The 108,510-nt window shown below is 49.2% G+C and overlaps 1 protein-coding gene and 1 non-coding gene across 20 annotated transcripts; both read left to right on the forward strand.

Moving 5' to 3' along the window:
- The first annotated feature begins 265 nt into the window (after positions 1–265).
- Fnbp1 (formin binding protein 1) lies at positions 266–104,709 on the forward strand. 19 transcript variants are annotated; one of them, XM_047525416.1, is made up of 18 exons: positions 270–544; positions 41,648–41,763; positions 50,380–50,436; positions 51,299–51,446; positions 58,898–58,960; positions 59,427–59,531; positions 76,188–76,316; positions 77,763–77,909; positions 80,915–81,112; positions 82,043–82,225; positions 85,729–85,812; positions 88,199–88,213; positions 92,611–92,720; positions 96,491–96,623; positions 97,257–97,378; positions 97,612–97,751; positions 99,146–99,304; positions 103,107–104,709. In XM_047525416.1, the coding sequence occupies exons 1-18, from the start codon at positions 521–523 to the stop codon at positions 103,112–103,114; spliced, it is 1,941 nt and encodes a 646-aa protein (XP_047381372.1). In that variant the 5' UTR covers positions 270–520; the 3' UTR covers positions 103,115–104,709. The 19 variants fall into 19 exon arrangements, with proteins under 19 accessions (XP_047381390.1, XP_047381373.1, XP_047381372.1 ...); XM_047525434.1 differs by lacking the exon at positions 103,107–104,709 and having other exon boundaries at positions 266–544; positions 99,146–102,204; XM_047525417.1 differs by lacking the exon at positions 103,107–104,709 and having other exon boundaries at positions 269–544; positions 82,073–82,225; positions 99,146–102,204.
- On the forward strand, positions 41,958–42,031 carry Trnaa-ggc (transfer RNA alanine (anticodon GGC)). Its single transcript has one exon. It is a non-coding gene; the product is annotated as a tRNA-Ala (tRNA).
- Positions 104,710–108,510: the final 3,801 nt, after the last annotated feature.

A 108,510-nucleotide genomic window follows, 5' to 3' on the forward strand; every position in this document is an offset into this window, starting at 1 on the left:
GTAATGAAGAGACTGACGGGGTCCTTGGGGTTTCGGGTCCGGCCGTCCCTCGCGCCTCCCTCCGCGTCCTTCCGGACCCCTGGGCGACGCGCCGCAGCCCCGGGAGCCGGCGGGAAGGGTGGGCCGGGCCGGGGGCGAGGCGGCCGCGCGTGCGCGAGCTGTCAGGCCGGCTCCGCCCCTGGCGCGGCCCGGCCCGCCCTCCCTGGTCGCTCCCCTCCCCTGCGTCCCCTCCCCTGGCCGCTCCCCTCCCCTGCGTCCCCTCCCCTCTCTCCCGGTGTGGGGCGGGCGGGCGCTGCGGCGGCCGCGGCTGCTGCTTCCTCGGGCCATTTTGCTGTGGAGCGACTGGGAGGAGGAGCCGCGGAGGAGACCCAGGGCCCGGAGCCGCGATCCGAGCAGGCGGCGGCCGCGCGGACTCCGTCTTTCCGCGGTCGCGGGGATCTCGAGGGGCGAGGCGATCACCGGGAGGGGGACCGGAGAGCCGCGCCCGCCGCGCGGAGCGCCCCTTCCCGCCCCTTGCACCATGAGCTGGGGCACTGAGCTCTGGGTGAGTGAGGGGCTGGGCCCGCCGGCGGCCCGGGAGGGTGCCGCGCGCGGGCTGCGTCTCCCCGCGGCCTGGGGAGGAGGCGCGGGTCCCAGTGGCCCCGCTGGCCTTGGCCGAGCAGGAGGTGCGAGCCAGTTCGCCTTCAGGAGGCGAGGGGAGTTGTGCGTCCCCGCCGGCCTGAGCCGCGGGCGCGGGTTGGGTACCTTCGGCTGGAGAAGAAGGGGGCCGGGTCGCCCTGCCGCCTGGGAGGAAGGCGCGGGTCCCGGTCCCCCGCGGCCGGGGAGGGGGCGCGGGCCGGCCTCCCTCTCCCCGGCGCCCCGAGGCCGGCGGGCGTGCTGGGAGGAGCCTTCGTCCCCGGGGGCGATGCCCCGGAGCGGCGCGGCCCGGGGCGCGGAGGCCCTGGGCTCTGCCGGGCTGCGTAATGTTTGCAGGCGCCCGCGGCTGGGTTCCCGGGGCTGCCTTCCCTCGGCCGCGGTGCCGGCGGATCCGGCGCTCCCCCGGGGGCGGGGCGGCCGCGGCGGGCTCCGGGTCCCCGCCTTGGGTTTTGGGGTGCCAGAGACGAGAAGTGAGGTCTTGCCTCTAGAAGCCGGGACTTCAGGCCCGGGGCGGGTAGGGGCGCACTTGTAGTTATTTGGGGCAACTCAGATCCTGAATTTGAGGGGGCTGCGGCGTTTGGCCCCGAGGAGGAAAGTAGTGGGAGTTAGAGGTCTTACGCTATCAGTCTCGGGAAAGAGCATTCGCGGGGTGAGCCATTCTTTATCTGCTGCCCAGAGGAAACAGTTTCAAATGGGGAAGGTTGGCAGTGAGGGGTGCCGGGCCGTTGCCCTTTGCCTGGGAGTGCGGTGGGTAAGCAGGCAGCTCGGTGTCTAGAAGCTGTCGCCGGCACCCTCCGAGGGAGGAGGACCACCAGGCGACCCAAGGCAGTTCATAGGCCAGACCCACGGGGAGAGGCTGTTTGGGACCCAGCTTGTTTCCCTGCCTTCCCCAGGTTCCTGGGGAAATCACTGGGCAAGAGACGGCAGTGCAGTGACCAGGGCGAGAGCTGCCGAAATCTCGATTATTGCACTGAACTGTGCTCAAGACGAGCCATTGCCCAGGATGAACTCCATAGTGCCTGCTTCCTACCTTTTGGAATTCCATTTGTGAAGGGTGTGGAGGAGAAAGTGTGGGGTGGCGGTTGCTCTCTGGGATGAGGCCAAGAAATCTCATGTCAAAATAAAACAAGGTTAGAGCAATTACAGAAACAGAGCGCATCCTCCCTGAAAAAAAAATTTTTGGCTTTAATTGTTTTTACATAACCATTTCTTAGACTCCAAAGCAGCTACTGTTATTAGTACTATAATCCTGAGGCATCAGCTCCCTTAAATTAAGATCATTCATTTTATAACATCCTCTGTCTAAAGGGACTCATGACAAAATATCAGATAATGTTTCAAATATCCATTTTGAAATAAATATACAGATAGTTTTAAATATTTGCACACACCTGATTAGGCAAAAATCCACCCCTCTAAGTGCTGTTTTTCTTTTCTTAATGCCCCTTCCACTTGCTTTGACCTTTTTTTTTTTTTTTTTTTCTTCTTCTTCTTTTTTACGGGGGATTGAACCCTGGGTGCTTTCCCACTAAGCTACACCTCCAGCCTTTCCCAGCCTTTTCTATTTTGAGAGAGAATCACACTTAATTCCTGAGGCTGGCCTCAAACTTGAGATCCTCCTGCCTCAACCTCCACAGGTGCTGGGATTACAGGCAGGCACCTCTGGGCCCTACTCCCTTTTCTCTTTGGGGGATTCGGGAACAAATCAGAAGTAATCCTCATCAAGAGAATGGAATTTTGTTTCCCAGTGTTCAAACAGAAGGATGAAATTATGGAGGGAAAAATACAGTGTGTTTCTGAGATGAATTCGGGACAGAACGTGGAGGCAGGCATTCTGTAGTGATGTCAGTGAATGTCACAGCAAGTATCACAGACAAGGGGAGGTGGCTAGGGGAAAAAATGATAAAATAGCTCCCATTGCCTGCATCATTCTGTAAATATTTCTTTTGCGAGTGGAGGGATGGGAAGGAAGACAAGGACAGGAGTCACTGAAAATAAATGGGGGGAGGGGCAGAAGAGGAAAGGTACTGGGAATGAGATTCACCAAATGATGTGCATGTAGGAATGTGGCATAATGATCCCACTGTGATGTAAAATTATAATGAGCCAACACAAAGTGAAAAACTAAACAGGGACTGAAATGTATACGAATGATATGAAATCTCGGGTTTGCCTCAAAATTTGTAGTGGTAATAGGTAGGGGATTTGGAGACAAAGTTGGCCCTGAGTGAAGTTGGGTGATGGATGCAGGAGTGTTCCTGACAGTATTCCTTCCACTGTGTATGCTTGGAATTTCTACATAAGAATAATTGGAGGGCTGGGGTCGTGGCTCAGTGGTAGAGCGCTTGCCTAGCATGTGTGAGGCCCTGGGTTCGATCCTCAGCACTATGTATAAATAAATGAATAAAATAAAGGTCTATCAACATCTAAAAATTTTTTTTTAATTAAAAAAGAATAATTGGAAAACATTTTAAGGGAGAAAATTGTGAAGTATTTGAACATTTTTTTCCACTGGGTAACTTGATGAGGAAGAGCGAACCAGTTAGCAGGTCTGTAGGTACAAATTCAGGGCCGAAAGGTTTGTTTTCCAGGGTGTCCCTATGCCCGGGGAGCTGTGCTTGGGAGCAGTTTCCCGCTTAATAGAGGCAGAGGAACAAGCACAGTATTGCAGGACTAAAAAAGTGCAGGTTTTTAGTTTTAATTTGAAATGCAGGAAAATGTCTGTGTTCCGCTGCCTTAATTTATTAGTAGTTCTTGAGATTAAAGTATGAAAGCAATTGGAGCTGAAGAGGGAGCCCCACTTCTGGCGGTCAGAGGCTTGAGACGTGCGGTGCGCTGGGCAGCCCAGAGGAAAACAGTGATTGAGGGTTTTCCTTACATGGTGGCTTGGGATGGTGCACATGTGTAATGAGATAATGATGGGGCACGAAGCCTAACTTGGCGGGGTTCTGCTTCTAGATGAAGACACAGCTATGGTTTGGGTGGCCATAAGTTATTTGTAACAGGTGGTTGCAGCTTGCATGGACCTTCACAAATGCAATCAGACTCTGCACACATTTTAGGACTTTAGTGGAAAATCCATATAGGTTCTTTAAAACTGCAGGTTTCTGCAGCGGGGGATGTAGCTAGGTGGTAGAGTGCTGGCCTACCATGTGCAGGGGCCTGGGTTTGATCTCCAGCACCACAGGAATTAAAAAAAAAATGCATTTCACATTAAAGGCCTGTTCTTAAGCCACATCCTGCTCTCTAAAGGGAGTAATACCTTTCTCTTGTTCTTTGAGTACTTTATAAAAGTAAGTCATATTCTAGGAAATTTTTGAGAAATTGTCTATAGGATATTATCATGAAATATAAAATTGAACTCAAAACTTGTAAGTTTTGATAATTTTATTGGATTAATTTATACTAATTTATAGTTGTTTTGTTTTGGTGTGGTACTGGGGATTGGACCTAGGCCTTGTACATGCCAGGTGAGTGCTCTACCCTTGAGCTACATCTCCAGAAATTAGGTTTGAATACAATTATTTCTGGCTGGGCATGGTGGTGCACACCTGTAATCCCAGGGACTTGGGAGACTGAGGCAGGAGCCTCGCAACTTAGTGTGACCCTGTCTCAAAATAAAAATAATTTTTAAAAAAGAAAGGATTGGGATGTGGCTCGATGTTTAAATGCCCCTGGGTTCAATCCCCAGTACCAAAAAAAAATTTTTTTTAAAGTATATATTGATAGTTAGATACACACACGTGTGTGTTTGTGTGTGCATCTTCATAGGATCGCCTTTAGATTTTTAAAAAATTTTATGAACAGCTACTGTGCAAGACATCTCTTCAAGTCTGTCTTAAGTCACAGTATATACATTGAAGGATCTCTATTTTTGTGAACAAAGTAGGTTTTACCTCTAGGCTGCAACATCGAAGTCAAAATAAACATTTGCCTTTCTTTCTTTCTGTCTGTCTCTCTCTCTTTTTTTTTTTTACAGTGCTCGGGATTGAACCCAGGGCCTCGCGCAGGCCAGGCAGAGGCAGGCCTTGTGTTTCTGTGTAAGATGAGCCAGAATGGACCTGGGGCTGGAGCGCAGTGGTGGTGCTGGGCAAGGCCCTGGGCTCAACCCCAGCACCACCAATTAAAAAAGGGGGGGGGGTGGGAGCCAAAGTGCATTTACTTTACACTTTGTTAAAAAGCTAGTGTCAACAGGGTGCATTTGTCACCACCTTGTTGAACTGCGACTGGCCATTGCAGACATGGCAAAGCAAAGGGCTGGAGGGGTTTGTACCTATTTATTGGAAGGCACAACAAGTTATTGGAGTGTCATTCAGCTTTTTATTAGCTGGCTCATTAGTGTGACACAAATAAATCCACTGGAAATTGTGGTTCTGTCTCCATTCCAGACCTTGCAGCTCAGATTCTTCCTTGACACACCTGGTTTGCTGTCACCTGGGTGTCCTCTCTGGTGTCCTCATCCTGATTTCTTTGCTCAGGTGCTAATGAGAAATGAAGCAGCCAGCATACAAGAAAGGGACAGGGAGACCTGAATAATGCAGGTTGGCTAGCAAGTAAGAAGCCACCTGAGTAGATTCTGTGTTGATCTTTTATTACCTGTGTTTTTAGGACAATGTCAGACACATAATGTCCATTCAGCTATGCTGACCACGTCCAATCGGTGGCGCTGTGCACATGGAATAGGCCAAGGTGTAAGGATTATCTACCTGCTGTCCTGGGAACAATGCCTGCCTCCAGGGAGGAGGAGTTCAGTAAATATTTACTAAATGATTGATGGAGTTCTTTTTTTTCCTTTTGTTTTAACATTTACTCTTTAAAAAGTCATGAGAAAGTCATTATAACACCTTCCCACACTTTCAGAGTTACAATTGGCAACTTTTAATAGTTCTAGGGCACTTTTTTAAAGAACTAGTCTTTTTTTAGAGCAGCTTCAGGTTCTCAGCAGAGTTGAGTGGGAGGTTTGGGGACATCTCATTGCCCTGTTCCCACCCATACATACTTGGTGGTCAGGTGCCTTTGGTTTTCTTCTGAGCGGGGATTGGCCCGAGGCCTTGCATGCTGTGTGCTGTGTGGATGCTCTCCCCCAGCTACACCCCAGAGGGCTGACTTAAGGTCGGGTTGTTCATGCTCATGCCTGATAAGTACAGGTGTGTTTATGTAGAACAACTTAAGAGTGTGTTAAAATTTTAAACAAGGTAGTCCTTAATCTTTTTTAATCTCAAAGCAGTTATTAATGGTTCCAGGCTTTGGGGAATCATGACCACTTCTTGCCGCTCTTGATGGCTAAAGTGGAGTGTGGCCCCAACAGCTGTCCACATCCTCCCCCGCTCTCCTCTGCCCTTCAAAGACTCCTGTTTGGGATGAACATACCAAGGCTGCGAGGGAGGTAGCACTTCGCCAGCGATGGGGCGGACGTGCTTCCCAGGAAGAGAGCACGGAGAGGTTAATTCTGTCGTCTTGGCTCCAACCTGCTCTGCGCCCAGACTTCTGTGAGCTGAACCTGGGGGCCCGGTGCTGCTGTGGCTCACTTGCACGCCAGCCTGTGGCTTTTGCCTCCGACCTTAGACAGGATCCGCAAATTTGCCGCTGCTGCGCTTTGGTAGGTAAACTCCTTTCAGCCCAGCGGGGAGTTTTGTCAGGGTCTTCCCTTACCACGTGACCGCACTGCCCCCCGCGGAAGGTGCTCTGGAAGGACTGTCCAGGCATCGCCCCTTCCCAGCTGCGGCCCTATCACTTCCTGCAAGGATTACTCATGCTCTCTCACCGACCCCACCCACATTTAAAAATAAGGTTTTATTTTGACACTTAAGAATTGCAGGCTACCAGGAATAAATGAGTGCCCTGGGAAATTAATCTAATTAGATTTTAGAATGTGGGTGTGAAGTCTCCTGGAATTCGTGTTTATGAGGAAATATTTGTCTCCTGTTTTAGCAACGCGGACTCTAGTTAGAGCCTCACAGTGTGTCCAGTTTAACAATCTTAAATCATGAGAAGCCAAATATGCACATCATATTAGAGGGAAATCTGGAGGCATATGAGGTTTTAAAAATACAGTGCTGCTAAGAATTGTTACTAGTCGTTGTTTTCAAGGCAGGGTTTTCCCGTGTTGCCCAGGCTGGTCTTGAACTCCTGGACTCACCCTCCCTCCCACCTCAGCTTCCCAAGTACCTGGGACTACCAGGGTTTTTTGTTTGTTTGTTTGTTTTAATATCGATTAACCATGGTCTTCCAATTAGAACCGATTTTTATCTCATATGCCTCATCCTCTTTGTAAGATTTTGTGTTAAATTTACATAACATTTAAGAACTTCCGTTGTGGGCTGGGGACATAGCTCAGTTGGTAGAGTGCATGCTTAGCAGGCGCAAGACCCTGGGTTCAATCCCCAGCACCGCAAAAAAAAAAAAAAAAGAACTTCCGTTGTTCAATACTAGAAATAGATACGAACCAACCAACAAGAGAAGAAGTGTAGATGGGACTTCATTTCCTTATTACAAAAGCCGTAAGACCTTTCACATTAGATTGTAAATTACATAAACTGTATGATGTTCCTTTTTTCTTTTAATTAGAACATGTCATTCTAGTGATCACAATTAGTCTTTTTGTTTTGTTTTTATTTTTGTTTGATACTGGGGATAAAACTCAGGGACACTTTATTGCCAAGCTACATCCCCAGTCCTTTTTATTTTTTCATTTTGATACTGGGTCTTGCTGAGTTTCTCAGGCTGGCTTTGAACTTACAATCCTCCTGTCTAACCTCCCCAGTTGCTGGGATTATAGATGTGGGCCATCACACCCAGCCAGAATTAGATTTTTGCCCAGTTTTCTTTGTTTTGTTTTGGTTTGGTTTTTGGTACCAGGAATTGAACCCAGGGATGCTTAACCACTGAGCCACATCCCAACCCTTTTTAATATTTTACTTAGAGGCAGGGTCTCGCTGAGTTGCTTAAGACCTCACTAAATTGCTGAGGCTGGCTTGAACTTGTGATCCTCCTGCCTCAGCCTCCAGAGCTGCTGGGATTGCAGGCCTGAGCCACTGTGCCCCACTCAGAATTAGATTTTTAATAGCAGAACTAGCACCTATGGTTTCCTTGTATCTGTTCCGGCAGCCACAGTTTCCATTTGTACTTCTGTAGTCTGTTTTTTCTAAAAATGGAAACAGTTTGTTCATGCATAAACCCTGGTGACATTTCACCTGTACGGTGCCATCCGCCACACTGTTGACGCTCGCTCTCATCCTGGGGTCTGTGGCCTCCTGGAACCGCCCCTGGGAGCACCAAACCCATGCCTCACTTCCCGCTGTGCGGCCTCCCGGCCTCGGGTGCTGCCTCCGTGCTGGGGTGGTGTCCGTGCAGGAGGTACTGGGGAGTAGCCCTGTGACAGGAAAAGGGAGGAAACCACCAGATGGGAACACCAGGCCCACGTGCACCTCAGAGCGAGATTACCAGCTCAGGAGTCTGCGTGGGCCGAAAGGGCCAGACTCCTGTACTCAGCCTTGCTCTCTCGTTAGCGGTGGTTTACCTGGTGAAGTGGGGCCTTGGCCGCCATGTCGCTCAGTCTAAGCTGGGTGCTGTAGACAACATGACCTCAGCCCTCAGGGGACACGCCTTGCCGCTGGGCGGCGAGTCCTTTGCGCATCAGCCACGCCACGGGTATACCCTTGCAGAAGAGGGGCGTTGAGGCTCAGCTGTGAATAACTCACCTAGGTTCACACGGTAGAAAGCAGGGATTCCACCCAGGCCTTTCCGGCTGCAGATTCCTGTCTTATCTTTTTTTTGCAGTGCTGGGAATGGAGGGCAGGACCTTACGCATACGGCAAAACACTACCACTGAGCTGCAGTCTCAGCACCCCTCCAAACACTTTTTTTTTAAGTTCATAACTTTAAAATTTATCATTATTGTTTGAACTTTGTTGTTGTTTTGTTGTTGCTGGGGCTTGAACCCAGGGGCACTTTACCGTTGAGCTCCATCCCAGCTGTCTTGCTGAGTTGCTGAGGCTGGCTTGGGATCCTCCTGCCTCAGCCTCCCACGTATCTGGGCACCTTTGTGCCTGGCTATGATTTTCATGTAGATGTTTCCACACAAACTTAGAGAAAACAATGTTAGGCACCCAGTGCACTCCGGAGCCCGGCTCAGGGGTGAGTCCAGCGTCCATCCTGGCGTGTCCACGTGTTCCTTCAGAGTCCTCAGTCTTTGGTGCTACAAGTGGTACTACTGTTGTTCTCCTGCCTTATTTTTGTGGAGAATCATACAAAGGACCCAAATTCTCCCCATCTTTTAAAACATGAGCATAGACGAGAACTAACATCTGTCAAGCTCCTCATGCACTCGACTAGGGGATTTCAATCCAGCCTTCCATAACCTAAAGGAACCTGGTGAGTCTCCCCTCGTCTGCCTGTCCCAGGCGAGTGAGCCTCAGGGGCCAAGCTCCTTCCCAGGCTCACTGGAGTGGGAGCGAGTCCTGCCGCCAGTGTTTCAGTACAAGTTGTTTCTTTGTTTTTGGTTTGGTTTGGTTCTTTTCCCGACACAAAGTAAGTTGATAGTAGTTTTAAAAACTGCCCCTTCTGTGTCAGTGGCTCAGTGCCCTGTCCCCACCCCTCACTCCTGTTTCCAGACACACGTGGGTTTTGCTTTGTGAAACACTTGGTCCCACTCATATTGAGGCTCCTTGAGAATCCATGACTCACCCTGCTAACGGCTGCAGACCTTGTGGAACAGTCATGAGCACAGTTTCACTCCCAGCGCTAAGTGATCTTCTTCTTTCAAATTCAAAGTTTTGGGGTTTTGGTGCTGGAGATTAGACCCAGGGCCTCCCGCATGCTAAGCAAGTGCTCTGTCACTGAGCTATACCTTTAGCTCCCAAAGCACCGCCCCCCCCACCTTTTCTCATTTAAAGATGTTTGTCTGGATCCTAAACAGTATCAAATTTCAGATTTTGTGTCTGACACAGTATGCCTTGGCGAATTTCTTCACTTATTTTGCAACCTGGGGATTGAAGTCAGAGCCTCACACATGCTAGGCAAGCGCTCTGCCTCTGAGCTACAGCCCAGCCTGGTTGAAAGTATCTCTAATCAAACTGAGGAAGGGCAGGCGGGGGGATAGGGGCGGCCTCTCTGGGGATACTCTGCATGTCTCACGAAAGACTTTGAGTTTTGCTGTGGTGGCTCAGGCCTGTTAGGCCAGTGACTGGGGAGGCTGTGACAGGAGGATCACAAGTTCAAGGCCAACCTGAGCACTTAGTGAGTCCCTGTCTCAAAAGAGGGGGTGAGGCTGGGGACTTTGCTGTGTTCTTGCCCCTGGGCTCAATTCCCTGTGCTGAAACAAAGCCAGAAAACAAAAAACAAAGTTTTGGTTCTCGAGGAACAAGAAAGAAAACATTTTCTCTCCTGTCTATGGCAGAAGAAAGCTTGGCACCTTTGAAGGAAGCTTCTCCCCTGTGCTCCCGTTTGCACGGCCAGATCCAGAGCGGCACCCTGAACACACTCGTTCCTCTTGGGAGAAGCGGTGCGGGCGCTCCGGGCGCAGTGGGCAGCTCTGGAGGCCGGCCACGGGCCGCCAGCCTGATTGGACGTCATTAGTGCATCCCTGTCCCTCGGTGCTTACCTTCTCTTCACAAGGAGACTTGTTTGGAACTCATTTCTGAGTTCTTGTTTGAGACTCATTTCTGTGCTGACGGGGAGGGTTGAGGGAGAAACCCAGCTCTAGGGAACAGACTGCTGGACTCTCCTGATGCAAGCAAGTGTCCTGAAAAGTGAGCAGTTCACATCCTCGCCTTCTGATTTTCACAAAAAAAGTCTTGGTTCTAAAATTCTATGTGTTTAAAATAAAATGACATGAAGCCGAGTGTGGTGGCGAATGCCTGTAATCTCAGCGACTTAGGAGGCTGAGGCAGGAGGATCACTAGTTTGAGGCCAACCTCAGCAATTTAGCAAGACCCTGTCTCTAAATGAAATATTTAAAAAGGGGCGGGAATGTGGTTCAGCAGTTAATCACCCCTGGATTCAGTCCCCAGTACAAAAATAAAATAACATGACCTGGTATTAAGAAAGGGCCTAGAAATCATTGCTTTGGAAAGTAACATGGATTCAGGAGGCCCTATCAACTGCATAGCTTTGTTTTGTTTTTTTAAAAAAATTACAAAATGCACTTCAAAACACTAAGTATTCTGAGTTTTGCCATATACTTGGGTCTACTGAAGAGATTGTTTTAATCTATCCCTAGGGGTTCGTTATAGTTCTCCTTGGCTATTTTTGCCACTTTAAAAAAAAAAAAACTAAAGTCCATTATTTCTCTCCTCCAAAAGCTGGATATTTGCCACTTGAGATATCCAATAAATTATTCTGTGTATCAACTTAGTTTGGGACTGATTTTTTCTTAGCAAAGATAGCTAAGAGATTTTAAACATTTACATTAGAGAAGATGCGAATGGGGATTCCTGATGGTGGCTTTGACAGCGTCAAAGGCATTTGGATCCCATGAGTGTGTATGTGCATGTAGAATATGTCTTTTATGGTCTGGGGGTGTAACTCTGTGGCAGAGCACCCCTGGGTTCAATCCCCAGTACCAAAGAGGAGAAGAAGAAACCAAATGGAATTGAAAATAACATACCAGATGAGAGAAAAACAGTGAATACGCTTGGGACTTATTTTATCCCTTTCTATGTATTTCTTGAGCATCTACATGGTTCCTATTTTTTTAGACAGGGTCTTGCTGTGCTGCCCAGGCTGGCCTTTAACTTCTGGACTTAAGCAATCCTCCCATTCCAGCCTCCCCAGTAGCTGGGACCCAGGCGCAGGCCGCCCTGTCCTGCTAAGACACGATTTTTGCCCCAGGGTAGTTTATAGTCTGTAGATGCAGAAACAGACCAGAAGCTGTGGTGCTGCGTGGTGGGGACAGTGGAGGGTGGTTACGAGCACCAAGTGGAGACCTGAAAGACAGGTGAGAGGACAGTGGGGGTGTCCAGGAAGAGGGTGGTCCCAACCATGGCCTGGAGGCCCAGGTGTCGGAGGACACGGAGCTCCTAGGTGAGAGGGCGTGCGGTGGGGAACCTGAGCAGGCAGACTGGCTGAGACCCGAGGCAGGGCCAGGCTTTTCCTCGACAGCCTGGGAGACCTCGCCTGCGGTCAGCGCTCGCCCCCCTGCCGTGCGGGTACTTCAACCGCATTCCTTTTTCAAGTTTTTTTTTTTTTTTTTTTCTTTTCCACCAGCAGAACATAAAACTCAAACCTATCATTGCTTCTTTTTTTATTTGTTCTAATGAGTTGTCCATGACAGTAGAATGCATCGTACATTTTGATAGATCATACGTAAATGGAGTGTAATCTCTCATTTTTCTGATTGTACAAGTGGGGATCACATGGTCACGCGGTCATACGCGTACAGGAGGCAATCATGTCTGTTTCACTCTACTACTCTTCCTTCCCCCACACCCTTCCCCTCCCTTCACTCCCCTCCACCGAATATAAAGTAACTCTGTTCTTCCCTATCCCACCCTCTAATTGCGAATTAGCTTCCGCATATCAGAGAAAACATATGGCCTTCAGTTTTTGGGTTTGGCTCATCTCATTTAGCATGATATTCTCTAACTCCATCCATTTACCAGCAAATGCCAGAGTTTCATTCTTTAAAGCTGAGTAATGTTCCACAGTTTCTTTATCCATTCATCTGTTGAAGGGCACCTAGGTTGGTTCCGTAGCTTAGCTATTGTGAACTGAGCTGCTATGAACATTGACGTGGCTGCATCAGTGTAGTTCCTTGATTTTAAGCCCTGTGGGTATAAACCAGGGAGTGGGCTAGCTGGGTCAAATGGGGGTTGCCTTCATTCTGAGGCATGTCCACACTGCCTTCCGGAGTGGCTGCCCCAGGTTGTACTCCCGCCAGCTACTGTCACCTCTTTCTCCTCCTCTTCCTCTGTAGCAGGCGCAGTCTCCGTAAGGCTGTCAGCATTCGATCCGCGGCCCAACAGGATTCTTTGGTTTTCAGTATGCCCGGGAGTGACTCACACTAACCAAACCCCCAAGACTGCGTTTGGGTGGGTGGTAAGCAGGCAGCACGGAGGGCCGAGTCCGGGTCTCATCTCCAGCCCCAGCAAGCAAATCTTAAGCCTAGAGTGGGAAGTATTTCATGAGGAGACTGGAAGTCGTGTTTGCTGATCTGCGCGTTTTTCCCGTGGGCTAATCTCCGGGCCACATTTCTTGGAGAGCATAAAATCAGAACAGAATTGGGTGGATTTAATGGCTGGTGACAGCAAGCTCTGGGAGCCGGGGCATGTGTCTCCTCTAGAGGGACAGCTCTACGTTAAGGATAGAACGGAGCCTTTTATAGACGCTGTGCGGATGATCGTCTTAACCCATTCTGTTCTTTAGGCAGAGGGCAGCATAATTAGTGGTGCGTAGGTCTTTTTCATTCTAATCTCTGTTTAAAAATCGTACCAAGATTGGATGTTGGGTGTTTATCTCATCCCTTTCCAGCACTTTCCAAATTGGCAAGTCTGAGAATCAGTAATTTTGTTATTTATTTATTTATTTTTAAGAATCTATACCTTTAGAAGCTCTACGTGATTCCGATGTGGTTTAGGTAGCGCCATTGAGCATTGTGATTTCTTTTGATTTCTCATGCATCCTTGATTTTTGCCCCTCTCTCTCTCTCTCTCTCTCTCTCTCTCTCTCTCTCTCTCTCTCTCATACTGGAGTGAACCTGGGGTGCTTAACCACTGAGCCACATCCCCAGCCCTTTTTATGTTTTATTTTGCGACAGGGTGTGTCTCGCTCAGTTGCTCAGGTTGGCTTTGAACTTACATTCCTCCCAAGCCACTGGGATTACAGGTGTGCGCCACCATGCCTGCCTGCTTATTTTATTCTTTACAACAAATTTAACATCTAGCAGCCGCGGGGCTGCTTCCGTCGCCCACCAGCCACTTCCGGACATCACCATTCTCAGGCACTCTCTTCCTTCCTTTGTGGTTTACTCAGGTACTGGATAAGTCGTCATTTCTTAGTTAAGACAGTACTGCTGACCACCTACTCTGTGCTGGGCATCATTCTAAGCCAAGGGAAAAAGGCAGCGTGTATCAGACACAGTAGCATATCAGTGTGGAGATGGGGAAGGAGCGGAACCCTAGGATGGTGGTGCGTGTCTGCGTGTCCCCTTATCCAGTAGATACTTAAATATTGCATCTGGATTTGAGGGAGGAGGTCTAGGCTGAATTTGGAAAATCAGAAGATTGGAGTTTAGAGGATAAAATTCCCAGCCCTTGGCGTAGTTACGGCCCTCCAAGCACAGGTGTTGAACCCTAGAGCTGTCGCTTGGTACCCCTGTCATTGCCCTTTTGGACGGTGGTGGGACCCTCTGTTTGCTCAAGTGTTTACCTTACTAAGAATCATTAGGTGAAACTTGTTCGGGGTTGATTCTGTAAATCGTTACAAAAGCGTAATAAGTAGAGCTTGAGGCTTCCTAGTGCTTAAAGGTAAGATGATCCAGTCAGAAGTGCAAAAAGCAGCCATCGCCGGCCCTGGCGGGCAGTCGGTCTTCAGTAGTGACCAGAAGTCAGTGTCACACCTGAGGCACTTTACTAGGTTCTGGTAGACGGTCCCATAGCATAGACTCTGCTCCTTTGAAAACCCATGTGCCTATTCTGACCTGAGAGCTTAGATTTCATCAGTTCCCCCGGTGTTGGCTAAGATTCCTGTCGTAAGGCACATTGTGTGACTCTCCTCTTAGCTTCTCAGAGACAGTGGAAAACTGGCCATACCAGATCACCAAATAAAGCAGATGGGGGGCCTCTCCTTCCCGGGTGTGCCATTCTGGTTTGCAAGTTGTCTACAATCCCTTCCGTACCACACGCTCATCTATGATGTGACCTTGACGCTCCTCTTTGTGACTCCCTTGCCCAGTGAGTGTGGTGAAAGTAACACCGCGTGGTTTCTGAGGCGGGTCACAAACATGCTGCGCACTTCCACCCTGCTCTTCTGGGACGTCTACTCTTGGAACCCAGCGCCTGGTTGTTAAGAAACCCGATTTCCCCAGCTGGAGAGGCCCCGGCGAGAAGCCAGCTGCAGAGGCTCCTGTTGACAGGCACGCTGAGGTCTCCGTCAACAGAGGTAATCAGCTACAGCCATACGAAGGAAGGGCTTCCAGATGATTCCAGCCCCAGGAATTGGGCTCCAGCTCAGGTCCAACCCACAATAAAAGGATTCTTTCCCACTAAGTTTTGGGGGCGATTTATTGTACAATAACGGTACTTGGAACAGTATCCTTGGATATTGTAATAGGTGCTAGTAACACTATTCCCACCTTCTTTGGGGGTCACCTGGGATTAAACTCAGTGGTGCTTTGCCATGGAACTATGTCCTCAGCTTTTTTTTGTTTTGTTTTGAGATAGGTTCTCACTAATTTGCTTAGGGTTTCCCTAAGTGGCTGAGGCTGACCTGAAACTTAGGTCCTGCTCCAGCCTCCTGAGTTGCTGGGAACACAGCTGTGCACCCCCCCCCCCCCCCCAGCACACCATCCCTCCCTCCTATTTTTATTTTTGGTGCTAGGGATTGAACTCAGGGCCTTGCGTATGCTAAGCCTGTGTTCTACCATGGATCTACACCCCGAACCCCTTCATTTATTAAAGGACAGGACTACTATGTGTTCTTTTATTCCTGTTTGAAGATAAAATAAGATCATTTTTCTCCTTGAAGAAATCCCCTAGAATATGAAATTGAAAAGTTGAGAAACATTTAAGAAATTTTAATACTTATTTTCTCTGAAGAGGACAGAGTAGGAAAGGAAGAAGTTCTGACATGAAGACATTAAGACTAATTATAGGCCAGGCACGGTGGCACGCGCCTGTAATCCTAGCAGCTTGGGAGGCTGAGGCAGGAGGATCCCAAATTCAAGGCCAGCCTCAGCAACTTAGTGAGTTGTCTGTATCAAAATAAAAAGGACTGGGGATGTAGCTGAGTGGGAAAGTGCCCTTGGGCTCAATTCCCAGTAGGGAAAAAGAAAGAAAGAAACTCAATGAGCACTTCCTTGTTTCGAGTATAGTAGAAGAGATTAAGGAATTGGGTGCGAACCGGGCCACAGGAAGGACACCGAGTCCCTTCAGCTGAGTGTTCTTAGGCTATCTGAGCTCCAGCATCCGCTTCATCCCAGGAACACTGATTCACAGGAGAATGCATCAATGTCAATTATAACCGAGTGACTAGTGCAAAGGCTACAATCTATATTTAGAAATTTTATGTATAGTTCCCACACTGTAGCTCAAAGAAATGCTAATAATGTTAATAGGAGGTTTGTGAAGGGTTCAAGGATTTAAAAGTGGCACATAAATAGAATCATTAGGCCATGACTTGGGTCCTTGGGCTCCCTGCACATAGCTTGAATGTCTTGAGGGAGACTCTGTAGGCAAAAATACCTAGGACGGTCTTGCTGAGCAAACACTTTTTTGACTGAGAAACTCGAAAGGCTTACTCTTTAATTCACTTTGTCACTTGGGTAGTTTGGCAAGTAAACAAGGTAGGTCCAGTAATACCCCAGCAGAACTTGAGGCAGTCAGGTGCTCTGTTTGATAAAAGTTCTCCAGCTCCTGACGGGGAGGGGAGCAGCAGGGGCTCCTTTCTTCACTTCCTGGATTTCCTTGGACGATGAAATGCCAGTTATTGTTCAAGAGAGTGGAGTGAACAGCCATTCAGATGAAGAAAACCCTAGAGAGACATCGGGAGCAATTGGGTGGGATGAAGTCCTTCTAATCCTCTCACGCAGATCCATGTGTTGTCATTGGATGATCAAAGAAGGATTGTAAACGTGAGTGGGTTGTCCAAGCAGGCAAGACCCATTAGCTGTGCTCTGTGATCTCACCAGTGTGTGCTAGACTATACGAAGAGCTGTTTATTTAAAAACAGTTTGACGTATGCATCCCACCCAGCTCACGTGCTCGGACTGGGGGGGCTCGCTGTTCAGCTATTGCAGATGCAAGCCCAGCTAAAGAGTAGATGCGTTTAAGTCCCATCTCCCCAGGAGGCTGAGGCAGGAGGATCCCTGAGTCCAACAGGAGGCTGAGGCAGGAGAATTGCCAGTTTGAGACGAGCCTCAGCAACTTAGCAAGAGCCTGTCTCAAAAAATAAAAAGGGCTGGGGCTAGAGCTCATTAGTAAAAGCGCCATGGGTTCAATTTCCAGTCCTGGAAAACAAACAAACAAACAAAGGAAGAGTATCTGTATCTTGATTCTCCCCTGTGGCAGAGATCAGAGCAGCTAGAGAGAAGATGAAAAGACCTATTTTACATACTGTGCTAAATATTTAGTAGTCTTTGAATTGTGGGCCTGTCTTAGAGACGAGGTCTAGGCATCCACAGGAGGCTAAAGGATGTAAGGAAAACAGAGACTGGAAATGTGGGGTATGGTAATGTGGACAGAGGCGGAGCTCAGGGGGGATGGGGAGAGTGCTAAAGGCCCAGAATACAAAAGCAGGTCACCCTACAGGCATCACAGGGACAAGCTACTGAGAGAACAGTCAGGCACCTAGATTACCTAACATGGGCTGTGTGGGGCGAGAGCGAAGTCAAGGACTCTTACTGGAGAATGGTCTCTTTTTTGTTGTTGTTGGATTGAACCCCGGGGGCACATTACCACTGAGCTACATTGTCAGCCCTTTTGACTTTTTATTTTGAGACAGGGGCTCCCTAAATTGTTGAGGCTGGCCTTGAACTTGTGATCCTCCTGCCTCAGCCTCCCAAGTCACTGGGATTACAGACGTTCGCCACCTCACCCGGCTGTTTCGTTTATTGGATGCTGTGTCATCAGCTTCTAGAACAGTACTTTGTACATAGTAGATGCTCAATAAATGCGACATTTGGCAAGCTCGAAGTGGTCTTGAATTTTGCCCTTTGTCAACACAGTTCAGGCTCTTAGTTAATTCCTGCCACTGGCAAACACAGATCACGAAAATGTGCCGATGGAAGCCGGTTTTAAAGAAAGTGAGGTTGAAGACTAAGGCCATTTTTCTTCATTGTCATGAAGTGAAGTAATGAAAAACAGACAGGACCTCCAAAGAACACACGGATGGCGAGGAAACGCGAAAGGACGCCGACATCGTCACCCGAGAGCAAGGCAAGCCAGAGCCACCGTGAGGCACGCCCTCATCCCCCACCCACGACTGATCAGGATGTGCAGGGAAGTGACGGGTATTGGGGGAGAAAGTGGAGGAACAGGACCCCTAAGTCGTCGCTGCTGGGGATGCAGAATGGTCCAGCCCAGAGGTTAGACGGGGATCATACTGTGTGATCACAGCAAGAGCCAGGGAGGTAGAAACCCTGAAGGGCTAAAAACCAGTGTTCAAACAAACTCCCTGTATGTGTTCGCCCTCAAGAGCCAAAAGATAGGCCGGGTGCCATGGCGCATGCCTGTAATCCCAGCAACTTGGAGGCTGAGGCAGGAGGATCGTGAATTCAAAGCCAGCCTCAGCAATAGTGAGGCTCTGAGCAACTCAGCAAGACCCTGTCTCTAAATAAAATATATTTTAAAAAGGGCTGGGGATGTGGCACAGTGGTTAAGTGCCCCTGGGTTCAATCCCTGCTACCAAAAAAAAAAAAAAAAAAAAAAGCCAACAGTTGGGAAAAGCACCGGGACCAGCTGAGTGGGTGAAGGAGATGGGGTCCATGGGAACGCTGGGATAGCGTTTGACCAGAACAGGCCACGAAGCCCTGGCCACGCTGCAGCCTGGAGGGACCTCGGAAATGCTTTGCAAAATGGAGGCCAAACAGCTTGCATGATTCTATTTAGAGAAAATGTCCAGAGTAAGTGAAATAAGAGAGACAGGAAGTCAGGTTGGTGTTGGCCGACCAAGGCTGGGGTGGGAGGATGGAGAAAACAGCTTAAAAGTTAAAAGTGGTTCAACTTTGGGATCATGAGGGCTGGGCTGGGGCTCAGTGGCAGAGCGCTTGCCTAGCGTGTGTGAGGCACTGGGTTCCATCCTCAGCACCACATATAAATAAATACACACATAAAATAAAAGCATGCTATCCATCTACAACTACTTTTTTTTTTTTTTTTTAATTTTGGGATAATGAAAACACTTTGGAGCTAGATAGAGGTGCGGGGCCTACAACACCGAGTGTACTAATGCCTCAAGCTTGTCCTCTTTGAAAGGGTTAATTTTATATTATTTGAATCCTCCTCTTTTAAAAAAAAATAGATTTTTGCTGGGCATCTTCATTAACTCTTCGTAAAACAACTGATCTTTAACTCTTCAGAAATGTTCTTTAAGATTTCTCCCACGTACTCCAAAGATTGCTACGTAGTGTTTGCAGTCTCCTTAAGGATGGTCTAGTGCCCCTGCTGCCAAACACGCCTGAAGGTGTATCAGGGACTAGTTAAAAATGCACCCACGGCTGAGGCAGAACACAAAGAATTCATCAGGAACTCTTCTCCCTGCAAACTAATTTCCACCAGATCAATTTTTAAGCTAGCTACCAAAACTAGTATTGAGTAACTTTTAATCTTCTCATTACATGAGGAGTCATGAGCTGAAGGGGCAGAGAATGGTATTCACGTTGTGTTCAAGGTTGACTTTTTTATACCTTACTGTAATTACACTGTGTGGCTGAAGCTAACTATTGGGTTCCTTTTTAAACCCAGGGTGGTTACATTGGCTATAAATGTCATTCAACTTGCCTATATTGTGATTCACTGGCACAGACATGTTTTGTGCAAGGCACTGAACCAGGTGCCTGGGGGGATAGATAGGAAACAGCTTGACAGCAGTCCTTAAGTTTAATGGGGATGAGGTTTCTAGAAATTGCTATAGTAATTTTCATTACGTAAAACCCACCTGTTCTGAATGACTAGTTTTATGTCATCTTACATCAGAAGTACTTTGAGAAGATAACGAGCCCTGGACATTATTTTGGAGACGTTTTCTTTTTTCTTTTTTCCTTTCCTCAGTGCTGGGGACCAAACCCTGGGCCTTCAGTGTGCGGGGCGAGTGTTCTACAGAGCCTGCTAAACCCTCGCCCCCCGTGGGGTTTGTTTTTTAATGGCCGAGGAGCAGCGGTTTGAATCAGCTGCGGTAGCCGGCGGTAGACCACCCGATGCCGTGCCCACCCAGCCTGCAGGCCAGCTCGAGTTTTATTCCCTGGGCCGCCTGCCATTGGAAGAAATGGTCACTCTTCAGAGCTCTGGACTGTGGGCTGGGGTGGATCTGTTGGCCTTCGCAGCCAGTCCAAGGACCTTCAGGCTTGAAGTGGGCAGCGCCCCTGCTGAGTTGGTGTAGAAGTCCCTTCTCCACACCGTTGGTAACTTCTGGTGTTGTCAGAGAATTCTTCAAGCCTTGTGGTTTAGTTTAAGTGTTGCAGAAACAGTTTTCCAGTGATCACCTCGCTCTCCTCAAATAGGCAACACTTAGTGAGCCGAAAAGGAAAAAAAATGCCAAACACAAGAAAAGTTAGCAGGCAATTCCAGGACCCGATGTCGTGGGAAGGGACAAGCCTGCGAGTATTGACATGAAAATGAGCACGCCCGTTTCCAGGCAGAGTCCCGGCTGCCGATGCTGTTTGTATCGTGCTAGGGTTTTTGACAGCCAACAGGAATTTCCCTCTTAGTATTCAAACTGAGAAATGTGATTAAAACATTGATCTGTTGCCCAAAAAGCAGATCAGCAGGATAGCTTTAAAGGGCCCTGGAGCTCGCGGCCTTTGGTTTTGATCTAGCCAGGCCCTGCGAACGCGTCAGAGACGGATCGGCCTCCTGCACTGGCTGCTTGCAGTCCGAGGCTCCGCTCCGCAGCCCGTCCCTCCAGAGGCCGACTGAACAGCGGAGTAGGCGGGGCCGTGTCGCTGAGGCCTCTCGGGTCAGCATGGCCAACTGATGGGGGCAGGCTGCCGCTCCCGACGGACAGTGGTGGTGCTCTGTCTTGCCCCTTAACTCAAGCATGTGTCAGACGTCAGCAGATCACAAAACCGATATTCCGAAGTGTTTCCTTAAGCTGCTCCAGGGATGTAGTTTTTACCCAGTATCACTATTAAATCCATCGATACTAGGTTAATCTAAAAAGTCAACCTGGCTGGTTTATGTCGGCTTTTGTCTGGGGGGAAAAGAGAGTGATTTGATCAACTCCTTTGATTGTTAGTTTACTATTTCTAGAGAGCAAAAGATGATTTTTGCTTGTTTGAAATAAAGTCCCCACTTCAAGGTCTCAGGGGACAGTTTTCTTCAGAGTTTGTAGAAATTCTTTTGGTGTGATTTGGCTACATGGTATTATTTTTTCTAAGTGGTAAGTTGCTGTGTGTATGAAGGTGGACCCGGCTGACTGCATTTAAAACCACCCGGGTCTTCTGTATCTGTCACGTGTCTGCTCTGACAGTCTGGTTGTGGAGACAGACTTGAAGCAAATAACTACCCAGATAAATGTGGACTTATATTCTAATCAATGCCACAAAACCAGGGTCTATAGTACAATGTGACAATGTCCAGGGAAGGTGACCGAGGCCAAGGCTTCCTTGGAGAAGAGATTGTTGTTTTGCTAGTTTATGCTATCTTTACAAATTCTGCCTGAAAAAAAAAAAATATTATGTCATGCCTCTAATTTACCACCCATTAAATTATTCATAATTTTTGGGGGGATTGGGAATCGAACCCAGGGTTTGGGCATGCTAAGCAAGTGCTGTACCTCTGAGCTTTAACTCCAGACCCAGAATTTGTTTCTTTTTTTTTTTTTTTATTTACAAGTATTTAATCATTCCATACCAAAATCTGCTAACTTTAATTTCCCTTTTTAATTTTTATTTATTTATTTTTTAAAATTTATTTTTATTATAAACAAAGTGGGATACATGTTGTTTCTCTGTACATGGAGTAAAGGCACACCATTTGTGTAATGATACATTTACATAGGGTAAGGTTGTTTGATTTATTCTGTTATGTTTTCACTTCTTCCCCACCCCTCCCACCCCTCTTTTCCCTCTATAACAGTCCCTCCTTCCTCCATTCTTGCCCCCTCCCACCCCCATTATGCGTCATCATCTACTTATCAGCAAGCTCATTCTTCCTTTGATTTTTTGAGATTGGCTTATCTCACTTAACATATGATATTCTCCAGTTTCATCCATTTGCCTGCAAATGTCATAATTTTATTCTTCTTTATGGCTGAGTAATATTCCATTGTATAAATATACCACAGTTTCTTTATCCATTCATCAATTGAAGGCCATCTAGGTTGGTTCCACAATCTGGCTATTGTGAATTGAGCAGCTATGAACATTGATGTGGCTGTATCTCCGTAGTATGCTGATTTTAAGTCCTTTGGGTATAGGCCAAGGAGTGGGATAGCTGGGTCAAATGGTGGTTCCATTCCAAGCTTTCTGAGGAATCTCCACACTGCTTTCCAGAGTGGCTGCACTAATTTGCAATCCCACCAGCAATGTATGAGTGTACCTTTTTCCCCACATCCTTGCCAACACCTATTGTTGCTTGTACTCTTGATAATCGCCATTCTAATTCGGGTGAGATGAAATCTTAGGGCAGTTTTGATTTGCATTTCTCTTATTACTAGAGAAGTTGAACATATTTTCATATATCTGTCAATTGCTTGTAGATCTTCTGTGAAGTGTCTGTTCATTTCCTTAGCCCATTTGTTGATTGGATTATTTGTATTCTTGGTGTAGAGTTTTTTGAGTTCTTTATAGATTCTGGAGATTAGTGCTCTATCTGAAGTATGAGTGCAAAGATTTTCTCCCACTCTGTAGGCTCTTTCTTCGCATTGCTGATAGTTTCCTTTGCTGAGAGAAAGCATTTTAGTTTGAATCTATCCCAGTTATTGATTCTTGCTGTTATTTCTTGTGCTATGGGAGTCCTGTTAAGGAAGTCTATGGCCATACTACCAAAAGTACTATACAGATTCAATGCAATTCCAATTAAAATTCCAATGATGTACCTTACAGAAATAGAGCAAGCAATCATGAAATTCATCTGGAAGAATAAGAAACCCAGAATAGCTAAAGCAATCCTTAGCACGAAGAGTGAAGCAGGGGGTATTGCAATACCAGATCTTCAACTATACTACAAAGCGATAGTAACAAAAATGGCATGGTATTGGCACCAAAATAGAAAGGTAGATCAATGGTACAGAATAGAGGACATGGACACAAACCCAAATAAATGCAATTTTCTCATACTAGACAAAGGTGCCAAAAATATGCAATGGAGAAAAGATAGCCTCTTCAACAAATGGTGCTGGGAAAACTGGAAATCCATATGCAGCAGAATGAAACTAAACCCCTATCTCTCACCCTGCACAAAAATCAACTCAAAATGGATCAAGAACCTCCCAATCAGACCAGAGACCCTTCATCTTATAGAAGAAAAAGTAGGTCCAAATCTTCAACATGTCGGCCCAGGATCCGAGTTCCTTTTTTATTAATGAGAAGGTTCTGTGGTTTCAAGTCTCGTGACACCATTCTCCTGTGGCAATAAGTTAATCCATGTAGAATTTGGTATAGAAACATCAGATACTCAAGGACCAGAGTCAAAGATTTTTCTGTGTAAATGATGTCTCGTAAGGTTACTGTTTGCATGTTTTAAATCCTTTAAGTGTGAAGCTCCATTGAGATCCGTCTATGTTTATGATTTCTGAGACAAACACCTGTCGGTGACTGGACTTCATCAGATGACTTCCAGAAGATCGGTCACTCTCAACATCTGATCCCATTTTTAGATATTTGTGATCAATATCTCCTGTGGAATAGCCAGATCTGTGGTGGAAGAGGCCGCAGCGCCAGCCTCTGACTCCTGTCCCGGTTGAACAGAGCCTGGTCCTGCTCCGGGGGCCATCTTCTAACCGCAGAATTTCTTTCTTGAAAGTGAACTGTGTGTGAAGACCTCCCACATGGATGGATGTTCACAGCAGCTTTAGTCGTGATTGTCGGGACTCAGAGACAAACCGATGCCCCCGGAAGACGCGTGGCGAAGCGTGCGGCTCATTTAGACGCGCCCTGCAGCAGAGGGATGGAGCGAGCCTTCAGGCGGGGAAGGCGTGGAGGAAGCTCCCTGCCTCCTGAAGACCAGGCTCGCTGGCGTGAGTGCCCTGCGCAGCGTTCTGGAAACGTGGACACCGGAGAGGCAGGAAAGAGACCTGCAGTTGCTCGGGTGGTAGGGACGCGGAGGGGAGCACAGGGCATTTTTAGGGCAATAGAATAATTCTGTCTGACACTAAAACAGTGGGTAAATTATATCATCCATTTGGCAAAACTCAGGCCCGAACAATACAAGTGAACCCTGGAGTGACCTGTGGCTTTGAGTTAATGACCACGCATCAGTACTGGATTATCAGCTGTCCCCGCGCCAGCCCCGCACAAGGTGTGAATGAGCGACGGCCACGCTGCCATCGTGGGGCGGGGCTGTGGCTCCGTGGCAGAGCGCCCGCCTGGCACGAGTGAGGCCCTGGGTTCCATCCTCAGCACCGCAGAGAAATAAATAAAATAAAAGGTCCATTGACAACTAGAAAATATTTAAAAAGAAATAAAGTAAAGGCATTCTGTCCGTGGACAGCTACAGAAAACAAAAACAAAAAAAGCTTAGCTCTTGCAAAGTAAGATCATTGTCTACAGGTTTTTTATTTTTCATGCTGGGAACTGGACCCAGGGGGACATCCCCAACCCTTTTTAGATTTTATTTTTTAATTTATTTTTAATCATTTTTTGATCCAGGGCCTCACTAAGTTGCCAAAGCTGGCCTCGAACTTACTTTGATTTAGAAACTAAGTTTCCCAGGCTGGCCTGGGCCCAGAACTTGCCATCCCCTGTCTCAGCCTGTAGAGCTGCTGGGGTGACAGGCGCACATCGCTGTGCTGCATTTTTTTAGTAGACAATAAAGCCAAGTTAAATTTTCAGAAACATGAAAAAATTCCTTTCAGGTTTGCTTGGTGGCCCACACCTGTGAGTCTCAACAACTCGGAAGACTGAGGCAGGAGGATCACAAGCTCTAGGTCAGCCGGGGCAACTGAGTGAGACCCTGTCCCAAGAAAAAAGTGGTAAGGTCTGGGGATGTAGCTCAGTGGAACAGCACTTGCCTCACGTGTCCGAGGCTCTGGGTCAAATCCCCAGTGTGCAAAAATTAAATAAATAAATAAACAAACAAATACAATTCATAATGACATATTGCAGTAAAGAAGTGGTAGCCTGCTCATTTGGTTGGACTGTATTTCCACTCATTTTAATAATAAGTAGACTTTTTAAAAAAAAATTTTTATTAAAATATTTTTTTATTTTAACAGACACATTTTTATTCATTGTACACAAATGGGGTACAACTTTTCATTTCTATGGTTGTACACAATTTATATACACGCCATTCATGTAATCATACATATACATAGGGTGATACTGTTTCATTCTACTGTTTTTCCATCCCCACCCACTCCCACCCCATTTTCCTCTACACCATCCAAAGTTCTTTCATTCTTCTCTTCCCCACGCCACCCCCCCCCGCCCCATTATATATTGTCATGCACTTATCAGAGAAAACATTCGGCCTTTGGTTTTTGGGGCTTGGCTTATTTTACTTAGCATGATATTTTCCAACTTTATCCATTTACCAGCAAATGCCATAATTTTATTCTTCTTTATGGCTGAGTAATATTCCATTGTGTATGTATACCAGTTTCTTTATCCATTCATCAATTGAAGGGCATCTAGTTTGGTTCCACATTCTAGCTATTGTAAATTGAGCTGCTATGAACATTGATGTGGCTGCATCAGTGTAGTATGCTGATTTTAAGTCCTTTGGGTATAAACCAAGGAGTGGGATAACTGGGTCAAATGATGGGTCCATTCCAAGTTTTCTGAGGAATCTATACTGCTTTCCAGAGTGGCTGCACCAATTTGCAATTCCACCAGCAATGTATGAGTGTGCCTTTTTCCCCACATCCACGCTAACACAATAAGTAGACATTTTAAAGCAGATTTTATGTTGGAGGTGCTTTGGATTACTCAGATGAGAACAAGGTTATTAACCATCTGCTTCAATTCTTTTTTCTTTAACTAAATATTTTTGTAGATGGGCATGATACCTTGTTTGTTTATTTATTTATTTAATTTATTTTTATGTGGTGCTGAGGACCGAACCCAGTACCTCACGCGTGCTAGGCGAGCGCTCTACCACTGAGCCCCAGCCCCAGCCCTGAATCTTTCTTGAAGCAAAACTTGAACTTTACTATTGTGTTAATTGCTGTTCATAGTACCATTTACTGCGATGATTATAAGGTAACCTCTTCATATTGTTGGAATTTATTTCCCTTACCTGGAATAAAAGTAGGTTTAAAATGTCACAAATTTGCACTGCCTGAAGGACATGGAAAATTGTATTACTTTTGTTTCAGTATTTTGTAAGTCAACAACTGCGGTAGACACGAGGCATTTTACATTTCAAGTTTTACATTCAACCTTATAGTATTTATTACTTTTTTTTGTTTTTTCGGTGCTGGGGATTGAACCCAGGGCCTTGTGCTTGCCCCAGCCCTACAGTGGTTACTAATATGACTTCTGTCCTTATGATTGGGTTCCTTCGCTCCATGTTTAAATTCTGAATACATAATACCCATTCAACCCGTAATGATTAGTAGTGGATTTTCTACTGGTGACCACCAAAAAGTACCCGCTCCCACCCCAAAGCAAGACAAACCCAGAGGAGCCTCACTCCTAGCGACCCTTTCACAGATTTTTCGGCCTTGCTTCCATTCCCACGTGGCTGAGATGACAGCCTGGAGGCTCAGCGGTGCCCAGGCTCCAGGTCTGCCGCGTCCATCTTGCTCTGTGGCCTGCTGTCAAACAGGGGACGCAGTTCTGAAGCAAAGAGAGGCCAGGTTCGTTGAGAACTTAGTTCAGTGTGGTCGACCAACTGAAGACCCCACAAGCAGGCGTTATCTTCAGCAGACAGTCTACATAAGAGACCCTGGGGCTCTCTCTGGGTTCAAATCTCGTCTGTTTTTCAGTTAATAGCTATGTGACCGTCAGCGAGTCCTTGATCTTTCTGTGCCTCGTTTTACCCATCTCAAATAAGGGGACAGTAACAGTATCTGCCTTGCAGGGTGCTTGGAGCAGAGAGCCTGGCAGGTAGTAGCGACCCTAGAAGTGCTAGCTGTCTTTATGATTTTCCATGAATTGAACAGTCTACAGTTAAGGGAATGAGAAGCTAGGGTGGATAATTATTTCAAATGATCTCACCAAATCTTTTTTGCCTGCTGTTCTGGAGATTGACCCCAGGGACATGCTACCACTAAGCTATAACCCCAGCCCCTTTTAAAAAATGTTTTATTTTGAGGCTTGCTAAGTTGCTGAAGCTGGCCTCTAACTTGTGATCCTCCTGAGTAGCTGGAATTACAGGTGTGCGCCACCATGCCAACTACCAAACTGCCTTGCATTTGCAAAATAGGAAAAAGACTCATCTAGATTTATATTGATAGCAAAATAAGATATATTAGAACTAACATGCCTTTCGAAGGTTGTCAGCGGTTTCATGGAGTGAGTAGATCATGTGAGTGGCAGCTTCTTTGGGACCAGCAGAAGAATTCCTGAAACACGGCACTTCCTTCTCAATTAGGGGCTTCTGTGGTCCTGTCAAACATCCCTGACCACAGGAATTATGTTCCTCAGGTCAGGCCCAGCGTAACCGCTGTGGGGTTCGTTAGGGCTTACACCCTGACTCGCCGACGGGCAGGAAGTAGGAGCGGGAGCTAGCTGGAAGGCTGGTTTTGCTTTTTGGGGTACAGATGTTAATCACTGGCTTGTGTTTTGATGATGCCAGGATAATTAAAATGTCAGAAATAAGAGCGACCGTGGACTCCGTGCCAGGTGCCTTGTTTTGATTTTCCCGCGGGGCTGGGGCTGAGGCTGGATCCAGGGCCTCCTGCACGCCAGGCGGGTGCTGGGCCTCTGAGCCATGCGGCCGGCCTCTCGGAGGCTGTTCTAAGCACTCTCCATGTATGAACTCATTTTATGTCCAAACAACCCTTGTGTTTGGTACTGTTTTGTTGTTGTTGTTGTTTGTTTAATTGCCTTATTTTTGCTTTCCAGATCTCCCATGAGAGCCTATCTCTCTATCAAAACCCAGAACCTAACCAAAAGAGTCTGGGAAATGTAGTTACCGTCTCCCAGCCCTTAGGAGGGCTGAGGCTGGAGACCGAGTCGACAAACACCAGCGTAAATCTAGTAGCTGGAGTATTTCAGGAAGCTTCCCTGTCTGCTCCTCTCAGTGGCCCCATGTGGTCTGTACCATCTTTATTTTCTCTTTCGCATGAGGACATTAACATAAATGAAATGACCTCCCACTGCCAGTTGGGTGGGGACAGTGAGATGGCACACGGGCAGTCTGACTCCAGTGTGTTGTGCTGCAGGACCTACGGCCGCCCAGCCCCACAGTGTGACTAGCAGCCCGTCATCTTTCCTTGACTTGTTGGGGTTTATTTTTAAATCATAGTATCCGTGTGTTGGTTACGTTAGCATTTGCAGGGGTCGGGGGAGTCTGTAACAGAAAGAGGAGCTTAAAACATGGAAATAAGAAGAAGCTAGAAATAATTTACCAGCACCGGAAAATAAAGCCAAACACGGCGAGGCGTCTTTGAACTCTTGTCGCTGTTTAAACCTAGGAGCGTTCAGTTACCAGGCAGAAGAGGCTGCCCGTGTGTGACTAACGAGAAGAAGACTCCTGTGCTGGGCTCGCGGGCTGATAAACGCTCAGCCAGCTCACATTCTTTGGTAGCAGCTCGGGAAGGCAGCCTCGTGCTGGAAATCTGGGAACTTTTTTCCCCGGGGACTTGGACAGTTTCTGATCATGATGATTGAAGACCAAACGAGATCACCGTCTTCTGAATGCGAGCCCTCGTGTTCCGGCATGTGAATTGCATTTTCAGTCGCTCCAGGAGAGCCAGCTATGCTTGGTTCCCAATGCACCGCCCCCCTCGCAGAGTGCGGCTCCTGGCACGCGCTGCCCCAGGCCCCGAGTAACGGACCAGGTCTGTGAACGGCGCTGACGCTGGCCAAGGGCTGGACGTTCCCCAGCTAGAGTGTCCATCAACCGGCTCCTCATTCAGCAAATGCCTGTCAAGGACACCTGGGCAATGCCAGTCACTGGCCACGCAGGACGTGGTCAATCAGGCCTGGTGAAAGAGGCAGCCTGTGTTAGGACCACGTGAGCGCCAAGTGAGCATCCGGCGAACAGGGTGTCATAAGGTAGCTGCACGTGGCCCTCGGGAGTCCACCCAGAGGATGGTACCCAGGGAGAGAACCCTTCAGTGTTCAGTGACACGACAACGGAGACAGTTTTCCTTTTAGGAAAAACATCAGACTTGAATAAAATGGCAATATTTGTGCTGCTTTATCATGAATTACGCTTAGACAGGAATGACCATGCAGTGGCAGGAGAAGTCATTTCCGTAATAGATTTTTTTATGCTCTGGGGATTGAGCCCGGGGGCGCTCTACCGCTGAGCCATCCCCAGCATTTTCTATTTTATTTTGAGACAGGGCCTTGCCGAGTTGTGCAGGCTGGCCTCGAACTTGTGATCCTCCTGCCTCAGCCTCCAGAGAAGCAGATGACAGGCCACCATACTCAGCCCCCAAAAGATCTTTCCCTTTATTATTTCCTTAGGTGTTTTTAAAGTAATAAGTCGTGAATTAGGTTAATAGTGTGCTAAATTGATAATCACAGAAAATGATCTGCTTCTGTTTTGTTTGTGGTGCCAGAGATCAAGCCCAAGTCCTCAAGCATGCTAGGCAAGGACTCTATCTCTGGGCCACCTCCCCAGCCCTATGAGAAACTGCTTATTGAGGGACACTTGGAACACAGAGAGGGACAAGATGAGATGGGCCTCACAGTCCCAGCTCATAGGCTGAGGTCACCAGGCATCCATTTGTCTGTGTATCAAAAAGACACTCAGTCTTTTCAGGCCGCTCTAGCAGAGTACACGGCACAAGTGGCTTATGAACGAAGACCTTCTTTTCTCCGGCAGGTTTGGTGTCTGGCGAGGGACACTTCTTGGTTCAGGGAAGGGGGCTCTGAGGGGCCTCTGCTGTGGGGACACTAATCCCACTCAGGAGGCTCCCCCCTCCTGACCCGATCACTCTCCAAACCCCACCGTGCTGGGGATGAGGTCTGACCAGGTGAATCTGCGGAGGATATGAACTCCCAGAGCTTAGAATAGTACACAGAAAGGACGGTCTAGCGGCTGGGGTCGTGGCTCAGTGGCGGAGCACTCACCTAGCATGTGTGAAGCACTGGGTTCGAGTCTTAGCACTGCATATAAATAAACGAATAAAATAAAGGTCTATCAACAACTAAAAATTTAAAAAAAAAAAAAAAAGGAAGGTCTAGGAGAAACATTCGCAGGAAATGTGGCAGGTAATTACCTTAACAATATGAGATTATGCAAAACAGTGAGACGGTTTCTAGAGGAAATTCCAGAGGCTGATGACCATGTCTAAAAAGGTCGATTTCATGAATGATCTAAGAAATGCACAATAAAGCAATTTGCATTCCAAATTAGTGCAGTGACTTTCTTGGTTGGTTGTTTTCCTGTTTTGCAAATGGTAGCGTTCAGTTCTGGTTGGGATGTTGTACACTGTTGGTTGTGATGGGATCCGCCTTTTCTAGAAAAGACCTGGGCAAGAGGGAAGGCTGGATTTCCAGCGGGGTTGGCCTGGAACAGCTGACCTCTGTCCTGAGTGGACAAGGAGTCTTGATAATTGGTTGTTAAATATTTTACTGTTACTCCTGCAAGTAGGAATCAAGGGGCAACGAAACGTCCACATGTAGGGAGAACGTGGTTGTTCTCATGGGGATGTGAACGAATTCATTATGAACTCATCTTTTTGAGATTTCTGTATTGCCTTGGACAATAAAGACCTACTAGTACTCAAACTCCGTAAGGATGCAGAACTCATATCTTCCATTTGCTAGTGGTCATCAGTTCCTAGAGTAGGGTTAGCACATAGTAGGTGTTCAGTAAGATACTTGTTGGATTAATGGATGGTGATTGTTTGGGGCATAGAGTAGAAAGAGAACCCGTTGCGTACTGTGACATTTTGGGTACTGCTAATGTCCGTAAACATTTTGTTTGAGAGCGGATTTATTATAGTCTCATTGTGGTATGTGAAAGATGTTTTTGGCTATTAGACATTAATTGCCCTGAATTTTTTAAAAAGATTTTTGTGTAGCTTAGAGTAGTGGTGCACACCTGCTCAGGAGGCCGAGGCAGGAGGATTGCAAGTTCAAGGATGGCCTCAGCAACTTGGCAAGGCCCTGTCTCAAAATAAAATATAAAAAGGCTGGGGAGGTGGCTCAGTGGTAGAGAGTCCATGGACTCGATACCCAGTACTTCCCAAAACAACAACACAGACCACCCCCACCCACCCAGTGTGAAGTCTTTTTTGCGATCAATAATTAATCCGTACTTGGGCATTAAATGATACCCATTTTCTGAATTAGGTTTTGTATCTATATGGAGACAAAATAGGATGTACATCAATCAAGGAAAAAGTAATAGCTCAATACTTCATAATCGATTTTCCTATTGATTGAAGTGCTTCTCTCATAAAGGTTTGATCTTCATTTGTTTTCTCCAGTCGGCAGAGGCTCCAGTGCCTCCCATCCTGAAGATGTGCCCATCAACGCGTCATAAGCAACAATTAAATAATCATGGAGTCTTAGAAAAGAATGCACGAGAATGCACGTGTGCGGCGCGATAAGCACAAAAATAGCCGTGAAGTGAGCACCGGGCGTCCGCCACGCAGGCCTGGGGAGAGGGCGCCCTGCCCGACCCTCCCCGTGGCTCCCCTCTGATTACAGCCCCCACCGGCCCTCCCCACCCCGCCTTTTATACAAACCTTGCATTACGTGTGTATTTTCATTACTGTCGCCTTGTCCCGTGCTGGGCGAGTGCTCTCCCTGAGCCACGCCCCAGCCCCTCCTGTCTTTTGGTTTTTCATCTCAAGTGAAGTGTCAGTTAAAGAATGCACCGTCTGCCTGTCTGGGGACGACTTGCCGCGGGACGAGGTGGGCGGCTGCCGTCCACAGCTTCCCCCCCTGGGCCTCACCAAACGGCTGGACGGTGCTGCCCTGAGCACGCCCGTGCACGTCTCAACACGCAGGAGCAGGAGGTCATGACCCGGCCTCGCCTGGGGAGGCTGCTGGGCGCTGAGGGCCACAGGCTCACGGGCTCACTGTCCCCAGGAGGGCCCCAGCAGGGCGGGAGTGTCCCCATGGTCCCACATCCTTGTTTTCTGGCTTTAAAATTTTGCCCCAACTGGTGGACATGAAATGATATTTCACCGTGGTTTTAAAATGCACTTCTCTGGTTACTCACAAGGCTGAATAAAATTTCTTGCTTGAAGTTCTTGCTCTGGTCTGGGGACATAGCCCAGTGGCAGAGCACTTGCCTGTATGCTCAAGGCTCTCTCTGGGTTCCGTCCCCAGCACTGCCCCTCTTTCTGTTGGGTTATCTGACTGCTCCTCCTGCTCCCACCCTGGATGCTGGGGATAGAACCCCCCCACACACACACGTGCTGGGCAGGCGCTCTGCCATTGAGCCACACCCGCTCTTTGTATTTTATTTTGAGATGGTATCTTGCCAAGTTTCCCACACTGACCTCGAATTTGCCATCCTCCTGCCTCAGCCTCCAGTAGGATTATAGGCATGAGTCACCTCAGTCGGCAGGAATTCTTTTCTTTGCAGTAAAGGGACCGTGGGCTTGCATGAAGACAGCCACGATGGCTTCTCTCCTAGTATTTACCTCAATAAATTACTTTAAAGTCCAGGCTTTGTGTCTGATTGTTCCTTCCTGTCCAGCCTGTTCCCTCGTCTTAATTCCCCTTCAGAGAATTTCAGCAGGAAGACATCAGTTGTTCTTGGAATGCAGAACTGGAGTAAATTACAGTCCATATTATGCTGACAACAAAAGCCTGCATGAGTGCACACGGTGTCATCCGATTTCTCTTTTAAGAACTCAGCTGAGGCAGAGAGACATTGTTTTCCCATTTTTCAGGTGAGAAAACTGAGGCTTTTGCCCAGCTCTTCTGTTGCTCCCTCTTTCTTGGTAGTGTTGGGACAGAACTTCTGATGAGACTGGGTTATTGGGCTATGTGGGAGAAAATAATTGTCTATAAAGCTTTTCATTTTTCCCAGAGAGTAGTTTTTTCTTCTTTAATGGGATGGTGGGCTTCAAACTGAAAAAACAAAGACACAAACAAAAAAGGAACAGAACCAACCTTTCCGGAGTCCTTGATCATTCCTCTAAACCTCATTAAGTAATTTAAAAGCACGGCCAGGCCGGGTGCAGCCCAGTGAGAGTCGTGCTCACGGTGGAGGCCCTGGCTTCCACCCCCAGCACCAAATATATTTTTTAAATTAAGAGAAAATAATTTTTAAAAGTTCCACAGAGGCTTAAAAAGGGGGAGGGTTTGTTGGCGAGTGCTCGGGACAGTCCTGTGAAGTCCTGGTGTGGCCTGCAGGCCTCGAGACCCCCGCTGTCCCTTCACCCCCACGTTCCAGGTCCACGGGCGCCTCCAGCTCGGGGGCGGGTTCCCCGGGCTGCCCCGCCCCGCCTCTGCCCCGGCCTCCCTGTTTTGCCTGGGTGACTTTTCCCTCCCTTCCTCCTCTTAGCCTGGAAATCACCTCCCGGGAAAGGCTTCTCCCAATCCCCTCTAGCTGGGCTCCAACCAGCCTTTTATTTAAACCCGTTAAGCCTCTGCTGTTGCCCAGGAGCCTGGCTCACGGCTGGTGCTCAGTAGGAATGGTGGCATGAGTGCAGCTTATTGGAAGGAGACAGGTGTACACCAAAGTGACCGAGACCCATAGAAAAGTGGCTTGAACAATCACACGTTATCCCACGAGGGGAGACCACTGCGGGGGAGGGTCGGGGTTGGTGTCGCAGTTCCCAAATAACAGTATCGAAAAGTGGGTGCTTTCCATCCCCCGGCTCCGACGTTCTCAGTTGGTGCGAATGCTTCCTCCCCGAGGCTGCAGGACAGTTCAGAAATTCCAGGCACCACAGGCAGCTTGTCAAGTAAAGAAGTGGAAGAGTGTCGCCCGGCATGGTGCTGCACGCCTGTGGTCCCAGCATCTCAGGAGGCTGAGGCAGGAGGATCACAAGTTGGAGGCCAGCCTCAGCAACTTAGCCAGGCCCTGTCTCAAAGTTAAAAATAATAATAATAATAATAATAAAAATGTAGCTCAGTGGTAGAGCACCCTTGGGTTCAGTCCCCAGTAGCAAAAAAATAAATACGTAAATAAATAAATCAAAGGGGGGGACTTGTTAGGGAAGAAAACCTCAACCTCTGTATTTGCCCAGTAGACATCCCTGCGTCTGGTCAGCCAGGCTGATGCCACGTGTCCAGGTCCTCCCTGCGGTGGAGATGGAAAAGTGATCTTGTACAGGCACTCTGCCGCAGGGAGGACGGGGTGCTGTTGGGTGTTCTGGCCAAGTGTCTGTCCCAAGGGATGTCTTGCAGCACCCAGGTGCACAGCTCGCCTGACAGACCTGAACTAGCGGGTGGAAGCTCACAGGTACCTGGTCTCACCCAGTGTGGCCTTGCATCTGCTGTCGTCTCTGTCTCTGCAGACCGCTGTCCCCCTGACCTGACCTGCACACGGACAGAAATTACTTACTAGCAATTTTACCCTCAGCTCCAGCAGCGCCCCAGCGTGATCACCGGCCTTGGCGAGCGGGCCAGGCGCAGCCGTGGAGCGGAGACTGGGGACCCCTGCTCTTCCGTCACCCACGTGTGTTTGACTTTATTTCAAACTGAGGACCAGGGTGGAGCTCCGAGGCAGAGCACCTTCCTGCCTGTGGAACCAACCAAAAGCCACCAATGAGTCCACTGATGAGCATTTTGGTGGACAGTCTTTTTTCCTTGGTGTTAATAACCAAGTTTCAAATGCGAGGGCCTTGAACTTTCCCCTGTGATATTTTGTATCTCCTCCTTCCCTCGCCTGGAACTATTTATAGGGTGCAGAAATAAGTCTGGCTATTTTCTTGGCATTGAAAGTTTACCTGGTCCCCTGACTCTCTCCAGCCTGCAGAGATTTCCTGGTATTTGGCGTGTGGCTTCTTCCTCTCGTGTTCCTCTTCTCTTCCTCTCCTGGGATCATCTTGGACTTGCTTCCTGGGGGAGGGAACCTCCGGCAGAGAGCAGAGCGGGTGCCGGGGAATGGAGGAGGGGCTGGGCAGGCTCAGGAAAGAGACTGTCATGTTTGAACGGCCACAGGGTCCAGCCTCTGCGTGGGAACCAGGAAATGAGCAAGTATACACCCCACTTCCAGGTCCCCGCCAGATGCTGGGTCCGAACGTTTGTGTTACGGATGTGCATCTTACGGTCATGACTTGATTAAGCGCCCTTTCTGTCCCCGTGAAACGTAGGTTTTTAAATTAGTAGGGAGAGCAAGATTTTGCTTTCTGTGCCTAGCTTCTTTCATTGGACTCCGCTGACAGCTGCAAGTGAGACCCGTCTTTCTGAGACTAATTTTTATAGCCTCATCATCCTTAATACATTTCCTCTTCTATTTAAGCCATTTGTCGATGCTTATCTGGAGGAGTAATCTTTTGAACAGACTAATAAAAATTGCACTAACAGAAATCAGTTTGGGGCCAGGGAAGTGGCTCCCTGGTAGAGTGTCTAGCATGCAGAAGGCCCTGGGTTCTATTCCCAGCAAACTTCCCTGCCCCCAACAGCTTTTTTTTAATGGAAAAAGAAAAGGAAGTGCTTTTTTAAAAAGGTGTGTTTTTTGTCTGTTTGTTTAAGCCAGGTGTGGTGGTGCACACCTGTAATCCCAGCTACTTAGGAGGCTGAGGCAGGAGGACCACAAGCTGGGGGCCCGCCTCAGCAACTTATCAAGACTGTGTCAAAATAAAAAATAAAAAGGGCTGGGGATATAGCTCAGTGGTTAAGTGCCCTAAATTAAATCCCCAGTACCAAATAATAAAGAAATAGGCTCCCCTACCCCCTAAAACCTTATTCTTTCCTATCTCTTTCACCCAGCGTGTTTGGAGCAGTTACAGATGTTTGTTTTTGTTTATCTGTTGTTTATATTGTGCAGTGGAGCCTGCCTCTAATCCCAGCAGGCACTTGGGAGGCTGAGGCAGGAGGATTGCAAATTCAAGACCAACCTGGGTGACAACCAGACCCTGTCCCTCCCCACCCCAAAACGTTGACATATACTTTGAAGAAAAACTTCCTTGTGAATGACTTGGGTGTCCTCATCTCAAAAGAAATGACTTTTCTGAATGCAGTTTCCTTGTCAGCTCTTTCCCATAATTCGAAAAAAAAAAAAAATCAGATTCAGTAGTCAAGAGAAATCGTCACCTACCGACCTAGAGAGACCACCTTTAGTCCTGACTGATGGGTTTATAGGCAGGTGTGCGAGGGCAGAATTTGTTTTTATTAAACTTGGTGATTCTATAAGAATTCTGATGAAGATACAGTGACCCAAACCAACGATGTAATTGTACCTGCTGTGGTTCGGTCCCCAGTGCATAAAGGAGCTTCACCGGGGCACAGTACCTACAGCCAGACTTGAAAGCAATCACAAAATACAGCGGTTTCATGTCGTTACCACAATAGCTGTTTCTTCAGGGGTCTTTTTGACTTATCCTTGGTTGGTTTGAATTGAAGAACAAGGTGACCTCAAGGTCAAGTATGAAGTCAGGAGAAGGTTCTCGTTACCAGGTACTTGGAAACTTGCATCTGCAGTCCTCGGCGGATTTGGGGATTGACGGTGAGAGTACGCAGGCGCAGTGTGCACGGACGCATGGAGCCTTACGCTCCGTCAAGTCCTGGAGTTCTTCGTCTTTGGAAACCCGCAGCTTTAAAACAGAAGTTTTAGCGCAGAGGTCCTTGGCAGTGGTTCCCACAGGGTGGTCGCCGGGCCTGGGGAGGGTCCCAAGCCCTCTCCGGGAGTCTGCGGGTTTTGTCTTTTCCACTTTACCGACACTTGCACTGAGGTGCAGAAGCGGAGGCTGGTGAGGCTGTGGCGCCCCCGGTGAATCCCCCAGTGCAAGCTGGGCTCGTGGGTTGTGTTGTGAAGGAGCGGGAGGGGAGCCCTCAGATTTCATGTCATCTGCAGCTCGCTTGGGGAGCTATTTGTCAAGTTTAGGGGTGGTGTCAGCAGAGAATGTCTGCAGTTATCTTAAAAGGGTGTTTGAAATACGCCTCTATTTTCTAACTACCTGACTCTGGGGAGTGACATTTTTTTTTTCATATACTTCAATCCAAGTAAGGACTCATAACAGATTAAGGCATAGGCAACCCTGAGCGCCCACCCAGCTGTCTTCTTTCAAGCCAGACACTAGAGAGACTTGCAAAATGTGAATGGGGCCAGTTTCACTCTTCCCACTATTTTTTTTTTTAAGTATGGTTTTTCATGTTTTGAATTTTTGTGTTTAATTTAGTTAATTAATTTCCTTACTTACACTGGGTGTTGAACCCAAGGTGCTCTCCTACTGAGCTACATTCACCAGTGCTTTTCACTTTTTATTTTGAGACAGGGCCTCTCTAAGTTGCTGAGGTTCTCGCTAAATTGCAGAGACTGACCTGGAACTTGTGATCCTCCTACCTCAGCCTGTCAAGACTCTGGGATTACAGGTGTGGACCACCATGCCCAGCTTGAAAGTGTAGTTTTTAAAAATTTAAAAAAAAAAATGTACCCCATTTACTTAGCATGTGATGGATTTATTACTGTTTAAATGAATTAACAGGTCTTTTAAAAGTCTCTTTTTAATTTTTGATAGGGTAACTATAAGTAGATGTAACTCAAACCAGAGTTTTTCAGGGCACTAGGTGATTTTTAAGACGGCAGAATGGGGCCGGGCGTGGTGCTGTGCGCCTGTAATCCCAGCAACTCTGGAGGCCGATAGGAGGACTGCGAGTTCAAAACCAGCCTCAGCAACTTCGTGAGACCTTATATCAAATAAAAAATAAAGAGGGCCGGGGGTACATCTCCGTGGTAGAGCACCCCTGGGTTCGATCCCAGTACCAGAACAGGAAAGGCAGAGGTCTTGAGCTGTTGTCATGCCACAAACACCATCACCAAAGTAGCAATGGCTACTTTTTAAAGGCCCATTTGTAATATTTGCTCACAAAGGAGTCTTTTAAAGATTTGGAACTTTTTTTCCATTAAGTTTCCCACATTTTGGTCAAGAATGTAAGTGGGTTGATTAGTTTTTCATCTGTTTTGAATTTTCTTTTAGCTGCTGTAAAAATGTCCGTGCTGCCGCGTCCATGTGCCGGTCCCAGCAGGCGTGGCGTCGTCAGAGCTGAGCTGATACAGCATCAAAAGAGCCACGCCGTGGCCACAGAGAGCATTGGCTGATTTGTTACTATTTGGGGTTTTTATTATTCAGACCTTCTGTCTCCTTTGGCCCCCGTCCTTTGGTTGAGCTTGCAGAGTGGTCTCGAATACAGATCACTTTATTGAAAACACACGGTTGGCTCGAGGTCAGTCGTCTTTAAGTGGACTTGCTTCAAATAGCAGAAGGCTTTTTGTGCTTTTTGCTTTTAGGACTTGGGTATCAAAAGCTGTTGCCTTCCATTATCTACACTGGGCTGAAGAGAATTGCAAACTGATATAATAGTTAGGGAAAACCCGCAGTCAGACCAACAGGGCAAGAGTGAAATCCAGGAGCAGATGCGCTCAGCAAGCCTCCGAAGCAACCTCGCCACCTGGCCGCCATCACCAGGGTCCTGGAGGTGAGGGGAGATGATCCTGCAGAGAAGACTCCTAAGCGGAGCTAGGTCTTGGTTCTTAAATAGATGGGGCGGCTGATCCGCGAGCCCTGTGAAGAACCCTTGCTCCAAGTTGCTAGGAATGATTTGCAGCCTTTACTTGAATCGTTTGTGTATTTGTTCTCTCAAGTAGTTTAAAGAGACCTACGCTCTTGTTTACACTGTTCATTTGCTCAACAACTCTTGTCTTTAGAGATAACATAAATAAATAATCTCCCGAGCAGCGGGAAATGGAGTCTAGGTGGTTGTGAAGTAGATCATAAAGGACTAAGAGTCACTGAGAACTTTGTCCCCACACCCTTTTTTATGGGGGGGAAGACGTACTGGGGATTGAACCCAGGGGGACTCTACAACTGAGCTATATCTCCAGCCCTTTAATATTGACTTTTATTATGATGATGATGATTTTTTGTTGTGCAGGGGATCAAACCCAGACCTCATGCAAGTCAAATGCTCTACCACTGAGCCGCATCCCAAGCCCCAGCCCTTTTTCTCAATTCTGAGACAGGGTCTCTGCTAAGTTACCGGGTCTGGCCTGATACTTGCAATCCTCCTGCCTCAGCCTCCTGAGTTGTTGGAATTACAGGTGTGGGTCACCATGCTCAGCTTGTCCCTTTTTTTTTTCAGTACCAGGTTTTGAATCTAGTGGTTAAGGGTCCCGAGACCCTTTTTTTTTTTTTTAATTATTTTTTAGGGCTGGGGTTGTGGCTCAGTGGTAGAGTGCTTGCCTAGCATGTGTGAGGCCCTGGGTTCGATCCTCAGCACCACATATAAATAAATAAATAAATAAATAAAATAAAGGTCAATCCACAACTAAAAACTTTTTTTTTAATTATTTTTTATTTTGAGATAGGGCCTTGCTAGTTGCTAAGGCTGGTCTCAAACTTATGATCCTCCTGCCTCAACCTCCAGAGTCACTGGGATTACAGGCATGCACCACCACACCCAGCTTGTCAGTCATTTTTAATAACATTTAAAACCATCAGTTATCAAGACAGACATTTTACAGTGATTATTTTCAGTTAGAGAAGCATTTTAATAGGCAGAGACTTCCATGTGGTCAGGCGATGTCCCACCAGCTCCTCTGTGGGCCTAGGCCAGCGTCAGATGGAAGAAACCATTTCTTCTCAAAGGGTTTCTCAAGTTTGGGAGGCAGTGACTTTGCTTTTGCCTCCTGCCCTCTCCTCCCCCACCCAGTTACAGAAAATTTATTCATTTTACACTTGCATAGCTTTGAATGAAAAATAGAGCCCGGCAGCACAAAGGTGGACTTAAAGCTGATGCTCGATTTAGAAAGCAAGCAAAGCAAGCTAGCTGCATGTGTGCGCACCTGTGGCCACCAGCCTGTGACCACCAGCGCTGCCCTGGGGGCTGGGTGCATCTCAGTGGCTTCCCTAGCACATGTGAGGCCCGGGGTCCATCCCAGCACCACCACGAAGACAAAAGCAAGCAAACAAACAAAAAACCCTGTAATTTGTACTTCATAATTTGCAAAAGTTTGGTCCTACGTGAAGTGTCCTTGGAGAGGTTTGTGGTGCTAGATTCGTGGGTGTGTACCTACCTCCAAATGCATTCCGTCGTGTACATTAAATATGAACAGCCTTTTTTTCCTTTTTTGAGATGAGGCCTTACAGTATTGCCCAGGCTGATCTCAAACTCCTGGGCACAAATGGTCCTCCTGCCTTAGCCTCCTGAGTGCTAGGACCACTGACTATGTGCAGCTTTTTAATATCAATCATACCTCAATAAAGTGGCTGAAAGAAACCAAGCAGGGCCGGACACAGCGATGCACACCTGTGATCCCAGTGACTTGGGAAGCTGGGGCAGGAGGATCGCCAGTTCAAGGTCAGCCTCAGCAAATTAGCGAGGCCCCAGGCAACTTAGCGAGATCCTGTCTCAAATCAAAAATAAAAAGGGCTGGGGATGTGGCTCAGTGGCTAAGCACCCCAGATTCAATCCCCAGAAGAAAGAAAAAAGAAAAAACAAAGGAAGGAAGAAAAAACCAAGCTGAAGTAGGACAGTGAACGTGTTCCAGTAGGTTGAATGGATGTGATAGGGCGAGACAGCCGTGTTGATTTGATTCGACCCTTCCCCGTTTTGCATGACAGTCATGACTGATTTGTGACAAAGCGCTGAGACATTTGGTGGCCTGTCTCTGTGCCGTGTGTTGCTGGGGCCAGAACCCTCTCCTCTCTTACCTCTCCGGAAGCAGCAAACTTTCCATCTTGGCCTTGCTCAGAGCCCTTTCTTCCCTGTGATGTGCTAATGTGCTCTCTGGCTCTCTTCCACAGTCCTTTCTGGGCTCCTTCCTGGGCCAGGCCCTCTTTGCTAATTCTATGCAGGCTGCTTTCTCTCTGGCGGTCTGGTCCTTGGCTGTGACTTCAGATTCGCAGACCCCCTGGCCCTCTCCCTGAGCTCCAAGTGGAGCTGTTTCCCCTCTCTGGACATGCCAGTCCCTCCCTTGGCACGGCAAAACTACATTTAATTCCACCTTGAAACACAGCTCTTCCATATCTGGACCATTTATCTAGTAGCAGAAAACAAAGCAGAGAGTCACCCTGGAATCCTCCTCATGTCCCTCCCAGCTTCCTCACCCAGCCATTCACTGAGCTTATTGGATTCTGTTTGTTTAGTGTCTCCAAAATGCAACCCTGTGCACCTGCTTCCTCTGGTCTGGACGGAGAGGACAGTCTCTTGGTGATTCAAAATGTACCCGTGGTCATGCCACCCCTTGGAAGTCCTGCTCGGGCCTGCTGGAGGTTCTGAGCTCCTCACGTCTGCGTCGGAAGCCTTGGGTGACCTGGCCCTGGGTGGTCTCTAGTCTCTCCACCAGCACCACCTGTCCTCTTGCGCCTCAATCACCCTCACATCACTCCTACTTCCTTTCTCCAAACTCCATCAGCCTTTTGGAATGACAACCCAGAGGTGCCAATTACGGTGTTCACATACAGGCTGTCCCTGTGTGTCTCACCTGTCAGTTTGGGGCATCCGAGAGAGACGTTTCCCTTTGCACTGGGACACTTCGTTACATCCAAAAAGCATGTTTCTAAAACATGAATGAATCGGGCAGAGTTCAGTACTCCAGGCAATTTTCTAGCCAAATTTGGTAATGTTGATTTAAAACTGTCCAACCAAAGGCACCCAAGAATGATCATGGAAACTCTCGAGTGCTGCGTCCTGTGTAGCAAAGCATTATTAAGAGAATTGTCTATTGAAATTATGTTAATCACAGAGGAAGACTGAATTCTCTCTCTCTCCTCTTTTAAACAGGATCAGTTTGACAACTTAGAAAAACACACACAGTGGGGAATCGACATTCTTGAGAAATACATCAAGTTTGTAAAGGAAAGGACAGAGATTGAGCTCAGCTATGCTAAGCAACTCAGGTAAGTTGATATCAAAAAGGGTTATTTGGTAAACTGCAAATGCATGTCACAATAATTTATATCTGCACCTTGTACTATAAATATATAATCCTTTAAATATTTCTTCCTTTTATGTTATGTAATATTTCAGTAGGAGCAGTTTCTAATCCAGAAAAACAATTTTCGTAGAACAGTAAAAATAAACCAGGGTTGGGTGGGGGTATAGCTCAGTTGGTAGAGTGCTTGCCTGGCAAGCACAAGGCCCTGGGTTCGATCCCCAGTACCGGAAAATAAATAAATAAATAAACCATTGCTTTTAGGCTCAAGGTTGTGTGTGTGTGTGTGCACGCGTGTGCGTGCGCGCGCACACATGCATGCGTGCAGTCCTGAGGATGGAATCCAGGGCTTCAGGCATGCTAAGCAAGTGCTTTCTCCCTGAGCTAAACCCCAAGCCCTTAAATCTTTAATGATGAAATGATCCAAGAAATTGGTTTTCATATAAAATATTTAAAAATTGTTAGTAGAATTGATCTTGAACCTGAAGTGGCATGTAAAATCTCTAATGTGTGGTCAAATTGACTTATGCCTGTTGTTTTAAAGACTTGTTAAAGATGTAGATGGGGGTGCTGAAGCTCTAGATGGTTTTTGGTTCAGGAATAAGTAGTTTTCAGGCGAAGTGTATCTGCATCAGAGATGTGTCCCGGGTTGTAAAAGAACAGGTTCTCGTCGCTATGGCCCCTATTGTTCAAATAAGCATCTAAGTGATGCCCAGGGAATATTTTTTTTCTTTTTGCAATAATGGTTTTATTTAGTTGGGATATATATTCAGAAGTGGGAGTGCTGGATCATGAGGTAGCTATGTTTTTGATTTTTTGAGGAACCTCCACATCGTTCTCTGGACTTTCTGTTCATAGCCATTCTCCTTGTGGTTGTAGTTTGTGTTTCCCTGATAGTTAGTGATGTTGTGCACCTTTTTATACAGCTGTTGGCCACTTGTATGTCTTTGAAAAAATGTCTACTCGAGACATTTGCCCATTTTAAAATCAGGTTATTTGTATTTTTGCTGTTGAGTCATGTGAGTTCCTTTTATTTTTAGGATATTAATCTCTTATCAAATATATGGTTTACAGATATTTTTCTCCTGCTCCATAATTTGCTCTCGTATTTTATTTTTTGCTGTGCAGAGACTTTACAGTTTGATGAAGTCCTACTGGTTTATCTTTGCTTTTAGGGTCAGATCTGAAAAATCATTGCTCTGGCGGACTTTCTTCCAGGGGTCTTAGTTTCAGGTCTTATGTCTTTAATCCATTTTGAGTGGGTTTTTGCATATAGCATGTGAGGTATGGGTTGCTTCATTCTTCTGCGTGCGGATATCCAGTTTTTCCAGTATCATTTATTGATGAGACTATCCTTTTCCCATCGTGTGTTCTTGGAACCCTTCTCAAAGATCAGCTCACTGTGGATCTCTGGGTTTCTACAGAATGTTTTAATGGGTGGTAAGTGTTGTTTCCATCAAGTAACTAAAATGTAAGCTCCATGGGGCTCTGTCCCTGAGCCACATCCCCAGCCCTTTTATATTTTGAGACAGGTCTTGCTAAGTTGCCGAGGCTGTCTTTGAACATGTGATCTCCCACCTCAGCCTCCTGAGTCTCTGGGGTTTTAAGTGTGTGCCCCTTGCCCACCAGTCCCAGGATTTAGATAGCAACATTAGTCTTGTCACATCTCTCAGAGCCATAAAAATTCATGCTTTGGGGGAAGAAGTTGGTCAAAAAGTTTCTGAGTAACAGAACCGATGCCTTCAAGACTGTTACCAACCGCTACAGGAGCCTCGTGGTGGCAGGCGCCTCATGTGGCCAAGGGATCCTGCTGGGGGTCCTAGGCCTACTCACGTCCCGCTCTCCCAAGGGGCTTCCTGTTCATCACAGCCTCCTTTCCCATCCTCCCCACCTGCCTCCCACTTCACAGAAACAATGGAGGCAACTGGAGGAAGGCTTGGGCAGACTCCGCCGCCCCCACCTGCCAGCATCCGCACAGCCCTGGGGCCCAGGAGAGGGTGCGCCCGCTCTCTGCCTCTCTTGCCCAGTCTCTGCCCAGGTGTTTCCCTCTCCCCTGTCACCAATTCTCCGCTCCCTTCGGGATTTTCCCGTTAGTACACTTACATGCCACCTTGTCTTCCATCCTCAAGGAAAAGCAGAGCTCCTCTGCGCTCATTACCCCTCCAGCCACCACCCTTTCTCCGCTGCCCTTTGCAACGGGGCTCTCAGGCACACCGGTCGCCCCAAACCGAAGCCCCGGTCCTTTCTTCCTATGGCCTGTCCTCAACCTTCTCAACCGTTTGGCAGCTTTGACAGGGCAGTTGCTCCCGCCTTCTGGAGACATTCCCCCCTGTGCTGGAAGCTCCTCCTCAGGCCCCGTGCTGGGTCCTCTCCCCTCCTCTGCTCCCTTGGTGACCACAGCCGACTCTGGCTTCAGCCACCATCTTTGTGCAGTGACTCACAGATGTGTATCTCCAAGCCAGACCTCTCTGCTGAACCCCGAAGCAGCTGCTTAAAACCTCTGTTTGGATGTCCAAAAATATTTGCAAAGGGGCCTGTCTGAGAGCCCATGCTATCTGGGGACTTGCTATCTGCATTTCCACGGCCCAGTTTCCTCCAGTCCCTTAGGGCAGCTGCGCCCTTCCTGGCCGGGACAGAACCCCTGAAGCTACTTCCCAGGAGCTCTGGCAACATGCTCCAGATCTACCCAGGATCTGATCTACCCAGGATCTGACGCTTCTCACCTCCACTGCGGCCCTGGGCCAGGTCACCATCAGCCCCTGCCTGGGTTACTAGGAGTCTCCTACTGGGCCCCTCACTGGGCCCCATCTCCTGCTGGCTGCCTGTTTTCTACAGAGCAGCCAGATCGCAGTTTCCCTCTGTTCAGAATTTCAGCAAGCTTCGAGTGCCATGGAGTCACGTCCTCTGGGCAGCTCCAAAGTCCTCACAGGAACCACCCTGCACACCTGCGTGGCGCGGCCTGCAGCCCTCCATCGGTCAGCCCTCCCGCTTCCTGAGCTGCTCTTGCCCCAGGGCTGCTGCGCCGACCCACCCTTCCTACAGGCGTCACCTGAGCGTTCTTCCCCAGGTCGCTGTGGCCCGCTCCCTCACCTCCTTCCAGCCTCTCTCCACAGGCCACTGCGCTGAGGCCCACCTCACCCCTCGGCCCCCACGCCCTGCTTTACCCTTCCCTTTTCCATACCTTTGGCTGCGTTCTAACATCCCATGCATTTTTCTTTATTTTTTCCTCATACCTGTGTTTTACTTCTATATTTTTTTATGTGCTGCTGAGGATGGACCCCGAGCGCTCCACCCCTGAGCCCCAGCCCCAGCTCGCTCTTTATTTTTTTTAAGTTGACAAAGGTCATACGTGCATCTGGCGTGCACCGTGAAGTTCCTGTTCCTGAGCAATGTCAAAGGTCAAACCAAGCTCAGACATACATCACCTCGCTCCTGTGTGGGGGTTAGAGCACTTCAAATCCACTCTCAGCAATTTCCAGTCGACCCTCCATTGTCACTAACTGTGGTCACGTGTTCTGACCCTGACCGTTTGGCTCACACCTCCCAGGGTGCCGCAGTCACCTGGTGCTGGCTGGCTCCTGCTTGCCTCCTGCCTGGAGCAAGCCCGCCACAGCAGGACCCTTGGAGCAGCGATGCCGCCCCGTGTGGCACCGCACCTGGTGCCCAGTGGGTGCACGTTCACGCCGAGGGGCGTCTGCAGGGCCCAGGGTGGGGATGCCCGCTGACATCGCTTCGTGGGGAATTCCCTGTGTGCCAGGCCCAAGAGCCGATGGGCTCCGACCACTGATGAGGCACCGCAGCGCCAGTCCCTGGGGACGCTCAGGAACAGGAAGTGCCGAGCCGGGGAGTCAGCGTCACAGAATTAAGTGTAGCTGGGTGTGGTGGCCCACGCCTGTAATTCCAGTGACTCTCGAGCCTGAGGCAGGAGAAGCACCAGTTCAAAGCCAGCCTCAGCCACTTAGTGAGGCCCTGAGCGCCTCAGCGAGACCCTCTCTCTAAATAAAATTAATAAGTGGCCAAGGATGTGGCTCAGTGGTTAAGCACCCCTGGGTTCAATCCCAGGGCAGAGGGGATTAAATGTCAAGATTTGTCACTGCAAGTGGGTAAAACCAGTGGTGCGATGGAGGACGATGGGCCGGTGGTACTCAGAGGAGCCACTGCTTCAGAACCGAAGGCCTGAAGGGAGCCAGGCACACGTGGTGCAGGGCGCTCCTCCAGTGGAGGGTGAGCTGGCACCAAGGCCCCTGAGGTGGGGACAAGTTCAAGGAACAGAGGCCGCCGGTCCCGCTGGAGTTTGACAAATACTTCCTTAAAATATCAATATATCAAAAAAGTGAACATGACCTTTGTGGAGGTGACTTCTATCATCTTTTTTCTGCATTAGAGGGAGAAAATGTCAACTTATTTATTTATGTGTTTTTTGTTTTGCTTTGTTCTTATTTTTCTGAAGTCCAGGGATGCTATACCATGGAGCTACAGCTCCAACCCTTTAATTTTATTTTGAAACAGGGTCCTAATATAATTTTGTTTTCCTTTCACGAGTGTCTTGTTACATTGCCCAGGCTAGTCTCAAATCTCTAGGCTCAAGGAATCCTCCTGCCTCAGGCTCTCCAGTCTCTCTCTCTCTCTCTCTCTCCATATGTATATGTATATATTTATATTTGGGGGGGTGTTACTGGAATTTACCCCAAGGGTGTTCTAGCACTGAGTTCCATCCCCAGTCCTCCAGTCTCTTTTTTTTTTTTTTTTTTTTTAATTCTTCTTTTGAGATAAGGTTTTATTAAGTTGCCCAGGCTGGCCTCCAACTTATGATCCTCCTGCCTCAGCCTCCAGAGTTACTGGGACTAAAAGCATATGCCACTGTACACTCTTTAAAGCCCTTCTAGTGAGGTCCTAAACAGGATTAAAGACCCATCGTGGTGATGTTCCATTAAGACCATTCCATTTTCATGAATGAGTATCACTTTTGACAGTGTTTGCATTACATAGCATTCAGACATTTCTTAAAAGCACTAATGAATAATTTGCTATCTAAATGCCAGCAGAAGCCTAAAAGCTACAGAGATCTAGAAATGAACTTTGGATCCAAGAATATTTCTCCCAAGGACTGCTACCAAAAACAAAATCCATCTTATTTGTAGTATTTTGAAAAACAAGTAGGCAAATAAACTCCCAAAATCATCTTCGAATTTATAGGGTCTGAGAAGCCTGAAGTGTTTTTATACCCGGTTGCTCTCCAGGTAGACTAATTAAAAGGGAAGAGGAAAATATACATTCTTCCACGAGAGACTGGATTTAGACCTGGTTGATTCCAAAAACCACAGGGTTCTTTTTAAAACGAGATCCTTGGGCTCCATTCCAGACCCTCTGAGCCGAAGGCCCGGGTGGGGCCCAGGAATGTTTCAGTTGTTTTTTTCCCCTTTCTTTTATTTTCTTTAAAAAGCTCACCATAAAATTTCTGGATAAAGATGGCAAAAGAAAATTCAGTCAGAAGATAGTGCTGTCCCAACAACAGGTGAGAGGGGAAAGCCGGGAAGAGTCCCAGCAGCAAAAACACCTGAGGGGCCCTCCACATCCTCGGCCCACAGTAGGCAGGGTGACAGGGAGAGGGACAGGAGGTGCCGGGCCCGAGGGGACCCCACCCACCCTCGCAGCCACGGAAGGGAAGAGCCCCCAGGTCCCGAGTCAGTTCAGACAGAAGCAGACTGAGGGCCACACTCAGGGAACGGTGGCGGGCAGACTCCAGGGCAGATGCCGTGCCACCCTCTGGTCGGCTCTGCGCTCCTGCCTGAAGCTGAACGTGCCGGCATCACCCCAAACTGGGACACGGCAGGCCCAGGACAGGACCCTCATCTGCCGGCGTCACCCCAGGCCCAGGACAGGACCCTCGCCTGCCGGCGTCACCACAGAGGACCACCTAGGGAGCTCGGAGGCGCCGCCAGGCTGCTGCACACGCCCTCCCGGACGCCTGTCCCCAGCTTTCAGCAAGCAGGACGTACAGCTCTGAGCCAAGGGGGACTCGGGGAAAGAGCGGCAGGGCCGGGGCAGGGAGGAAGGCTGCCGCCCTGCGAGCCGCGTCTCACCGAAACCCCTCAGCAGCCTGAGGACGCGGGGCCCAGCCTGCGTCTTACAGGACAGGTGGCGCCCGGGCCTCTGCCCCGTGCCTGCTGCTCGGACGTCCCCGGCCTCGGCCTCTGTAGTCCCAGCTCGGCTACTGCACCACACTGCCGTCCGCGTTCGGCTTGACAAGGTGACTCGTGACTTGCTCAGAACACAGGAGAACAGGAAGGAAAGAGGAGCGGAGGCGGGAAAAGCAGCCGGGAAGAAAGCAAGCTGAGCCTCGGGAGTGGACAGTGACGACGCACAGACACCCAGCAGGGCCCCGGGACCACAGGGCGGCCGGCGGGTGGAAGGGAGGTCAAAGGGGACGAGGACCAGAGCATCCCACTTTAGAGCTCACAGGTAAAGCAGGCGACCCCAAATCAAATGAGGGAGCGGCTCGCGGTGACCGTGGTGTGAACACAAGGGACAGAATCAGGAACAAGAGACCCGGAGGAGGGGCCGCGTGAGGAGAGCGCCGCTCAGCTCTCAGCAACAGCAGGACAGGAAAGCAGTCGGCCGTGACCAAGAAAGTCCCCGAAGCCAGCATGAATGGCAGGCACCGAGCCTGGGCGCGGGACGCGAGTGACCCTCCGCCCAGCAAGACTTCTGCGTGTTCACTCTGCCGCCGCGAAGGCGCCTACGAAGGAGAAGATCTGACTGGTCCCAGGCTCTCCACCAAAAGGCGAGGAAGCAACTATGCTGGAGAGAAAAGGGACGAGCCGGCAACATCCACGGGCCTGATCAACAAGGCCCTGGGCAGGGGACGCCTTCCCCACGCCAAGGAACGGCGGGGAAGCTGTGGCCCAGGGGTCGAGCACCACCCAGCAGCGTAGACGGAAGACAGACGGACTCAGAACCAAACCACACAACTCAATCACTGGAGGAAGCAAAACGCGGAGAGGTTATTATCTCCAGCAGCGAGTCAGTTGAGTCTGTGTAAAAAGTTACAATATGGAACAAAAAAAATTTTCCCTTTTTTGGTGCTGGGAATTGAACCCAGGGGCACTTAACCACTGAGCCACAACCCCAGCTCTTTTTATTTTTTATTTAGAGACAGGGTCTCGCTAAGTTGCTTAGGTCTTGATAAGTGGCTGAGGCTAGACTTGAACTTGCAAACCTGCCTCGGTCTCCCGAGTCCCTGGGATTACGGGCGGATGCCACTGCGCCCCACTCTGGAATTAAAAAAAAAAAAAAAAAACAAAACAGTAATAACATCAAATGAATTTTTATAACCTTTTTGTTAAATCTTAGGAATTCATATTCGAAACTTAGCAAATTCTTCAGCTTCACTTTAACATCTTTTATATTATTAGAAGATATTTAAATTTAATACTATACACACACACACACACACACACACACCCTACATACATATATATATGAAATATTTTAGAAAATGATTCCTACCTGTTTTCCATTTGTATATGATGAGCTCCAGTAGAATAACAAGCCAGGATCTGAATGGTTCATTTAAAAGAAAGTATGAACTGGGCGTACTGGTGCACACCTGTGATTCCAGGGACTCCAGAGGTTGAAGCAGAAGTATCATAAATTTAAGGTCAGCCTCAACAAGACCCTGTCTCAAATTACAAAAGAGCTAGGGATGTAGATCAGAGTCAAAGCACCCTTGGGTTCGATCCCCGTATATATAAATAAATAACTAATAAGAAAGTGTAACCTGGGCCTGGTGGTGCACACTTACCTTCCCAATGACTCAGGAAGCTGAGGAGGCAGGAGGATCACAAGTCTGAGGCCATCCAGCACAACTTAGTGAAAACCTTTCTCAAAATAAAAAGGGCTGGAGATGTAGCTCAGTGACAGAGTGACCCTGGGTTCCATCCCTAGTATCAAAAAAAAAAAAAAAAGAAAGAAAAATTTTCCATACTGCAATTTTACAGGGACTCAATTCACTTCATATATAAAACGTACTGGGATCAAAATGGTAGATTTGTTATCACTTTTTTTAGGCAAATCTGTAGGTTTGGGGAAATTGGAAAAATAAACGTGTGTGAAATCATAAATGTACCTACTATGAAAGAGGAACGGCCATGGGAGTGAAGCAGGAGGCCAAGAAGCCGCAGGTGTGACCTGGGGGGAGGCCACGTGGGCCTGCATCGGCCTCCTGTGGCCCCTGCCCCCTGTCCCTGAGCCCAGCAGCGGGACCCAGAGTGAATGGCTTTACTCCAGCTGCAAATGCAGACCCCTGCACCCCGGGTGAGGCCCACGCTCTCAGGTTACACAGGCAGGTAGGTGGGCACCGCCCAGGTAGGTGGCCCCGGGTGACCTCCTGCTCTCACCTGCCGCACCTCAGCAGCAGCCTCACCGCTCAGGTTGGAAGGATGGGGGTACGGCAGGTCTCATCTGCGCCCCCTGTGATTGTTTTATTCAGACGAGTAAAGAAAAGCACTCATGTCACATGTCATTCCGATTTCCCCGTTACCTTTCTGAATAAGGTGATGTGTCTGCATTTTTATTCTAGGAATCTTTCGAAGAAATACCAACCTAAGAAGAACTCGAAGGAGGAGGAAGAATACAAGTATGTCCGCTGTAATTGTTGGCAACATTTGTCCACCACCCAGGGAACGAGAGAGCCCAAGAGATCCTTGCCCATAAAACCAGGCCCACCCTGCCTTCCTGTTTGTGTCCGTTTTTAAATTGGGGAGAAGAACAATATTATCTAATTAACTTTTTATACCGAGCCACCAGACCTAGATTGCCCAGACTGCTTCAATTCAAGCACTCAGGAAAAGTTTGAGCGTGTAAGGGAGCCCGTGCAGGAAGCATGGGGTACATACCTCCAGGAGTTTGGGTTGGGCTTGTAACATCAGGAGTCAGCACACTAGTCACGCATCCAAGAAATATGTCCATTTCAGTCAGCGATGAGGGCCCCCCAGTACTAGGGACTGAGCCCCAGGGTGCTTACACTGAGCTACATCCTCAGCATTTTGTATTTTGAGGCAGAGTCTTGCTAGGTGGCTCAGGGCCTGAGTGAGTTGCTGAGGCTGGCCTTGAACTTGTGATCCTCTGCCTCTGCCTCCCAAGTGGCCAGGCTCAGAGATGTGCTCAGTGAAGCCGTCTTAACATGGACAGACTGGGTATTGTCTCCACCTGAGTAGCCACTGTATCGGCACAGGTGGCTCGGGCGTGCGTGTTGGGGATCGGATCTAAGTATTAGCAAAGCCAGCTTCTGCATCACCTAGGACGATCCGGTTTCACAGAATGAAGTGTCTGGTGGTAATTAATCCTGAGCGGTTTTGATGGGAACACTCCATGTGTAATAAATCATCGCGGTCCTCCGGGAGGTCGCCGGGAATTAACCTGTTAATTAACATCTCCCCTGCGTAAGGCGGCGTGAGGCGGTGCGGCCTGGTGTGAGGGAGCCGATGCTCTGTCCCTAGGTACACGTCATGCAGAGCCTTCCTCTCCACCCTGAACGAGATGAACGACTACGCCGGACAGCACGAGGTCATCTCCGAGAACATGACCGCGCAGATCACGGTGGACCTGGCCCGCTACGTGCAGGAGCTGAAGCAGGAGAGGAAATCGGTAACGCACCTTTTGTCCATCTCCCCCTGAAAGACGAGGCCGAGACAGGGGAATGTCCCTAGAGGATTTCAAGAGATAGACACCTGAGGCGGCCGGTGTGAGCCTGACCCCTCTGAGAATCCTTGGAGCAGCATGTTCCTAAAAACTGTCTCTAGGTCTGTCACGTACATTTCAAGGGTCCCTCAGACACTGTGAGACTCTCCCACTGGCAGAGGGTATGAGTCACTCTGAGAATTTAAATATATTTGAATATATCTGACATTAAGATGGGGAGTGATGTTATATGAAATAAATGGTATTTAACAAGTGCTTAAAAAGAAAAAAAACATGATTTAAAGAGAAAACAAACAAGCAACAAAAATGCTTATAGGGCTGGGCGCAGTGGCCACACCTGTGATCCCAACAGCTCCAGAGGCTGAGGCAGGAGGATCACAAGTTCAAAGCCAGCCTCAGCAACTTAGTGAGGCCCCGAGCAACTTAATGAGACCCTGTCTCAAATTAAAAAATAAAAAGGGCTGGAGATGTGGCTCAGTGGTCAAGTCCCCCAGGGTTCAATCCCTGGTACCCCCCAAAATTAAAAAAAGGCTTCCAAGGAGGTCGAAAGCCAGCTAGCGGTCCTCTGCGTCCATTCTGCTTTCCCTCAGGTACTGACACTGTTCCTCTTGCCGCCCTGACAGTCTTGTAGATTTTATGTGCACTCAAGGACATTCATGCCTTCCGAGCTGCTTTTCTGGTGTGGTGCTGAGGAGGAAGCCAGACCTCAGGCGTGCAGCCCCGCCCGCCCAGAGTCATTGTTAAGCTGTGGTCCAGGTCATTGCACTTTAAGTGCCCGTGGAGCGTGTGATGGCTTCTTCTTAGTAATGAAGTCCCGAGGTGGGCCAGTGGAGGTGGGCCAGTCGTATACTTTTTAATGTAAATCTGAGACCCAGGAGTTCTTTGAGTGCCTTGGAGACCCATGAACCAACAAGGCAGATCTGGTTCCTGCTGGAATGGAGGATTCACTAAATACTGATGACGAAAATATTGTTTAATTGTCATTACGATAATTGCTAAAAAGAGAGGATTCGGGTGCGGAGGTAGCATATAGTGGAAATACCTGATCTGCTCACGCCTGGGCGTCTGGGGAGCGCGACAGTGAAGACCTTAAGGGGAGACAGGAGGGCGAGTAGGAGTTGCCTGGACCAGATTTCCATAGGGAACAGCCAGTGCAAAGGCCCTGGGACATCTGAGTTCAGTTCTTCCTAGATTGGATACGTTTGGGGAGAGATCCATCCTTTAAAATTAACCTCTTGGTCTAAAAAAAGAAAAAAGGCTGATCCAGAGAATCCGTCCTTCCTCCTGTCTGGGCGGTGTCTCTGGGCGGTGTCTCCCAAGGGCGGCAACGTGCCCCGCCCCGGTGTGGAGACGTATTGGTTGACTGATGGCAGCTGGGGTGGGGCTGCTGCCCCTGGGCCCGGAGGCCAGGGAAGCTGCTGGACGCCCTGAGTGCACGGGACAGCCCCTCACCGTGGACCTCCCGGCACCAAGCCTCCACGGGCCCAGGCAGAGGCCCCGCAGCGGGCCTCCAGGCGTGCCCACCGCTGCTAGCCCGCTCACTGAAGAAGCTGTTTATTTTAGGAGGCGGAGCGGAAGCAGGGAGGCAGAACGCCACGGTTCAGAGTGAGGCCCAAATAACTCACATAATGATAAAATAAATACAATAAATCTGAGCACGGTATCAAGCTGGCTTCCCTGGTTCCTGAACTTCCGCTGACCTTGAGAAGGTTTCTATCTCCTTCCTGTTTGTTACCGTGATCAATGCTGCCTCTCTGGACTGACCTTCCTCCACCCCTATAGCCCAGCTTTTCAGCCAACTCCCTAAACAAAACCCAGGCACTAGGCTTAGGAGGAAATTCTAGGTCCGACCCTGAGTGAGTCATGGGGGAGCCCAGCACACCCTGAATTCCCCTGGTCTGACTGCATCAGGCCCAGTGTGCTTCTGCCCCAGGGCCTTTGCACAGCACTTCTGTCCTTGGAAAGCTTTCCCCACATATTTGCAGAGCTGGCTCCTGACTTCTTCCTCAGGAGTGTCACCTCCTCATCGAGGTCTTTCCTGCCCATCTTACTCAGAATCGTAAAATCCCTCTGCCCTCCCCATGCCTGCTGCCTCCTCAGACCTCCCAACCTCCCGGCTTCTCTCTTCCCATAGTTTTGGTGCTGGGGGTTACACCCAGCTCGGCGCAAGCCCTGCTCCCAGGACCTGCGGTTTCTGTGTTCCCTGCTTGCCGATCTGGGCTGTGAACTCCATGAGGCAGGGGTTTTCTTGTCCACCCTTGTGTTCAGAGTACCCAGACCAGTGCCTGGCGTGACTCTGGAGTGAAAGAAGTCATGGAGAAGTTAGAGGAGCAGTCTTGGGCTGCGGCCCAGTGGGAGAGCGCTTGCCCAGCACACCTGAGGTCCTGGGTTCCATCCCCAGCACCAGAAAAAAAGGCAGTCTTAGTATCCACTTAGTGCTCAGTTGCATGCTGTTTACTAGTTGAGGACCCTTGTGTTTCTTTGCCATGTTCTGATTGAGTTGCCTCATCTTATTTACATACTGTCAATTGTTTGTTCATTTTTTAAAATCAGAAATTATAGGACTAGCCAGGTAATCCCAGTGACTTGGGAGACTGAGGCAGGAGGATTGTAAATTGGAGACCAGCCTCAGCGACTTAGTGAGGCCCTAAGCAACTTAGTGAGCTCCTGTCTCAAAATAAAAAATAAAAAGGGCTGCCCTGGCTCAGTGGTTAAGTGCCCCTGGGTTCAGCTTCCAGTACTGCAATAAATGAACAGGCAGATAAATAAGCCCCTTACCACACCCTCCCCTAGTGCCCTCTTGCTGTTTTTCCCACCATACCACCTGACCTGCTGTTTCTCAGGGACAGGGACTTGGTGGTGTTCACACCGCCTTCCTCTTGCCTGGGGCAGCGTGGTGCATGCTGGTGTTCTGTTCCCTGTGTGGTGGGCGAGGGATGAGGCTAGACTCCAAGAGCTGGAGCCCAGTGAGGGCTGTGATCTGCAAGCTTCACCCTGCACCCTCTGCTCCATCTGAACACCTGGGTGGAGATTCTCCTTGGTTTGGTTTGGAAGTGACAGCTTTATAGCCTGGGGAGGAGTTAGGTGAGGAACCTAGTTGGAAGCTTCATGTCGATTTTTTTTTTTTTTTTAATATTCAGGTTTCGCCCAGGGCTGCTCTACTGCTGAGCTACATCCTCAGTCCTTTTTATTTTTTAATTTGAGACACAGTCTCACTAAGTTGTTGAGGCTGGCCTCCAACTTGGGATCCTCGGGCCTCAGCCTCCCAAATCACTGGGATTGCAGGCATGCCTGGCTGGTTGAAGATTTAAACTAGGTGGATTTAAGCAGGACTGACCCGGGGTGTTGCCCCACGTGGTCCACATAGACACCTCCTGCACCACCTAGATTTAAAGCTAGCTGAATGCTGTCGATCCCAAGTCAGGCTCCGGAGCCGCCCCGTGTTGGGACCCGCTGTGAGTTTGGAGGAAGTGGACGTATTTCTAGGCGCTCCCTCCTTCTTCGCTCTTTTAGTCTTCGTGTTCCCGTTTCCATCCGTAGAATCTGAGCCGTGTTTAAAATTCCAGATGGTCGACTGCCCTCACTTGGGTGTTCGTTCTTTTATTTCTTTCCACTTATTTTTTAAATGGCTGTTCTCCCACGGGCGCTGTGGTTTCAACCGTCGGTGGCCTCACGTCTCTCCTCGGAAACGCAGCGGGATGAGCCGGGTCACCCCGGCTGCCAGCGACCCGCCCCTTCCCCTTCCCCGCGCGCGCGGCCTCGCTGGGTTTCCGCAGGCCGGCCTCCCTGTCCGCCTCCCTCCCTCTCTCTTTTCTGTTTCTTATCTCAGCGACCCCGGGCCCCTGGGAAGTTTTTAAAACGCATCTGGAAAGGTGGCTGCGTCTGTGGACACGATCGATCGTCTGGCTAAAGTTACAGTGAAAATCAGTCCCCGAGCTGTCGCCCCATGCCGTCAGGCACTTTTCAAAGTCTCCTGTAATGTCTCGGAAGAAATGGAAGCCGAGGGGCGTGCGCCCTGGGTCCCCAGATGGCATTTCCTGTCTCTTCCCTGGTGGGAGGTGGAGCTCTGGTGACTTCATTCCCCGGCTCCAAAAGCACTTATTATCTTGTCCCCAGGACAATCGCCCTTTCTGTGGAGCGGAGGCCCCCTCAGACACAGCTTGCCCACTGTCCAGAGCGCAGCCTCTGCCATTGTTTGTTGGTAAACAGCAGATACATCTGGCAAGCGGCATCTTTGTTCCACTCGGTGACTGTTAAACTCGCTCTTCCCTCAAGGAGGCCCAAGGGGCTGGTGGCAGATGACTCTTACTGTTAGGAGGCCTGTTAGGGCTCTGCTCTGAGGAACCCGTGGCCTGAGGGACCACACTACGCAGGAAGGCCTGTGGGTTTTGGTTTTTTTGTTGTTGTTTCATTTTGTTTTCTGGTGTTTTTGTTGCTATTGGTTTTGGGTTTTTTTTTTTTTTTTTTTTTTTTTTTGCAATATTTTTGAGTCTCAAAATTTAAAAATCTAACCTGGCGGGTGGTGCTCACCTGTACTCTCAGCAACTCAGGAGGCTGAGGCAGGAGGATCTTGAGTTCAAAGCCAGCCTCAGCAGCAGTGAGGTGCTAAGCAACTCAGTGAAACCCTGTCTCTAAATAAAAAATACACAATAGGGCTGGGATGTGGCTCAGTGGTTGAATGCCCCTGAGTTCAATCCCTGGTATTCATCCCCTCAAATAAAAAAGAAGAAATCTAAAAAGGGCTGGTGGTGTGGTTAAGTGGCCCTGGGTTCAGTCCCTGGTCCCACAAGTTGCCGTGGAGATAAACCAGGTCTCTGAAGCTCTCAGGCTTTCCCGTGCTCTTTGCACCTGTCTCTGAGTCTCAAATTAAACCTTTTGGGAAAGATGGTTCCCCTTCAGTAAGCTGCAGAACCCTGTGGTCCTGCTTGGAAAGTGGGAACAGTTTGTTACTGAAACCTTGGTCCTTGTCCCCAATGCCAGTCCAATAACAAGGACACAGTTTTGAGAGAAAGGAAAAAGAAGGTTTACTGCTTTGCTAGCTCAGGAGAAGCGGGACTCCTGTCTCGGAGGCTGTGATTCTGCCCATCGAGGGGAGCAGGGGACTTTTAAAGAGGTCATTCAAAGGCTGCCTTCCGGCTCTCCGCTGGAGTGTGGTTCACTTGTTGATTTGGGAAATGGTCATCTCTGAGGTCTTCAGGGGCCATCCCCACAGTCTGGATGACTTGGTTCCTGTGGTGGGTGTGTCCTCGAGGACAGGTGACGGCCTAGGATGGGGAAGAAAGGCAAACCTGTTTCCCCTGAGATTAGGAAGGGGACGAGATCAGGGAGGAGCAGAGAGAGAGGAAGAGGAAGAAATGTCCTTATTAAAAATAAGCCACAGTGGCAGAGCGGCAAGGGCTGTATTCAAAGCATAAAGTGGGCCGCGGTTACAAGTTCTCTTGACAGGGAGAGAAGGCCACCAGGCCAGGACAGGAAGGTGCCTTCCTCAAAGGGCAGACTTGAACCCAGGTGACTTTCGAGGGACCCTTTTATCCCTGCTGGCGATTGTCCCCAGCCTGCTCCTCTGTTGGCCCTTCTCCCCCACCCCCAGGACTTCCTTCCTCCCTCCTTCCTCCACTCCCTCCTCCCTCCTCCCTACCTCCTTCCTCCTTCCCTCTTTTTTAAATCCATACTTGCTGCTTTCAGGAAACCTGCTTGTGTGCTTCCACCAGGCCCAGTGTGACCCTCACCTGGCCCTGGGCTGTGCCTCTTAACCCTTCCACAGCCTTTTCCCTGCTTGGTTTTATTCCGGGCTTTAGACGCCCTTGTTTTTCTGTCTCATCCCTGGGTCCATTGTGAGAGTTGAATAATGAAGCCCCAAGGGGCTCCGCCTGGGTTCGCAGAGACCAAAATGTTGCTGGGTGGATAAAGCATTGCCCAGGGACACTCGGACAGTGAAACTAAGCATCCCCTTAGAAAGCAGCACTGTTCTCCATAACCCCCAGCCTGCCTCCCGCCGGCCTCCCCCGTCCCCGTCCACTGTGGCTCAGGTGTGACTGGGGAAGGCTCAGAGCTCTGCGGATGTTCTCGGGGGACCTCTTGGCTCTGCCATTCCTTCACCTGCCCTCCCCTCTGCGCACCTGCACCTAGGATCCTTGGCCCTGACCCTGCCTACCTCAGATGCCCACGTCCATGGTGTTCAGACTGTCCGTGCCGGAGTCTCGCAGAAGTACCGCCCTTAGCCAAGACTAGAACTGTGCTTCTGGCCCTCCCTGCGCAGACCTGCTTCTTGGTCTTCCTTCTCCCTCTAAACCCCAGACCAACCACCTGGGCATCTCGTATCACACGCCTGGTCCTATGCCCCAGGAAATCCTGGTGGGTTGGCCGATCAATAGACATCAAGAGGTCTGGGGCTGGGGCTCCGTGGCAGAGGCTTGCCTAGCACGCGTGAGTCACTGGGTTCCATCCTCGGCACCACATAGAAATAAATAAAATAAAGGCCTATCGACATCTCAAAAAATAAATTAAGAAAAAAAAGACATCCAGGGTGCCAAGGGTGTGCCCGTGGCAGAGCCTGGTTGGGCATTCGCAAGGTCCGGCGTTCACCCTATACTGCGCACTGGCCATCCCTCAGCCAGTCTGAGCGAGGAACCCCTCCATCCACGTGGAGCTTTTACACTTTGTGGTGGCCGTCACAGGAGCCCAAACTGGGAACAAACAATGTCCCTCACCCAATGGACAGATAAACGAAGTGTGGCATGGCCACACGACCGTATGCGGATACCTGTGACCACATGGATGAGCCCTAAAAACGTCCGGCTGAGCGATCATTGGGGGATGCTGGGAACATCTGCCCATCACAAAAGTTCCCATAACTGTGACCTGTTCATAGAAAGTACCCACAGCTGGCAGATTCGTGGACAGGATCTATAACGGCACTTTTCTGGGATCGGGGACATTGGGGGATTAGTGGGGTCAGCTAAGAGGTGGGGTTTTCTTTTGGGGTGATGGAAATGTTCTAAAGGTAAGTGTGGTGTTCCCAGACAATGTAAGTAGCCAGTCGAGGTCGTGTGAATGATACCTGGGAGACGGCCATCTCCATGACACCCCTGACCTCAGGCGGGTCTGTCCCCCCTCCACGCGGCTGGACCTCAAGTGTGAAGGGAACTCAGCGGCTCTTCTCCCTCCCACTTCCCGTCTCTGCCTCTGGAGTGCACTGCTAGATGTTTCACTGTTTATTTGTTTTGGGGTCCAGAGATTGCACCCCAGGCTTCACCTGGGCTGGGCAAGTGCCCTACCACTGAGCTATGGCCCAGCCCAGATGTGTGGCATATACATATTATTCACGTGCATGAAAATGTTTTCTCCGTGTTCATGTGAGAACAGGGGCACTGATCAGTGTGTTTTCCCCTTTCCAGAACTTTCACGATGGACGGAAAGCTCAGCAGCACATAGAGACTTGCTGGAAGCAACTCGAATCCGTAAGTGGAAAGCCAACAGCTAAAGCAATGTATTTTTTTTTTTTTTAGTTGTTTATTTAGCTTGTTTATTTTTATGTGGTGCTGAGTCCAACCGGCTCCCTCACCGTGCTAGGCAAGCGCTCCACCGCTGAGTCCCAGCCCAGCCCCCAAAGCAAGGTCTTCATGGATTTTTCTAATTCGAACTTAATTTAGGGCCAAACTGCTGGTGAGTAGAAAGATAAAAACACAGGGGACGCCGTCACGGGTCTTTCTCGGTGGAATTAACTTGGTGCTGGAGCCATGATCTTGAGTAAAGCGGAGCCGGTGCTCCAGCCTTTCCTTTTTCTAGAAGTCACGAGGAAAGAGCACAGATGAGACGCAAATAAATGCAGATTTAAAACGCCCTCCGGGGTGGTGACACCAGGACTCCGCGAGGCTGGGGACGCAGGCACCTGTCCTCCGGTAACGGCTCCGCTCTTGTGCGCAGAGCAAGCGGCGGTTCGAGCGCGACTGCAAGGAGGCGGACCGCGCGCAGCAGTACTTCGAGAAGATGGACGCGGACATCAACGTGACCAAGGCCGACGTGGAGAAGGTGAGGGGCCGCCGCGCCTCGGAGGGCTCGGAGCGGGAGGAGGCTGGAGCAGGAGGGCCCCGCGGCTCGTTCGTTCGGGCTCCAGGACCCGGTGCAGATGGCAGCGGCAGCTTCCGAGGCGGGACTCTTAATGGCTCTTCAGAGACAGAGGCAGTTTCTGGAGAGCAAGGGCGGTCGGCTCTGCCCAGCTGGAGGAGCTTGGCAGCTTCCGACGCTTCCTTGAAAGCACCGAGGCCGAGGCCGGCTGCTTGCTGCCTCCCTCGACGGCGGGGCTGTCCTGGGGCTGCGTCCTCAGGGCCCCTCCAGGCCTGCGCCGCAGCCTGGTGCTGGCGCGGAGGACGCACAGAGCCGCAGTGTCTGCGCTGGCTCCGAGTGCGTCTCTTCCTGGAAGCGCCTTTTCCTTTTTATAAAAGCCATGGACACAGTGCAGACGCTCTCCGGCTGTGGAACAGGGGCCTGCATTCACCCAGGCCAGGGAAGTGGGGCTTCCGCGCCCCCTGCTTCTCTCTGGGAGAGGCCACGTGTTCTCGTAGATTCCTTTTGCTTTTGCCAGAGTTGGAGATGACTTTAGTTATGTGTATATACATATACACATGTACATATATATATACACATGCATATACAGCACGGATGTACACATACTTTATCAAATAGTTTATTATTCTAAATGTAAAATTGGGCTGATTTTTTTAATTCATTGGAAGTTTTTTAAAAGAAGTTACTTTTATGTCTTTCTCTTATTTTAAAAGCTATTCATGCCTATTGTAGAAATACAAACAACCAAAGGAAGGGAAGTCGTTGAAAAAATCCAACTATTGTTAATGCTCAAGTGTTTTACCCATCAAAACTTTTTCCTTTCAAAAATGTACACAGGTCAAGCATGGTGGTGCACACCTGTAATCCCACTGACTCAGGAGGATGAGGCAGGAGAATTGCAAAGTTGAGGTCAGCCTCAGCAACTCAGCAAAACTGTTTCAAAAGAAAAATATAAAGGACTGGGGATGTGGCTCAGTGGCAAAGCTTCCCCGGGGGTTCAATCCCTGGTACAAGGAAATCCCCCCCCCAAAAAAAAAAACTACAGGGGTGGGGATGATTACTTGCCTGGCAACTGTAGCCGTGGTTCCAATTCCCAGCACCACAAAACAAAACATAGTGTATACCGTCTATGTACAATGTAAAGAATAATAACAGCTGGGCATAGTGGTGCACAACTGTAATCCTGGCAACTCAGGAGGCTGAGGCAGGAGGATCAAATTCAAGACCAGCCTTGAAAGTTTAGTGAAGCCTTAAGCAACGTAGCATGGCCCTGTCTCTAAATGAAAATATTTAAGAAGGTCTGGGATGTGGCTTAGTGGCCGAGAACCCCTGGGTTCAATCCCCAGTACCACAAAAGAAGAAGGAACAGTAGCAGAAGCCTCACCTTCTGGTTGGTGCACACTGTCTGAGGGAGCAGGGCTCTGCTCCTGCCCTGCCGGCCCCTCCCTGCCCTTGCCCTTCTGATCCCTACCTCAGGGGTAGACTGCTTTCCTGAACTTGGGGTAGATCATTTCCTGTTCTTCACAGCTTCTCCACATGTAGGTGTAATGCCAGTGAGTAGATTTTATAATTCTGTCTCCTTTTCACCTTTATATAAACAAAATCATGCTCTCCTTAATTTCCTCCTTCTTGTTCTCATTCATCTCTATTTTTGAGAGTTGCTTCACGGGATGTGTAGAATGCATGACTTCTGGGTTAATGTTTGGGCTGGAGTTTTGGGAGGTGATCTTGTATTTCTGTTTTGGGATTCTGCAGAGACTGCTGGGCTTCCTGCAGTCCTGACCCACTGTGCCTTGGGTTTGTGTCCTGCCTTCCTCTGCTGCGGGTGAGCACCTTCGCGTCTGGTGGAAGCAGCCCCTGGGACTTCCCTGCCTCCTTGGCTAGAAGGAAGGTGCTCTAAGGTTTTCCCATAATGATTTTAATAAACCCTTTATTAGGTTAAAGTATTTTCCCTCTTTTCCTCTTTTACCAAGAGGTTTTTTTTTTTTTTTTAAGCTTGACTTGGTATTGAATATCATTAAATATTTTTATTTTTTCTACTTCCTTTAATTCATTAATGTAGTAAATTACATTAATTAGTTTAATTACATTGAACCAAATTAGCATTCCTGGTACAAATTCAATGAGATTATGATGTATATTTTTAATACATAAACTGAATTAAAAAAAATATTTTAATTAAGACTTTTTCCTTGAAATTCGTCTGTAGTTTTCATTTCTTGTCTGTTCTTCTTTGCTCTGCTTCAGAGTTTAGAGGGTGGCTCTTTTTTCCAAAATACTAAACGTAAATGAAAATTTTCCTTAAACCTTTAAAAATACTTATTTTTTGTGAGAAAGTTCCTGACTACAGATTCATTTGTTTACTCTCTCTTTTTGCTCCGTCCTGATGGGTTGTATTTTCACAATACTATATCCATTTCATCATAAAATCTCAAATTTATTGGCAATCAGGTCAGGGTCCCCACATACCAGGAGTTCCGGCCCTTTGTGGCCCCAGAACAGGACTGGGATGGAGCCCAGTGGCAGAGCACATGCTTAGCATGTGTGAGGCCCTGGGTTCCATCCCCAGTACCACCCCTGCTAAAAAAAATTTTTCCCCCTCTTTCAGGTCAGATCCAAGGCAGTTCACCCACGTGCCCCTGCTGGATCCAAAGGCAGTTCTAGGATTTTTTGTGTGCGGTGCTGGTGGTTGAACCCAGGGCCTTGCGCATGGGAGGCGAGCACTCTACCCACTGAGCTAGGTCCCCAGCCCCAGTTTTAGGATTCTGATGTGTACTGCCAGGTGGAGTTGCTATCCTGTTACGGGACTCTTTCCAATCACGTGGTTCTTATAGGCCGAGAGCATCGTTGGGTTTTCTGAGAAGCACTTACCTCCTCCCCACGGAGATGACAGATTACTTCGCGAACGTTGGAGCTGAGGGTGCAGGCTGTGAACACTGATGTTTTTAAGTGCTTCTGCTTTCTGTCTTTAAACACTGTCATTTCCCAAATCAGGCAGCAGTGTGACGGTGGCATGTGTTTTCCTTCATTGCTTAGGGAGCGTATGTCCGGCCTAGCAAGACAGCACTTCAGTTCTTGTCCTCGGTTGCTGTGATTTCGGACCGATGGAGAACTGGACACAGGTGTCTCCCCCAGGTTCCACAAGTGATGGATTATGTCACTGTGCTGGGCACAGCCAGCCTCCTCCTCCTAGCAGCTGGCCACACAGCCCTGGGGTCAGTGCTGAGAGCTGTCACCTCCTGGGAGGCCCTTTCTAAGTTGTGACTTTCCGTGTGCAGCACCAGCCTGTGTGCGTTTTCTGAGCTATTTCGGATCTGGGTGTGTGCCTGATTTTTCTTCTTCTCTTTTGGAAGAGGTAAGTGACCCTCATGAAGACCCACCGGTCATAAGCGCTGTGTTCAAATCACCCACTGAGTCCACGTTCACCCCATGGCACGGGCTGGCTTCCTTCTGTGATAGGTGCCAGGGAGTGGCCAGATGTTCAGTGTTCTCTTGCCAGGGTCTTGCCTCTGGGCACGAGTCCGTATTTGGGTATCATGAGGATATCACGTTTCTTAGGAACAGTAAGGAAGGCAAAATAGCCCTATTTAATGGGTTTTATTGAATCCCTTTTCCTTTGCCGAGATGGAGCCACCAGAGAGTTCTGAGTCTGAAGGCTTCAAAAGAGTTGCGTGATTTGGAATTAGTTAATCCGGGTTTGTAAGAGAATCAGAACGTGTTGGAACAGGTTATCTTGTGGCTCATGACCCAGGCGCTTAACTGGGAGATAAAACAGACTCTTCACCCCCACCCCACCGCACCTTTGTGACCAGATGGGAAAGAAAGTCCTTGCAATCCAGTTTGTGATGTTGAGTGAAGGATTGGTGACCGGAACATGGGCAAAATAAGCTGCTCCTGTTGTTACTCAGATATAAGAGTCTCTTGTAAACAAACAAACAAAAAATAAGACACTATGATAAAGGTAAAGCATCCTTTGCCATGCCAGGCCCTTCTAGAGCTAGATACCCTCACCCCTTGATATGTGAACTTCTGACTCTTTTGTGTGTGTGTGTGTGTGTGTGTACCAGGGATTGAACCCAGGGGCACTTAACCACTGAGCCACATCCCCAGCTCTTTTTATTTTTTATTTTAAAACAGGGTCTTGCTAACTTGCCAACACTGGCTCTAAACTAGCGATCCTCCTGCTTTTAGCCTTCTGAGTCATTGGAATTACAAGTAGGTGCCACCATGTCCAGCTTTTTTTTTTTTTTTTTAAGACAATTCTAAGGGAATCATGACTTAATGATCTAATTCTCTTGTGTGTGTGTGATGCCGGGGTTGAACCCAGGACCTCACGTGTGCTGGGTGGGCATTCTACCGCTGAGCTTTATCCCCGACCCTAATTTTTACTTATAAAGACAGTTTGACTAGCTGATGGAATTCCTACGTTGTCAGGTGTTCCTGTTTAGCCCCTCACCCATCATTCACTGACCGTCTGCTGGCCGGGGGTGGGGATGGCCTGGATGCCAACATATGAACACACAATTCTTTGTTTGTGTGTGTGTATGTGTTTCACTTATTTTTATTTTTCATATTTTTCACTGGACAATCACAATTCTTGCCTGTCGCAAACTTGCCTTTCGTTTTGTTCCTCAGGCTTGGTTTGCTGGGTGGGAATTTTCCCATTTGACTCCTGGGTGGATTCTAGTGACAGGGACTTTGAGGTCAGAGTTTGTCCTTCACTCTGCTTGAGATGGTGCTGGTCAAACTGGGAGGAGAGGCAGCACCTCCTCTGTTGTTCCAACGGGGCTGCAGCTGGTTAGTTGGGATGAGAAAGGAAAAGGTTATCAAAATGAATGGAATGTGGACTAATATTTCGGAACAGAGAGAACAGTGTTTTCTAAACGCATGCATTAAACTGAGTTCGTCCACGTCAGGCAATGAATGACCCTTTCTCCAGTTTGCCCTGCCTCGTGACTGCTGCTCTTACATAATTTCTAAATGCAAAATAGGATATTGTCTAACAGAAAGTGCAGGGAGTGCGTGGTCACAGACAGCTGCAGAAATTGTTAGCTGAGTTCAAGTTGTGTTTTCTAAGACTCCAGCATTGATTTCTTCCTTTTCTTGTAGCTCCAGTTTCATTTAAAGTGTGTGGTTCCTCTATGGTGACAGTTGCAATTTTTTTTTTTTTTTTTTTTGGTACCCAGGATTGAACTCAGGGTCACTCACCACTGAGCCACATCCCCAGCCCATTTTTGTATTTCATTTAGAGACAGGGTCTCACTGAGTTGCTTAGCGCCTCACTTTTGCTGAGGCTGGCTTTGAACTCGTGATCCTCCTGCCTCAGCCTCCTGAGCTGCTGGCATGATAGGTGTGCACCACCATGCCTGGTCAGAATCGCAACTTATGGGCAGTTTTGGCCACAAAAAGTTAACATGGCTTCTTGATTTGAATTCTTGTGATCCTGCATGTTAACTAACCGGGAGAAGTCTCTCTCCAATGTGAGAGGTTGCCTTTTTCCTGGCTCAACCTTGACTTTTTGTTATATAACCCAATTTGAGGAAATGTTTTAAAAGTTACATTAAAATCCTGACCATGGGTTCCGATAAGTGTATCACTTTCCTTGGGAGTGTATATCCTGTTTTTGTGTGATGTTATGACTTGTTAGAGTATCTAGCTTTGAACATGGTTAGTTTTTAGATTCTGTGTAGCTATCCCTGTTGTGAGGGAGAATAAGAAGTCCCGAGTTATTTGTGAATAAAGGTAGAATTCTAAAAAGTGTGTGATTAAAAAAAAGAGATTATAGGCTTATTTTGTTTGGGTTTGGTTTTGGTGCTGCGCATGGACCCCAAGGTCTCTCACATGCTCAACACCTACCTGCCACTGAGTTGTACCCCAGCCCCAAATTGTTAATCACAATAAAACGTACATGGACTTTTTTTTAATGTGTAATGGATTACATAATAGAATATTTTTAAAGAGAAAAATTAAGGAATGCAGAATCTGTGCCAGTGTGAAGCAAGAAAGATGGCCTTTGGTTTAGTGATTCCTGGTCTGGTAATTATCTCAGGACAGGTGGAGTTCAGTGGCTTGGAGGGTCCCTTCACTGGGGATCAGGGTCAGTTACTGAAGCACAGGCAGGAAGAGCGGGTTCTTTTCCAGCTGCAGCCAACTGAACAGCAGAGTGTTAAATTTTTTTACCATTTGGGGAAATAGTCTCCCGCAAGACGTCTACTTTAGTTCTTGTACGTATATGGAATTGTACTGTTCATTTTTTTTTTTGGCCCCGGCCGTAACGACGAGGTTGACATCTTTATTGAACATGTGAATATCTTGAGTGCTTTCCCCCAAATTTCTGTTTTTTATAAAATGTCTGACTAATTTCTCTGAAGGGATTTGTTCACTGCAACAATTTAGAAAACAATTTTTGAAAAAACAAAGAGGAAGTGGTTAGTATGAATGCAGGAAATAAATTTTGCAACCGCAGCTTAACCTTTGAAACTTAAAAAGTTAAAAATGCTTTTCTTTAAAACAAGTGAGAAATACCTAGAATTCGAAGGAGAATATAAAAAATGGATACCATCGCTCTTGCTACTTTTTGGTCAGTGGATCAATGGTGAATTCAAGAGACTCTAGAAAAGATACGGTTGTTTATATTTTTCCCATAAGTGGTCACATCTGTTGAGTTCATGTTTCTTCCTGAAAGCCCAGTTGCTAACAAACTTGTAAGTTAATGTGCAGAAAAACCGAGAGAGCAGAGTAAGATGAGAAGTCTTTCAGATGCCCTCCATCTGAGGGTGGGAGTGACGTTTCCTGAGGGTGTGTGTGTGGTTTGTAGCACTGAGCACTCCTGTCCTGTCCCCAGCTGGTGTGCAGCTTTTTGTCTGGTGACTCATTTGATAAAGTATTTCACTTTTCTCTGATAGCAAGTGGTCTGGGCTGGCCAGGAGCGTCTTTCTAATCTTAGTTATCACACAGGTATGACCTGAGGTAATTGACTTCATCTCTGAACCTGTGTCCTAGTCCATCAAATAGGAGCACCCAAGGCCTGAGGTTTCGGGGTACGAGAGGTGTGTGAGGGGTGAGTACTTTGGGACACTGTTATTGCCAGCTGTATGTCGTGTCCTCTCTGGATTACTTCCGGCGTCCCTCTCCTTAGTTTTTCCTCTTCGACCTACTGGTCATCAGCAGAATGTTTTTGTGAACATTCTAGGCCTGGGACAAGAATTTTCATCGTTTGCAGTGTGCGTAGCTTCAACAGGATCGTAATAGATACGTTTCGTTAGGACCCCAGTTAGCAAGTGATGATGAGGAGAGACGAGAAACACTAAGTCACCTGGAGAAAATATTGTGTCCCCTGCAATTCATACGTGAATATGATCAGAACAATAGCAGCTAAAAAATCATTAAGCCAGTTGCACGTGCACACCTGTAATCCCAGCAGATGGCCAGTTCCCAGTCAGCCTGGGCAACTCGTGAGACCCTTCTTACGATGCCGTTTTGCAGAGGGCTGGGGGCCTAGCTCAGTGGAAGAGTTTGGTCTCCAGCACTGGAAGAAAAAAAAAAGTTCTTTTTAAATTAAAAATAGCGTTCATCATATATGAACTCCCTTGGTTCTGGGACCAGCAAACCCCGGTGGCACAAAGTTGCTCAGGGTCTCTGCATCTGGAAAAGGCCTGTGTGGCTGAAGGATGTTTAGGAGGCCAGGGGGGAGCTGGGGCTTGAATATGAAAGACAGGTGGGAAAAGATGGGCGGGACCCGTTTCCGCCAGGGACCCGAGGGAGGTCCGCTGCCCATATCAACCTGCAGGTCCAGACCAGGCTTCAGCAGGTCTGCCTGCAGAGATGGGAGCCCCATGGCAGGACGAAGGTGACCCAGGTGAAGCGTCATGGCACCCGTTCCTTAGTAAGCACGCTGGAAGTGTTCTCTGTTCTCAGGGTTTTAGCGCGTCTCCATTTTCTTTTATCCCTTTGTGGATAAAAAGGGTGAGATTATAAAATGTTAAATTCCCATGGACCTAACGTGGCCCCTCTGGATGTGGCAGAAGTACGTGGCTGTGCCTTAAGTTCATTGTTCTTGCCATTTGCCACGTGGCTTTCCTGCTGGGTTCTGTTCACAGAACTGCCATCCGCTCCTGCTCTTGCCCACAGAACTGGGCAGGTGACAGATATTGGTGAAGTGGATGTGAGGAACCTGCTGGACTGGCTTACTACGAGAGGTGGCAGTTAGGGCAGGGCCTCGGCATCAGGGTCCAGTAAGCGGAAGTGAGTACTGAGCTGGGCTGGGAAGCACAGGTTGGCTCCACGGCGGTTTACTACCCACCGTCTGTCCACTCGGTGATAAGCAGCCATGTGATAATGCAGGGCAAGAGTTCCTTCTTGCCTGATTACCCCTTTGTGAGTTAGATTTCCGTCTTGAATGATAGCCTTCTTTTTTTTTTTTTTTTTTTTTTACATGAAGGTTTATGAATGGTAAATTGTCTTCATTTGTGTGAACTGACTTTATTTGGTTTTCATGCTAATGAGATAGTTTAGCTAGGTATCAAATTCTAGGCTGACAATTATTTTCTCTATAAACATTTTTGAAAGTCATAATGTCACATTCTCCCACTGTGGTTGTCTTTCTTGGGAAGTGGGCCCTCTCCTCCTTTGCATTGCTCTGTGACATGGGACTTTCTTACCGTGAAGTGCTTGTGTTTGCCTTCGATGTTCCATGGTATCACAGTGAACACGTGTTTCAAAGAGCAGCCTTTTTTTGTTTTTCATTTGCTCTGCTTAGGATTCCTTGAGTATTTCTTCCGTTCATAAATATAGGGAAATTCCCAAACATTAACTCTTCAAAATTACTCTCAATCTCATTTTCTCAAATTGTCGGTTCTGGGACTCAGTTGGGTAGTTGTGAAACTTCTCATATACCTCTTCTCTCTTTTTCACACTTCTGTCTCACACCAGCTATTAAGAAGGCCAAGGCAGGAGGGTTGCTTGAGCCCAGGAGTTTGAGGCTAACCTGGGCAACACAGAATGACTGTCTCAAATTTTTTTTCAACAACCATATTTTTCATTTCTAGAAGATTCACTGGATTCTTTTTCAGATGTGCTGGATCTTTGTAACATCTTATTTTCTTGTGTTTTTTTATTTCCTTAACCGTTTTAACGTTAACGTTTTTCTCTGCCTCGTGTCACTTCTGGTAGTTTATTTTATTGGTGTTATTATTACCTTTTTTGTATGAGCATATCTTCTATAGGAGATTATATTTTACCTGGGAATTCCATTAAATTCAGGATTGTGGAAGTATCCCCCCAGCAGGGTTTTATTTTGTTTCTGCCAGACAACCTGGAACTCATTTTTATGCTAATTTCTTGGCTGGGACGTGCTGGACCATCTGTGCAGCAGGCACAGGCGTGAGGCGTTCCTGAGGAGGGCGCTTCCCCTGCTGTCCTCCGTAGCCCGAGACCCAAATAAGCTTCCTGGCTCTCTGGTCAGTAGGAGCTTTGCTAGGCATCCTGAGCTTACAGAAAGCACGTGAAACTAAACTGAGGTTATATTAGAAGAAGGCTCTGTACTCCTGCACTACGCTGTCATCAAGAGTACATTCCTGAAAAAGGAGTGAGAGTTTTAGTATTAAACTTTGGTCATTGTTTTGCACGGCTGGGGTTGGAAGCCAGGGCCGTGTCTGTGCCAGGCAAGCGCTCTACCACCGAGTTTCACCCCAGCGCAGTGTTAAACACTCTTTTCTTTGTTTTGTTCTTTTATTTTTTTTATTCTTTAGCGTTACTGAGAATCGAACTCAAGGGTTTCTACAGCAGAGCCACACCTCCAGCCCTCTTTATTTTTTATCTTTTGAGACAGGGTCTCACCAAGTTACTGAGGCTGATCTCAGACTTGCAATCCTCCTGCCTCAGCCTCCAGAGTCTCTGGGACTACAGGTGTGCACCACTGTGCCTAAGTGTGTTTTTGATTAAACATGACTGGGACACTAAGGGTGAACAGGTGCTAACCTATCACCAAACATCTCAGATTTCTTCAGAAACAAAATTATAACATTTTCATTTTTTCCTGAGTTGTATAATATGAATAATCTTTTTGTTGTCCTAAGGAGCATATCTTATCTAAAACTGCATTTACAAAGTGTTCATTGTAATAAGTCTGAGAATTATAGCTATATAATTATATTAACATACCATTAATTATATAGTTGTGTATTTTGTTATGTACAATTATAATCTAGTTGTTAATATAATTACATATGTAATTTTATTAACCCCAGCAATAGAGAATGGTGATCACGTCGACATTAAGTTTTAGCCAAAATATCCAGCCTGGTACCTTGAGCTTGTGAGTATTATAGTCTGGGGTGAGGTTATTCGTTAGCGAGAGAAGGAGAAGGGAAAGGGATAATCAATTTCAAACCTACTGGAAGGAGAAACTCTTTTTCTCTCGCCAGTGGAGATGCACTAAAAGCCTGGGAGGAAGGGGTGGTGTCTTGGATCCGTGATTTATGCCCTACCAAGGCCTCTGAGCTCCTTTGAGTTTGCCCACCTTGATGCTCTGCCAACATCACCATGTATCCGCATTAGCTTTTACAGCAAGCGAAATTGCCACTCACCTTGAGTGCCCAGATATTTCCAATTCTACTTTTCAAAAGAGGCGACCAGGGTCCAGAGGAACAGAAGGGCTTTTCTTAGCACTACTTAGCAAGTGAATGGCCCGGGGATTGAGATGCTGGTCCACTGCTGTCTTTCTCTATCCTCTCTTCTATTTCAGAGATTGCACTCCAAAGGAGCCTACAATACTGGGGTAGAAAGTTGGAAGACTTAAAAAAAAAAAAAAAAAAATCAGGAAATTGCTGGAATATTTTAAGCATATTTCTTTGGTTAACTTATTTTGAAGTTTTTCTCTGTTTTGTATTTTAGCTGCCCTTATAATTTATCAAAGACAGACTCATTGTTTTGGCAAGCTCCTGGCCTGGAAGTCTCCAACACAAACTCCCAGCACTCCATCTGAATAGGAATTTTTAAATGCCGTCTTAGTTTTGAACTTGAAAATGTATTCTAGATGTAACAGTTTGCTGGAAATTTTAAACAATGCCATTTATCATACAACAACATTGCTCTGAACAAAGAGCTTTTTCTTTTCTGTCTTTATTAGTATCCCTCCTACTCTGTGTGCTTCCCAAAGCTTTTCTTTTCTTTCTTTCTTTCTTTTTTTTTTAACTGAATTGAACAGGCAGGCCAGAGCTCATCAGCCTCCCACTGAATTTGTATCTTTTACCCATCACTTTGGCAAAATAAAATCTTCCTTAATCACTCTTTATGACTGTTATGATTGTTACGATTGGAATGATTATTGTTAAATTTCCACTTTTATGATAATGGGATCGTGCCATGAACGCTGTCTTGAAGCCTTTTGAAATTTTTTAAAAATTATATACAACATTTACTTTCCCTTATGAAATATTTTTTTTCTATTTTAAAAAATAGGCTACACATTAGTCCATCAAGGGTAGAACGTACTATTTAACCCATCAAATTGCTGGCATTGGTCTCCAATTATTGTTTCAAATCACTCAGAAATCAGAAATCAGCTCTCAGAAACCACAGGCGATGGTGGGCGTCTTTGGTGCCCCCTTGAAGTCATTCCATTGGTTTAAATCCATCCCCAGGAGTAGAACTGCTAGGCCAGGCGAGGGTGAAACCAGTTTGACTCCTATCACTGATGGCTCCTAGAGAATCTAGGGTGCTCATTAGGGTTGGGGGTACAAGGTCTCACTCTGTTGCCCAGGTTGATCTCAAACTCCTAGGCACAGTGGTGCTCCCGCCTCAGCCTCCCCAGTGGCTGGCACTACGGGTGTGCACCACGCTGATCAGCAGGGGTTCTAATAGATCCACGTTCTGATCTAAAGAAAAGTGCCTAACTGGGTGCAGCCCGTGATCCCAGAGGCTTGAGAGGATTGTGAGTTCAAAGCCAGCCTTGGTAACTTAGTGAGTCCCCAGGCAACCCAGGGAGACCCTGTCTCAAAGAAGAGGAAGGGCTGGGGGGTGTGGCTAGGTGGCTAAGCGCCCCTGGGTTCAACCCCCAGTACCCTCCTAAAAAAGTACCTAGAAAACGGGTAGCATCCCCTCGTCTTGACATCCCATCGTGTGACTGTCCTGTTATCGACGTCCCCCACTCGTGTGCTATGAGCGTGCCTCGGCCAGAGGCCAGGATGCAAGTGGTTGTCCGGAGGTGGAGGTGCAGGGGCTTTTACTTCTTCAGCTACCAATTCTTAAGTTTCAATTGTTTACACCAAACGGATTTCCATAATCAGGAGAAAGAATGAACTAAAGGCAGCCAGAGACCCAGCTGGTTAATAAGTTTAATTTTATCCACAGTAGTAAGCCAGGGCTCAGGTGTGGTTTGAGGAGGGGTGTGAATCAAGGGTCAAGGGTCCTGAAGTGCCGCTCAGATGGTCAGGTCATCTGCCAGCTACTCAGGCGGTAGCAAGTCACTGGTTATTGGTTAATAATAATTCCAAGTATCCTAAAAAGCTGTTCCAAAAGCTATGAATTCTCCTTGAGGAACAGTAGTGTATAAAATCCTAAGAGGTCTGAAACCATGTTCAGAATATTAATTTTTTGTGTGTGTGTGGAGAGCGGTGGCTACTGGGGATCGAACCCAGGAGCACTTTGCCACTGAGCCACATCCCCAGCCTTTTTTAAAGTTTTTGAGACAGGGTCTCACTAAATTGCTGAGGCTGGCCTTGAACCTATGATCCTCCTGCCTTGGTCTCCCAAGTCCCTGGGATTACAGGTGTGCCCCACTGCGCTCAATATTCAGCCTCATTAGTCACATCTTCAGTCAACATATAAATGGAACCAGTTCATATTCGCTCATTGCATTTTAAGATCAGAAGCCGGTGGGCAGTCCTGAACACTGGCTAGAGGGCGTCCCTTAGTAAGCAGACCTACTGTGGTCCCCGCAGGAGAGTGAGCAGGTTTCTCTGTGTGTCCCAGGTTCTCTGCTTATTATCCCTGAGATTGAGCCAGCAGTTATTTTTCTTCTTAATATTTTGAACTACTAAGGAAAGAGTCATATTGAACTAAACAGGAAATAGCTACACATTTTGGCCACGCTAAAAATCTAAAATTAGCTAACTAAATGGATTACGGTATTTTTGTCTTCCAACTTGTTAGAATTGTGAAGTCTTGGGCTGCAGTTTGGTTACTAGTTAGAAGCTGCTACTGTGACCTTTCAGGCCATTCAGTTTTATTTCCCTTGTTTTGTGATACTATGTTAAAAATTACCAAGAAGTGAAGTCACCCATCAGCAGTACACACTTCTGTCTGTTTGGATTTATTTGGGGAGATTCCCGAGGGTTGTCAAAGAAATTGTAAAGTTTAAATCTGGTCTTTCTGATGGACAACAAAAGTGGTCTGAATCTCATTCTGAGATGACTGTGACTTCCAGCCACAGGCAACTGTGGGCCTTTTGGACTTTTTAGAATGTTATCTCTAAATTCTGAGATTTTTCTAAAACTATAAAACAAACTAACCAACCCTATGTACATCTCTCTGTCCTGGTGTTCCAAGATGCAGCATTTCTTATTTTTAGAATGGGAAATGTCACTTAAAGAAATAACCTATGCCCTGGCTTAGAATGGCGATACTGTACCTCTTTGAGATAATAGTTGCTATTTTTAGACCAACTTACTAAGAAGTGAGCAACAGGGCTTCTAATCTCCATTTAGCCTTAGACTTCAGGAGATACATTCTGTAAAATAAAGTTACCACACAGTCACTCCAGATGCATTTTTGAAAGTACTTTCAAAGATAATTTTAAAAATATGTTTGTAATATAATGACAGTGACTCAACACTAGTTTGGGAGACTCGAAATTCCATTGTAACATAAACAGAAAAGCTTACTAAACAAAAATAGATTTTCTTTAGCAAAGCTCAGCTGGAACATAGCACGTTCCTAGGCCCAAGGTTCAGAAGTGGATGTTAATCCAAGGCAGCTGGACGCGGGGCTGAGTGAGACAGCCACTCTTCTGTAGTGGCTTTGCAGACAGTACCCTGCTAAAGCATTTCCCTGTGCTTCGGGCGAGAGTGAGCAGCCGATTCTGTAGAAATTGGCTTTAGCCATCTTCTGTCCAAGCTTTTGCACTGGAGAAAGAGTCCCAGAGAGACAGTCTGTCACATAAAAGGTGGCCACTGCATCCAAAGTGTGTTTTCCTCTACTCCGCTGACTTCCCAGGCTGCAGTTTTGACCTGTTATTTTTTATCCGGAAGCTTCAACAGTTCACACCTTGGGGTCCTGAGTTATGTTTCAGGATTGCTGGGTGCAGGTTAGGCACTGACACCCCTGTGAGCTAATAAGCTTACAAAGCGGACAAAGCTGAGCATTAGCGGGAGCCAGGAGGAGGAGGGCCGGTTGTTTTCACCCAAATGGTGCCAGGGGACCTCCGGTCAGCTCTCAGGAAAACATGCCACGCAGCCACGAGAGGATTTATCACCAGGAAGCTTCGATCTGCTCGAGTGTGCCTGTGTGTGCGTGTGTGCATGTGTGTGTGCGTGTACAGATTTGTCCACATTATATACCATGATATTCTGAGCTCTGTTTCAGAGCTGACACTGTTTTAAAAATTCCACAAAGGGAGAATCATTTCTCCAAAATAAGAACAAGAACCACTTCTCTTCTTAATCGTACGTTCTTTGCAGAAGAGGTGAAGAAATCCTCCCCGTGGAGTTTTGTGGGACTTTCTGAGGAAGGTGTGTGAATGAAACAGAGATTGTTTTAGAAGGTTGAGGTCTATATGGGAATTCCCTTGGTTTTTTTTTTTTTAATATTTGGAGCATAATGATAAATGATGAAACCAAAGGTCATTGAAGGAGTTAAAAGTGCTTCTTCTGGATGCGCTAAAGGGACAGATGGCACGCTCACGGCAGGGAGGCTGTTGTTTTAACCCAGGAGGGCCACCGAGTGTCGCGGGGGTGAGGTTATCTGCAGATGAACATTTGGGGCCTCAATTCTTCCACTTGCTAGTGGACGCAGCCAGGACGGAAGCCACAGCATATGGTCAGGAAGGGAGTTACAGGCCACCAGCAGTCAGAATGTGGCAGCTAAAATAAGCCAAGGTTAAACGAGAAGTGGCTGAAACGAGCCGCCCCCTGGCCTCGCAACACCAAGGCCCCAGATAATAAGGAAACTCGGTGGCCTTGTCTTGAGAAGCGTGCTGTACGAATAGGGAAGAAGGTAAAGGAAGTCACTGTGAATGGCCACCTTGGCTTTCCGTGACATGCAGATGAGCGGGGAGCAGGGAGGAAGGGGGCTCCAGCTCCACCCAAGGGCACAGAGATGGTCAGACCCCGCCCAGCCAGCCGCTCGGACAGTGAGACGGGCGTCCTGAGCATTTTCCCCTTGCGTTACAGCGGAACCTCTTTCTGCATGCTTTCTCTCACTCTTGGGTCTTATTTGTCTTTCATATTCGTTCAGTAAAACAGAATAAAGGCAGGCGGCTGGGAGCAGCCCGGGTGCTGGAGCAGAGCCCTCAGGCAGGGGTGGGTCTCCGCTGCGTGGACCTCAGATGGTGTTAGTGTCACGAGATGGTGCCTAGCAAGTCACCTCTAAAGCGTGGCATGCATCTCAGGAGAGACCCATGGTGCCACCACTTCCTGTCTGTGGGATGGCTTTAGAGTGGCAGACCTTATTCAAGCTTTAAAATCTATTCTGGGCCGGGGGATGTGGCTCAGTGGTCATGTGTGCTGAGCACCCCAGAGGACCTGGGTCTGTTCCCATCACCCACAAAAAAATCTTGATTCTGCCTCTTGGAAACGGTTACCCTCCTTTTTAAAATATGAGATTAACCAATATATGAATTGGAGGAGAGAAACACATTTACATGTTTGGTCTGGTTTGGCTGGTGTTGGTTCTCTGTGGTAACACGTTTGGTTCTGAGAGCGGGTCTCGCTGTGTTGCCCAGGCTGCCTCCGGTCCTACAGGGCTCAAGCGACTGTCCTGCTCGGCCTCCTTTAGCTGGGACCAGGGGCATGAGGCACCACACCCGGCTCACACTTACAAATCGTATTACTGATTTTTTTAGGAGAAAAGTAAAGTGATAAAACACAAAACCACACCCTGCCCAAGAAAAGACCATACAAATCAGAACAAGGTGGCTTTCTTACTGACTCTGGGATGTACACACTGAAACTATGGTGAAGCATTCTCGAAGGGTCCACAGTGGTTGGCGCGCCTTCTTAGTGCGGGAACCCTATGGGAACTGGATTCTCAAATGTATGGAATCCCACTCCCCTCCTCCAAAAAATCACAATAAATGTGCGTGTCTACACACACCCACGCGAGCCGAGGTTCCCACGAGAGACACCGAGGGTGACGTGAAAGTGTGAACTGGCCGGAGAGCAGACCCCAGAGGAGGGCAGCACGGGGTCCAACCGGTGCCGCCCGGAGCCACAGAACGGCGGGGCTGTGACCCCAGTTTGCACACTCGTTACCGAAGGCAGATTCACATTCGAGAAGTTTTTTAGAAAATAGCCCTTGAGAAACCCAGCACGTTCGAGTGCTTTCGACCGCGGTGTTGATTCAATGCCGTTTTCTTCTTCTTTTTAACGTGTCAACGGAATGTATCCTCATTTTGGCCCTCAGGCACGGCAGCAAGCTCAAATACGTCACCAAATGGCAGAGGACAGCAAAGCCGACTACTCGTCCATCCTTCAGAAATTCAACCAGGAGCAGCATGAGTATTACCACACCCACATCCCCAGCATCTTTCAGGTGAGGCCTCGGGACCTCCTGGGCTTCCTACAGGCTCTGTGTGGAAATGTGTTGCCTTTGGAATCGCGATCGCTGGGCTTGTCTCTAAGTGTTTCCATAATTCCGAATGTCCAGTGAGTCATTTTTCTAAAATCATCTAGGTCAAGCATTGGCTAGCAATAAGCACAAGATGTAATTTATTTTTATTTATTTATTTTGGTGCCAGGGATTGAACCCAGGGTGCTTAACCACTGAGCCCCATCCCCAGCCCTTTTTATATTTTTTTTAGAGACAGGGTGTCACTAGCTTGCTCAAGCCCTTGCTAAGTTGCTGAGGCTGGCTTCAAATTTGTGATCCTCCTGCCTCAGCCTCCCGAGCCACTGGGATTACAGGCGTGTGCCACCGTACCCAGCAATGAGACCTAATATTACCTTCAAGATTAATCATTTGTCTTTGTAAACCTCCTTTGTGCCTGCAATTTTTTTGTGTGTGTGATAGTCTTAATGAAAAGGATGCTTTTAGTTCTTTGTTGGAACTAAAAATGCTAACAAAAAATGCCAACTCGATTTTGAGGAGACAGTACATCTGTACACTTGTAGGGTAATAACAGTTCTTTCCTTTCGATTGTTTTCTTTTGGCTACTTTAGATTGTCAAAAATAGTATGAGAGGGGCCGGGGGTGTAGCTCAGTGGGAAAGTGCAGAGCAATTGCTCAGCCCAGGTTCCATCCCTAGTGAAACAGACACACACACACACACACACACACACACACACACGAGGATACGAGAAAAGATGTTCTGCCATTTGGGGAATCCTTCATAACTTCAAATCTAGTTGTAGAAAAATATAATAAGTATGGCTTGTTGGCATCTGCACCCGAGATCCTTGGACTAGCAGAAGGAAGGCACACCAGTTCTGTCTCAACCTGTGTTAAACAGACAGCCACCTGCTGAGCTTTTGGCTTAGAGTAAAATGTGGATCAAAGATGGAGAAGCTGTGCTGGGTACAGTGGACACAGCTGTAATGCCCCAGCAGCTCGGGAGGCTGAGACAGGAGGGTCTCAAGTTCAAAACCAGACTCAGCAACTTAGCAAAAGCCCTAAGCAACTCAGTGAGACCCTGTCTCAAAATAACATACAAAATATGGCGGAGGGTGTGGCTCAATGGCTAAGCACCCCTGGTAAAGATAGAGAAGATGTTTGAAGCGGGTTCCCAAATGGTGTCAAGGTTTATCCTTAACGGGCTCTTACTGGAATGGAATTGATTTGTGTGAAGTACACATGCGGCAGCCGCCGGACAGTTTAGCAGCTGTGTATACAGCCGGCAAGCACAGAGGCCGGCAAGCCTGCGGCTGCTCTGACCTCAAGCCCGCTTCCCTCCTAGAGGATTCATTAGCAGTAACAATGTTGCCCCCAACTTCCTGAATCACAGCGGGACCGAGTTTGTTTTTAACACGCTCTGAATTGCAGAAAATCCAAGAGATGGAGGAAAGGCGGATAGTGAGGATCGGGGAGTCCATGAAGACGTACGCGGAGGTGGACCGCCAGGTGATCCCGATCATCGGCAAGTGCTTGGATGGCATAGTGAAGGCAGCTGAAGCCATTGACCAGAAGAACGTAAGTGACGTGGTTTGGGCCTCGTTCACAATGACGTGCTTATGGTTCCCTCCATGTTCTGGGCCACCTCTTTAGTTGCCTTGTGACGTGGCCTTGCCTCTGTGGTCCAGGGCCTCTCCAACAGCAGCCGCCCCGGGCAGGCCCTCCGGGTTTGGGACCGAGCTCTGATTCCTTCTAGTTGGAGTGTTTTCTTGTCAGTTGGCTGAGAAAATCCTCTCTGTGCCTTTGTGGGGGCTGTCAGGAGCAGGTGGGGTGCTCGGCACTGGATGCCAGCAGCATCCCCCCAGCTGTCACGATGCAGTCTCCAGACATTGCCCGGCGTCCCCTGGGAGGCGAGATTTTCTCCGATGGAGAACCTGCCCTGGGACAGGTTTTCCCTTTGCCTTGCAATGTGCTAACGGCCAGCGTCGGCGGAAGAGAGAGTTCCCAGGCGGCAGGTGGAGTTTCTCGTTGTCTCGTTTTGATTTGGGAGTTCTCCATCTCCCTTTCGTTATTACCAGTTGGTCTCGAGCCTCTTCCTTCAGCGATTGCTGCTGAATCCTTAGGGGAAAGTGATCGATGCTCCTAAATTGCCGGTTCCCCTGACTGCACATGCTAACGAGTTTCCTCCAGATGTAATGAGACCCTCTCTCCCCTGAGCTGAACATTTCTTTGAAGGTTTTATCTATTTTAAGCTTCTCAGAAAAAAAATTGTCTCATTATGCTTCCTCTGATCACCCTGTGAACATTTCATAATCGCCAGGGGACTGTGTCCAGGGAGTCTTTGAAAGGGAGAGTCCAGTGGAGTTGGTAAGTGAGGCCTTCTCCTGTGGACACCCCTCCATGTGGATCTGGCCTGTTCCTCTCGGGCTTCTGGCAGTGGTTAAAATCTGAAAAAAGTCTGATTTTAATGTCTTAGGACTGGGAAGCTTCCCTGAACTTGGTTCTGCCAGAGTGTGTCTGAGCGATGTTTTCCTTGATCAGTTTTACCTGGGAGATGATGAGCCACCTGGATATACGGGATCTCCCCCACTTTATGGGGCCCTCTTTTTCCATGGTGTCACTAAGAATTATTTCTCACATTCTTGTTGCTAAATCCAAGGGTACAGTCTACATCTTCTTTGATGTGTGCTGGGATGGACCCAGGGCCTTGCACATGCTAATTAAGTGCTTGACCTCTGACCCACATCCCCAGCCCTTTTTATGTTTTATTTTGAGACAGGGTCTTACCAAGTTGCTGACCTTGAACTTGGGATCCTCCCGCTTCAGCCTCCTGAGTCACTGGGATTGTAGTAGGTGTGCACCACCATGCCCAGCTCCGTGGTACACTTGTAAGATGGTTCACTGAGTGTTACTGAACCCCTGCCTCATTCCAGGCCCCTCGTCCCCAATGTGACCCACTGAGAAGGATCCTGAGCCCAAAGCGGCTACAGCCTTGCCCAGGTCCCATTCAGAATGTGTCCATTAGACCCAAAGCTGGTGTTCTAAATCAGCCCACCACTCTGTTCTGTTTATTTCTAACACGTACCAGGCACTGTTCTGAAGGGGCAGACGGACAGTTATGAAGTAAATGAGAGCATTGTGTAGAATCCAGAACATGACAAGCGTTTCGGAAGAGATGAAGTAGGAAAGAATGATAGTAAGCACCTGCATGGGAGTAGGGTAGAGGTATTTTATCAGGAAGTCACATCGCAGTGCAGATTTGGAGGAGGTGTTTTAATAATTATTTAAATGGGATCAGAGGATGCAAAGCTCCCAGCTTTGCTGTCTTACTCACCATGATGTGACCTTCAACCTCATGGTCCAGTATGGTACCTGGAGCTCCAGCCATCCCATCCAAACTTCAGAAGCCAGAATCCAGAGAAGGGTTCATGCCACTGTCTTAAAAAGACTCCCTAACATTACACACTGCTGGGCATGGTGGCGCACACCAGTAAGCCCAGCGGTTTGGGAGGCTGAGGCCGGAGGACCATGAGTTCAAAGCCAGCCTCAGCAACTTAGTGAGGCCCTAAACAACTCAGCGAGACCCTGTCTCTCATAAAATACAAAATAGGGCTGGGGATGTGGCTCAGTGGCCGAGTGCCCCTGGGTTCAATCCCTGGTTCCCACCCTGCTCGACCCCCCCCAAAAAAAGATTGCACATTGCACTTCTGCCCGTGTCCCCGAGGCCAAACTTAGTCACACATTACCTCTTGCGGTTCAAGAGGTGGAGCAGTGACGCGGGCTGGCTGGGTGGCGTGTGCCCCGTCAGCTCTTGATACTGAGAAGGGGGGTGAGTGTCTCGGAAGACACACCCGCACATCAAGGCCAGGCTGGGAGAGTGGCGGCTGATTGAACTGTGGCCCCCTGAGAACCCAAGCTCAGCCGGGTTGCCTTTTCCTTAAGAAAGTCCGATGGTCATCGAGTTAGACTGCTGTCACGAGCCACATGTCGTCATGTGTCAACCCAGCCGTCTACAGCACCATGCTCGAGAAGTTGGGGTCTTGACCTCTTTACACATTTGTCTGCACTGTCCAGCTCTGGACTCCCCGGGAAGTTGCAGAACCCGAAGTTCCTAGCAGAGTACGCGCCGTGGAGCGTACATTCAGTTCAACAAATGTCTGCTGTCCCCGGTGATCCCCTGGGACCATCTGGGTGCTGGGTAGAGAGAACACAGAAGAGGGCTCCTGTCTAGCGGGGGAGAGGCCTGAGGACAGTGGCCTGAGGAACCAGAGAGCCTGTCTCCTTTCTGCTCTGGCCAGCGCAGGCCCAGTTGCTTCAGGAACTTCTGATGGGAACCAGATTTTTCTGTTACTCTGTTTTTCAAGGGAATTGCATAATCATGACCCATTGATTTTTTTTTTTTTTCCCCCCTGCTTTTAACCAACTAGTTTTTAACTTCAATTTGTTCCTCCAACTGTGGAAAAATGGTTGGAAATCTACGATCAAGCGATATGATTCTCGAGGAACGTCATCTGTGTGAGGTCGACGTGATTCACGGGTGGGGGCGTTTGTGTGTGTTTGATGCATTTGTGGTATAATTTCAGGATTCGCAGCTGGTCATAGAAGCTTATAAGTCAGGCTTTGAGCCCCCCGGAGACATTGAATTTGAGGACTACACCCAGCCCATGAAGCGCACCGTGTCTGACAACAGCCTCTCGAATTCCAGAGGGGACGGCAAGCCCGAGCTCAAATTTGGCGGCAAATCCAAAGGGAAGTTATGGCCGTTCATCAAGAAAAATAAGGTACTGGTGGTTTGGACCCAGTGCAAAATGAGTTTGATAAAGTGTGGAGATTTGGACTTTTAGTTTAAAAAAGAAAAAAGCTCTTAAATCTGTAGTTTCAGAATGAAAAAAAAAATTTTTTTAAAGCTAGAGTGCTATTTCATGCTAAGTGAGCCTTTCTTTTGGTGGTGGTCTGCCATGGGCCTCTGTCTTATTTCAGATGCATTCTCACTTGTGCCGTGTCACCCACACTAACAGATTACTGACCCCGCGGCCCCTTTGCATCTGCCTTTCACTCCTAGCCCCCCGAGGCTGCTGGGTACCTGCGCTGGGCGTGAGGACGCAGCGCCCCTCTCTATAACCACTTAGCGGCACGCCTAATTCAACCTGTGACCGAGGGTTGATAACTTGGTTTTGGATTCCCTTAACATGTGTCTCCATGAACATTTTTCATTTTCTTTCCGTAGTGCGGTAACGTAGGTGCATGACAGCGTTTCCCTGGCGACCTAGGCTTAGCTGGAAGCGGACACGGCTTTAACCTTAGCGTGACTAGCGTTTAATTTTAGAGACTGCCTTGCTGTCTCCACTACCTTGGCATCAAGGTCTTTCGTTTTCTCCCATCAAGCTGTGTTAGTGAGGTGGTGTAGAGTCTCCCCTGACCTCAGCTGGTTTTGGAATAACCAACGAGAGCCGTAGTTTGCATGTGAGCCGCGCATGGGCTTCTCCTGGGGTGTCTGCTTTTCCTCTGCGCATTGCTTACTAACCCTCTCCCTTCCATCCTGTTCTCCATTTGACGTTCCTTCCTGCTTTCCGTTGGACCATGGCCTAAATATTTAATGGTTTGTGTTTGACTTGCTTTGGATTTCAAATGCCATTTGATGCTTATTTTTGTTTTGTGTCTTATCTTCTTTTCTGGTTTTACTCTGTCACTGCCGCATCTCTTACACGTAGCTTATGTCCCTCTTAACATCCCCCCATCAGCCTCCCCCCCCTCCCCCCGCCTCTGCCTCACCCTCTGCTGTTCCCAACGGCCCCCAGTCTCCCAAGCAGCAAAAGGAACCCCTCTCCCATCGCTTCAACGAGTTCATGATCTCCAAACCCAAAATCCACTGCTTCAGGAGCCTAAAGCGCGGGGTAAGTTCTGCTCTGGAGCCCTGTCTCTCCGGCACACTTCCGTTGCACGTTCTGTTCTGCGTAACTTACTTTGTTTGTGAATGAATCCATTGTGTTTTCCCATAACTACAAGAACGAAAAAAGATGAGAAGAACCCAGGGTTCGTAAAGGGAAGAGACACAGAGCGAGGAGGAAAGAAGGGAACAGAGTAGATGGGGAAGGAGACGGCCCACCTGCCTGCCTGCCTTCTCCTCTCCAGTGCATTTCGAAAGGACTTGTCCTCACTTCCCCTTGAAAGTATCTAAGTCATTACATTTTCACCTTGATTTCACCAAAAAAGGGAACAGATTCTGTTTCTAAAACTAACGCCATGTGAGATGAGGAATTGGAAGTGGCCGTAGAGTTGGAAAGTCTTTGCTTAGTGATTACTGAACCGACGTGGGTGTGACAGAGCCCCTTCTCTCCGAGCAGCGACTCGGGGTTCAAAGGGGAAATGTCATGACAGCGGTTTTGTTAGAATTTTAGATGTTTGTTAGATGCTGATTAAGTTCAGGAGGTCAGTACACACAGGTCGGGCGTCCCCAACCTGAAAGTCAGGTACCCTAGTGCTCCACGATCTGCTGCTTTCAAGTGGCGCATGGTGCTGCGGGTGGAGAACTCCACAGCTGGCCGCCAGGCGCAGGGGCTGCCCGGCCCCATGGCAGGGCGTCTGCCTGGCCCACACGAGGCTCCATGTCCCCTCCCCAGCACCAAGAAAAGCCACGCACTCCCTAAAGATACTGTTCCTTCAGGCTACATGTATAAAATGCATGTGTAGCGTACATGAATTTCGGTTTCAGACTTGGGTCCCCTCCCCAGAGTGTCTCATTATATCTTGGAAAATGCAAATATTCCAAAATCTGAAAGAAAACAAATGTGCAGCCTGAACCACCTCTGGTGGGAGCACTTCGGTTCAACCATGTGCCGCTTTCACGGCTGCCAGTGCTCCCCGGTGCTCCCAGACCGTTCACTTTTTCAACCACCCTAGGTACCTAAATTCCTTTACTTTGCTGTCAGGGAAATGGAGGCATACAGAGATGAATTAGGGAGGTGTGCAGCCAGGGTCTGAAGCCGGGGAGCCTGCCTCCAGAGTCTTAGATTCCGCAACACACGCTCAGGGAGAATCCATCAGAATGTGGTTGACACATAAGATGCTCTTATTAAAGCTCAGGTCTGCCGTTCTAATTAAGAGTTATGTGTCTGAGCCACAGGAACTGGTGTGCTGATCCACTATAGATTCCAGCTTAGCTTATAGAAAAAGATTAATCTGAGGCCTCCAAATAAAACCGAATGGTAGGTCTAGTCTAATGCTTCCCCAAATGTCTCTTATAATGAAATCTTTCATAATGAAATATCCATACATCGATGTTTAGTGCATTAACATGTGCAGCGGGGTGTTCTGGCCCGGTCCCCTGGGAGTTGCGACAAGGTTGGAACAGATGCTTTATTGGATGAACATAGTTTCCACTCTTCCCATCCCCTGGGACCTCCAGTTGATGGAGAATTGGGTCACTCTTCCCATGCACTGCCTGATAGCAAGGTTACCCCAGAGCCAGAGTCCGGTGCCTCACAGGTAAAGGCAGACCCAGCACTAGTGCTAAATTCAAACCTAAAAACCTGCTGGCTCTTCCTCTGGAGAGTCAGCTGACATGGGGGCCCATGATGTCACCAGATGACCAGTGTCCTGCTCAGCTTTGGAATCAATCTGCTGGAGACCTGTAAGAGGATAACAGTAGTTATCATGAACCCGACAGCCACATTCCTTTGAGTCTATGAAAAGTACTTCACGTAAAAAACAACAACAAAGTTTAAACAAATAAATCAGCAGATCTATATCATATATATATGATTACTAGACTATTAGCTATTAGAATAAGGGACAGAAACAACATTTCCTAATAGGCAGAGTTCCTTTAATGAGAGAATCTCAAGGTTTTGTGCAAAGAATTTGGAATTGTTTTGCTTTAAGTTTCCCCAGCATAGCAAATGATACATTAGAAATCTGATTTCCTAAAGCTGTCAGGGAGCCCCTGTCGGAAGGTGGGGTGTAGCTTTGGGAGTGGATGGCGGGTGGTGCCGAGCTCTGTCATCGGGCTGGTTCTGCTGGTCTGGACCTCCACTGGCTGTTCATGGCAAATTCCCAGCATGCATGGGTGTACTTGACCGTGAGGCTGTGTGTCCAGCCCCAGCTGGTCAGCCACACGTCATCCCCTCCCAAGGCCTCATCAAGACTTCGTGTTCTGCATTTGAAGTCGGCGTGTCTGCCCTTGTGCTGGGGACTCTCAGGTGGAGCACGTGGGTTACTCAGGATGGTCCCCCTTCACGTATGTCCCTGCAGATGGCTTCTGAATCTGTGTCCCTCAGTAAGTGTAGGGAAAGACCCGAGAATGTCAGTTTTCCATAAGTGTAAGAAAAAGATAGCTAGAAAAAATAAAAACCAAACCATGAAACGGGAAACTGGTTATTTTGATGACTTAAAGGAAAATCCTCTTTTTTATTTTAACCATAATCAGCAAAATGAATTTTATTTCTTATTCTTCACATCTGTGCTCAGCAAGTTTCTGTTAAAATTGTTTTTTCCTAAGTGTTAAGTGTGTTTTCCTGAGGGCAAACCACACACATGCGCATCAGAAGTACTGGTAAAGAAATAAGAAAGGACTTTACTTCCTCATTTTCCGTCAGTCTGTTCTTAGTTAGGGTCAGGTTTGCCATCCCCTCATTCCTCTAGGAAGAAACAGCGAAAAAGAAAAAGTAAGAGAAAAAGGAAACACTAGGAAATTCAAACAAAACACGTCAATCTAAAGTTTAGGGAAATTGATTTGACTTTGAAGCCATCTCAGCCTGGAAGGTGCAGGTTCCCAAAAGGATAGCTACGGCCTCAGGACCGAGGTCTTTGTCACTTCATTTATTCTCCTCTTGAACTTGAGACAGTTTTACCAAAGATAATTGCATTAGAAAAAGTATCCTAGGAGAATAAAAAATCTTGGATTTTAATGTCTTTTGATTTCTCACATTTTGCAGTTTGGGGTTCAGATTTCAATGCTTGTTTCAATTATCAGAGAATAAACCTTGTGCAGGCATTTCTTAGCATAACCAATTTTGTTTCTAAATAATGAAACAGGGTAAAATATTTTTTGTTGTAAGCCATTGACATAAGAAAATTTTGTTTTTCTGAGCATCTTTAAAGATTGGCATTGCCGCTATTATTTGTCTTAAGTCAAAGAAAAATGAGACCAGGGAGTGTCCTTGGTTTGCAATCTATTAAGTATAATTTTGTTGTCTTACATGAAGATTTATTTTCTTGGCCTGTGCAAGGAACTTATATCTAAAATATGGACATTTTTTCCCCCCATATTTTAGAGTTGTATGGAAATGTAGCACCAAAGATGATCAAAGGTTTTGAAAATGCATACCAGTTTGTCGGTTGTTACAATCTTGTGGTCACTTTATTTACTTTATCTTGTTCTCTTGCTGGTTGTTGGCAGACTCAGTCTTTCTGTTTACACAAAGAACTCATGAAGAGGACGCTAGGGAAACCCACGTATGCCTTTGAGGCTAGGGACTATGTTGTAAGTCTACCTGTGACGGCAGGTCACGCAGTCTCGGCACAGCCACTAACCCCATCGACAGGACCAAGGCTGGGGACCCGGGTGCACCCGAAATGCTTCCACACCACAAAGTGAAATTCCCAATTGAGAGGCTTCCACCGGGGTGGGGGGAGAGTCTAATTGTATAAATTCAACGACTGCTTCATCCGAAAAGCTTGCATGAAAAAAGAGCAGCCTCTTCTCATTGGGCTTCCCCCCTTTTTATTCTAGTTCTGGCAAAATCTTTAAAGGGATGGTGACTGCCCTCTGAGATGTCACCGGGTGTGATTTCACAACAGAATCTCCCCACTGAACTACTGCAGAGCCGGGTCCCAGGCGCCACGCTCTTGCGGATGGCGATGCCGTGGCTCAGTCATGCAGGGCCGCGTTTCTAACGAACGGATCCCTTTATGCCATAAAGCTGGGAGGAGAAAAGCCCAGGACCCAGCAGGCTCAGGGCAGAGGAAGGACTTTACTGAGCGCACGTGCTTATGCGCTGCTTTCCACCGTCCCCTGTCCTTGTTCTTGAGGTTAGTACCTGTGACGGTCCAATAACACATGAACTTTGCCGCGCTGCATTCCCTCATGTGTTATTGACGCTTCTGGCTCCTGAGGCTTCTTGTCGCCTGAAACTGACGGCTTCTGAGTTTCTTAGATGCCTAGCAATGCATTGAACGAAGCCTTTAAAATTATTCTCCTAGCTGATGGTTAGCTAATTTGAGGGATCTAATTAAATAAAGACCGAAAACCAGCTGATTGTCCTTCAGAAGTCCACGTGTCCACGGCGCTTCCTGCAGTGGTCCATCCCTGTGCGCTTCAGGACACGGACTCAGGACTGGGCATTCCCCGCATCTGCCCGGATCGATGTCCAATCCCGTCCATCAGTTTTTATTATGACATATTAATTTTCCTCTGCTCCAGTTTTGAGGTTAGAAATTAGTTTGCGGACCACTTAGGAAAGAAGTAACAGAAGTAGCCCAGGAGAGGGCAGATGGCGTGTCGAGCTCAAATGTCCGTCCTTTGCGGTAGCCACGTCTAGACCAGAATGGGCAGGAGACCGGCGTGGCCTGAGTGCTTCGCAGGGAGCTGTTTGTGAAGTTTCTGCTGTGCACCCTCAGTGTTGTCTGCGTGTGACCAGCTTGGGTCACGGTGAGCGGATCTGAGCCAAGGCTCCAGGAGGCCCGGGCAGTGGCCGTCACCAGTCCTTGTGGGAAGTCACCAGCGTGCCTAGAGAGACCTTTTTTTTTTTTTTTTTCCTTCAAAAGTTTTCTTGCTCGTTAAAAGGTTACTGCCTATCGACGAGAAAGTGTTGACTTGAGTCAATCTTAAGAATTACATTTTTAAAATCTGAGTAAGGCACTCAAACCTCCTTGAACCACCAATTTAAAGTCAAAGGGCACCTTCTTTTGTACTTTGTTTCCAACATAGTTTTGGATCCTACTACCGGTTGCCTCACTTCTAGGATCCAGAGCCGCTGAGTAAATATGATGCTGGACCCTCCAGGTACCACCCTCAGCCGAGCATCTTGGGTGCAAAGCCCCGTGTCTCTCCTTCTCATTTGGCACCTTTTTGTCTGTTTGGGTCCAGTAGTCTCTGTCCCTTCCCAATCTCCAGGCAGCAGGATCGCAGCAGCTGTGGTCTGATAACTACGAGGGGACCCATGGCCAGGAGCACCCCTGGGCTCCTGGTAGCTCTGCAGCCACTCTGCAGCCCGCACAGACCGCACTGGGAGGTCAGAAGACCCCTCCCCTGGCGGGAGGTGGTACCCAGTGCTCTGGTAGGGGACAGAGCATCCTTCTGCCTCCAGCCTGGGGCTGCCAGGCTTTCTGGCTCCTGCAGATTGTTTTGTAGAGCAATTTCTGATCCTTGAATTCCCACTCGCCTAGGTCAGAGTTTGCTCGGCGTCTGGAGGGAACGCCAGGGCTCAGGTTCATGAGAGCCCCTTGAGATAAGAATCTCCCTGCACAGCACGGGACTGGCTGATGTTTAGAGTGTGTTAAACCTGTGCAAAGCTTTGCAGGGTGGGAGGGAGCTGGTGCGCAGAAGGCTGGTGACTTTTCCATCATCATACACGTCCGCAAGTGCAGACTTCCTTCATTTGTACCCAGGCCAAGGTGACCAATACCGATTGTAGCAGAAACTCTCCTTGAGGCCTTTCTCTGCCCCGGCACCATGGCGGCCGAGGAGAAGCTTTTCTGGGGGTCAGACCCTCTTGTGAACTTTTGCCCAGATCCGCTACGAGTCATGCTCACAGATCCACAGGTGACTATGTGATGTGTTAGCACGGGGGCCGGGCCGGGTTCCTCTTCTGATGTGTTGTTTTTCTCTCTCTCTTTTTTCCTGTTACCTCTTCAATTTTCACGCGAAGCTTTCTCTCAAGCTGGTAAGCACAGCGGCCCCGTGCATGCCCTGGGTCTGAGCAGGTGTCTGGGTGTGTGTGCTGCGGATCTGGGCCGTGCGCGGGTCTTCCGGGGAGGCTTTGCTGCTCTGAGACCTGTGGTTTACTAAGGTCCAGAATCTAATCGTGACAACCTTAATCTCTTCAAGTCACTAAGAAATTAATAGCTAACCCATGATTTGGTTTTCTGCATTATCGGGGCCTTAAGAGGATGACACCTTGATGAACTGTCTATATAAATATTAAAAATTGGAGGGGGCACTTATTGGACCATTTTGGAAAAAAAAAAAAAAAAAAAGCAAATTTAATAGGTGGAAAGGCTCCTCTCCAGGAGCCGCGGAAGCAGATGAGCAACGCTGGGAACCAAGGAGACGCGCAGGAGTGACCCACCTGCGTGGCTGCTCGGGCTCAAGGTGCCGGGAGGGGGAAGCCGTACCTTCTTCCAGGTGCTCCCTGGATGCCTTGGGGTCTCGAGCAGAGCTGACTCGGGTGGCCAGGGGGTGACCTTCTGGATGGTGCAGAGCCCCTCCTGGGCCTTCCTGGAGCTGCCTGCTCCCCGTTCTGTGCTGTTCCCACTTCATCTTTCAGCTCTAGAAAACGAGCAGACTAATCATCAAATTAATTAAAAGAAACTCTTAACCAACGTAACCCATAACTCTGCTTCAGTGATGGATAAAAACTATGTAATCTTCTCAAATGCCACAGCTGAGAATGTCCTAGAGTAGTGGACAGCAGGAGGCTGGTGGGTCACCCAGGACCAGCACGTTGACACCTGTCCTGGTTAATTTATGCTCATATGTGTCTGTACACACACCCTGACTCAATATTTGGCAACTGACCCAACCCCCCCACAATAAAAAAGAATATTTTGCCCAACGTAGTAGTGCACACCTGTGATCCCAGCAACTCAGGAGGCTGAGGCAAGAGGATTGCAAGTCGGAGGCCAGCCTCAACATCTTAGCAAGTCCCTGTCTCAAAATAAAATAAAAAGGGCTGGGGATGTGGCCAGTACATACAAAGCCCTGGGTTCAATCCCCAGCACTAAAAACAAAAAAAAGAAAAGTAATATTTTATTAAAAACATGTCTCACACCGTGAAGTAAAATCCCAAGAGCCTTAGATTAGAATTATAAGAAAGAAAAATGAAAGGCGTCTGTCCGCAGTTTGAATCTGGGTGAAGGCGCATCGACTGACTTGGAGCTCCCCGGGTACCAGGGTGTCCTCCTCACCCTTCTCTGCTCCTGTGCTGCTATGGATGTGGCAGGTCGTAGTTTTAGGCAGTCTGTTTGAGCCAGAAATCATTTTACCAACTTGGTGTTGGGTTGTGGCTTCATACCCCTTCCCTGAAACCAGTAGAGAAGTAAAGCGTCGTCCAAAAGCTGTGCAGAGGCTGGCTCCCAGCCGTGTCGCATGTGGGGACCGGCCAGGGGCAAGAGCGGTGCCTGCGGAGCCCCAGCCACCTAAAACCTCCCCAGGCATGAGTGGTCCCTCCTGGTACGGCTGGCTTCTGTAAACGGGGCTGCTCCAAAGAGCCAGAGAAATCGCTTCTGACTCAGAGCTAGAAATAAAAATTCCTTCTTGGCAAAATGAATCATAGGTCAGAGTTGTTCTCAGGAATCCGCGCTCTGCGGGCTAATTGGATGAGATGGCCTTGTAAGGTACTTCCACAAAGCCTAAGTTTCTCTGGGTCTAGAAGAAGCTGCTGACCTGAGTCTCCAATGGCAATTTAAGTTCGTTTGAAGCATGGTTACTGAAATTAGCTTTTTGTTTGTTTGTTTTGGTACTGGGGATTGAACCCAGGGTGTTTAACCACTGAACCACATTACCAGCCCTTCTTATTTTTTATTTTGATACAGGGCCTCGCTAAGTTGCTGAGGCTGGCCTCGAATTAGTGATTCTCCTCCTTAGCCTCCTGAGTCACCGGGATTATCAGGGTGCACCACAGCTATGAGATCAGTTCCCAAATAACAACACAGAAGCACAGACTATCTATTGAAAGGGACCTAAGTGGCCGATTAGATGAACTATCTTATCAATTGAGAAAAATCCATTTATGTATTATTTCATTGCTTTGATTTTGCTAAAGAATCTGTGCCATGCTCTTGTTGTTTGGGGACCCATTTCTAAGTCATCAGTACCGTGTGTGTGGCCTCCCAATTTCTTTTTGGCTGTTCTTACACCCGTGAACTCCGACACCTGCCCTAAACAGACGTCGCAGTCCAGTCCCACGGTCCTTCAGCCAGTGAGCTGGTGCTCAGTGGCCACGGGCAGCTCCTGGACCGGACAGTACGCCTACAGAACGCTCTGTGGGACTCGGGGCACATCAGGAGGCCCAGCAAACGTGAACGGAAGGAATGCTGACCACTTACCAGGCGGCCCGACTTCTGAAGCAGTGTGTCTTATGTTGTATTTTTTTGTAACATTCTGACTTAAAAAACAAAAAACAAAAAAACCCGACCTGGTGGCCTAGGCCTGTCATCTCAGCAACTCGGGAGGTTGAGGCAGGAGGATCACAAGTTCAAGGCCAGCCTGGGCAACTTAGTGAGGCCCTGTCTCAAAATAAAAATAGCAAGGTCTGAGAATGTAGCACAGTGGGAGACACCCTGAGTTCAGTCCCTAGTACGGAAAGAAAAGAAAGACTCTGGATATGCTGATCTGCCTTGAGTAGTTTCAGCATGAGCAAGTGTTTTCTTTCTAGGTCCGAGCTCCAACTGAGCAAAGCAGAAGGCAGGTGGTAATCAGGGCTTCCCCCTTTGGGGTGCAACAGCCTCTGGAGAAGAAGCGACAAGTCGGGTTACTTTTATGCTGAAGAGGAGTCTCCTTTCACTTGGTTTTAGCACCCAGTGGAACTTGCTGGGTTGGTGTCCCCCCAACCTCACGTAGGCAGACCCGAGTGGGAACCATCAGCGTCTCACGGATGAGCCTGAGAACAGTAGCCGGAAGGCCTTGGTGGCCTTGGTGGCAGGCTATTGCTGAGTCACGCACTTTGCAGCGTGGCCGCCTGCCATTTTATCATAATCAGCCCAGGAACTTCAGTCACAAGCCCCCGGCTAAGCCGCTTGGCAGTCCCAGCTTGAATCTGGAATGGCATTATCCACTCCCTCTTGCCACCACCCCCTTGTCCTTATTCTAAAAGAATGGAGGTTTTCAAATGAAATCTCTTTTCCTAAATTCCCTGGCTTATCCTTGGTCGTTTGGATACATTTCTCTTTCTCTATGAAAACGGCCTCACTTAAGTGAAAGCACTTGGTAGAGGCCAGGGGTCAGAGGCCAGGGGCTGGCCACGGCTTCCTAACACGCCAGCGGCGTGCCCAGAGGAGAGCCGCAGCCCTGGGGAAGGCATCGCCACACCCACACGTGCCGCTTCTGCCGGACGAGAGCAGGGGGTTGATTCCTGTGCCCTGGGAAGCTGGGACTGGGCTCCGGGGGGCTTCTGTCTGAATGCCCTGAGACCACCGTCAGGCACCAGAGGGACCAGGCTTTGAGACAGCAGAGACCAGAGCACCCCCGGCGGGGAGGCGAGGGAGGATATATTTTTATGTCCTTTTCACCCATTCTCTGAGGCCCAAGAGGCCCCCTCTGTCACTGCACAGGGATGGACACTTTTGTTCTGGGTCTTCTGTGAAAAGATGGGAAGGAGTAGTCAGACCAGGGGAGGCAGCAGGAAAGGTGTGAAGCGGCGGGCGGGAGGGGGCGCTGGTTTACACTGACGACACATGAACTGCTCTGAGGCTGCAGGGCTGCTGCGGGCAGGACCCAGGAAGACCAAGAGGAAGCTGCCTCCAGCCCGAGGCTGGCCATGCCTGTAGCCCCAGGGACTTGGGAGACTGAGGCAGGAGGATCACAAGTTGGAGGCCAGCTTGGGCAATTCAGTGAGACCGTCTCAAAATTTAAAAAAATATCCCAGTGGCTCAGGAGGCTGAGACAGGAGGATCACAAGTTCAAAGCCAGTCTCAGCAACTCTGCAAGACCCTGTCTCCAAATAACATATAAAAGGGCTGGGGATGTGACTCAGTGGTTAAGCCCCCCTGGGTTCAAGCCCCCGGAACACCAACAGAGGGGCGGGGGAGAGAGAGGGCGAACACCCACCTCCAGCTCCAAACGGGTTACTTGCGCGTCCTCACTGGAGTCTGAGGACGTCTTCCCCTCCCCCTCCTCGTTGCTTTTTCTTTCCCGAAACTTCTCAACCAGCAAAAATGGAATATGGAGTGGTTGCAAGACTGCATGTGTGATTCTGCCTCTCAGCCGGGTGCGGTGGGAAAGCCTTATCTGCCTTGGGGAGACGCCTGCCGACACCTGCAGCCCGGTGTCTGCGGGCCTGGCGGAGGGGCTCTCTCCAGGAGCATCTCGGCTTCCCGGCCTCATTCATGTCTGGGTCCGCAGGGTGCAACCCCGGAAGACTTCAGCAACCTCCCACCTGAGCAGAGAAGGAAAAAGCTCCAACAGAAAGTCGACGAACTCAATAAAGAAATGCAGAAGGAGGCGGATCAAAGGTAGGGTGGGCCATGTGGCTTGTTAGGAAGCTCAGGTTCGGCCTGGAAAGATGGGAGACCCTAAAGTAGACGTGTGTGTGTCTTGGTCTGCTGATTGCTCGACTCTAATCTGGGAGACTCCCTGGTACACATGGACTTTATTCTGGGTTTCAGGGACAAAATACGTGTATACCTGGCACCAAGGGCGAGCGGCACGGCTCCCTCCCTCTGCCCCGCTGCACCCAGCTGTGGGTCCAGATCTGCTTGTCTCTCTGTTGGAGGGTGATTAGAGCCAGCCTTGCTCTGGGCTCCCAGTCGTCTCTGCTTTTCTCAGATGGCCTCTAGGAAACAGGTCCCGGGAAGTCTCCCTGCACACGCCATCGGTGGGTCTGAAGAGCTGGCCTGCGGCTCCTGCTGCCGGGTGCCGGGTGCTGAGTGCTGAGCTGTTTTATGGGTTTGATCTTAGGGATGATAAATTGATGTAACATGCAAAAAAAATATTTTTGGCTCTCTCTTCTTCGCGTTGGCCTTCTGGCGGTGCTGGGCGCTGGGCCCCGGGCCTCGCACACCGCAGCCCTGCTGCCTCTGCATGCGACGCCCCTGCTCACATCATGACCCGAAGCAGCCTCGCGCCTGACATCCTGGTTCAAAGACCGCTTCATCCCTTTGCTCTCACGTTCATGTCCCCAGTGAGTTAGTCTGAGGTTCTGTGCTCTCGGCACTGGGCCTCGGTCTGGCTGTAGCTCAGTGGTAGAGGACTCGCGCAGCTTCCGTGAGTGCCTGGGTTCAGACCCAGCACGGCAGAAGGAGAAGGAAAACTTAACCATACAAAAGACAGTGCCCACAGAACTGGCACGAGACTAGCTGCAGTGCACACACAAGTGCACCTCAAGAATGATCCCTTTATCCCTGGTACCACGACTCCTAAAACAGTCACTTTGTAAACACGGTGACAGCGCCAAAAACTAGGAACGCCTAGAATTAAGTGTTTTACATGAAATGGAAATTTTCTTTGTAGTCTCTTTAAAATGTATTCTGTAACTAATACATAAAAATTATACATATCATTGGGTATCTTGTAATATTTCTATGCATTGACATCTTTTTTCATTTGATATGTGAGACAGGTAAGTGGCTTAGGACCTCGCTACATTGCTGAGGCTGGCTTTGAGCTGCTGATCCTCCTGCCTCAGCCTCCCAGGCTGCTGGGATTGCAGGCTGCACCACCGCGCCCAGCTGTGTGCATTCGTTATAGTTTTTATTATTACATATGTGACCAGATATAAAAAGCTTAATACATTATGAACTTCATGCTGTTTAATAAATGAGCGGTTACATTTTCTATAGGAGTAAGCACTTACGACTTGAGTAACGGTCACATTTTGGACCTGACAGCGACAGGCTTGGTGGCCTGTGTCTGGAGTTCCAGTTACTCTGGAGGCTGAGACTAGAGGATCTGCTGAGCCCAGGAGTTGGGAGACCAGCCTGAGCAACATAGTGAGACCCTGCCTCAAAAAAAGAAAAGAAAAGAAAACTTGTCGATAGACAAAATAGATCCAGCCTTTCTCTCTAAGGGTCCAACATAGCGTAGGAAAATTTCTGTGTCACTGGGGTGTTGGCTAGGAGCCCGGTCAGCCTTTATCCTCCAGGGTGCCCTCGCTGGTGATGAGGCCAACCCTGCTCACTTGGCAACAGTCTACGGAGCGCGTGCTGCGCACAAGGGATCGCTCCAGACTCCAAAGACAAAGCCATGGACAAAACTTACAAAGCCTCTGTTCTCCTGCAGCTGATATTTTGTGCAGGAAAAAAAAGAATAAATAAAAAGATTTTAAGCAAAAAAAAAAAAAAAAATGTAGCATGATCTAGGGGGAAATTTTTTAAAAATAATACCCAAAAGCAAGAAAGTAGAGAACAAATACAGAGACAGGCCAGAGCATGGAGCAGGGTGGTGGATTTAAAACCCTACACACTGAACTGTGTTCAAATCCCACGCCACCTGACAGCTGTGGATTCAGGGTCTCCGTTAACTCCTCCTTGAAAGGAGGCTACTACGTCCTGTTTGCGTGAGGGTTAAAAGTGTCGGTGTGTGTCTCATTAAATGTGTTCCTAAAAGAAAACGAACCAATCCCAGTGACTCAGGAGGCTGAGGCAGGAGGATCACAAGTTCAAGGCCAGCCTCAGCAACTTAGCAAGACCCTGTCTCAAAAAGGGGGGAGGTGGGTGGTGTCTGGGGATGTAGCTCAGTGGTTACGTGCCCCTGGGTTCAATTCCCAGTACAAAAAAACAAAATAAAATTGGGGTTGGGCTTGTAGCTCCAGGGTAGGGCAATTTCATGCAGGGCCCTGGGTTTAATCCCCAGCTCAAAAAAAAAAAAAAAAAAAAAAAAAAAAAAATCCACAAAATGGATAAACTTTTGGAGAACCTGATCAGGAGAGACTGGACTGGGAGGAGAAGAAACGCAGATCATAAATTTTGAACTCTTTTAAGGACTTTTGAGAAATAGGGCAGTGGGTACAAGGGTAAGCCATGAAGTCAAGAAGGGGATTTTTGTAAAGAGCTTAATAAGGGTGGATGGATGGCATTTGAGTAGGAATGTCCCTTACTGAATATCGGCTTTGTGCCTGACACTCGGGACACTTCAAGTTAGAATAACATTGAGCTCTTCAGAGAGCTTCCACTCTAGGGATGCAAACTCCGTAACCCTGGAAATTTGGTGCATGCTATTGGGAAAAAAGAGACAAAGCAAGGTAAAGGGGCCGGAGGTCCAGGTAGACCTCAGTCAGGCCCTGCTGGGGACAGCCTCGGGGAGCTGACGGTTCACAATGGCAGCGTGGGGGAGGTCGATCGCGGGGCCCAGATGGAAGCAGGCAGGTGGAGGGGTGTCCGGGAAGGCAGCCTGCTTCTTATCTTCCTCTCTTTCCTGTCTTTTTTTGGGGGCGGGGTGGTACTACGCACCGAACTCAGGGTTACTTGGCCCCTGAGCCACATCTCCAGCCCTTTGTGTATTTTATTTAGAGACAGGTTCTCACTGAGTTGCTTAGCGCCTCACAGTTGCTGAGGCTGGCTTTGAACTCACTATCCTCCTGCCTCAGCCTCCCAGGCCGCTGGGATCACAGGCATGTGCCACGGCGCCCGGCTCTTTCCTGTCTTAGTGATAAACTGGAAGCCAGGGAAGCACCTTGAGGCTGGGGTGTCAGTGGTCAGATAAGCCCCCAGCATGCCTGCAGGCTGCTCTCGGGAAGCCTCGCTCTGGCTCCTGGGGGCCATTTCCAAAATGCGATTGCAGGGAGGGAGGGATCTTGGAATGTGTAGCTTCAAGGCTCGGTGCCCACCCATGCACCTGTGGATTCAAGTGGCATTGTTTCCTGACCGAAATGCCCCCATGATGAAATTCGCCAAGCGATGGGCTGTGCTTCTTCCTGAGGTCCACACAGCAGCCCACGGGACACAGGTGCCAGCCGTGGCCGTGGTCGGCTCAGGGAATTTGGATTTTGTTTGTTCTTATTGTTGTTTAGGGCCAAGGGAGGGGCAGCGTGGATGTGCGTTTGTCCCTCACTGAAGACGACAAGGAGTTATTCAGAAAAGGCAACTGCAATTTAAAAAATCAGACCTGGGTCCTGCAGACCTTGGCAGCAGAATTCACAGGGAGAAGTGCAATGAAAGCCACGCGCAGTCCTTTCAGATCCACGCAGACCTCGTCCGCCCCAGCTCCGTCACTTGGTTTCAGAGTGCGGGGGAGGTGCCTCCGACCGTGGTGGCCGGGACCATGTTCTGCTCGCCCTTTTTTTCAGGGACGCCATCACCAAAATGAAAGACGTCTACCTGAAGAATCCTCAAATGGGAGACCCGGCCAGTTTGGACCACAAACTGACAGAAGTCAGCCAAAACATAGACAAACTGCGACTAGAGGCCCAGAAATTTGAGGTACGGAAAAGCAGGTGTTGGAAGCAGACAGAAAGAGAGGCCACGTCACTCACAGGTCCTGGGGTGGACTCGAAAGTCCCTCCGACAGGAGGTGCAGTTGGGGTGTCAGGCTGCTTCAGGAACCAGGGTGAGAGGAAACACGCTGCCCATGGGCAGCAGTGGCCTCAGGTGTCCAGGGCACTGAATGTTTGGAATTAGAAGTCACTTGTCCAAGGACACAGCTGCTCAGAGCATATCCAGTGTGCGTACCCCACGTCCAGGGAGGTTGGGTAAATAGGAGGCTCTTTCTATGGCTCCAACTTTGGATAAGAAGCCGTGGCCCTGTACCTACCATCCCAGTGACTCGGGAGGAGGCAGAGGCAGGAGGATCCCAAGTTCCAGGCCAGCCTTAGCAACTTAGTGAGATCTCTCAAAGTGAGGGCTGGGGACGTGGCTCAGTGGGAGAGCGCCCCTGGTTCAGTTCCCTGCAGTGCAAAAAGGTAGCGGTTCTGTACAGTCCCTGCAGGTCCAGCGGCCCTGCTGCTGGTGGACCTTCTGCCTTTGGTTAAGTGACCCCCCAGCGCCCTGAGTTGGGGCCTCCCGGGTCCCGCGCCTCGGAGCTCAGGCCCTAGTCGTGCTGGCTGTCCTCCCCAGGCCTGGCTGGCAGAGGTGGAAGGCCGGCTCCCGGTGCGAGGCGAGCAGACGCGCCGGCAGAGCGGAATGTACGACGGCCAGGGCGGCCCGACGGGCAACAGCTGCGCGCAGGACCGGGAGAGGTACAGTATCTGTACGGCGCCCGCCCGGGACCCCATTCTGGGATCTGGAAACGCGCTCCAGGCCCCCGTGGATAGCAGGGCCTGTCCCCAGGGCCCGTGACTTCCCCGCGGCGCCGGCTGCCCTCCGCCGCGGTGGCGCCTACGGCCGGTCTCGGGCACCCGCCCCGCTGGCCCTCCCGCCCGGCCGGCCCTCCCGGCGGTCGCTATAGTTGCGTGTGTCTTCCTCTCTTGAGCAGCCCGGATGGCAGTTACACGGAGGAGCGAAGCCAGGAGAACGAGGTGAAGGTGCTGGCCGCCGACTTCGACGACGAGTTCGACGACGAGGAGCCCCTGCCGGCCATCGGGACCTGCAAGGCCCTCTACACCTTCGAAGGTAGCGCGGTCGGCCCTGCTGCCTCCCGGGGCCTGGCCCGCGCTGCGCTTCCTGTGACCAGAACTTTCTCTGGAAGCTTCCCAGACCTGTGCTGCTATTTCGCCTACTCATGGTGTCACTGCTATGGGCTGATTGACTTTGGTCCCTGTCACCCAGCGGCCGTCCCCCGGGGTGTGGGATCAGGACTGTTGACAGAGCCCTGTCCTGTCCAGCCGGGAGGCGCCCCCGCCCCAGGGAAGTCCAGCAGACACCGGCAGTGGGAGGCCTGTCTTTCAGAGGAGGGTCCGCAGGCCGCCGCGGCGCCGGGAGAGAGAGCCCCTCCTCCAGGGGGCGTGGAGGCGGAGGGAGGAGCAGGCCAGGGTGGAGGTGTTAGGTGGCTGTGAAGGAAAGTGGCGCAAGGGGAGCGCTTGGATTTTGTGAGCCCTGGTGAAGTATTGGAGCAGGGCGTGGGTGTGGGGGAGCTGAGCCCGGGAGCCTGGCCAGATGCGCAGGTGCCTGGGTCCACAGAGAGGCTGCACAGACCCACCCCGGGCTTCGCCTGAGGCTTGAAACCGTGTTTCTAAGAATGTGACTAAGGACGCTAGGAAAACAACCGGCAGCTCAGATGTGTTTGGGAAGTCCTGGATAAATGAAGTTTACAGATTTTTTTTTTTGGTGCCAGGGATTGAGCCCAGGGGTGCTTAACCCCTGAGCTGCATCCCCAGCCCTTTTTATTATTATTATTATTATTATTATTATTATTTTATTCTTAGACAGAATTTTGCTAAGTTGCTCAGGGCCTCGCTAAGTTGCTGAGGCTGGCTTTGAACTCGTGATCCTCCTGCCTCAGCCTCCTGAGTCGCTGGCATCACAGGTGTGTGCCACTGTGCCCGGCACAGAGTTCTTTACTTCAGGACTTTTCAGAGCCTTTAACAGACTAAAGGTCCAGGTCTGCAAAATAAGAAAGAAAGTCTGGGTTCACCGTTTCCGGCTCCACCTCCTGTCCTCTTGGGACCCTGCCAACAGCTCCCTAAACTATTGGTCTTTCAGAAAACTGCCCAGGCAGTGGAGGCTGGTCTTTTGTCACTGCTCTTAGCAAATGGTGTTGGCAGGGCCTCGATTAAGAAGTGGACACGGAGAGGGCACCGCTGACAGGCTGCTCAGACCCAGGGGTGATGGGAAGTCGGGAAGGGAGAGGAGAGGAGAGGAGAGGTGCCTCCCAGCCTGGCCTCGCTGTGTCCGGCGAGATGGGGACGGAGGAGCTGAGGGGTCGGGGGCAGGGGGTCTATGGGGGATGAATTTTGAACTGACCCCACCTTGAACGGCTGCGCTCTGTCGCCCTGTCGCCAGGGTCCCTTTTTGCTTCCTGCTTGGATCCCACAAGACCCCTCAAGTGTTGCCTGTCGCCTCTGCAGGTCAGAATGAAGGCACCATCTCCGTGCTGGAAGGAGAAATCCTGTACGTCATAGAGGAAGACAAAGGCGACGGCTGGACGCGCATTCGGAGGAACGAGGATGAGGAGGGCTACGTCCCCACCTCGTACGTCGAAGTCTATTTGGACAAAAATGCCAAAGGTGCTAAGACTTATATTTAATACCACTTAAACACTTTTTAAACTTGGAGCTGTCTCCCCACAACCGCGGCGTCACAGGCAGTCCGCAGAGGACCGCGGAGCGGCCTGGTCGCACGCGGGTGTCGGCTTGTCTGTCTGAGCTCTGACTGAAACGAGTTTCACTGCTGATGAGATTCTGTGTGACGCTGCCGGCTTACATCTGTGTCACTTGAAATCTGATAAACGTTCCTTCTTTCGGCAGCATCTGTAGATAAGGAGAAAAAAACAAGTTGCCTTCTAGCTTCTCATTAATATTTCTCAATTAAAAAGTTCACACAGCACGGGACAGGGGAGGGTTTCGGTTGGCTTGATTCTGTCTGGTCTCTGCCATGGATGGACCCACAGTAGGACGTGGCCCTCACTGTGACTTAATAAATGGAACTATGCTAGTTTGTTGAGTCAGTCATTGTCTGGGGAGAAAGTCATGAATATATAAAATCTTCCCCCCGAGTAAGGAGGTCACCGAGGTGCTTCTACTGATTGCTATGGGAAGCGTGTATTTCCACTTGGATATGGTCACGTTGTCCTTCGGTCCTCCTGGGCTTTTATGTCCACTTGGTCCTAAACAACCAAAGGAAATCTGGCCTCCCAGGCTCCGCCCCGTTGATGGCTGATCGGAGGTGCCAGTGGCGTCCTGTCCTGATAAGCTTCTCTAAAGCAGGGTGTGCCGGGCCTCATTGGCTCACACGCCCAGGAGGGGCCAGAAACAGCTGCTGCTGCACAGGGACCTCAAGACCCCCCTGTTCACAGCAGAAATGGGGGGGGGGGGTGCTTAAGTCACTGGCCCGAAGTTTGAATGAAAGGGAAATGGTTTTAGAATTTCTGGCTCATTTTATATGATTGACTGTTGCCACCATTTTAAAGGAATCTGGGCCATGCAGGAATTTGCATTTTTAGGTTGGCACCGAGGCGGGAGGGCGGGTCGCGATGTTGATGTCATGCATACCAAGCCTTGTGATAATTGTGCCCATTGTGAGCGTCCACCCCAAAGGCCCCTGAGAACCAGCTGTGATTGGGTCAGAATGAAAGCATCAGGGTAAAGTTCTCTTTGTGTTTGTGACTTTGAAAATTATTTATTTCTATCCTTCTACTTTGAAGGAGGAAGTTAGATCCTTGCCTCTATATGGTGGGCTCACTTTATAAGCTGAAGTCAATTTAAAGCTGATTTTTTTGTTGGAACCTCCTGCATGCTAAGCAGGTGCTCCGCCACTGGTGCACCCCCAGCCCTGAAGCTCTGCATCCAGGCTCCAGAACCTGGCAGGAGTGACAGGCACTTGTAGCTGTGTTTTAAGATTCTAACAGCAACTTTGCTTAAATTTCACATGGGCCACCACCAAATTGGAACTGAGTAATCTTTACTTAGTGACAACCTTATTTTTTATAGACACCTTTCATTTTGGAATTAATGACAGTCTCAGGCAGGTGCAAAGACAGCTTTTCACCCAGTGCCCAATAGCCACTGTACATACAGGGAAGTCAGCAGCATAGGCAGGAAGCCAGGCTGCTCAGCGTGACTTTTTAAATATATATTGACTTTGTAGTTGAGATTTCTTCTGCACACCTTTGCTGGTGAAGTGTGGATAAAGCCACTCACCCCAGGGCCTCTTTGGGGCCGTGTGGCTTCGGTTCTCCTTTGTAGGCACTGCCTTGAGAAAACCCGTGAGCCTTGAACCCAGGGACCTAGCTGAGTGTGAGGTGACCAGCTAGCCGGGAGACCCCTAGGTATAAAAGCATCTGCCCCTTCTCGCTGGACTCGAGTCCAGACCAGGAGCTCCTCGAGAAAGCAACTAAGACTGGAAGTGTCTAAAACCGGGCCGGGCAGCATCGGCCTTGTCAAATCCTACTCGGCGAACTCAGGGTCCCCTGTCCCCGCTTTAGAGTTGTGCAGATTCATGGGAAAATAGCTCAGGTGGCTTGCAAGCAAAGTCCAGGGCCCCCGGGGGCAGGGGGCAGTGTGAGTGCCTAAACTTATATCGTTAGGTGGTATGCCTCGGTACTTATTGCAAATTAATCTGTGTCCCACTGACGAAGTCAAGAAAGCGTTGTGGTTTCAGTTCCACCCAGTTGATGGTGAAGTCAGAAGACACTGGAACAGTTGCCAAAGAATCAGAATTCTCATTTCCACCCCCCAAGTCCACTGTTTTTTTCCCATAGTTTGCTATTAAAATAAAAGAAGCAAAATCTCAGCTGTTTATAATTTTCTCCTTTTATTTGAAAGATGCCCCTAGAGGTCAATGACGCTGATCCACCCGCCCAGCCTCCCCACAAAGCATGTCCTCCAGCCCATGGTCTGGAGCAGCCCCTGCTTTCCAATACCAGACCTCGAAGCAATTGTTTTATTTTCAATACCAATGCACTTTCCCCTCTGTGTGTGTGGCGTCTACGATTGCTTATTTAATAACTGCCAAAATATTTAGACCAGAGTAAATTGGTCAACTGGATTGTGATTTCCATTTGTGGTTGCATTTTTGTTTTTAAAATTGCTTTCTGTTAAACATGTTCGTAATTCTCCCCACCTACAGAATTTATTTGTATATACTGCAATTTTAAAACTAAAAAGGATGACTTGAATTAGTTGTTTTAACGTTTTACTCTTTTATCTGTTTTATCGGTTATTCCTCTGCCTAATGACCTTTTGTTTTTATAACTGCTGGGGAGGCCCAAGGACTCTTGCCCTAGCTGGGTCCCCAGCTGGCTGCTCCGCACTTGAGTTTTTATAGACTCTTGGGTTCTGAGTAAGTTGCGTTTGAATACTGCCAACATGATTGTTTCTTTCTCTTACCCTAAAAGAAGAGTCTGTCTGGCATCTCCTAGTTGTACCCCTCGTATCTGCCTCTCTAATAAACGTTATATTTTTCTCAGTGTTGTGTATTTTAAGTGATTTTTCTCTTTTTCCAAGAAAATTATTCTGTGTAATGAGCATTTAACTCTTTCATTGTTAGCAATGGGGGATTTTCTAGCCAAATGCTTTTTAAAAATTCTGCCTCCTCCCTCTTCCAGTGCCTCTGCCCTGCTCCTTGCCCTGCGTGTCCTCAAGGCTCCCAGAGCCCAGTCTGTCTTCTCTGCCTCCTTATGATGAAGAACTTTCACTGTTTATTGACGGGTTTCCCTTTCACTAAGGAACCAAGAGTTTCAATCTGATAGACTCAGTTCCTTGCACCATCCTGGGAAACTGATGTTTTCAGGGGCTGGGGGGTAGTGGAGGCCAGAACTGGAGGCCCTGGTTCCACCCCCAACATGGCAAAAAAAGAAGGAAGAGAAAATGTATTAGGAAGATGGGGGTGGGGGGCGGAGGAGAGTGTATGGATCTCTTATTTGGGTATTCCTCAACCAAAAGTAAAACTAGCTAAATACTGGAGATAAGCTGGGCGCAGTGGCGCACGCCTGTAATCCCAGAGGCCCGGGAGGCTGAGGCAGGAGAATCGCGAGTTCAAATTCGGCCTCAGCAAAAGCAAGGCGCTAAGCAACTCAGACCCTGTCTCTAAATAAAATATAAAATAGGGCTGGGGATGAGGCTCAGTGGTCGAGTGCCCCTGGGTTCAATCCCCAGTTACCACTCCCCCCCAAAAAAGGATTGGCGATAAAACCGTGAAAGTTCCTTATCTAGGACGAGCCCTTGATAACCAATTGCTGCAAAAGCCCCGCCCCGCCCGCCCCGCCCCGCCCCGCCCCCGGCGGAGCAGTTTGCAGTGAATTGCAGAGTGCCCGCCTCTGGCCTGCCACCTGCTCTAACGGAATGCTTTCTCTTCTCTTGTGTGTTGTAGATTCCTAAAGGTGGTGTCCGCGGCCGAACCCGCAGCCTCCCAGGAGCCGCCCTTGGCCTAGCCGCTTGTCTCCGCAGGCCTCCCGCGCCCGCTGCCTGCCGGCTGGGGGCCGCCCTCCCGACCACCCGCAGCCCTGTCCCCACCGCCCCCCTGCCTCTCCTGTCCTTCCTTCAGCATGCTACTGCGGCTCAGCCAGCCCCGAGGCCACGCCGCGGGCCTGGTGGGGACAGGTGTCCCCCAACCCCACGGCAGGGGTCATCCTCACCGCCCCCAGCCCCCACCCGCCCAGGCCACCTCTCCTCTCTCCGTCCTGGACCCCGGTCCACCCGCGGCTGTCCTGGCCGGTCCTTGTGCATTTCACACTGTGCCTTTTTGTGAAAACTTCCCCACTGGTCTCCTGGGGCGAATAAATAACAGAATCTGGACCAGGAGGACAGGGCAGTCCCAGGGTGGGCTGAGCACCCCATGTCACCAAGGGTCCCCTGGTGTCTCACATCACCCGTACCTCCTCCTCTCCCTCACCTGCTGAGGGCCCAGAGGTCCCTTCCTGAGGGTGGGCACCTCCTGCTCAACATGGACCCTTCCCACAATTCCTGGCCCTGTGGCGAGACTTGGGTGTCCCCCGCTCTGGCCACACACACACTTCAGTTCGGAGCCCTGTCTGCAGTGGCCAGGAAGGTCCACCTGGAAGTCCCCGGCTCCTCCCCCCCACGTCCACCCTTCCCGTCATCCTCCTGTCTGATGACGAGGACCGGTGCCTGGTGGCCTGGCCCTCCTCCACAGTAGCAGCTCATTATCGAAAAGTGAAATTCCTCTTCTTCCCGTGAATCCCAAGAGTCGCATTTTAGGATTTTAGTGTGTTCCTCACCAAAGACCCGGCGCCTCTGTGGTCCTTGGGGATCCCGTGGCCGGCGGCTGCATGTGTCCACGCTCCGCAGGCCACGTGGAGTCCCTCGCCCTGCTCCTTGGGCTGCTTCCTTCCTCCCCTTTGGGATCTCTGAGGGAAAACCCAGGTCACCCCACCCGGCCGCTCACGCCTTCGAGCGCCCGGCTTCTCCTTCCTTGGTGCCCAAGAGTCCTGCGGAGCCCCAGCCGAGGGACCGGCAGGGTTCGGGCTCCTGTCCGGCTGGCGGGCTCACCGCAGGCGTCCTCCGTCTTCTTGATGTTCTGACTCTGAGACAAGAGCCACAGGGACAGGGACGGAGAGGACGGGCCTCAGGGTCGGCCTGCCTGGCCTGGTTCCTCCGGGTGAGAATCCGAGGTGAGTTCCTCGCAAACCAGGGTGACCACGGACCCGCTTCAGAGCAGCTCGGCCACCCGGCCACCGGAGACCAGAGCGGGAGAGGCCAGCGCCGGCGCCCAGACCCAGGGTCCCGCAGTGAGGGCTCCGGCTCCGGCTCGCTCTTCCCCGGGAGTGAGGCCCAGCGCAGGCCCCGGAACCGCGGGAGCCTCGGCTGCATGTCCAGGAGCGCAGCTTCCATCCCCGAGCGGGTCTCCTGGGGGCCCTGGGGTCCCGTGAGGATGGCGGAGGAGGCTGCAGCCGCGGGGCCCAGGGGTGGGAACCATCAGGGCCTCGGCCCTCGCCTGGTGCATCGGGAGGCGCCCCGGGACTCCTGGCCTTTGGCTCGGCGGGCTGACCCTCGCCGCTCCGCGAAGATGCTATTTTAGTCTGATTTTAGAGCCTCCGTCATGCATGTGCGTCCCGCGGTTCGCGTCCCGGCCGGGGCAGATTCGTCTCTTGCGACACGGGGAGACGCAGCCGCAGTCCTTTGTTCTCTTAGCGTCGGAAACCCAGCGGAGGATGTGCCCGCGCTCCAGGAACCCGGCACCCGCTTTTTTTAAATTTTCTGTACCACCCGTGCCCCCCAAAGAACGGGGAGCGAGCGCTTCTCAAGCCTTCCGCGGGGTCTACTCCCTGCCGTCGGTGCGGCCGGGTGGAGAGAGCGGGCTGTCCGGCGGGGCCTAGGGCTTTCCGCAGGGAATCCCCGCTGGAAGCGCTTTCCCTGGAGCGGTTTCCCCCAGGAGACGGGGCGCTCCGTGTTCCTCCCCAGCCCCGCCCCGTCATTGCTAGAATGCAGTGTTGTAAGGTAAGAATGGATCATTTTTAAAGAACCCACTCTGAAAAGGACATAAAGGGACAAAGGGAAAGAGAGGAACTTGTCATTTACCTAGGTTTTTTTCTTTACAGGATGAGGGAGGGAAAAAGATTAAAAAGAGAGTTGTGGGATTTTCCTCTGGGTTCACCATGCTCAGCGTGGGTCAGCCTCGGTGTGTCTAACCAACGCAGCACAGAGGCCTCCTGCCACTTGGTAACATCTGCCATTATAATAGAAAGTTTACACAACGTAAAAAATTACGATAATGCAAGTATTTTTCCAGAAATTGTGGTTTCATGTTTCTTATTGGCTCCGCCTCCTGTGCTTATAACGTCCAACAAGTTATTTTTTAAAATGATCCATGCCAGGCAAGGTAGGGCAAGTCTATAATCCCAGCAAATCAGGAGGCTGAGGCAGGAGGATCACAAGTTCAAGGCCAGCCTCTGCAACTTAGTGAGACCTTGTCTCAAAATTGAAAATGAAAAGGGATGGGGATGTAGCTCAGTGGTAAAGTACACCTGAGTTCAATCTCAGTACAAAAAAAAATCTACAATTATGTTTTAACCCGATGTCAAGCACCTTTACACTTTCGCGTTTGTGTGTGTGTGTGTGTGTGTGTGTGTGTGTGTGTGCGCGCGCGCGCGCGCACTTACTCTATGCTTGGAGGCAATTCAGTGTTGTAAATGCCCCTTGCCACTGTTAAGGTCTGGAATAGCCTGTTTGTCCCTGGAAATGGAATTAAACCAAATAAAGTGCTTCCACTGGAAGGCTCATATTGACCTTGTAACTATGTTAATCTTCTAAATGTTAAATAAAATGTAACTTCTGGTGTATCATCACGGACTCTTTTGTTGCAGAAAGATGACCACAGTTCCAAGTGTGTGGTGCTGTCAGGAGTCCCCTGGGCTGAGAGGGAGAGGTCACAGCTGCTGGGGGGGGGGGGCGGCGGTGTTGAGACCTGAGTGGGAGGGCCACTCCCCCCCACTGGGAGGGCCATCAGTCCTCTGCGATTCCGGTTGATTGGTCCAAGGGTCCGGGAAGTAGGAACGTCCTTTCTGTGTGCAGACTCTGTGCAGCTATGCTGGCTGCTCAGGAGCCCGCTGCAGGGGAGGTGGGACAGTCAGAGTGGTTCACGGGTCATTGATCTGATCCGAGTCACAAGGGCTCAAGCTGGTTCTCCTGTTGGCCCGGCTGGAATTGCTGGTTTCTGTACAGCTGCAGGCCATGCTGAGCTGTTTTGGGAAAACTTTAAAGGGCGGGGACCCTAGTGTCCCGCACCTACCAGCAGGTTGCAGCGTCAGGCCCTGGTCCACAACCGGCTTTGAGAGTTTCAGCCCCGCCTTTGAGATGATTGGCTCATGCCCGCACCTGCCTCAGCCTCCTGAATCACTGGGGTACAGGCGGTCCCCACTGCGCCCGTTTCCTAAGACTTGCCAGGGCTGTTTTAAGAAGACAGTTATCCACCAGGGGAGATAGCAGCAGCTCACCAGGTGTGACCAGGGCATTGCTGCCCATGCCAAATGTCTAACTCACGGAGGGCAGGAGGGGAGGAGAGGACAGTCTCTTCCCCGAGGCAAGGCGCACAGAACTAGCTTCAAGGGGAGACCTGCCTCCAAGGCTGGAGCCAGGTTCAGAGAATTCGGGAACGCATGGCCCAGTGAGGGGAGCGGGGTGAGGGAACCAGGGGCGCCGTGGCTGTCCCAGCTGTCCTGCCCTCTCCTCTAGGTTGTCAGCGGAGGACAACTCAAGGAAGGACATTTCCAGCCTGTTCTCCGTGGCAGGGTGGGAGGTCTGCACGGCTCCTCTCCGTCCAGCCTCCAGCCTCCAGCGGCAAACGCTCTGCTGGCCTGGGCCCGGGTGGGAGCTCCTTCCCACACAGGTTGGAATCAGCAGGGAGCCCATTGCGCAATTTGTATTCTGGTGCATCTGGGGAGCCCCTTGACACCTGACTGGTTCCCAACAGCCAGACACGCCTGACTCAGAGGCTTAGGGAGGTGGAAGGCCTGTGTGTCAGGTTCCTCCTGTAGGTCTAGAAATGCAGGCCACCTCAGCCACCCCCACGGCCTGGCCGCGCCCAGCCCCAGGCCACTGGTCAGCAGGGGCGGTGGTGACCTCTAGTGGAAGCAGAAGGCAGAGCAACAGGAGTGTCCCTGACCAGGGGACTGGGAAGGAAACCGGTGGGTAGGGAGGGGCTGTGGAGGGAGGGAGAGAGGGAGGAGGGAGCAGGAGGCCAGGCAGAGTGATTGTGAACCGCAGCCTCCACCCGACAGCCTGTAGACCAGCGTCTGCGCCAGTGTGCACCGACTGGGTCTCGGAGCGGAAACAGTAAGGGGCGACAACCTCAGGCCTGGCTGGGAGGGGCCAATGCCCAGGGCCCTGCCCACCAGCTAGGTGGAACATGTCCTCCCAGGCCCCTGCTGTCCTTTCTTCTGAGATTTTTACAGGACTGGAGCCTTCCGGGAAACCGAGGCTGTGTGAAGACCCCCCTTCAAGCCCCGATTCTTGCAATAAGTCAGGAAGATTTCAGACTCGTCCCTCAGAGCAACAGGCACAAGCCCGGTAGAAGGGATGGGCAAGGGGAAGGGGCCGCTTGGAGGGAGAGGGAGAGGGGCAGCATGCCCCTCCTGCTCCAGTCTTATCGACAGTCCCAGGGAAGCTTCCAGGGAGTCCCACCCAGGTCCACCTCTGACTGACAGCAGGATGACATCAGATTTCAAGTCCCCACTGCCATGACAACTCTAGGCCACTTGGGCCCATCTGACCAGTCCTAATTGGACTCTGGGGGAATTATCCTTACCTCCCGAACTCCAGGGTCTGCTCTGCGGAAGGGCCACAAGTCCTCCCCTTTAGGACTTTGTGTTCCTATTGACATTATTTCAGACCTAAATTTCTCCTGCAGATAAGGGGTAGTCTGCTGAGGAATGTGACGTGTCCTGTCCACTGAGGCCAGGCAAGGCTGCAGGCAAACTGCTTCTTGGAAAAGAAGGCATGTGGGGTCGGCACGGAGGGCCCGTCAGAGTCACTCCACCTGGGGTCTTGTCCCACCAAGACTGGGGACAGCAGCCGGCTGGCCCTCAGCAGCCCGGGGGGCACCGTGGGCTCGCTCGCAGGCCTGACTGGGACGTGCTCTCCTCCCAGCTCCTTTTGGTGAGCGCACCATCCAGGGACGGCTTGGGGCCACAGGACAGCAGTAAGGGGCCAGCAAAGCTTCTTCCCAGGAGAGTGCAGTGCCCCTGTGCTCAAGCTCCAGAGCCTTCCAGAACCCCACCCCCAGCCCCTGCTCTCCAGACGCCCTTCATCTGGACAGG

This window comes from Sciurus carolinensis, chromosome 14, assembly GCF_902686445.1.
Source record: "Sciurus carolinensis chromosome 14, mSciCar1.2, whole genome shotgun sequence".
NCBI lineage: Eukaryota > Metazoa > Chordata > Mammalia > Rodentia > Sciuridae > Sciurus > Sciurus carolinensis.

Coding starts and splice junctions, on each gene's coding strand:
- Fnbp1 (XM_047525434.1), top strand. CDS start 521: ATGAGCTGGGGCACTGAGCTCTGG. Junction 51,447..58,897: donor TGAAGCAGGAGAGGAAATCG/GTAACGCACCTT, acceptor TCCCCTTTCCAG/AACTTTCACGATGGACGGAA. Junction 76,317..77,762: donor ACATCCCCAGCATCTTTCAG/GTGAGGCCTCGG, acceptor TCTGAATTGCAG/AAAATCCAAGAGATGGAGGA.